The 144,179-nt window shown below is 37.3% G+C and overlaps 1 protein-coding gene, 1 non-coding gene and 1 pseudogene across 7 annotated transcripts; 1 reads left to right on the top strand and 2 right to left on the bottom strand.

Moving 5' to 3' along the window:
* Window positions 1–13,216: 13,216 nt before the first annotated feature.
* On the top strand, window positions 13,217–70,575 carry LOC149828564 (Tetratricopeptide repeat (TPR)-like superfamily protein). 6 transcript variants are annotated; one of them, XR_016434049.1, is made up of 5 exons: window positions 13,217–13,988; window positions 38,290–38,436; window positions 38,793–38,873; window positions 42,334–42,595; window positions 69,996–70,124. XR_016434049.1 is itself a non-coding variant. In XM_090016884.1 (5 exons), exons 1-4 carry the CDS (start codon window positions 13,242–13,244, stop codon window positions 70,179–70,181), a joined length of 1,161 nt encoding a protein of 386 aa, XP_089873010.1. In that variant the 5' UTR covers window positions 13,218–13,241; the 3' UTR covers window positions 70,182–70,184; window positions 70,276–70,575. The 6 variants fall into 6 exon arrangements, 2 of the variants coding, with proteins under 2 accessions (XP_089873011.1, XP_089873010.1); XR_016434050.1 differs by lacking the exon at window positions 69,996–70,124 and adding an exon at window positions 69,135–69,323; XR_016434051.1 differs by lacking the exon at window positions 69,996–70,124 and adding an exon at window positions 51,444–51,761.
* A 27,870-nt stretch (window positions 70,576–98,445) lies between these two features.
* LOC149828565 (small nucleolar RNA R71) lies at window positions 98,446–98,548 on the bottom strand. Its single transcript, XR_016434515.1, has one exon. It is a non-coding gene; the product is annotated as a small nucleolar RNA R71 (small nucleolar RNA).
* A 39,040-nt stretch (window positions 98,549–137,588) lies between these two features.
* Window positions 137,589–143,363, bottom strand: LOC149828566 (glyoxylate/succinic semialdehyde reductase 1 pseudogene; annotated as a pseudogene).
* Between the last annotated feature and the right edge of the window lie 816 nt (window positions 143,364–144,179).

Consider the following 144,179-nt stretch of genomic DNA (forward strand, 5'->3'; position numbering starts at 1 on the left):
CTCTAAATTCAAATTTATCTTTCTATTTCCAAAGTTTAGACTTCAAATCAAATTTCAAGGTTCAATTCAACTTTGAAATTTCAAATTCATTTCTATATTAAATATTCAATTTTCAATTCAAGATCAAATTTCAAAGTTCAATTCAACTTTGAAATTCCAAATTCATTTCCCAATTCTAAATTCAATTTCATTTTCGATTTCCATTTCTTAAATCTAATTCCATCTTCAAATCCCATTTGGATTTCTTAAATCCAATTTTATTTTCAAATTTCATCTGGATTTCTGAAATCCAATTCTAGATTCAATTCTATCTTAGATATCTCAAATCAAATTCTATTTTCAAAATTCCATCTGGATTTCTCAAATCTAATTTCATCTTCTAAATCCCATATGGATTTCTCAGATCCGATCTATCTTCAAATCCCATTTGGATTTCCAAGATCCATTTTCAAATTACATCTGATCCAATTCCATCTTCAAACCCCATCTGGGTTTTTCAGATCCAATTATATTTTCAAATTCCTTCTTGATGTTCAAATCTAATTCCCAAATCCATTTCCCATCTCTAGATGAAAATTCCTTTTCAAAATCGATTTTTGAGAGTTAAATTCAAATTCAAAGTTCATTTTGACTTTGAAATTTCATTTTTACTTCAAATTCTATCTCAGTTCCAATTCTAGTTATTCTTTTCATTCTTCAATTCAAGATCTATCTTCAAATCTCTCTTTATTCCAAGGCTTAGAACTTCAAGTCTCTTTTTCTAAATCTATTTCAAGTCTTAAGTTAGGTTCAAAATCTAACTTTTCTAAGTCAATCTTCAACTTTCAAAAAAACCATTTCTTCTAAATATTTTCAAACTTATTTCAAGAATCACTTGGAAAATCTAAAAATTTCAAAATTATTCTTCTCAAAAGCATATATATCTGTATTTGCATTACACCAGAATGATTTTTTGTGCATTTTTAGACTTAGAATAATTTCTTAGATAATATTTAGGCAAAAGCAAAAGGCATAAATTCGATCCTTGGTTCGATTACCCCTAGTAAAGGCATCAGGAATGGTCGAACCTCGTACCGGAGAGCGAATCCCGTCTCTCCATTTTCCCGCAAAGTTTTAAAAACGGATGCTTGTAATTTCGAAATATTTTCAAAATAAAGGTCAAGTGAGACCTTTGCAAAAGAGTTCATCTCCTCTCTCTTCTTTCTTCTCTCTTCCCTCTTCTTTTCTATCTTTTATTCCCCTTCAAAAAGGGAATAGAGGCTAGAAAGGAAAAGAGAAGGAAAAGAAAGAAAAAGAGGATGAGAGGAAAAATTTTGCAATGATCACAGGAGCTGCTGGAGGGGGAGGAAGCCACGAATTTTAGAGAGAGAGGGTGAGAAAGCATGGGTCAACCCCCCCTTGATGCCCCTATTTATAGAATTTTCCCAACTCTTAATTAAAGAGTTTGTTTTTTTTAAAGTCTTCTTAATTAATCCAATTAAGGGGGGGAGTTTTTGGTGAAATTCTAACCCTAAAAGACTCTACCTAATTAACCTTAATTAATCCTAACTAAGACTCTTAATGGGTTAAGAAAAATCTCAAATGTGGTGCCACCTATACAGGCCCACATTTGGTTTTTAAAGCTTTAATTACAAGTTAAAACCAAGGTTTAAACTACTAAGGTGAAAATGGAATTTGAAAAATGAATTTAACTTTTTCAGAGTTCTAACCTGAGTAAAACACTGACTAAACCTAAATTAACCTACACTTTCAAGTGTGGCACCACCTAATGTGGGCCCCACTTATTTTTCAAAAAACAATTTTAAAAATAAAGGCTTTCAATAGAATTTCAAAATGAAAGATGAGTTTGAAATTGAAAGTTTTGAATCGACTAGAGTTCTTAATGAGTTGAAACTCTCCCAAATGTGGCATCAACTATGTGGGCCCCACATTAGGATTTTGAAAATGATTAAAATAAAGGTTAAAAAGGGTTTTTAAAACAGATAAAAATAAAGGCAAAGGATAAAATCGAGAAAATTAGAGTCCTAAACCAACTGAAACTCCTTACTAGAATCCTAAAATTTTAAAACTCTGAAATTTAGGTTTTTGAAAGACAAACAAAGAGGTTTTGAAAGATCTTCTCAGAGAGTGGTGAGAATAAACAAAAAGACTAAATCAGGATTAGAGTCATAATTAACTGGAACTCTAAAAATTAGATTTGTTTTCGAAAAACAAGTAAAATAGAAGTAAAAAATGAAATCAGAGTAGAGTTCTGAACTGACTGAAACTCTGGGGCAAAGTCCTAAAATTTTAAAACTCTAAAATGAAGTCCTAAAATTTTGAAATTTGATTGTTTGAAAGATAAATGAAGAAGTATTTGAAAGATTTTTCTCGAAAATGAAGTCAGGATTAGAGTCCTAATCCAACTGAAACTCTGGAACAGAGTCCTGATTCAACTAAAACTCTAGGATTTTGACTTCTTTCGAAAGATTTTGAAAGTTTTTCTTAAAAATGAGTAAAAATAGAAGTGAAAGGTAGAGTCTTAATCCGACTGAAACTCCAGGATAGAGTCATAGTCCGACTGAAACTCTAAAATTTTGGCCAAAATGAAAGAAATGGATGAGGGATAAGGCTACCTCTGATTTAAAACCAAAATAAATTTTTGAAAAAGGTTTTAAAAAGTGAAAAGACAAAGTCTTAAATCAACTAAAACTCTGAAATAACTAAGAATTGAGAGATCTAAATGAAGGAAATGATTCAGAAATGACTCCACCTAGATGGGTCCCTTCTAAGAACTGAAATCAGTTGAAAATTGAGTTTAAAACGAATTCAGATCGCTTTCTAAGAAAAATATTTTGAAATAAAGGAATATAAGATCCTGGGGGTTGACAAATGGCAAATGTTGATTTAAAACCCAGGTTTTTGAAATTAATTTTGGAATAAAGGTTTTAAAATCGAATCTGGATTTGAGATTTTGAAAACCAGAGTTCTGGATCTCGAGAATGAAATGCAATGCAACGAAATGTAATGAAATGACCTGAAATGATATAAAATGAGATACAAAATGTAAACCTTAAGCGGGGGATTTAAAGTCTTAGACCCCTGACAGAGACAAAGAATCGAACATTTTTGTTCGAAGGCAAAAATTGATGATTGAACATCAAAACCGATATTGGATCCGATCCAAATGCGAATTAAGTCTTAGATATAACTAAAATTTTCAAGAAAGAAATTGATCCGAGCTCCAACTAGTGGTTGTATCAGCAGGGGGAATGATAAAATGAAGTTCTGGACAAGAATGATTTGAGGAATGATTTTGCCCCTACAGGGCATGGAGTAACACTAGAAACAAGGTTTGAACTGGTCTTGACTGGTTTAAACTAGATTCTAGGGTTTCTAAACTCAGAGGAACTAAAATAACACTGACTCAAACAATCCCCTAGACTGAATGATTGAGAAATGGTACAATTCTCAGAGAAATGGTGAGAAATGCACATTGGAGTGAAATAGATAACGAGATTGCACTGTGTTTGAGCTGGAATAAAGATCAGTAATACTGAGATAAACTAAATCTAAAGCTCAAACCCTAACTCAACTGACTAAACTCAGCTCAATTTCAGCTGAAATGAGCTGAAATGGGCTAAAATGGACTCCTAGAATATGGGAGATGGAATTAAATTGGATATGGGCCACTTAAACTCTTGGCGAGCTCAGGTTAGACTCAAGAGAATAAGGTCGACTAGGATTAACCGACTCGGGAATAATTGACTACAATTCGAGCTAAAATTGAGCTCATTTCTAAGGAAATGAACCAACTTTAGCCGAAATGGTCAGAAATAAACAGTGTTTGCTCATCGTGGGCTCAAGGGAGCTATAAATGACAAACATTCTAACTGTTTTGAACTTGAAATGAGCTTGGTTGACTCTAACCGGCAGAAAGCTAAGGTGACCTAGGGATAAAATGGTAAATTTTCTGACAAAAAGGCGAAATGACACCTAAACTAGACTGGATCTAGGGTTGGACTCCTAAGGGGACTGGCATCTACTGAAAGGGGGTGTCTAAGAATGGATGAGAAAAATTTGGGGTGTTTACACCTTCTTATAGGAGAGGCAAAGAATGGTGATGAATCACATAAACAAATAGAGATAAAGGAGATGGACACTAAAAATACGAAGAAAATCAACCCTTCATTGATGGAAAGAAATAAGTGTTAGCAAACAAGTGAGGACTACATGAGATGACAAACTAGAAAGAGCACAAAAAGAACTGGGACTACATTGTCCCTACAAAGGGACCAAAACAAAAGAAGAAAATAGGAAAACATTGGCATTATAATTCCTAATTGGTCCCCTTGACAAACACGGTTCCTTTATTAGATTTCTTGTTGGTGAATCCCAATCCTGCATTTGCTGCATATCAAGTAGGGACGATAGATTCCATTCTACCATCTTTGTTCTTCCATAAACCTTTAAAAGGCCGATAACCATGCTTTAACAAAAGATCAAACCCCTTCTTGAGTCTTGAAAATTGGGGAAATAGAGGGTGATGCCCCAAATCGTTCATTAAAACTCTTCCAGACGAGGGAGATACAAATATTTTGGTGCAAACCTATACTTTTCTATTACAACTATCACAAATTTGTGCTTATTTTGTGAACAATGCCCAAAATTTCATAATGCATGCAAACTTTTGTTAGCTTTCCAATATAACAAACCCATCATTAAAACTCCTCCAGACGAGGAAGATGCGAACGATTTACCAGTCGAGTGTCAGGCCAAAAAACAAAAACAAAACATTTTCTGAAGAACCTGAATTGAAAAACACATATTTTCTCAAAAAAATGACCATAGAAATTCATAAAATTTTTATAAAATATTAATATTATTATAATCTACCAACCCAAATCAAAATATTAAAAAAAACAATCAGCTACCCTGGATCTTTTACCATTTTTATGATTTTTTTTATAAAGAAATCAATTTGATGAAAAATGATTTTTCTTGAGGTTTTTCTTTCAAAAACCCCTTCCAAATACATGATTCGACAGTCTTAAATCAAACCCACACGTGGGAGGCATGATCTAGGGTCTGTACTCATGAAAAATGAAGGTATTCATACCCACGAATCCTGATTTACGTGTATAGTATAGAACTCTTTACCTTAATGACAAAAATTGATTATAAGAGAATAGATGGCTCTTCTCATGCAAACCGCTTGTTTCATGCCAACGAATGCCTCACTTGAGACCTTCCCAAGCTTCTTCAATGTGCATGAAAGCCTCCTATGTTGGACCACGTTGAGAAGACCCAACATTGAAGTGTAGAGAAGAAGAATAAGGGAGATAGGTTTTTGGGGGAGAGAGAAAGAAAGCTAAAAAATATGGCAATAATGGGGGGGGGGGGTTACAACCCTTCTTTATATATTGGCATTGCCCTTTAGATCAAGGGCTGAAAATGATTTCAGACCTTTGATCTAAGGGTTAGAATAGAGTGCTAATTTTTTTCTTCCATCCTTGCTTATCAAATAAGCAAGTTGACTAGTTAACAATAGAGTTTTAGTTTTTGTTAGATATCTTGATGTCTTCTTAATTAAGCCCTCAACTTCATTTAGGACTCTCTAGAGGTGACGCCACCCCTATGGAGTCCTCTAGAAAATTATCCTCCTCTCAGAAGTTAAAAAAAACAAACTTTTAATTTCATCTAATAACTAGTTTTTGATTTTAATGTTTTTCACTTGTATTTTGGTATCATATTCTAAATCTTTATTTTAGAGTGCCACATAGGATGGGATGGCCCACCTTATGACTCCTATCATTATTAATTTTACATAAATTTCTTATTTTATTCTAAATAATAATAAATTTCTTAAAAAAATATAGGTGTTACACCTACCTTAAGGAAAAGGGATCGGTAGATAAAGATAAAAAATGTTGAAGACAGAGTTGCACCATCACCCGCTTGTCCTCCTTGTTGCACCCTCCATGGCAGCCACACCCACACCACACTTATGTAACTTAAGGGAAAACGTGAGGAAGGCAGACGAAGGAAGGAAGAAGAGGTGAAAAATGGCAGCCCTAAGGAAAAGAGGATGATGGATAACAAAAGTGGTAAGGACTCCTCCCTAAAATCGTGTGGGAGGAGAAGGCAAGTCCAAACTTTCCACTTTTTTTTTATACCTTATGTATTTTAGCAACCCCTCTCTATTTACTTGATTTATCAAAATGTGAGAGAGAAAGGGAAAGAGGGAGAGAGACCAAAACGTATTGCCCTCTTTCCTTTCTTTGTTTTCTTGTTACATTTATTTATTTTTATTCAATACTTACCATAATGAAATTTTTTCCTAATTTCTTCCTTTCCACCTTGATTCTCCCTTTTCATTAATTTTTTGGCTTAGTCAACAACAAGAAAAACTTGCGCTATTTTGAGAATGTCTCCATGTTTTAAATATGGAATTTTAAATCTCCATTTTGAATGCCAAAGTTTGACTCACCTTACATTTTTTTTCTTTTAAAAACGTGTATGGCTACTTGACTAGCCTTTATTTCAATTAGAGAAAACGTGTGTTTTAAAATGGCTAAAGTTTTGTCCAAAAAAAAATGTAACACATCACTACAAGAACCGTGTGTGTGTGTGGTGGGATTTGAACTTAGGTTAACTCCCAAAGAGGCAACAAACCTCTTTACAATACTATTGCTCTTTTTCTTGCAATTAGACTCTCCATTAATTTATTTGTATGCATGCAAGAGTTAAAATTTTATCAAAAAAAAATGTAGCTCCTTCTTACCAAAATTGTGTGTGTGGTGGGATTTGAACTCACGTCATCTCCCAAAGAGACAACATCTCCATAATACCGCTTCACTTTTCGTTGCAATTATGTCTACATTAATTTATTTATATGCATATGGGTTTTCTAATGGATCTCTGATTTGGGTTGGATCTCCAAATACTTTGAATTTTATAAAATGCCCCAATTGGCTTTCGGATCTTGGTTGGGTCATACAATATTTTGGATCTATTAAAAGTCCAATAAAATCTCAACTGAGTTTTGAATCCATTCGAGATCTAAATCTACTTGACATATTTGAATCCAAATACTAGATCCATATGATCGTGTTCAGATCCAAGATCCATTTGGACCAAATCCATTCGAATAATATCATATTATCATATTTATTCTAAAGAAAAATTCACTTTTGTTTATTTTGATAATTGCCAAAGTTTTACAGGTTGTACGTCCTTTCCCCTTAAGAGGAATTTCATCTCTAAATTTTGTTACAAGGACTAAACAAATAGACGGGGGTATCTCTCTCGTATTCCAGTTACTGGTTTCCCTCGTATGTTCTTTAATGAAAATCTTTTTGGGCAATGTTAAGGGTTAAAACCTGTTTTTTATTCATCATTAGTTATACCACTACGATAAGAGAAATTGTCCCATTTGAATAAATAACTCTCACAAAAATATCAAAACTTCTTTGGGTTTACAATCTCTTTAATGTATAAATTCATCAAACTTTCAAGAGATTGTCCCTTTCGAATAGGCAAAAAGTGTACTGATTTGGTAAGCCGGTCGACCATAACCCAGATAGCATCATGATGTCTACGAGTTTATGGTAAACTCATCATGAAGTCTATCATAATATCCTCCCACTTCCATTAGGGAATCTCCATCAACTGCTTTGTTCTCACAGGTCTCTGGTGCTCGATTTTGATTCGAGACATTTCTGAAAGTACAATTCAAGATTTATACGGTTAATTTGAATTAAGAAGACAGACAATGAACTACTTAATCACTATAATTAATCCAAAAGTCAGCTTATCTAGCGACATTCTGTTTCATGTCATTCCACCAGTACCCATGTTGTAGGTACTTAAATGTCTTGGTATTGCCCAGGTGGATGGTGTACTTACTCTTGTGTGTCTCTTCTAGTAACTCTTCTCTCAATTCTTCTCTTAATTCAGAGTCATTTGGTACCCATAGTCGCTCTCACATACATGTGCTTTCATCCACTTTGAGTTGGAAAAAATGTATTCTTCTACTCGGTAAACGCCTTCATTTTCCTGTACTGAGGTTCTTCTTTCTGTTTAGTGATTATCCTTTCTTGGATTTTTGGTCGAGTCTTCAGACTTGTTAATCTCACTGCACCTTGGTCGCCTAGAAATGACTTCCAGTCAACAAAGTCTGCTACCAGTTTCCACCCATTACTTACCAGACTGGCTAATGTACCCTAAGACTTGCAGCTAAGAACATTGGCTACTACATTCTCTTTTCCTGGGTGATAAGAAACGGTGAACTCATAATCATTTATGAATTTCAGTCATCTTTTTTGCCGCATGTTTAGTTCTTTCTGTGAAAACAAATAGTTCAGACTTTTAAGATCCATGAACGCTTTGAATTGTTCTCTATACAGATAATGTCTCTAAATCTTTAGGGAAAATATTATTGCTGCTAATTCCACTTTGTGGGTCGGATAATTCCTTTCATGAGTTTTTAACTATCGTGACACATAGGTAATAACTTTCCCATGCTGCATTAATACACAACTCAAGCTAGTACCAGATGCATTTGTATAGATTACAAACCCACCACTCTCCGATCGCAAGGCTAGTACTGGTGTCGTAGTGAGCTTCACCTTCAACTTCTGAAAACTCTCTTCATATTTTTTATTCTACTCGAATTTCACTCCCTTTCTTAGGAGTTTCGTCATTGGCATAGCGATTCATGAAGTCCTGTATAAATCGCAGTAATAACCTGTCAGGTTGAGGAAACTTTGGATCTCATATATGTTCTTCGATTGTACTCAATTTATTACTGCTTCAACCTTTGTTGGATCCACTGAGACTCCATTCTTTGAGATAACATGTCCTAAGAATATTACCTCAGTGAGCCAAAATTCACATTTTGAAATTTTAAAGTACAATCAATGCGCTCAGAGGGTTTCCAAGATGATACTCAGATGTTCCTGATGTTGCTCTACATTCTCGGAGTACACCAAGATATCGTCAATAAAAACAATCACAAATGTATCCAGATAAAGCATGAATACCTGATTCATCATATCCATGAAAGTAGATGGGGCGTTTGTGAGTCTGAACGACATCACCACAAATTCATAAATACCTCATCCGAAATGTCATCTTCGCAATGTCTTCATCTTTGATCCTGAGTTGATGGAACCTAGATCTCAGGTCAATCTTTGAAAAGACGTTGGCCTTCTGCAACTAGTCAAACAAGTCTTCTATGCGGGGCAAGGGATACTTGTTCTTAACCGTGCCTGGTTAAGCATTCTATAGTTGATGCATAACCTCATGGACCCGTCCTTCCTTTTGACGAATAATACCATGCCCCCCAAGGTAATACACTTGGTCGCACGAATCTGCGTTTCATCAACTCTTGCAACTGCTTCTTTATTTCCTCCAGCTCTACTGGTGCCATACAATAAGGTGCCTTGAAAATCGATGACGTTCTTGACACCAACTCGATCCCGAATTTCACCTCACGATATAGAAGAAGTCTTGAAAGTTCTTCAAAAAATACATTTGAAAAATCATGAACGACATCTAGATCCTCAATTGGTATTAGTTTGTTTTTTATTCCCGTTAAACTGCCTAGGGATGCAATGTCACATCTCTGCAAATACTTCTGAGCTTTGAGGGCAGAGATTACCCGATGTTTGAGAACTGGTCTCGAAGTCTGAATTTGACCTTCGACATACCAGGTCAGGACAAAATGACTTTTCATTCTCGACAAAGAACCCTGACATAATGTTCGAATAGCTAGTCCATACCCAATATGACATCATACTCAGTCATATCTAGTAGGACCAGATTAGCATGTAAACTATGTTCTCCTAATTTTACAAGTATATCTAGCATATAGTTCACATAGATTTCGTTAAAACCAACCAGATTATACACTAATAATTATTGTTTCAGTGACTCGATAGGTACTCTCAATTGTTTAACAAAATTTAAAGCTATAAACGAGTGTGTTGCACCGCAGTCAAATAATACTAGAGTCGCTTGACCATAGACGAACATCGTACCATATACCAAGTCACCCTTTTTCAGCTGCTTCGCAGAGGTAGCATAAACTCTGTCGGCTACCTTCTTCTGTGCTGCTTGTGTCTATTGTTGTTGCTGCAGTACTTCGATCGCATGCCTTGCTTTATCAACTTGCTTCTTGCAGTATTCCTTAATGTAGTGTCCCATCTTTTCAAAGTAGAGACAAGCACGGATCTCCCAAGGACACTGTTATCTGCGGTGAAAGTGGTTGCATCTCTGACATCGCTGATTCTGTAGTTGTCGTGGCTTATTTCCCCCATTATGTCTTTACTTCTTTGTCGATGGGGTAAACTTCTTCTCGCTGAACCTCTTTTCGAAGGTTGGTTTCTAGACTCCGGTTCTATTCTTCTAAGCTTTATGTCCTTCATTCCAGTCATCATTTAGCAGGGTAACAACTTGTATGGCCTCGTCTAATGATTTCAGCCCTCGAGTGTACAGACAGTTTCTCAGACCCGCCTTTAATCCCCGAGCAAATTTCATCGCCCTGACCTCCTCTATTGTGTAGACGTTTGGACAATATCATTCCAGTCTATAGAACTTGGTGATGTATTCTGCTAAGGTTTTGTCACCCTGCTACAGGTCTAAGAACTCCTGCATCTTCTTGGTTCACTCGCCTTTAGGGAAATAGGCGACATTAAACATCTCCACCAATTGAGCCCAGGTCATTCATCTATTTTGGAATCAGACCTCATGAGTGGTCTCTCACAACTTCTCTGTGTGTTTTTTTAATCTGTAGATCCCAAAGTTGACCTGACGGTCCTCTCGAACCTCGAGAACCCAAAAGATCTATTCGATCTCTTGTGACCAATTTTCTACCGCTTCTGAATCCATTTTCCCGTAAAGGCAAGTGGATCCATATTCGTAAATTTCTTATAGGACACCACCCCCTACAGTCAATTTGTCCTATGCCACTTGTTGCAAATTTGCTCCCATTTGTTGCATTGCAGTAGACTATTGTCCTACAACCTCGGTTAGGTTGTTCAAAGTGTCCATAATGTCATTACACCTATTTACTTAGGCTATGTATTTAAACAAAAGAAAATAAAACAAATTTCTAACTTTGTCTAACCAAGAAATTGATAAATGATAACTCTATTGATTGTTTTTGTTCTAATTTCTTACATAAGATTTACTTGATCATTCAAGTAATACTCTGAACTTAATTACTATATACTTACAGAGCTATTACAGGGTCGCTGGAAGAGCCGTGAACCAAAAATTCTTGTTCAGCTCTGATACCAAAGCTGTAACGCCCCAAATTAGTTAACTCAAAAAAAAATGTAAATTTTTTTATATAAATCACAACAAAATTGATTATTAAAAATTTGGTAAATTATATTGACCGAGTTACAGGTGATTAACTTCCATATCATTAGGCAAAATAATTAAAACATTGTCTAAAGTTATTGCATGCCATGTAAAATCATAAGTGATAAAAATATCCAGTTCTATCAGAGTTCCACAAGACAACCCTAGAATTAAATGGTCTTTTGACACCACCTCACAGCGATGCCCGCACTTTCTCTGTGATATTCAATCGCTACCTGAAAAATAATAATTTGAGAAGATCAGACAGTCAGAGTAAGAAACATAATATCTATATGGGTGTGCACAGACAGTGTCAAGTGTATAAGTATACAAACAAACCATCTCGATATTGATGAAAGAAATAACAGAACTCATTTAAGACAAATGAAATCCCCTAATGCAAACACATTATTGTCTAGCAAGTAAAAACATAAATTAGAGCTATGAATCATGTAATTGAACCATAACCATATTACCACAGTCACATGTGGCTCTATAGCATAACAGGAAAACTTTAGATTTCTTTTATTAACTTGCTATGTGGGTACACACATGCTTCAACATCATAGCGAACCGAGACCACCCAGGGTTTTGTTATGATTTCATTAAATAACCCGAGTGACTAGCCGTACAGATACCCAGAGGGGATGTCCCGTGACCGAGAGAGTACTCTTCAATGGCAAAAACTAGAATATGATACATCCTGAGACTTCCGCAGAAGACATGGATCTACCACCTAGGATACATTGGTAATCCTGACCCCCTAACTCTGTGGATTGGAAACCGGGTCAGATGCCTAACTCAAGTGTACAGTTTGGAGTCATTACATCGATGATGTAGATCAAGAAACGGTGCTTCTTGGCGGAGTCCTTGATGTAGGTCTCGAGCAGGAGGAAGTACATATCCGAATGGATGTTCTTGATGGCGATATGAAAGTCATAGATGACACAAGCCTCGATCGTGGTAAGAGGCAGTAGCCATGGTGGAGAAGCTGCTCCACCCCCTCCTCTCTCTCATTTTTCTAACATTTTTCATTTTATTTTTCTCATGCCACACAAACAAGTGAAAAATTTTCATTTAGAAAAATTAGCATATCAAAACTTCTCTTAGGCAATTTTTTTTTCTTACGAGAATTCTTCGTGCTTCTAAATGTGCTGTAAGACTACATTTGAAGTGGCAAAATTTTTCCTAGAAAATTTAAATGGTCATATAAAAAAACATGTGACGCTCGACTAATAGATTGTCCGGGCTGGGTTTGAACCATTGTATATTCACTTTAAGTTGGACCTGGGTTCGATACATTTATTGGATATACGTGCCCAACTTTAATCGGGCATGAAATGCAAAAAACAGCTCAATTCCGGCACATTGGGTACCCGGTCCGATATCCACCTGTACTACCTTTCTTTCATTCTGACTTTAGGGTTCCTGTCCCTTCACCAAACTTGCCAAAGCTTTACCTGAGTTAATCAAATGACCCCAGTTCAGTTACATCTAATAAATTCTGTTTTAAATTTATTAAAATAACCATGCTATCCACATGCCTTTCCCATATAAAAATATAAGAATATTCAACATTATAAAGAGAAATATAAAAATATATCCAATAATGAGAAATTCTCTTACCGTGGCGCGAAATTTTCAACAGATGATATTTTGGAAATCTAGCGCTTTTAAGGAATTTTATCGGCCATTAATATCGTGACATTTTCACAATATCACCGATACTGGTGGCAATCTCGTCTCATCGACTGACCCGAGTCTGTGGCGGTTCCATTTTCAACGAGTAACGAGAAGCGCCGTACATCAAACTATTTGTCCGTTTGGATTGGAATTCAGAGAATCCAGAATTTAGCCTCCCCGCTCATCGAACGAACTGAGTTTCTGTTCCCATGGCTCTAGGGTTTAAGGGACGTGGATTTCATGACATGAAAACTCGCACTCTCTGTCTAACCCCAATCTCTTCCTTCGGTACAGTGTCTCCCCACAAGTTGTCACTCATAACCCAATTCAGATTTTCTATTCCCAACTCCCTTCACACTCCTCTTCTCACCTCTCCACTTCCCCATTCGTCTCTTCTCCCAAAACCCATTCTCATCCAGTTCAAAGCCTTTCGATCAAACCCCTCAAGCTCAATACCCAACAAACCCAATGGGTCCCCCTTTCTGAAAGAGTGCGCAAAAATAATTGGGTTTTTTGTTGTGGGGTTGTTCCTTTCTGTGGGCAGATTCAGTAGTCCTGCCTTGGCTGATGTGAAGAGCAGTGGTGCTTCTCCATCTTTGGAGGAAAAAATGGATACCCAAGATGAGAAAGCTGTTGAGGGTGATGCTTCTCCATCTTTGGAGGAGAAAATGGACGCCCAAGATGAGAAAGTTGATGAGGACTTGTATTTGAAGGTCTTGGAGAGGAACCCAAAAGATGTGGAGGCACTTAAGGTGGTTTTGTATGGGAGGATGAGGGCTGGGAAGACAAAAGAGGCAATCAAGTATGTGGAGAGGCTGATAGAGGTGCAGCCTAATGAAGTTGAGTGGATACTGATACAGGCATTGTCTTATGAGCTTTTGGGCCAGCTGAGTAAGGCTAAGAGGTTGTTTAAGAAGATCTTGGAGGAGAGACCACTTAATCTCAGAGCTTTACATGTATGGCATCTTTGATTCCCCTTTATTTCGTTTTTTTTAAATATTTGGAGGGTTTTGCTAGATTTTTTGGGAAGTATCTGAATATAGCATTTTAGTGCGGAGTTAAGTCATACATGAATCACCACATAGTGCATTTGTAGTTGTTATTGTTGTCATTATTATCATTATATTGTTTTTATTATTGTGGAATACGGCTTTTTTTCAGTTAGTTTGGCCTATTGTCGCAAGAGACTTCTGTTCCTTAATGGCTTGGAACCTCTATGTATGCACTGCACTTGCTAGGTCTTATGAACATTCCAATATTCATGAGTTCATTCTTTGTAAGTACGAACACTTAGATGTAACAAATGAATATTTGGCTACCATGTAATAGCAGTCTGAACAGAAGGCATGTATTCTTCTAAGTAACTTATTATGTGCATGCTAAGTATGGATGAAAATATCAAGACTGCAAGTCATCCACATATCCATTTAATTTTCCTTTTGTTAGGTTTGTTTATGATTCAGTTTTCCTTGTTTTTGGAATTTTAAAGTAGACTATAGAGGATTTACTGGCAAATCTCAGTGACCTAATGATTAGATATGTGACAAGGACAAAAAGCACCAACATACATGGTGATAGCTATCTACTAAAGGAGCCATAGTCCCTATCTAGTAGAACGGAAGCTGTAATGCAGATGCAGTGCATGGATGATAGAATCTAATTCCAGGAAACTGATGGCAGCTATGCCTATTTGATGAATCAGGCTGCCTATTTGATGAATCAGGATACCGTACACATGCATTTGAAATAAGTTATGCTATCCTCAGGATTATTGAACTGCTGAAATACAATGTCAAATAGTGGTGCCTTACATAGTCATAAATATCGGCTAGATTTTCATTATCTCACAAAAACATACGATATAAACATAAAATGAAATCTTGACGTTTTAAACGCGAGATATTCAAAATATTGCTGAAAACCAATATCTCGCAATTTTTTCACATACTTTTTGAAAACCTGAAAAAAAAATTGCCCATTGCTTCAATGACATTTTTTCTTTTCCATAACAGCATTGCATTAATGCGATGCTGCTTTACCTGCCATGCAAGCAGTAACTGTTGCATGGCAGGTAGAAAATGGCTTGCCAATGCTGCCAACAGACGTCTTGCAACGTACAAGGGGGAGGGGGAGCCCTAACCTCCTTTTATAATGTGTGAGAGGACCATCCCTCCCCAACTCCATTCCATATGGGTCTATTCTTAGTCTCTTGAAATGCTATATACATGTATAAATCAGTACATGTATATACTTTATGTTTTCTCACTTGTTACCTTTCATGTTTTCACCTCAGCTCAAACCTCTCTCTCTCTCTATATATATATACATATTTCTATATATATGTTTTTATTTTGTAAATTACCAAGATTTTCCCAAAATTTTCCCGAGAAAAACACTTTTTTTGAAAATATCCCGAGAATTTTCTTTGCCGAGCTGAGAACGAGATTAGTAACTGTGGTACCTTATTGTGGCAACACTCCCATATTTTTTTATGCTGGGATTTTGTTGTAATTACCTTTAGCCATTTGTATCAAATGCAATTTCTAAGTGAAAAAATCTTGTGCATGATACATATATTTACTAGCACCATGAGCAAGTTATCCCCATGTATTTTAACCATTGACACAAATATTGGTAGCTGCTATATTTCGGCGAGCCTATTTCTCACGATATTATAGGTTAGGTGATAAATCTTGGAAAAATCTCAGGGCTTAATTTTTTAAAAACATATAAATAACAAAAATAAGTAAGAAAATATCATGTTTAGACAATAAAATACATATATAATAAAAGAAATAAGTAAAAAATGTAAAACAAAATAAGAAAAACATATTTAACATGTATTTTAGACTAAATAAAAACAATAAAAATAGTTGATATTATCTCGATGTTATCACGAGAATACCACAATATTCTCATGATAATATCACAATATGATTAAATTGGTGATATTTTCAAAACATCACGATATTTTACCTATAATATCATTCGTTGAAAATACAATGATAATATCATGATATTTTGAAAATATCGATGATATCTATGACTATGATTTTAACTAATCATTAGATACTTGGGAAATGTATTTGATATGTTTATTAACATCAAAGGATTAAATTCTAAAGGTGGACTACATGCATCACGTTCATAGTCAATACTGGTAAAATGTAACCACTGATTCTTCCTAAGGGAAGACTCTTGTATCAACCAAACTTCACAAGATTTATGATAAAGGCATGAAAGATCTAGTAGCAACATTTCTCCATCCTAACAAGGTTGACAGAGAGTTGCGAAAGTTCTTCATATGCAATCAGTCCTTTCAAGTGAAGAAGTGGTTAAAAGCATGGATAGGTTGAAATGAAAGAATTCCTGAGAGAAGAAACATGGCTAATTGACTTTTGCTTTTCCATAAGCCAAGACGCTGTTATCAGATCCCTGTTGCAGATTGATAGTAGTGGCAATTGAAGGAGAGGGAGATTCAGTTATAAGTTAAATTTGTTGATATCATTTATGATAGAACAGGACTGAAATCATTGTGATGCTGGCCTGCAACACTCAGGTATTAATAGAGACATTTAAGGCTAAGATGATGGGGTTTAAATTGATTTGTGGTACCAGCTCAGCCCCTTAGGTAAGAAAATTAGGAAGCAAAGGTGGGAAAGTGGAGGCTTAAGTGGGAAAATGGTTGACTTAGGGGATCAACTAGTATGAAAATGTAGAGAATGAGAGGGAAAGGAGTGGGAATGGCTAGGGAAGGTGTGGGAAAGGGTGAAGAGGTGTAGGAAAATCCCAAATACTAGAAGGATCTAGTGCTTGAGCCTATCTCTAGCTATAGAGACCCTAACTAGCAAGCTAGAGAGGCCAAGACTCAATGAGTCAATTCTATTTATGATAAAGGATTCATACAAATGAGAGGCATGGGAATTTTTTATAGGCTCTATTTGTAACGACCCCAACTCGTACCCATGAAAAAGTGGCAAATATTTTTTTTTAAAACAAGTGCAAAAACATTTCCAGAAACCCGAGGCCTTACAGTTAAACACAACCACCACCACAAGTGATCTTATACTCATCTTTCATACCAAACTAAACCAAACTTTATTTATTCAAATGTATAGAGTCTGGGACATAAGTAAATAAAAGTAAAGAAAACAAAAAGAAAGAGTCACGCCGTTCCAAGAATCTGCCACACAGTCGTGTAGTCCCATCGTGACTCTTCTCAAAAGCAAGTCCTCCCCGCTAGGCATCTGAGGCTGCGAAAAACACAAAAAATAGGGTATTCAAAGAATCTTACGTACGAATCCCTCTAATGAAACAAATAAGTAAAAAGAATATAAATAAGATTCATATAATATTTTAGAGGGATGAAATTATGACAAATTCACAATTCAATTAACCATTCATACAATAGAGAACAATTATTAATCATGAATGAATATTTAATAACAACAGAGATCACAATTTAAGCAATAAAGACATTTAACATGCATTAGAGAACAACATCATGTATTCACCAATATATGATAAATAAGAGAACAAGTAAATATGCATGATTTAATGCATAGCACAAATATGCATGATTTCAGTGCAATGCATGAATAAATTATTATTTTTTATCAGAGTTTTCTTTTCATATGCATGTCTCTATTAAATGCATACAATTTAAGTTTATCTTTTTAATTACCGTTGCCCGCGGATATATGCTCAAGGCTCACGCAACCCAGGATGATCCAATTTAATCATCGATGCATTCATATGAAAAAATCATCAGTCACATGCCACTATGTATTCTTTTCGCATGCTTTTCAATGAACATGCATTTATGCCATTTCAGAGACACGCACGAAACAATAATATACATATGCGTGTGCATGAGTTCACGACTTCATATTCATTTCGTGCTTTTACTCAATACATGTATTCATATCAAATACACGACTTCATATTGGCAGCATGTTTCTCATGTATAAACATGCAGCCAAATAGTGTTGGACAGTAGGCAAATTCCTTTTCTTGAACATCAAACCGCGAGTCAAGTCATCGAGGTACATAGTAACAACTATGAACCCCAACTATTAACAGTCGGCTGGACTTAAAAGAAATGCTAAACGCAGCCCAACAGTGGTAGCAGGCTAGGCTTAGACAAAAATAATCACAACCCATCCGATACCCATATGCAGTCTTAAATACTTTTAGAAATAGTTGGCCAACAACTCTAAAATTTCTGCACCAAGTAATGGTATATGAGATGACTCTTTACAACACTAAACAATTATATTTATGCACAACTATACATGTATGTAATGGTACTTTATGTAACATCATTAGTGACATAGACGTGTGATGCAACTTTTCGTGAAAGTATTTTAAAAGGTATTTTTCAATAAAACTCGTTTATGCAAACTGTGCACCAAATCTTAAAATTTCGGTTCACACTTGCGGTGAAGTTCGGGTCGAACAATGGGAACGTGTTTAAATGCTTTTGTACCCCACACAAAGATAAACTTTATTGCCTTGAGAAAAGAAACAAATCAAACGTTCTACCCTACTACAGAGGGCTCAAGCAAAAATAAAAATTATTACAACCCAACTTAAATCAAATGGCCTATGGCCCAAAAAAATAAAATAAATAAAAGCAAAAATTTGCAAGGCTCTGTTCCTTCACGGTCTAGCTTCCTTTCTCTTCGCACGGACACAACCTTCGCGAGATCAATCCCTTCGCCCACGTAGATTCACCTGCAAAACACGAAACACAAAACAAAAACACAAAAATGCAAAAACGCACACACACGATTTCTAAAATACGAATGTGAGTAACTAAAAGCAAAAATCAATTAAAACTATAACACTTATTAAAATATCTAACTAACTAACTACGTAACAAACAAAAGAATCTAACTAACTGACTATAAAATGACTTAAAACAATCTAACTAACTAACACAACTTATGACAGAATATGTAGGTCAAAATAAAAAAAAATAAAAAAAATGAGATCATCGCATTGTGGGAACAAATCCAACGATGATGGCGTGATCGATGGTATATGCATATGTACGCGATCTACCAGAAGATGCTAAAAACTTGATCACTGCACGTTATGATGCAGATCGACGTTGACCTGCTGTGAACGACAAATAGAACACATACAACGTTAAGAAATCCTGATCGCTCAACACCAATACTCTGCAGATTGCACGTCGTGTAGATCTACGTTTTAAGAGAGGCAACATGCAGGCGCTGATATGATTGAAGATCAGAGGAAACACGTTGTTCTGTGTGAATGAATTGGAACGGGTAAAAAAATTTCTGATCAAATGTTGATCGTGATCCCAAGAAAAACCGATGCAGATTGGTTCTACGTGTACCATACAACCCATGCTGATTTCAGCAAACCAACAACGCGCGAACTACGAATCACGCAAGTCTGTGCAATTTGTAGATTACACCGATAAAAAAATATGATATGATTTAAAAATCACGTAGTTTGACGTCTGATCGAGGGTTGCGTGAAATCAGAGATTCACGCTGGTCTGTTTGCTGGCCTTCAACAAGATAAATATAGGCTGCGTTTTCTCTAAAAAAAATCAGAATATTAAATAGAACCAAAGACAAGATACAAGGAGCTAACTATGCGATGCAATGTATTCGATTTATTCCTAACCTAATATGCAGAAAACGAAAATAAAAACCAAGCTATCTTGGATGCAACGCGACTGCATAAGATAAAAATATAATGTATTCAATGCTAAAATATGTTTTTATACGTTCAATGAACTGCAATAAATCTAAACTAAATGTGAATCAAATAAAGAGATGGGGGAGAAGAAGCAAACCTCGCAGCTGCTTTCGATGGAAGAATTGAGAAAAGAAGTGGTCATTCCCGCAGTCAAACGCACGCTTCGATGATGAGGAAAGGACGTCAGCGATAGACAGAATCGAAGAAAGGATGAGATCTAAGAAGGAAATGAGAAGAAACGGGGAAGGAACCAACGGTAGAGCGAGAGAAGAGGGAAAGAGAAGAGAGCAAAGAGAGAGGGGCTGGCTTTTTTTAAGGGAACATGCCGACCTCTCCTAATTTAATACTATTTATAACAAATATTAGGTTAAACAACTATTTTCTAAACACTACCTAATTTTATAAAAAATCTTAAAACTACCTTTTCTAAAAAATATTTTCAAAAGAAAGCTATTAAAAGAAATCAAATATTCAAAAACACTCATGTGAAATTTGTGTGATTTTTTCTCTTTTTTGAAAACTAATCAATGCCTTGGAAAAGTTGATAACCATAGGTGTTTATTTTATTTTTGCACTAAAACATTCACATAAACGTATATCTAATATGCATAAAATTATGTATGATCAAATTCTCCCATGCTTATCGTTTGCTAGTCCTCTAGCAAACTAACCCTTAATAAAAACAAAATAAAACATGCAAAACAACCTAACTCACTTTCGTAGGAATCACGGTTGCATTTAGCGTATGCAACAAGCCGTTTAGACCCCTAGGTTACCCTAGTGGACGAGTAAGGTCTCGTGAGGTTGCTACCCACAAACATCTCTATCATGTATACATCAAAATTCAAATTCTAAAAGCATTAGGTAGTTAAGAAGTTTGTCTAAGCAAACATTTCATGCAATTACATTTTCACACATTTAGAGTTTTCCCATGTCACCACAGAAGAAACACTTTTACTTTTGCAAAGCTCGTGTTTTTTTTTTTTTGCAAAAAAAAAAGTATTTTGGACCCGAGTCGGATCCGGATCCGACCTAGATCCATACTCGGGTACCCCCAACCCTCGTGCCTATTTAAAGCACGCAGGGGAGGGTTTCCATTATGCGAAACCCTCCCCCCGCCCTTTCTCTCTCCTCCTTCGCCCGACACCCCCGCTCCCTCTCCCGCTTCTTTTTTCGGCCACCCGTCACCGACAGTGCTGCTGCCGTCCCCCTTACCCCGAGCACGCCCCCTTCCCTCGCTCACCCCTCTCTCTCCTTGCTCGCAGTGACCACGCCGACGTTGGCGACCCCTTTCACCTTCCAAGTAAACCCTCACCCCTCTCTCGGTGTCATCTTCTCCGTCTTCTTCGTTTTTTCGGTCGGCTAGCAAGGGCCCTGCCCTAGTGTTTTTACGGCAGGCAAGGGTGGAGCCTCGCCTCCTCATTTTTTCGGTAGCCTCTGCCTCTTTTACTTCCTTCAGGCAAGTGCAAAGCCCTTGCCTCCTCGGTTTTCCGGCTGGCAGGGGCGAAGCCCCCTGCCTCCCTCTTTATTTTTGTGAGACAGGGGCCTTACCCCTGCCTCTTTGCTTTTCCCGTTCGCTCCTGCCTCTGCCTCTTTATTTCCTGCCTCTTTATGTCTTCCGGGAGGCAGGGGCTTTGCCCCTGCCTCTTTATGTTTTCTGGGAGGCAGGGGCACTCCTTCCTTTGTCTTCAACAAGCAAGGGCTTTGCTTCTGCCTCTGTGTTTTCCGGCAGGCCCTTGCCTCCCTCCTCGTTTTCCCTTGTCAGGTCGGGCTTGAAGTGACAGCTGAGCCCACCCCTCGGCCCTTGCTTTTGCGAGTCGGGGTCGGCCTGACCGTCAAGCCCACCCTTCGACCTTTGCTGTTCGAGTCAGGGTCGGGCTCAGCCTGACAACTGAGCCCACCCTTGCCCCCTTTTCACTCTTCGTTGTTTGGCGAGCAGGGACGCCGCCCTGCCCTATCTGGGGTCTTGACCCCCTTTTTAATTCCAAGCAATTGAGTTTAGCTTGTATGATTCTCACGTTTTTCTTTTCGTAGCTTGCGCAACGGATCCAGCTCGTGACCTACGACCCGAGGCGTTTGTCACTTACATTCGGAGGCGATCGCAACCCCGAGACTCCCCAAGTTAGGGGAAAGTTGCGCAAAAAGGACAATGGACGAACTAAAGTTAAGCAACTAAAACTAAAATGGAAAAAGGACCAAAAATAGATATATGTATACATATATCTATATATGTATCCTTTTAACTCAAGGACGCGGTTTCACGATCCTTGTCCTTTTTCTTTCTGTCATTTACTGCTTTCTGCTTTTACTTTGCCGTCACGCTTCAGTGCACAAACTTCTGCTTTCTGTCATTTACTCTTTCTGTCATTTACTGCTTTATGTATTTACTTTGCCGCCATGCTTTAGTGCACAGGCTTTTGCTTTCGCATTTACTATTCCTGTCTTTACTTTGTCGCTGCGCTTTATTGCACAGGCTTTTGCTTTCGCATTTCCTGTTCATGTCTTTACTTTGCCGCCACGCTTTAGTGAACAAGCTTTTGCTTTTGCAATTATTGCTTCTGTAATTAATTTGCCACCGCGCTTTAGTGCACATGCTTGCATTTTGATACATGTGATTACATAAATGCAATCCTTGCAGGGTGCACACGAGCGCATAGCATTTTTGCTCTTTTTGGAAAAGACACAAATTTGCGTATGGACACTACAACCTCTCGAAGAGGATTCCTTGCACGGATTCCAACTTCTCGAGTACGCAGTCTTGCAAAGTAAAGCTTGAAAGTATTGTGAGTTGCGAAATGTGCAACATGATTTTCCCCAAGTCAGTGCATTTGGGAGAAGTGTTTCAGATCCATGGCAATCTTATATCATGCAAGTTGTAATTCTGTTTCAAAAGACTAAACATGTCAAAATGAGTTATTTACATCGTCTTTGTAAAACTTTGTGTTGGGTATTATTTTGAGAAACCCATACCCCTCTCATCATAGTCGTACCTTTATACAGGTACAATATTGTTTGTACTACGATGATGAGTAGAATGAGAGGTCTGTGGTAACCTCGAAACGTGCGATGAAAACTTTGTTGGAATCACATAAATGGTGATGATTCGCCTTCACAGGCAAGATGCTCAAATTGGGTCGAAAGACTAAAGCATGTAGAATAGGGCGTCAGTTAAATAACCCCTGATGCACCCATTCGCCTCTTGTTTCTGTCAAGGGAGATGATGGATTGATACAAAAACTCCGATGGTGGACATGCTGTTAACAACCACCCCGAGGGCAAATGACTCAGTGTCCCCAGTCATTGGAGTTAGAGAACATGACTAAAAAAAATTATCCTAGGTGGTAGATCCCATGAACTTTTGCAAAAGTAGGATGCATCTTGGTCACCGACCGTCCCCTTAAGAGCGGACTCATCTAGCTATTCGGGGTGTCGAAAATACATGGCATAATAAACCTTCGAATCAGTCTTAGTTGTTTCTACGTTTCACGTCTATACGTACTCATATGCCAGTTAATATCGAAACAAAGTTATCCGGTTAACAACACTTGTTGATTGAGCCTCTTGTGTTAATTAACTGCTTATATCTTGTGATTATGAATTGCTTATCTTGTGATGGTTAACTGCCTAATTGTTTGCATAATCAATTGCTCATGCTAGAGGTGGTTTATTGTTTGTATAATTAATGCTTATGCTAGAGATAGCTTATTGCTTGCTTAATCAACTGCTCATTGCAAGTTATAACTTATTATTTGTTAAAATTGCTTATCATGTTAAAATGACATGCATTGCTTAATTTTGTTTCATATTGTCTTACTTGTGCACCTACCAATTTTTCATGAAACTCACCCATTTTATGGGGTGCAGGTGATGATTAGGTTACTAGACGACCGATGATGCGATGCAAAATGGCTCAAGATCTCACTCTTTCTGCTTGCAGTTTGTGTCTTGGTTAAGTGCTTTGGTTTTGGGTTTTTGTCTAAGGGGAAACCTTAATTTTGTATAAACTGAAAGATTATCTTTAATATATATGGTTCACTGATTGTCTTGCTAAATTGCTTTTGTTGATGATGATGGTTTTTCGCGCTAACGCCCAAAGTTTTCAACTTGCCTTTCTTTTCAAAAAAATCATTTTCGCTGATTCCTTTAAAATAAAAACTTTGAAAAATGAAAGGTTTTCTAGTATTTTAAAAGGTCTACAAGTTTGAAAATTTTGGACGTTATAACTTGGTATCAGAGCAATATAAAAAACAGTGAATCTTGGCCATCGAGCATCCGCATTGCGCTATAAGTAAACCTTTTTCTGTGTTTTTGTAATCTTTTCACTGCATAGTTAGACTAAATTACTATACACGTTTTGCTAAGATATTGACTCTCCTGCGGTGCTAGTAGTGGCCCAAGTAGAGGCACCCGTCGAATGCGTGACCGATCAGTAAGGGAAAGGGGCCCTTTCGTGGAAAGGGGCAGACACATGATGTCTTGGACAGATTACTGGGCTAATCGTTCACCCCTACCCACCTTTACTAATGCTCGGGGAGTTGCACTTCCAGCTATCTACCAAGCACCCCTTGTTGCGACATGAGCAATAGTGCATTATCGAGAGAATGGTCGTGTTCCTTTGCATGTGCGAGTGAATCAGCATGCCATGCCAGACTCTTCGGAGGAGGAAAGAAACAAGTTCCTCTCTTGAAGAGACAACGACAACATGGCAATCCACCGCCTAAGCCGCAATCGGACGGTATCTGCCCTAAGTGCAAACAGCCGCATGCCGGGCAAGCTTGCCCTCGTGAGACACACGGTTGCCTGTATTGTGGCAATATGAGCTACTATATTCGGGATTGCCGCAAGAAGGAGGCCGATGACCTCAGGCGGAATGGTGGCGTGCCCCAACTCTCTCGGTCACAGCAACAACAACAACCGCAGTCCAGCGGTCAGAAGAAGGCACCAAGACGAGTTTACGCCGCCACAGTTGATCTATTGACAAAGGGAGAGCTCGTGCAAGGTACAATCATGGTTGCTAACCAAGCGACCTTTGTCTTCTTTGATTTTAGTGCTACACATTCTTTTATTTCTGTAAATTTTGTTGAACAATTGCGTATACCTGTAAAACCCCTGAATAATGCTCTGGACGTGTACAACCCGATTGGGAAAAACACGGTTTGTGCTACCTACATACCAGATTTGGACGTAGTCTTGACGGACCGACATTTGCTTGCCTGTCCTGCTTGATATGACATAATTTGACATCATCCTAGGCATGGATTGGTTGCACAGATATCATGCTAAGGTCTTTTGTCGAAATGACAATTGTTTTGTCTCCACTAGGTTTTTCGAAGGTGGAGTTCAGGGTTCCCAAGCCGGTCCATGCGAGCTAGATGATTTCATCGCTAAGGGCGCAGAGCTACTTGCGGAAGAGGGATGCACAACCTTTTTGGTCAGTGTCGTCAAATATGATTCGATGCCGATTCCTATATGTGATCTGGATGTGGTTCGTGACTTTCTCGATGTGTTATCGGAAGAGCTGTCGCGACTTCTCCCGCCTCGTGAGGTAGAATTCAACATTGAATTGCTATCGGGCACCGCGCCGATCTCTAAAGCACCATATCGGATGGTGCCAGCTGAGCTCGATGAGCTCAAGAAGTAATTACAAGAGCTGTTGGATCAGTGATTTATTCGTCATAGTGTTTTACCCTGAGGATCTCCTATTTTGTTCATGAAGAAGGACGGATCTTTGCGGTTGTGTATCGACTATCGAATGCTCAACCAGGCCACAATAAAAAATAATTACCCGTTGCCACGCATTGAGGATCTGTTCGACCAGTTACAGAAGGTCAAAATATTCTCGAAGATCGACCTTAGATTTGAGTACCATCAACTCAGAATTAAGGAAGATGACATCTCCAAGATGGCCTTTTGAACCAGATATGGGCATTACGAGTTTACCGTCATGCTTTTCGGACTCACCAACTTCCTCGCAGCCTTTATGGACCTAATGAATAGGGTATTCAAGCCATATTTGGACACCTTCGTGATCGTGTTCATCGACGACATTCTGGTATATTCAGAAAGCCGGGACCAACATCGTCAGCACTTTAGCATCGTTCTGGAAACCTTGCATAAGGAACGCTTGTTCGCCAAGTTTTCCAAATGCGAGTTTTGACTCGAGGAGGTTATGTTTTTGGGACGCGTTATTTTCAATGGAGTGTCCGTGGATATTACAAGGGTAGAGGTTGTGCTGAATTGTCAACAACCAAGGAATGCTCGTGACATCTGGAGTTTCCTTGGATTAGCTGGATATTATCCAAGGTTTATCCATGACTTTTCTAAGATCGCCCTACCTATGACTAAGTTGCTAAAGAAAGAGGCCAAGTTTGTGTGGAACGATAAGTGCGAGGGTAGCTTCCAGATGCTGAAGGAGCGACTTACCACTGTTCCTATTTTGTCTTTGCCTTCAGGTCAAGGCGGGTTCGTGATCTACACCGACGCTTATGTGTCAGGCTTATGTAGCGTATTAATGCAGAACAGTAAAGTGATTTCTTATGCCTCGCGCCAACTCAAGATTTATGAGAAGAATTATCCGACTCATGATTTGGAGTTAGTCGCAGTAGTTTTCACATTAAAGATTTTGTGACACTACTTATATGGGGAGCAATTCGAGGCCTTCACATATCATAAAGAGCCTCAAGTACCTGTTCTCTCAGAAGGAGTTGAACATGAGACAACGATGTTTGCTAGAATTTCTCAAAGATTACGATTTTACCCTCTCCTACCACCCAGAAAAGGCAAACGTAGTGGCTGACGCCCTCAACCGCAAGACTTTAGGAGTTTTGGTCAACCTGTTATTCGCAAGATGGAAGCTTATTTAAGATTTGGTTTCCTGGAAACCGTTTGCCTCCTCGCCAGATTCGATCAGTTTGTCGAACCTGGTGGTTCGACCAGAGCTACTCACTAGGATCATTGCCGGGCAGAAAGTCAATATGCACTACGAGAAGTTGAAAGCTCAAACGCAGCAGGACGGTACCCTCTTCCGTCTTAAGGAGGAAGGAAGCATGTGGCTGAAGGATCGCCTTTGGGTCCCAGATGACCCTATTTTGAGAGATGCGATTCTTGGTCAGACTCACAAGTCCAGATACACTATCCACTCAGGAGGTACGGAAATGTTTAAGGACCTACAACGATGAAATTGGTGGAGTGGAATGAAGCGAGACATAGCTGAGTACGTCTCAAACTGTTTGACTTGCCAGCAGATTAAGATCGAGCACCAGAGGCCAGCCGGAGTAATGCAACAGATGAAAATCCCACAATGAAAGTGGGAGAACATCACTATGGACTTCATTGTGGGTCTGCCGAGGACACGGAGGAAGCATGATGTGATTTGGGTGATCGTTGATAGACTCACCAAATTGGCTCATTTCCTGCCTATCCGTCTCAGTCAGTCACTGGACAGTTTGGTAGACCTCTATGTTAGAGAGATCGTGAGACTGCACAATATTTCGGTCTATAATTTTTGATCGAAATCCAAGGTTCACTTCGAGGTTTTGGGGGTAGCTGCAGTTAGCCTTGGGCATAAAGTTAAAATTTAATACTGCCTTTCACCCTCAGACCGATGGACAGTCTGAACGCACCATTCAGACCTTGGAGGACATGCTGTGAGCTTGCATGATGGATTGCAAGGGAGAACGAGATTCTCATACCAGTCTGGCGGAATTTGCATACAACAACAACTATCTCATACCAGTCTGGCGGAATTTGCATACAATAACAGCTATCACGCTAGCATCGGGATGGCCTGAAAGACCCGCAACTTTTTTAGCAAAAGTTCTGAATAAATCCACGAGGCATTTTCATATAAAAATAGCATATGAACCCAAAATGCGAATCAAATCGATTTCTACGAACCAATTATACTTAGGATATTCGTATCTTCGCGAATATATGCTCAAACAGTCAGGGAGCCATAACTTCTTCCCTGAGTAAAATTAGGAGATTTGTACGAGCCAACTTTTCTAGCTATGTCGATACGAAGAGAATGACGTACTCAGATTTTTCGAAAAAATTGCTGAAAACCCGAATTTTTTGTGGGACCCACAAAATTGTTGGTGGAACCCACAAAAATATTCCTCAAAAAATATCTTGTGGGACCCACAGAATATTCCATATGGGCTTCACACAAAAGGAACCTCCTGTCTTTATTCGGAAAGACAGTGGCAAAATAAGGAGGAGCAAGTTTCCTTGGCTATAAATAGCCCTCCTCCCTCTCTCTTCTCATAAAATCGTCCTCCCCTCTCTCTCTTATTCTCTCTCTCTCTAAAACCTCCCTTACCTAGCTTGTTCCTTGTAAGCCTGCCTGACCTGGTCTTAACCTGGTTTAAACCTACTTGACTTGGCTTGAATGCAGCTGATTCTAGTCAAAGTCAAAGTCCTCTTTGGTCCTAAAACCATGTTTGATTCAATTGACCTAGACCTAGCCTACTTGGGCTAAGTCTGAACCTGCCTGACCCAGTTGACTTGGATCGAACCTAGTTTGGTTCAAACCACTTAGGTTTAGTAGCTTGACCTGCTCTTCTTCTTTCTCAACTAGGTCAAACTCATCTGACCTAGTTCAGCCTTTCAAAAAGAGGTTCAAACCCAGTTCGAAGCAGAGAGAGCATCCCGAGGCCATTCTTCACTGATTGGAATGTAAGTTTGATTGGCCGATCACTCTCTTTCAAGTATTTAATGATTTGTGTTGTGATATATATATATCGTATATGTTCTGAAGTAGGATCTAACCCTAGTTCATGGTTTATGCTCTACGAGACACTTCGGTGTTCACGCGCGTCTCTTTGCGACTATCGTTGGATATTTACGATAAAAGCTTCTGCGTATTGCAGTATATATGTATTTGAGATTGCCGTCGCGTCGAACGATATCAAGGCTCCTGCTTTTTGCAATTTAAATTATGCTTTTAAGATTGCCGTCGCGTCGAACGATGCCAAGGCTCCTGCTTGCTGCAATTTAAATTATGCTTTTAAGATTGCCGTCGCTTCAAATGATGCCAAGGCTCCTGTTTTCTGCAAATATATATGTATTTGCTTTCTACAAGTTATTTAGTTCGATTTTCTCCGCCGAACATTAAATATGCACTCATTTACGCCGCCGCAATATAAAGCAGAAGCTCCTCCTTATATTACATATAGCTGCGCATAAATGAACGTTCAAATTAAGATCAACTCCAAATTGCCAATGCGTTTTTATTGGCGTTACTATATCAAGATTCCGCTTAACGAATGAAACCCCTATTAGAAAGGCTTTGCTTTTGCGCAAAACTGCTTTTTCGTAAAATCCTAAGTCACTTGCGCATGGTCTGGTTATGACCTAAGGTTTTAACGAACCTCCATGGATGCGAAGTATGCACAATGGTGCACATCCATCCCCGAGTTAAGCGTAGCGATTTCCTCATCAAAGAGAGGAAATGCTGCTAAAATTCTGAAAGAATGCTCACCCAGCTTAAAAGAAACGCACACTTTCTCCGTCAAAGAGAGGAAGTGTTGCTGAAATTTCTGAAGAAGCTCAACCACCTCAGAAAAAATGTAGCATGTTACTTCGTCATACAGAGGAGGTGTTGCCCACATTCTGTCAAATACGTTCTACAACGTGGAAATGATCGTCACACTTCTGCCGCTAAAGCAGGGGAAATGCTGTCGAAATGGCTGACAAAAGAATTACCTGAACCAGTTGAATGACACGAGGATGCCTTGCTATCGGAACGCTGCCAGAATGACTCGTTCTCATGTTCGCCTACAAGGGCACTTTACTCATAAGGGCCGAAGAGCTAGAGTAGTTGCACTTTGGCTAGGCTAGGTGCTCATTGCGGTGATATACACTGAGTAGTTGATCCGTTGAGATCGTGTCATATGCATGCTCATTGAGATACTGTTACACAACTAGACTCGTAAGGGCCGGAGTATGTTGTCCATCCGAAAGAGGTGAGGTGCTCATGATTGCCGTAGATGTCGAGAGCAGAGTCAAGTATGCATATGAATAAGACTTAAGGTCGCAGACCCCACGATTTTGGCCACGCTGGGGAATACTGAATGGGGTCGGGTACATATGTCCTTAATGCGGGAGGCACTGACTTTCCCGAATGGCATGCGAATATCCGACAAGTAACGGTTAGACCAGCAGACCCCTTCAGGACTATTGCTCACCGTGGCATACGATCATGGTACAGTCGCGAGGGACATTATTTGATTTTGAACCTGATAGAGTTCAAGAGCCTCCCGTCACTCAGATCCAAAGAAATAAGCAGATCTATGACTATAAAAGTTCCTGTTTTTTTTTTCTCAACAACCAGAACATAAAAATTAATGGTGATATAAGATTTTTAATCTTCACAGCAACCTGAACATACAATCAGATCCAAAAGAATATGCAGGTCCACGACGTACGACCAAATTTTTCTTCACGAAAAAAAAAAATTACCCACGACAAGTCTGGTTGTCACCCACACTCACGACAAAAAAAAAGTCGCCACCCCGTACCTGTACTGAAACCCATACTTCCACCTCGACTTTTAGATCTGATTACAGATCTGAGTCATGACTTTTGTTAGACTGCAGATCTGTTATCAGATCTATACCAATCAATTTCAAAAAAAAATTTTGAACACACCTTAGGTCTGGTCCCCTTCACGCAAGCTTTGGCGTAGACCCTGAAGTCACCCCCCTTCACGCAATCTGGTACCCTTCATGCACACTCTGGCGCAGACCCTTAAGTCACGCCCCCAAGGTCGATGGCTCTGGTACCATATAAAAGAGAAAAAGAGGTAAAGAGAAAAGTCTAAAATCATGTATTAGGTCTAATCTCTACTTGTTTAAATAGAGATCAGCCATAAGAAAGAAATTACATATGGGTCCCTCATTATTTAGAGAATACCAAAAACAGACTTAAGTAAAACTTTAAGAGCTCGACTTATTTAGAGGTCAACTTATTTTAATAAACATCATGCATTTCCCTAATTATGCATTAAATCATGCATATTTACTTGCTTCTCTACTTGCCCTATATGATTGAATGCATGATATTATATCCTGTTGTATGCTGAATGTTCTAAATGTTTATTTGAACCATGTTCTTAATGCAATAGTATTCTTCTAAATTATTGCATGAATTCTTATCTGTATTATTTATGCTTATTTGATTCATTTGAGGGATTTATAAACAAAATTCCTCGGATTTCTGACACCCCTACTTTTGTAGTTTTCGTAGCTGCAGGGGATTAGTGAAGCGACTCGCTTCTAGGAGAGCTACAAGTGCTAGACGTTTGCTAGACAACTTTACAGATGAACAATATGGTTCTGCTTTTCTTTACTTTTTCGTTACATTTAATTGTCTATGCACTCTGATTTTTCTTATGCAATTGTCTCGAGACTATTCTACTTATTTAATAAAAATTTGGCTTGCTATGGTGTGGATGATAAATGTAAGATTTGATGGTTTGTTTGGTTATCTAACTAAGAGTGAAATTGTAAAGGCTCCGGGTCTCTGAGAATATTTCCGCAATGGTTTTAAAAATAAAAAATAAATTTCTGAGTTTGTAAGAGGTATGAGTTGGGGTCGTTACACTTGCACATGTGTATACCATGCTTAATCGAAGTGTTAATAAGAGTCATTCTTATGTGCACATGCATTCTTGAAATTGATGTATTTTGCATGTAAGTAATCACATAAATGTTTACATGCTTAAACTGGACATTCTATGCTAAGTTAAGTGTTAAGGTAAGGTGGTTGTCTTATGCATGAGCATACGTGAAATGGATAAGTTAATGCATGTAAATAATTGCATGAGTGTTCACATGCTTTAATTGAAAGGATTCATGAATGAAAGTATCCATTTGACATGAATACGTGTATTAAATGAAATCATGCATTGGACATGAATTTGTGTATTGAATGAAAGCCCTGGATATATGTGAACTCATGCACATGCTTATGAATTTTATTGTTTCATGCACATCCTTAAGTTAGCATAAATGAATGTGCATTAAAAAACATGTAAAAAGAATTCATAGTTGCATGATATTTATGATTTTTGCACATGAATGCATTGATGATCAAATGGATCATCCTGGGCTGTGTGAGCCTTGAGCATGTGTTGCTCTTTGTTTTGGTTGTTCTATACATTTCAAAAATCAAATGTGATATTATTGTTCTTATTGCACTTTTCTATGTTGCCACCGACTGTGGTCTGATGAAGAGCTACGCATGTTGATTTGCGAGCTTGTGTTATTAATTCTGCATGTTGAATTGCAAATTTAAGAAGATGAATTAATAACAAGATAAAAGAAATTAAAGAAGAATGTAATCTACGTTTTCTTGATGTTCCTTCGATAGTGTGAGAATCTTGGACATTGCGGTTTTAAGAAAACCGTGAGGATACTAAAACTCCGTGTGCGTTGTTGTTGCTCTTGAATCCGATATTGAGGTTCTTCTCTTGGCCACGATTTTAGGAGGAATCCGTCACTTTGCTTAGGGGTGGTGTGTAGATACAGTTATTGTTTTGGTATACCAAGAAAGTGACACTTGTGGATGCTGATTTCCCTGGTGTGTCGACATTAGATGTTGATTTCTAATATTCCGATAGATGGTGCAGTTTTCTGATATCGGTCGAGGGCTAAGTTTGAAACTCATTAATAAAATACAATTGTGTGCTAAGTTACCTTGGGAACCCTACTTGACCTCGAGAATTCTTATCCGTGGGCAACGATAACTAAAAGAGAAACTTAAATTGTGTGCATTTAATAGGGACATGCATACGAAAAGAAAACTCTGATAAAAGATAATAATAATTTATTCATACATTGCACTGAAATCATGCACAATCTTGCTATGCATTAGATTATGCATATTTACTTGTTCTCTTAGTTGTTATATATTGGTGAATGCATGATGTTGTTCCCTAATGCATGTTAGATGTTGATATTGCTTAATTTGTGATCCCTGTTTATTAAATGTTCCTTCATGATTAATAATTCTTTCTCATTGCATGAATGATTAATTGAGATATGAATTTGTCATAATTGCATCCCTCTAAAATATTACATGAATCTTATTTATGTTCTTTTTACTTATTTGTTTCATTAGAGGGATTCGTAAGCAAGATTCTTTGGATTTTGACACCCTACTTTTTGTGTTTTTCGCAGCCTCAGATGCCTATTGTGTAACGCCCCGAAATTTAAACCCAAATTTTTGAGGATTTTTTTTTTGCGGAAACAACAAATGATTCCAGGGTTAAGTATTTCAGAACGATACAGGAAGGTAAAAGCAAACCACACCATTTATTTTTATTTCAATAATAATAGAATCCAAACAGAGTTTATCACATCATCAGTCTTAAAACAAAAATTTCAATCAAAAAGCAATTTGGACCGCCAGGGAACAAATAAATCCAGTCATGGTCAGCGCCTCATCCTGCTTCGCTCATGGACTACTCTGTGCCTGAAAATGATAAAAATTATAGGAATTAGACTACCACGTCTAAGTAGGAAAACTGTAATTATTCTTGCAAGTAGATCATGTGTCAGGTGTGTGATGTGGGTGTCGTGTTTGATTTTCAGTCTATACCTAACATATAAAGAATTTGATACAACAACAATAACAGACATATATCTAAATAGAAAGGTAGATTATGTAACAGTTCTACTTAAGCACAAAACATTTTATGCAACTACAACCATTAAGCAAGGTATTGAGCAATTAAAGCAGAACTTACACTAACATGAATAACATCTATATAACATCCATAATATGAATTCAAATAACTAATATATACACAGTTTAGGATTGTCGTTTCATCATAAGCACCGAATATAAAGCATGATGAAAGAGTATGCAATTGTCTCTTTAATGACTCTAACACAGTGATACCTAACTGTTCTAGTTGATGTTTATCTTTTCTTATCCCGCGGGTACACACGGGCCAAGGCAACCATCACAGAAGAGAACGTTCGGGGGTATATTATTAAAGATTGTTTTATTAACCCGAACATTCTAACTGTGACTGAAAATCCCAAGAGAGCGGCCAGTGACCGAGAGAAACTCCCAAAGGCCAAAACCAAAACAGGATGCATCCCTAGCTTCTGCAGAAGAACATGGAACTACCACTTAGGACACAATTGATAGTCCGGGTCCCCCGACGCTGAGGACTGGGACCAACGAGTCGCTTTACGCTCGAAACTAAACACGTCCCCAGAGTTTTGTACCACCTACCCTCTCCAAGGTAAGCCTGAAACTGAGTGGGTTACTCTTTTTATTTAAATTTATTTTCCGAAGCACAGGGCATTTCCCCAACTTCCTTCTACTACCACGGCAGTAGAATTCCCATCCTTAGTTTATTTACCCGGGTATAAAACCATCACCATCCTTTGTTATATTTATTGCATAACCCACCCAAAGTGCTCTGGTGCCTCTAAACCAGTCAAGCACGGATGTTAAAATTTATGTGGTTGTTAACCCTTTTTAACTTGAGTACCAAGGTAAAGCCTTCAAGTACCTGGCTTGGTGATTCCCATGCCAGCCTTAAACCATAACAACCACACATAAATGAAAATTTATTCTTATTTATCAATCACTAACATGGTTTTCTTAAACTAAAAGAGTGGTTACAACTCTCTTTGACTGGAATCGTCATTAACTTAGCTCGGCCCTTTATAAGGATCCATGGTGATAAAATTTACTAAAATAATAATTGGCACATTCACAAACCCACTATTGATAGTTTCCTTTATAGGAACGTGAGATTTCTATGCATACTATTTACAACATGTAAAAGGGGAAATAGGCATCTCCTAAAGATCTCGAACTAATTACAATGGTCGAAACTAACATATGTAGTGTCTATAGCCTATATACCAAAACAATTCCTTTCGATATACATCACAAGACATGCCGCAAATAATAGAGTCTGTAACTTATTCTACCTATTTCAGTTATACAACACAGGAATTCAAAAATAAAAATCCAATATGAATCACTCAGCCATTCTACTATATCCCACAGATTAACTAAGTGAAGTACAGTACAGTGTGTTACACCGAAAATAAAGGAAAGAACCAAAAATTTATTTAGCCGCATGACCTAAACAACCCTATTTTTTTTTTTTTTAGTTCAGCCCTCATGCAGCATATACATCAAACAGTGGTTTCAGCCATTCTACTGCATTTTACAGGATTATCTACTGCATTTTACAGGATTATTAAGTATTAAACATGTTGTATTATGCAGAACCAACAAAACAAAAGAACAACTACTGGACATATACAAGACTCAAACATGGGCAGCACCTGGTTTTATCATAAGTAATTCAAACTAAAAACACAGGCTTTAAACATGCATTTACATTGATTAATCATATGAAAACAAATGTCCAGACCCTTATGGTATTCAAGCATGGTCATACGTGTACAGACTGTGTGCCAGTCTACCCGAATGCATCATTTCTGTTACCGAAATTTTTCCAGAACATAGTACACCAACCCTCATGATCCCCATTCCTCTAACATAGACAGCTCAGAGAGGCTGCATATTACATGTCATATACTGATGAAAAAAACCTAAAACTTCCTACCTGTTAATCCAGTTACACATAACCAAAAGAACTTGTAACAATTTAATAGAATACAAATGAACATTCAAAATTATCATACCAAGGGCGTGGCTAACCTCTTTATGTATATTTTCTTTTATGAGAAAAAAAAAACAAAACTTAATTTCTCTTACCCAACTACAAACTGAATCATACTAAGGGAATAATTTACAACTTTTCCCTATTATAACCCATTCTGCCCCATTTCGACAGGTTACACATATTCAGACCATAATTTAGTTCAAAGAATAATCATGTAACAAGGATTTCCAGAATTTTTCTTTTTACTTTTCAGCATAATCGAAATTACATCATACAAATAAAAAAAAACTATTTGCATAACACTGAATACAGGTTTCATAACAATGTAAAGATCTGGGAAGATAAACCCCAGATTCCCAGTTTAGATTTGGGCTTTTATTTTTTTTTATTTATTTATATATTTTTTTTTCAACAATCGAGATCTCCCAATTTAGTTGATTTGGGGTTAATCGGACCACCCTTCATACTTGACCCCAAACTCCCAAGAAACAATCAGGGAGATCTACTCACGGACATTGCGTTTGTAGAAATCCCCAACTGTCCCCACGCCACTCGTGATTTGGGGATGTTCTTTTCCCCACTCACTCACACCCCGACCACGCGAGCTACCTACACAGAAAAAAAAAACAGTAACCTACCATTATCCGGCGAGGTTGTTGCGGCATCCACGAGAGGGTCGGTCGGCCTGGACAGCACCACCACCGGCGAGGTTGGCTCCTCACTGCAAGGCCTCGAGCTGCAGCCCGAGATCGGAGGTTGATTCAAAGTTTAGAGAGGTAGAAGAGAGTGAGAGAGAGAGAGAAAGAGAGGTTCGGGGTCCCCTATTGTAGGTGGGTGGCCTCCCGAAAAGGAAGGAGCTCCTCCTCCTCCCGGCGGCTCGGTGTGCTCCCCCAACTCCCATCTCCTTATGTGTTAGGGTTCGGCTGAACCCTAACACCCGATAACTCAGGGGAGAGGGTTTCCCCTCTCAAAACTTTTTATCGGGCAACCCATATCGGGTTGCCCCCTTATTAACCCCTCTTTTAATTTAACAGGGTGTGGGTCGGGTCCGGGTCCGAACCACGACCCGAAATGCTGGACCCAAATTTGATTTGGGTCCGGGTCGCTTAAACAGCAGTGGACCCAAGGGTTGGATCCACTTGGGTCCGAACCGTGGATTTGAAATATCTAATTTCTTAAATATTTATTTATATAATATTACTAAAATACTCTAATATCCGAAATTTTCTTTTGGATCCAATAACGGATCCTAGGCCCAAATCCACATAATTCTTAAGTTTTAGTGTAAAATTTGTGGTTCTTACATAGTGTGACAACTTGCTTTTGAGAGGAGCTACGAGGAGACTACACGACTGCCTCACAAATTCTTTTGGACAATGTGACTCTTCTTTTTGCTTTATTTATAATTTATTTACTTATGTTTTAAACTATATGCATTTGAATAAATAAAGTTTGGTTTGGTTTGTTATGAAAGATGAGTATAAGATCCCTTGTAGTGGTGATTGTGTTTTAATTGTAAAGCCTCAGGTCTCTGAGAATGTTTCTGTACTTGTTTAAAAAAAAAATTTTGCCACTTTTTCACGGGTATGAGTTGGGGTCGTTACAGACCTAAACCACGCGTAGACTCAAATGTCATCACCTAATATCGAGTATTTTACCGATGTTTCCACAACACTTAGCCAAAATTTCAAAAAACCAGCATTTAACATAGTGTAAAAACACACGATATTACATATACGCAGATGTATATGTGTGAGCGTGTTTAAAAAGCAACAATTTTAAATCACTATAATTATGAATATCAAAAAATGAAACTAAGTTGAAATTGAAATGTAATGTAATTGATGACAAATTTTAAAAGAAAATGAAACCAAGTGAATACCAACTAAGTAAATAAGATCATAAAAGAAAATAGATAAATTTAATGACACAATGTTGGCTGTGTGTGAAACTAGTTTGACTATGTTCATGAAGTGTCCGAGTGTTGTGTTGTATCGAATAGTGTATGGGTCCTATAGTCATTATGGTCAAACCTAGTGCAGGTGAAGTTACAAAATGAAGTTTCTAAAGGGTAACAATTAAAAATGTGCAAGGCAAGAAGTTCCTTTTGCTGAATTAGGTAGTTAAGGAAAACACCTTGCAAGAACATTATGAGTATTCATCTATGATAGGGGTGAATAAGTATTAATCTAAAATCTTTTTGGTCCCAATAGCCAGAGAGGAGTCCTGTAAACAATGGTGTCAAAATGTTTCAGTAGATGTTTATTTGAGCAAGAAGGTGCTTGCAAAGCTTCTGTTACCTTTGGGCAGGAATTCGTATTTTTCTTTTTCATTGCTATTTTGTAGACTTAGGAAGGATGTAGTTGACAAATACAATCCATGGGTAACTGTAATCACATCCACCAGAAGTAAGCATTTTAGGACATGATGCTTAAAAATGATTTCAGAATTCCCACATGATTTTATTATCAATTGTGCATGTAGAAATTAGAACAGTCTCTGTCTGTATGTATGATGTACTGCAGCTTATACTTGATGATCTGTTACTACTTGATTGTGTATAAAAACAATTTCTGCCAACAGGGAAACTTGAAGTGACAAATATTTTGCAGTTGAAGTAAATCTTGTATTTGTTGCCAAACTATCATCAGAATGCTGAGGGACAACTACATTGAATAATCATTTATCAATTTGGGAAGAGTTCTGTTTTAAGTAAGAATATTTCTGGAAAAGAAAAAAAACAGCAGAAAGGTCACACAGATAAATGATTCTGGAGCTATTAAATGAGATGATCTGTTGTTTGCATGCCTCCTTGTTGATAACAATGAACTAAAGAGTTTATTTATCTTCTTTAGGGACTTGCACTGGTAATGCACAAGCGCAATGAGGGTCCAGCTGTTTTTGAAATGCTTAATGATGCACTGGATCTTGCACAGCATGAGGACAGGGTAACTGAGGAACGCAATATTAGAATTCTGATTGCACAAATGCACGTGGTGAAGGTATGAGATCTGGAACAATGCTGATAAGTCATGTTTTTTGCATGTCTGTGTACATTTTGATATTAACCACAGGTAGCAAAGAAGCTACATTTAATGCTACTTCATTCCTTCATTCCAAAGTTAAAGGTTGAGTAAAGGTCTATTTTAATTTGATGGACTCATTTAGAATGTAACATGATGAATGCAATTGTTCAACAGATTGTGTAGTAGGTTCATGTTGAGTCAGATTGAAGTTCTGAATGTTTTTCCTATAGCTTTAGAACTTCTCAATGTAATTAATCTAGTAATGTTTCATTAGTTATTGTAACCTGCCCAAAATTGCTGATGGACTTCATGTCACTGCATGTTATTTGCAGGGTGAATTAGAAGAGGGATTGCAGGATTTTCAAGATTTGGTCAGAGAGGATCCTCGAGATTTCCGGCCATATCTGTGCCAGGTAATGTTAGCTTTGAATACGTAAATGACAACTTTTATGGAGCAGTGCAATCTGAAAGTGTTCATGACCAAGATTTCCAAGAAGGGGAAGAAGGCTTTTTTAAATTCAGGTGAAACGAGAAACATGGACATTATATCTATCTATTTATCTATATATATATATATATATATGTGTTCATGACCAAGATTGCCAAGAAGGGGAAGAAGGTTTTTTTAAATTCTGGTGAAACGAGAAACATGGACATCTATGTAACTGCGACACTGCTAAATGGTCGCCGTACCCGTGTCGACACACGCCGACACGGGCGCTGATACCGGGCATAGTGCGGGTACGCCATGGGTCAGGTCCCGCACTACGCCATGGTTCGGATCTAGCGTAGACCTGAAATCATAATCCTGCCCCCCTCCTCCCTCTTTCACGAAACCCTCATTCAGGAATTACAGAATCCCACCCCGATACAAAATCCCGAAACTCCTCCTTCCCACCCTCGACAAGAAGAAGAAGAAGAAGAAGAAGAAGAAGAAGAAGAAGAAGAAGAAGAAGAAGAAGAAGAGAGAGAGAGAGAATCCTAAAATTCTTGGAGCAAGGAGACTTCCCGAAGAAGCAAATGGTGGAGCTCGAAGAGAGAGTGCTTATCTCCCTCCAGTTTTTTTCTTTAATTTGTGGCACCCTTTTCTCTTCTCTTCTTTTCCCTTCTTCTCTCTCTCCTTTTCTGCAAATTTTTGAATGAACGACGTTGGTGTTCCATCGGAGAGAGAGAGGGGTACCTACCTCAAACCTTCTCCTCTATCTTCTTCTTCACCTCCTTTTCTTCCTCTTCGTACCCCCTGAGTGAGTGAGTGAGTGAGTGAGTGAGTGAGTGAGTGAGTGAGGCGGTCAAAGGAGTTTTGTTCATCTTTTTTTAAAATTTCTGAACACTCTCTCTCTTACACTTTTACTAAAAACTTTATTGGATTGGACCTACATATATGTGGATCTTGCATTGGATCCATACAATATATATATATATATATATAGCCGTGTCCCCTTACCCTAATTTTTTGAAATTGCCATGTCGTACCCTCCGTACCCGTACCCGTACCCAGGTGACATAGATGGACATTATATATTGTTAAAGTATATTTATATATATTTCTTGATGTAATAAGTAAAATCCATTAGGGGTATTTTAGTCATTTCACCTTGTGTAATAGGCTGTGCCCATTAGGGGCACAATCAGTGTTGTGAAAAGCGTTGAGGCGTAGCGAGGCACTCCACCAAAAACTGAGGCGAGGCGTAAAGCGTAAGCCTCAAATTTTTTTTGACAACTTACAAAATATTATAAAAAGAAATATCTAAAAATACAAATAAATAAAGAAATGCTTTATTGATTAAATAACAATCAATAAAAAATAGAAAATCTCAAATAAGTACTAAAAAATATGAGATTAACATATAAAAGTAACTAAAAAACTGATTACATAACTCGAAAATATATGAGATTAACCAAAAAATGTTAAAATATACTAATAAACTGATTACATAACTGAAATAACTTGAAAATATATGAGATTAACCTACAAAAGTTAAAATATATGAGATTAACATATAAAAGAACTAAAAACCTGATTACATAACTGGAAAATACATGAGATTAACAAATAAAAGTTAAAATATATTAAGAAACTGATGAGTTGTGGAGCTTGATTCATAGTTTTTAACCTTACAGAAGGGGGGTCCGAGGGTTCCTCCCGGCGCAGGTCCCGCTGCGCGGTCAGCGGGCGGGGGTCCAGGGGGGGCAGCGCCCCCCCCCCCCCCCCCTAAGATTTTTTTTAAAAAATTCCGCAGCCCATTTCATAGGGGCAAAATTTAAAAAAAATCCAAAAATGGACCAAAATGACCTTGGGTGCATTGACCGCACCCAGGGTCGGGTTGAACGCACCGGGTGCTGCACCCGCGTTGCGTCGCGTCGATGTGGGTGCGACACCTGTCTGGCTGAATCCCTGTGACATAGTTGTTTGTTTTCTCTTTCAGGGAATTTGAACCCAAGATTCCTTGGTTAAGATGCCTAATTTTCAGCTAGAACTTTCAGGCTTTATATAGCATGGGCACTTCTACTAGGCCCCATACCTATGATGTACCCATGCCAGTAATAGGTGGTACTCCTGACACGGATCAATCAGGTTTTTTATGTAGGTCGACCCAATTTATCCATCTTATGATCTGATCGTTGTATGGTCTATGCTTGGCAATAGCAGTGTAACTATATACTTGTTGATATTTGTTAGTTAACTATATACGTTTGACATGCTTCAGAATTTTAGTTTGTAATTGATAATCTAACTTCATATCTAGATCATTTTATAAAATATAAGATAATTGTGCATATATATATATATGAAACTACTGTCAAATAGAGTTCTTGAGCATATGCATTTAAACTTAAATGATAAGGCAGACATTGTCAATATGATGAATGACAATATATCATGGCATAAGTTCAACAAATGTCCTCTATTGGTTGTAATAAAGAACTCGTGAAAAAATATGCAGCTTGCAGTGAGGCGCGCCTTGCCTTGAGGCGTACGCCTCACCTTGAGGCGCGCCTCGCCTTGAGGCGTACGCCTCAAGGCGTATGAGGCGTGTGCCTTAAGGCTTTTGCGCCTTATGCCTGCGCCTCAAGGCACAAAGCCCCTCGCCTTGAGGCGAGGCACACTTTTTGCGCCTTGAGGCACACTTTTAACAACACTGGGCACAATAGTAAACTATTTTAGGTCTTTAGGTATTTTATTTTTTATGTACATAAATGTCCTTTAGCCAAAAGCTAAAGGACATTTATGTTCTTTTTGATAGAGTCGTTGGGACTGATGCTGCATAAATTATACGTTTTATTAATACATTTTCACTGCATAAATGCATAATCTATAGGTTTAAGGTCCACACTTAGATGCATATTGAGGTTAGGAAGCTATGGTTCGAATTTCATCAAAATCAGACTTAAAATGAAGGAATTATGGCATTTACAGTATAGCGGGTCAAACCTCGGAGCAAATCTGAATGATTTGGATCCAAACGTCCATTTGGACCTTGGATCTGGACCAAAACGAATGTAGATCCACTCCATCCCAACCCATTCACGTTTTCATAAATTATTTTCTAAAAACCCCCTCCTACGTGAGGTGCCCCAGAGAAATTTTACTTTTTAATCCTTCTTTTGGAAAAACCAAAATAAAGGCTAGACGTTTAAATAGGAAATGACGCCCATTGTAGAACGGTCTTTGCTTTGGTTTTCGTGCCCTAGGGGCACGAATCTTGGTCCAACCCCTTCTCACCTCTCACCCCACGCCATTGCCATTGGAGCTTGAAGATTTGCTTGAGATCCAAGCTTGAGATCCAAGCATTCTTTCTTGTCTCTCTTCCATATCTCTTCAGTTCTTTTTCCTCCCTGTTGGATACTCATCATGTTGGCTGTGTTTTGCAGATATAGCAGAGGGTGAAGACACTTTCTCTTGCTTGGAAGTGCGAGACACTCCAACAAGAGGGATCGACTCTACCTCCATCCGATCTTCTAAGCCACCCGATCAAGAATCGGTTCCTCCTCCATCATCGGTGGACTTCAAACGTGTTGCAGCTGCATAATACAGTTTCATGGTGTCGTTCCAGCATCAACGAGGCCCCTCGTGGTGCGAAAGCCTAGCAAAGTCCGCTCTTTCCTTCCCCCCAGTCGTCGGATCGCCCTTGAGGTAAGATCTTCTCATCCATTGCTTCAAGATAAAACCCAAGCTGTGCGTGTGTTATTGTGCTGTGTGTTTTCTGTGTTTCGTCAGCCTTAGTGTAGATATTTCGTGCATAAACCAGCACGTAGATTTGTTTAGGTATTTTCCTTTAGTTACTAGTATTTTCAATCCAACATTGGTATTTTTGGGTGTGTGCCTGAATTTGAATTTGATGTTTCTGTGTGGCTGCGTTTTTTCAGTATTTCCCATCTTCATGTATCTCGTTTTGATTGAACCCAGTACCTTAGGAACCATGTAAATGTCATTTGCTGTCTTAGGCGTTTTTAGATCTTGAGAAAACTAAAAGTCGAGTTATGTTTTTCTAGTTTTTATGTTTGTCGTCCAATTATGTTTTAACAAGTCTGTCTATAGATCAGTCCAGTATGTAATTAGATGTTTGAAGTTGGTATTTCAATTTTAGTTTTTGGTTGAAAATCATTGAGTCTTATTGTGAATATTAATTTCTGTAGGGTTAGTTAAATCAGCTATAGTATGTTATGTTAGACAGTAGCAGATAGATTAGTTTAACGTATTTGGATTGCTGTGTAGATTTATGTAGTTTGAAATATTGTATCAATTTGAGTTGTGGATAATTTTCTGTTTTAGTTTAGTTAGTCGATTGTAGTAGAATTATGTTTCAGCGTTTTCTTTTTATTTAGTTATTTCACAGCATATTAGTTAGGTTAATTTGTGTGACTTATTCTCAAAGTTTAGATTTAATCATATATGAGTATCATTTACTTAAGGTTTTGTGTGGCGTCATAGTGATAGATATAATTTAGTTCTAGTGTTCTTTATTTCCTAGATTAATGTAATGTTTTGTTTATTTCTTATTTAGCGTAATTTCTGTATATCATAGCTTGTTGGGTTTGATGCATGTAGGTTAGCTGTAATTATAAGTTAAGTAGTATATTTAGATTTAGTGAATTTGGTTTTAGTCAAGTTAAATTTAAATTAGATAGGTCGATTTTCATGTAGTAAGTGTCTTAGTTAGTTAGTTCTAATTTATATTTGATTTACCTTTTTATCCTTTAAGTCATTGTTAGTAGGATATTTTAGTTAGGATAATATTGTGTTAGATTAATTAATTAATTAGATTATATGAAGGGCAATTGAGTCTTTGTTGTTGAAAACCGTTTTTGGTAATTGACACCTCTCCCAATTCGTTGGATGTATAGAAGGAAAGCTTTGATTTTTCTCCATCCTAATTACAAATGAATTATCTTTTCAAAGGTGGAAACCCATTTGAATTTCAAATGAATTTATAAAAGTGCTTACACGATTTTGGCAAGATTTGAAATGCTACCTTCTCTTTTAAAGCCAACCAAAAACATGTATGGTGTTTTGGGAAAGGTTTTCAAAGGACCTATTGATTTTAAGGAAAATAATTCAAAACGTGTGGGTCCTAGTAGGATGGACGGTTTTTGAAGTTAAGCTTTCCAAATGTGCTATTAAGGCAAGAATGGAAGAGGTATTCATTGCCAAATTCGTGGATTCTTATATTTATCAGCCCTATTTACTAATTTATTAGTTGACCTAGCATTGATTTATTAGTAACTAAATTAGTAAGTGTAGAATTAGTATTAGATTGTAGAAATCATGTATATCCATTTAGGTAAGTTGCATTAATGTCTAATTGCATGTTATTTAGGAATTTAAGTAGATAGATTAGTATTCCTTTGATTCTTTTCATTCCTAGTTTAGTAAGTACTATTTAATTAGGAGGTATAATTAACCAACCTAGGGTGGCGTGAACCCTAGCCAAATCCATATCCTAAACCGCCACCCTAGCCACTTAATTAGTTCCTAATCCTAGCTAATCATAGCTAACCTGTAGATAGTTAGTTAACCCTAGCTAACTCTAGTTAACCTTAACTAACCATAACCGTACCCTATAACCTTAGTTAGTATCTAACCTTAGTCGACTAACCCTAGTTAGTTAGCTATTAATCCTAGTTAGTCAACTCTAATACTAGTTATACTAACATTAGGTTGTCGTTGGTGTTTCAATTAGGCTTTAGAGTTGTTAGTTAGATACTTAGTTAATTAATTAGTTTAGGTTATATAGAGTACATTAATATTAGTTAGATGCATACATATAGATAGTTTAAGTAGAATCATAATTTAGTTTAGGATAGTTTAGTCGTAGTAGTTAGTTCGGATTAGAGTTAGTTATAGTTTAGATTAGTTAATTTACTATTTTTATAATTAGTTTAATTGTTGCCCTTTTATGTAGTTTAGCAGTAGATTAAATTAGTGTAAGACTGTTTATGTATGTGATTTAATGCTAAAGTGTTAATTGTGGATTTGCATAAATGAATAGTGCACTGAACCTAAACCCTGATTTTTATCATGTCGTGCACTCATTATTTTATGTGGAAATTTTTGAAGTTTTCTGAATTTTTTTTTCTATTCTTCACATCCGTGTGTTCACTGTCTGCATACCAAAATTTAGCTCATTTCGAGTTGATTTGGTCTTGTTTTTAAGCGTTTTGTGAAAACAACTTTTTCAGAAATTTCAATTTCGGGTCCTGCGATTTCCAAAATTATCCTGATTTTGAAACGCTTATATCTGGAGATCTAGAACGAATTTTCCAAATCCGTAAAAATTGTCAGACTCTTGGATCTGTCAAGAACAGAACAGAAGTGATTTCGTGAATTTTGGAATTCGTTTGCCCTTTCAAATCATCGGTTTGTGAAAAACTGTCAGAATCCACTTTTGCATTGTTTCGGGACAAAACAGTCATTTAGTTATTTGTTTGATTTAACGTAGTTTTTAGTATTTTCCAGCATGTAGTTAGTAAATTAACTGTAGTTAGACTGATTAGGAGTGAATTGTTTAGTTAGCTTAGTTAGAAATGAGATTTTTAATTTTTTGTATTTCTTAATTGTAGTTTAATTTCAGAAGTAGCTTAGAACTAATTGTAGCTGTAATTTAGATTTAATTTTTACTTGTTTACTGACTTTTTGTTTTCATTGTGTAGGTTGATAAGTTAGAAACCGAGATTTACAGGTGTATTTTAGATATGAAGTGCAACTGCACATGTGGTGAAAAGACAAATTTATCCCTGACGATCTGGAGAAGACTTAGAGACCTGTTTTAGTGCATTTTTATGTTTTAGATGTTATTTAGTTAGAATTGTAATATTGACATAGTTGTAAACTCTGTTATATTAATAAATTGTTATTTTAGACTTAATTCAGAATATATCATGTTCCCTGTGGATTCGACCCGTACTCGCCACTTTTGTGGAAAGTCGGTTTTTATTATCTTTGGTTGACGATTTTCCCATTGTTTTTATTGAAAATTATCTTTTAAAAATAGCATCTCCAAAAGTACAACCAGGGACCTCCCCAACGACTCTATTTCTAGCCATTGGGGAGGGTCCCAAGACTCTCTCTCTTGCCTTTGTATATATAAAGGGGTAGAACGCCTCTTGTATGTCTATGCTTGTTCTCAAGCACTCTCTCAATAAACTCTATATTTTTTGTGTTGTCTCTCTTGTCCATAACTGGCATTATGGTTGTGATTGTATCTTGACTTCTAAGTAGTCTCCATTTGTGTATGTTGTAGTTGTCCATAAGTGGCACTTGTTTGTGTTCATCATATTTTATTACGTGGTATCAGAGCTTTAGTGCTCTTGGGTTGTAACTTGTACATCCAGAGAGAAGAACATAAAGATCAAGAGGATCGTGAGATTGGTGGAACATTGGTTTGTTCCCTTAGGCAGCGTGCTATCAAACTTCTTCAACACTTTTCCTTGCAATCTTCTTCTCTTTTTTCCTCTCTTTCTTATCTCTTTATCTTCCTTTCTTCTCCGCTATGGCTGATAAAGAAATTGTAATGGTTGTTTCCATCAAATTTGATGGAAAAACTACGATATGTGGGTCGAGGCGGTGAAAAGAATTCTCATGGTTAAAGATAGGTGGCAATTTGTTGATGGTTCCGCATTGGAACCACAACCAATTCTCATAAAAATGGTTGTTTGAGTCGATGGTGAATCTAAAGAGGAAAGCCTTAAGGGAGTTCGAAAGAGAAAAAAACTATGCATGAATACAAAAAAGCCTATAAGGAGTGGGAAGTTTTCTTTTTATAGGTAGTATGCATGAGGAGCCATGCTCCGATATTCTTGAATTCGAAAGAGCGGATCAAGCTTGAGAATATATTAGATAAACCTATACTCAAAAAGATGCTCACAAGTGGGATCTTAAAGACAAAATACATAGTTGCAAGCAAGGAGATAAAATGGTGAGGGAATGCTATAGTACCCTCAAAAGACTTTGGGATCAATTGGCTAAACTTGAGCCTATATGGGAGACACCTAATGATGCTCAAGAATAAAAGAATTTCAAGTATGAGGAACAATTGTCTTAATTTTTTAGAGGTCTTAGACCCGAATTTGAACAAGTTCGGGTCAATATCATTCATAGGGAAAAACCTCTTCCTTTACATGAAGTCTTAGCTCAAGTGTGTATGGAGGCGACAAGGTTGAAATCCATGTCCAAGTCTAAGGAGATCAAGGTTAATGTTTTGGCCATTTCAAGACCGGGTGCCATTACAAATGTTTACAAACCACTTCATTTTTCAAAACCTTACTATGGGAGACTTAGATATGATGCCAACAAGAAAAAGAATATAATAATGTCATAATTGTGGAGAACCGGGACACATCAAGCCTTAGTGTCCCAAGTTTAAGGGAAGAGAAGACAAAAATGTGGCATTCGTGGAAACATCTCACGAAGAAAGAAATGGAACCAATGAAGATTCAAAATCCATTGTAACCATCTTCTCTTAAATCATGGAGGCCCTTCATCTACTAATCAAGAACTCCTCTCTCTTTCAGGGGCTACAGTCTCTACATCTTCGCCTCCTGTTAAAGTTTATTGGCTTTTAGATTCCGGGGCCTCATTTCAATGCAAAATAATGTTTCTACCGCTGATGTGTCCTCTCTTAATATAAAATGTATTGAGAATTTTAAAAGTATTTTAAAATTTTCTATTCAAAAAATTAGATTTGTCCTAAAATTAAATTTAAACCCTCTCTGTTTCTCAAATTACCGACCATGGGTATGGTGTCTCATTCTCATCTAAGTAATGTTGGGTTCATGATCTCCAATCCGGGAAGCAAAATGGAGGACATAGAGAAGGAAACCTCTACTACATGGATTGTCTTTTGCTTCCAAAAGACAATTTTTGTTATAATATTCGAAATGTAGACATAGTTTTGTGGCATAAAACACTAGGAGATCTTAGTTTATCAAAGTTATCCCATGTACCACATTTTAACAAATTTTGTAATGAAAAATTCCATTGTGAGGATTGTGTTATCGGTAAAATGAAAGCCTTCTCTTTTCCTAAATAGACCTTTTCTTTTAAACCGTTTGAATTAGTGCAGTCGGATGTATGGGGCCCTTCCCTTATCTTATCTAAAGGTGACTACTCTTATTATGTGGTTTTTGTTAATGATTATACTAGATTTCCTTGGATATACTTTCTTAGACACAAGTATGATTTTTTTTGAAAATTTTAAAAAATATCATAACCTTGTTATAAATCAATTTAAATATGCAATTTCTATCTTTCGCTCCGACTCTGGGGGAGAGTTTATGTCAAATGATTTTAAAACTTATTTTGAAAACAGTGAGATTTTATACCAAAGATCATGCACTTATACACCTCAATAAAATGGATTAGCTGAAAGAAAACCTAGACACATAATTGAGACCACTAGAACCCTTTTAATTTCAAAAAATGTTCTAAAACATTTGTGGGTTGAAGCTTGCTTGATTATCTTAGATTAAGACATTTTGGATGCAAGTGTTTTGTTCTCATTAACAAGAATGATAAACTTTCCCCTAAAGCTATATCGTGTGCATTCTTTGGATATGGGGAAACACAAAAAGGATTTAGATGTTTTGATTTATAAAATGACAAACTTTATACCTTAAGGAATGTTTATTTTTTGGAGAATGAAAATTTCTTTCAAAATGTGCTTAAGAAGAAAAAATATTTTTTTTATTCGAGATATTACCTAAAAGTAGTAATGAGTCTTTATTTAAGAAAGTTAGTAATGAAGAATCTCAATTCAATCTTCAGGATGATGAGAATATTGAATCAGAAGAACCTTATATAATTCAATATAGGAGATGTGAAAATGAAGAATCTCAATTCAATATTTAGGATGGTGAGAATATTGAATCAGAAGAACCTAATATAATTCAATATAGGAGACATGAAAATGATAGACAATCATGTGCTCTAGAAAATTAATCTACCTTAGAAACCAAACAACTAGGAGTTAAAAGATCAGATCGGACCTCTAGACCTCCTGATAGATTTGTTTCATATAAATCTTTTTCTCCACGATATAGGGCTTGTCTACCTAAGATTTTATCCTACTTTGAACTTGCCATATATAATCAGGCAAATGAATAAAAGCTATAAATAAAGAAATATGAACACTTAAAAAATCTAAGACATGGGAAACATCTGATTTGCCTAAAGATAAGAAAACCATAGGTTGCAAATAAGTTTATAAAGTTAAAACTAAGAGTGATGGGACCAGAGTTACCAGTCGAGGAAGCGGGAGCGGGAGCGGGAGCGGGAAGCGAGGCACTTTCAAAAATTTAGGAAGCGGGGAAGCGTGGGACCACTTAGAAGAAAATTCCGAACCGTCTCGGAAATGACCTAGGAAGCGAACCGGAAGCGACCTAGGAAGCGAATCGGAAGCGAGGGGAAGCGAAAAAAAAAATGAAAAAATGGGGAAGCGAGGGGGAAGCGTGGGGGAAGCGCGCTTCCCATAAAAGGGGGACGCGCTTCCCATAAAAGGGAAGCGCGCTTCACAAAAAAGGGGGACGCTTCCCCTCACGCTTCGGAAGCGCGACGTTTCGCGCTTCCGAAGCGCGCTTCGGGGAAGCGCGCTTCCCCTTTTGCCTAGGCGCTTCCGGTAACTCTGGATGGGACCCTAAACAAGAAACAGTTGTGAAGGCCCTTGGTGCTACGTTGAAGTTCAGCACAACATTTCACCCACAGACTGATGAGCAGACAGAGCGCATGAGGATATGCTTAGAGCGTGCGTGTTTGATTGAGCAGGAGAGTGGGATAGGCATGTGAAGCTTGTGGAGTTTTCGTACAACAACAGTTACCATGCCAATATTGGTATGGCCCCGTACGAAGCTCTGTATGGCAGACCATGCAAATCTTCTGTGTGTTGGGATGAAGTTGGAGTGAGAGCAGTGAAGTCTCCAGAGGTCATCCAGCATTACTCGAACCAGGCGCGGTTGATCCGGTAGAGGTTGGTCAACTCAGAGTACGCAAAAGGGCTACGCTGATCAGAGGCGCAAAGAGCTCAGTTTTATCGTGGACGATCACGTGTTTATACGAATTTTGCTTATGAAGAGTGTCTTCCAGTTCGGGAAGAAGGGGAAGCTGAGTCCTCTGTTTGTTGGACCTTTCAAGATCCTTGAGTGTGTTGGGGAGACCACGTACCATGTGGCACTTCTTCATCAATTTTCTCAGATTCACAATGTCTTCCATGTCTCGATGTCGAGGAAGTATGTGCCTGACCCCTCATGTGATTCACTACGAGGCAGTTGAGGTACAACCTGACTTGACGACAGAGGAAAGGCCGATGGAGCCGAGTCCGTGTGACATAGATGAGACGAATCATAAGACATGATGTATCTTGCAAGTATGTGTTCATATGCATATGTAATATGTTTTTCATGTACATTCATATTATGTGTGAATGAATGTGCATTTGTGGACATGCTGAATGATTTCATGGTTACATGTTCACTGTGGTTTTTGCATGAGATGCATCAGTAATCTGATGTGAACCACTGTAGGCCATGAGCAGGTGTTGCTCTAAGTCTTATTTTATGCATTGCAAAATCCATTTGAAACTTATTGATTTATGAATTAATTGCATTGTTGAATCTTGTAATGGGCCAAGGTCCTGTGTTGTGTTTTGCATGTTAATTTGCAAAATGAAGCATTTATAATTAACCTGCCTTTTGATAAAAAGATAAAAAAGATAAAACAGTGTAATTAATGTTTTTTTCCTGGATGTCCCTTCCACAGTGTGAGAATCCTAGATGGCAGTTTTGGGGAATTTTAAGGATACTAAAACTCCGTGTGTGATTGTACTCCCTGAACTCGATATGGTGGTTCGCTTCCCAGTCACGGTTTTAGGGAGTTTTCGCCACTTTGCGTGCGGGTGATGTGTAGACACAACTGTTATTACTATACCAAGAAAGTGACATCAGTAGATATTGATTTCCCTGGTGTCCTAACATTAGATGTTGATTTCTAATGTTTCGATGGATGATGTTGATTCCTGATATCGGTCTAGGGCCAAGTCTGGAACCTAGTAATAAAATACAAATTGTGTGTTAAGCTACAACTAGGAACCTATCTTGAACTTTGGGAACTGTTGCGCCTGTTTTGAGTATCCACGGGTTTTAATGAAAAGTGAAACTAAACTTGTGTGCATTTAATAGGGACATGCATGCAAAAGAAAACTCTGATAACTTAATAATATGTTCATGCATATGCATTGGAATCATACATATTTACTATTCTTCATTAGTTCATGCATTCTTACATGTTCTTTTGTCATGCGAGATATTGTTGTTGCATGATAATTGTTATTAAATGCATGAATGGTTACTTGGATTATAAGATAGTTGTAGTTATGTCTCTCTAAAAATATTGCATGAATTTGATTTTTGCTTTTCTTGCCTATTTGAATCTTGAGAGGAATTCGTACGTAGGATCTTTGATTCTGACCCTGTGCCCTTTATGTTTTTCACAGGACCTAAAGCCTAGTAATGAGGACGTCTGCTATATGGGGCTTACGAGGCTGCGTGACTACTTTCTGATATTTTGTTTGGGGATAGTGTGGCTCCATAATTTTGAATATTTATTTGATTATGTTTTTAAACTTTAATTATTGATGAATAAAGTTAATTAGTTGATTGTTAGGTTAATGTAAGATTCCTTGTGGTTTGAGTTGTGTTATGTCTGTAAGGTCCCAGATCTCTTGGTTTTGTTTAAAAAAAGGAAAAAAAATCCACTTTTCAACGGGGATAAGTTGGGGTCGTTACAATCTCTCTCTCCTTTTCTTTTTCTTTTTCTCCTCTCTCGTGTTTCTTCCCCTTTTCTCTCTATGATACACGTGAGACCAGGCTTCCCTAGGCTGGTCCTTCATCCATTCTAATGGCCCAAGCTCTTCTTGTATCCGTATCTTCACTATGGAGTGATCCCTACCTTGGAAATCAATGTAGGAGCTCTGTCGACCGTGGTTCTACTAATCAGCCTTCCTTACGAACGTTTGCTAGGTATTTATACCACTCTTCGAACCTCTATCATACCCTAGGACCAGTTCCTAACCTTCCTTAAGACTGCTTATGGTGTCTAGACAAAGACCGCATTCAAAGGTGTAGTGCAATCCCGTTCAATGGGATGTTTTGCTTCTTCTAAAGTCCTGCACATACTCTGACCATACTAAACCTACTACACAACTCATGGAACTGATCCCCGCCTTAGTTAAGACCCTACATACGTTCGGCACCCGAAACACCAAAACTGCAACCCGCCGATTCGGTAGAACATGTAGTTTTTATCGTTTAAGCATCCCAGCCACTTAATGACCTATTTTAGTGATTCCTGACCTTCAACAGCCTATCCTAACCCTAATACATGTCCCTAGGTGTTCAATATGCCCTTGGTTCAATCCATACCAGATTTGAACCAAAACACTTTCTCGATTAGCCTCCGGAGTCGTTTTTAGCCTACTTGATTTCTCTGCTTGCTTAGATGTTTTTCTAGAACCACCTAAATCCTACACCACGGTTACCCTTAGGCCTCTACCCTATCGTGTCCAGTGAGGGTCAGTACCGCGGACACGTCCATCCCAGCCTCAGAGGATCAGGAATCTCAGGTCCGATCCTCTTGCTTCCGTCGGTCCCATATTAGAATACCCGTTTGGTGCTAACCTGATATTCCCTTCAGATTCAAGTTCTGAACCTGTAAAACCGGATCTTGCAGAGGGCATAACACTGAAGCTCTGACTATGAACCCAGATCAGGTTCAGCAACATGATCTATTGTGCGCTCGCGGCCTTCTCCAGCAACAGTGCGCTGGACGGGGTGAAGAGGATGTAGGGAGGCTGGTGGTGGAGGTGGTGGGAGGGTTAAGGGGAAAGAAGGGAAAACACATGGGCCGTTCGATCTGGAGATCGGATGATTCCTGTTGGTTCAAACCAACCAACATATTCTACTTTTCCTATATATATGTTTATATATGGAACTGATATGGTATACTCGATTATATTGCACTCCAGATATACCATCATTGATTTCTGTATGTTCATGGGGACAGGTGACACAACTCACACTCCCCACTTGAATAAATTGGCACTTTGTTGTACGGGTGATTTTACGCATCTCTCTCTCTCTCTGCCCAATCACTTGGTTCCTTCAGAATTTGTCAGAAGGAATAATGATGGCAGTTGGCGGTCATCATCTCTTGTGCAACCTGTCTACCTTAGACTTCCCCTCTCCTCCACTACCCCTATATTCTGCTTTGCTCCACCTCACTTCTACCGTGTTGAGTGATCTTCATTGTAGTAGGGCAAGATAAACAAGGGGAAGAGGAAAGAAAGATGAAGTAGCTTTCTATGGCAAAATTACTTGTTTACAGATTGCATGAAAATTCAATCATTATCTGCAGTTATAGAAGGATTAACCAAGCTGGCAAAAAGGAAAATCCTCTGCTTAACGGGAGTATTTGTGAATCACCACACAGATACACACCCAAGCATGTGCATAGAGTTTTAGTGAATTAAGTATAACATCTGAACGAGTAAAAGCTTTTACTGCTGTATGAATTATGTTGAGCGAAGATTAGGAGTTGGAGTTGTAATCAGTCTCAGTGGAGGGTCCACTTCTGCTTTTCTGCAGGCAAGCATGAGTCAATAACCAAGATCACGTTGTAGAGGAGTTGCACTGCATAATATTGAATTTGATGCCTCAATGCTAACAGATCTTACCTACAGGCTATTAGTTAAAAAATTAAAACTTCTTAGAATTGAAATTTTATGGTCAAGTTGTAACGACCCGATCCTGTCTGCTAACTACTTCGGACACGACTCGGTCCATATAGACCGATACGGTCTGTCACAACGCACATATCCACACATCATCATTTTTCTTTTTGTTTGGCTTGGTCTGGACACGCCTAGATTGAGCCTACTTGGTCTGGTCGACCAGCTCAGACTGGTTCACGTTTAGCTTGATGACCGACTCGGCCTGCAGAAACTGCAGGCCGAGCTTGTCATCACGACGGGCAATAGTTAACTTCTACCGTCATCAGACTTGTTGCAGCTTCCTGCAAGCAGGGCAGCGTCGCCGGCGCTCGCTGATCATCAGTGGCTGCCGACCCAACAACGGTAGCAGAGGAAAACCCCCTCTGTTTCCCCCCTAATAGAGCCAGACAGAGAGGGTTCTCCCTGCTCCTGCATCTCTGCAACTCGCAGGTGACACCTTCGTTGCCGACGACCACTGCTCTGAACATCAAAAGAGAGGGAGAGAGAAAACTTACCTGGTGGTCGGCGTCAAGCGGAGTTCCTCTCCTTCTTCTCCATTCACGCTCCCTTTCTGCGCGTTTAGAATGAGGAAATGAGAGGAGCCCCCCCCCCCCCCCCCCCAATGGCTTTTATAGCTATGGGGGTTGGTCGGTTATCCCCCTCCCTCCTCCTGTATTAAATGAGGGCAGACCCCCTTCCTCGTTCTGTATTAAATGGGGGCAGCCCGCTTCCTCTCCCACGATCTGATTCGTGGGAGAGGAAGGGGCGTCGTCCCCATCTCCTTCCGTAACCCCCCCCCACGATGGGGGAGCGCTACAATTCCATCCTCCTTACAAAAAGATTCGTCCTGAATCTTTCTAAAAAATAATTGGGGAAATTGTGCGTGCATATCTGCCTCATTCTCCCATGTAGCTTCATCTTTACTGTGTTGCTTCCATCTCACTAGGACCATTGGGACAACCTTGTTTCTGAGCTTGTGCTTCTTAAATTCAATTACTTCAATTGGTTCTTCCCGAATGCTTAAATCTTCTTGGATGTCTAACACCGACTTCACTGTATTTAGTATATGTAAAGGATCTGGCACGTACTTTCTTAGCATGAACACATGAAATACGTTATGTATTCTGGAAAGCGATGGGGGTAATGCCAACTGATAGGCTGTAGAACCTATTCTTTTCAAAATCTGGAATGGGCCGATATATCTTGGACTTAATTTGCCTTTCTTCCCGAACCTCATTACCCCTTTAAATGGTGATATCCTCAAAAAGACATGATCATCTATCTCGAACTCCAATTCTCGTCGCCTTTTATCTGCATAACTTTTCTGACGACTTTGGGCTGTTTGGAGTCTTTCACGGATGAATCTGATTTGCTCCTCCATTTGTTAAACCAACGCAGGTCCTAAGGTTTTTCTTTCACCAACTTGGTCCCAGCATAGAGGCGTTCTACAACGTCTTCCATATAAGGTTTCATAGGGAGCCATCCCAATACTTGCTTGAAAGCTGTTATTATAGGCAATTTCAATTAGCGGCAAAATATCGTGCCATGAGTTGCGATACTCTAGTGTACAGGCTCACAATATATCCTCCAGCGTTTGGATGGTTCTTTCTGACTGCCCATTCGTCAGAGGGTGGAAAACTGTACTCATTTTCAATTGAGTTTCCATTGCTTCTTGAAAGCTTTGCCAAAATTTTGAGGTAAATTTCGAATCTCTATCAGAAACAATGGAGTCTGGTACTCCGTGCAATCTCACAATCTCTTTTATGAAAAGACGAGCCAACTGTTCAAAAGAACACGTTGTCTTGCATGCGAGAAAATGTGCAAACTTGGTCAGTCTATCAACAATTACCCAAATCACATTTATTCCCTCTCTGGTCTTAGGAAATCCTATAACAAAATCCATCGTTATATCTGCCCACTTCCATACAGGAATAGGTAGTGGTTGCAATAGGCCACCTGGCCTCTGATGTTCAATCTTTACTTGCTGACATATTAGACACTTACTAACATACTCAACAATATCTCTCTTCATTCCATTCCACCAGAAATTATTCTTCAAATCCCTGTACATCTTTGTACTTTCAGGGTGAATGAAATACTTTGAATGATGTGCCTCTGCAAGCAATTGTTTCCTAAGTTCCTCATCCTTAGGAATACATACCTGCTCTCGAAATCTCAACATGCCTTGATCGTCTACTTTGAATTTTGGATCTTCACCATTAATTGTTATTGACCTGATTCCTTCTAACTCTTGATCTAAGAGTTGCTTTTCTCTGATTTTGTCCCAAATTTCTGACCTTAAGGTCATCTGGACAAACATCAATCAACTCGACAAACATTGCACTTCTGCTTTTTGTTCTACAATGCTTACCAACAGACTTGATATAAATAGTCTCGTGACTGATTCTGCTTTTCGACTGAGTCCGTCATTTACTACATTAGCTTTCCCTGGGTGATACTTTAACTCAAAATCATAATCTTTTAATAATTCTAGCCATCGTCGTTGTCTCATATTCAGTTCCTTTTGAGAGAACAAATATTTTAAACTTTGATGATCAGTGAATACCTCAAATTGTTCTCCATATAAGTAATGTCGCCATATTTTGAGTGCGAATACTACTGCAGCCAATTCTAGGTCATGAGTTGGATAATTTATCTCATGCACCTTTAGTTGTCTTGAGGCATATGCAATAACCCTGCCATGTTGCATCAGAACGCAACCCAATCCTTTATGTGATGCATCACTATAAACGATAAAACCTCCAGTGCCAGAAGGCAAAACTAACACTAGTGCACTGGTTAATCACTTCTTGATTTCTTGAACGCTTTTCTCGAACTTCTCATTCCACTCGAACTTCACTTCTTTTTTTGTCAGCTTAGTCATGGGAGCTGCCAATATAGAAAATCCTTCTACAAAGCGTCTGTAGTAACCAACTAACCCAAGGAAACTTCAAATTTTTGTGGCATTCTTGGGTGTAGGCCAGTTGGTTACCGCTTTAACTTTTGCTGGGTCCACCATCACTCCTTCTTTACTGATAATATGTTTAAAAAATGACACATGATCAAGCCAGAACGCACACTTAGAGAACTTAGCATATAACTTCTGATCTCTAAGTATTTGCAAAACGATTCTCAAATGTTCTGCGTGTTGTTCCTTATTGGCCGAATATATGAGGATATCATCCACGAACACCACCACAAACTTATCCAAGAATGGTTTGAATACTTTGTTCATTAAATCCATGAATGCAGTTGGGGCATTCGTCAGCCCAAAAGGCATGGCTAGGAATTCATAATGACCATATCTTGAACGAAACGCTGTCTTGGCAACATCTTCTACTCGAATCTTTAACTGATGATATCCAGAACGTAGATCCAACTTAGAAAAACAGGCTGCACCTTAAAGTTGATCAAATAGATCATCTATCCTTGGCAGATGATACTTGTTCTTTATTGTCACCACATTTAATTTCCTGTAATCGATACACATATGCAATGACCCATCTTTCTTTTTCATGAATAAGATCGGTGCGCCCCAAGGTGATACCGATGGTCGGATAAATCCGATATCCAACAACTCCTGCAATTGATCCTTGAGTTCTTTAAGTTCGGCAGGTCCCATCCTATATGGAGGAATAGAAATGGGCGTTGTACTTGGAGCTAGATCTATTTAGAATTCGACTTCCCTATCTGGTGGAAGTCCTGAAAGTTCTTCAGGAAAAACATTCACGAATTCCCGTACAATCTCTACCTCTGTGACTGAAAGTTTATCGTCATCCTCAGTCTTCATATAAGCCAAGCATCCAATCCAGCCCTTCTGTAGATACCGGTTGGCTTGAAGACATGAGATGATTATCGGTTTTGCAAGTTTTCTAATGCCTTGAAAGGTGATAGTTGAGGTTTCAAGGTGTTGAAAACTGACACTTTTTCCTCGACAATTAATCATTGCATGATGGTTAGATAACCAATCCATGCCCAAGATAACGTCCACTCCCTTAAAGTCCAGTATTAGAAGGTCTACCGACAATAGACGTTCTTCGACTTGTACCATACATCCTTGGATGACTTCTTCTATATACACAGACTTTCCTACTGGTGTCTCTACTTGATACTTTATTTTTAGAGGTATCGGTGAAACAGGTAATAGTGCAACAAAAATAGGGGTGATGAAACTATGTGTAACACCTGAATCAAATAGAACATGTGTACTAACACCAGAAATTTGGAGTGTACCTTCCACCACATCAGGACTAGTCAAAGCTTCCTGCGGAGTCACTGCATAAACTCGTCCTGGAGCAACTAGTTTCTCCCTGGGTTTTGCTCCTTCTCCCTGTACTGGCTGGGGACATTTCCTTGCAATGTGTCCCATTTGACCACAATTGTAGCATTTAATATTCTTTTCATCGCAATGACCTTCATGTTTGAAGCCGCAAGTCCTACAATTGTTGTTGCCCTTGGAAGATGCTCCTCGGTATCAAGGTTTCTTAGCTTCTGGTTGTTCAGGCCTCTTTCCCTGCCGTTTATTGTTGTTTTCTGCACTGCTTCCCTCCTGTGGCTTTGAAGATCTATCGTTGCTTTGATTCTTCTTGAAAAACCTTCGGGACGATGAACTAGTTTGTTCTTATTGTACTTGCTTGGGTTTCTCTTGTACCTCTGGTTTTGTTGTTCGAGCATCCCAAAACTTGTACCGAGATGCCATCTCCACCAACCTGTCGAACCTCCGAATTTGCAGAGGTCCCACCATCCTCAGAATTTTAGGCTTTAATTCGCGCTCATATAGCTTGCATTTTTGCTTCTCAGTAGATACTAAAGCCTTCGCAAATCTGGATAATGAATTGAACTTTGCGGTGTAGGCTGCTACACTCATACTTCCCTGTTTGAGCTTTCTAAATTCTTCTTCTTTCTCCATCCTCTCGATCCTGGGAAAGAATTGTCTATAGAACTTGTTCCTAAAGGTGATCCAGGAAACAAACTCTCCACTTCCCAAGACATCTCTGATGGATCGCCACCAGTACTCAGCATCCCCAATTAAGTTTGATGCCGCGACCCATGCCTTCTGGTCCTCTGGGCACTGTATGTAAAACCCGCATTTAAAAAAAAAAAAATTTTGTATCGGACCCGGGCTGGGTCGGGTCCGGACCCGACCCGGGCCCATCGTCGTTGGGGTTTTAAAAAAAACCCGACACAAGAGAAAGGGTTTTGAGAAAACCCTTTCTCCTGTGCGCCGCACCCCCCCCCCCCCCCCCCCCCACCGCGCCTTCGACCCGATAAGGGAAACCCATCGGGGTTTCCCCTTTTGTCGCCCCTCCCTGAGCTCTTTAAGAGTGTTGCGGGAGGGGAGGATCGATGCCCCACCCCCCTTCTCGTTCCCTGCAGGCGACAACCTCGCCGGCAAACCTATCGACGCCTCCTCCTACTGGTCCGATCGCCGCCGCCGCTGCGACCATCGCCGACGATCCGCCCCTTCCAGGTACGCCGTCTCCACCCTCTTCACCTCCCTCTTTTCCCCCCTTCTTTGGGATTCACAGGTGAGCCGGCAGGTGGCACACGGCCCCTGCCGTGCCCTGCGTAGCCATCAGAGGCCGATAGGGGGCCTACAGGACCCCTGTCTCTGGGGGTACGTCGGAGTGACGGCAGGAGCCAATGGCCCCTGCGGACCCCCTTCTCTTCCCCGTGGGAGATCGGGCGATCGACAGGAGGTCGGTTGTCCCCCTGTCACCCTCCCCTCTTCCTTGACCTGCGTAGGGGGTCAGCAGGAGGCTGGTGGCTCCTGCCGCCCCGATCTCTCTCTCTCTCTCTCTCTCTCTCTCTTCGACATGGATTTGTCCCCCTGCCATCGTCCTTTCGCCGGACAGCAGGGGCTCGGCCCCTGCCGATTCGCTGTCGTCGACAGGGGCTCGACCCTTGCCGATTCGCTGTCGTCGGCAGGGGCTCGACCCCTGTCGATTCGCTGTCGTCGGCAGGGGTGCGACCCCTGCCGTTTCAGTGCTGTCGGCAGGGGCGCGACCCCTGCCGCTTTAGTGCTGTCGGTAGGGGCTAGCCCCCTGCCGCTTTAGTGCTGTCGGTAGGGGCTAGCCCCCTGCCGATTCGTTGTTGTCGGCAGGGGCTAGCCCCCTGCCGCTTCGCTGCCGTCGGCAGGGGTGCGACCCCTGCCGCTTCAGTGCTGTCGACAGGGGCGCGACCCCTGCCGCTTCAGTGCTGTCGGCAGGGGCTAGCCCCCTGCCGCTTCACTGCCGTCGGCAGGGGTGCGACCCCTGCCGCTTCAGTGTTGTCGGCAAAGGCGCGACCTCTGCCGCTTCAGTGCTGTCGGCAGGGGTTAGCCCCCTGCCGCTTCAGTGCATTCGGCAGGGGCTAGCCCCTTGCCGCTTCAGTGCTGTCTGCGGGGGGGCTCACTCCCTGCCGCCTCACTGTTTTTGACAGTGGCTCATTCCCTGTCGCCCCGTTGTCGTCGGCAGTCGGGGGATCACTCCCTGCCGCCTAATCCTACCCTTGCCTCCGTCTCACCATTAATTATATTAGCATAATTGAATATTTCACACTCTTGCAGATTTTTGCAACAGGTCCCGTTCGTGTTCCGCGGCCCGACTCTCGTATTATCCTCACACATAGGCGTACACGGTTGCATAACATTCCGAGGTAAGGTAAAGTCGCACAAAGGGCAATAGATGAACCTAATTAAGTTGAAATAATTAAGATATCCATGCTAGATGTACTTAGATTTATATTGCTTTTGCGTTGCATATTTTCTTGTCTGCATATTTATGAGTTTCAGGTGTGGTTTCGTACTTTTTGCAATACCTATGCCCTTGTTTGCTTGCATACATTTTTGCCTGCACATTCCCTTTGAGTGAGGTACGACTTCGTCTCTCATGTATTACTTATGACCTTATGTGTTTGTCTATCTAAGTGGTCAATGTATGGTTTTGGTACCTCGTGTATTACTTATGTGCTTTTCCCTCGATGTGCGGCATCACAAGTCGAGAGTTGTTTGTTGATATGTTATAACCTGCATATTCTCACACTCATGGTAAATATGTACTTACATAAATGTAGTCTTGTGCCTATCCTGTTATCACTTGTTTTCAAAACACTAGAAGTTGCACTTGTGCGCTATAGTTCTTTTAAAGAGGATTTCCTTCTGCAAACCCAGGGCTCTTCAAAATACACAGCTTTTGCAAAGTTAAGTTTTAAGTCCTGTCGGATTTCGAAGTCACATATAGGCCCTCCCAGGTCCACACACTTGGGAGAAATATTTTATAACCCCGATTCGAGTTGCGACCCAATTCGAATAACCCCGACCAGAGGCATGAGCATATGAATGAGTGGGGTTCTGTTGAAGGACCCATTCTTTATTTATCAATCTAGTGTCACATGTCGATACTAAGATAAATTTTGGATGCAAGATTGATAGTGTTGTGCCTTGCGTGAATGACTTAATGTGGCATTATGGCTTTTAAGGATGAATCATGTCAAATGAGCACTCCTTTATTCTTTGGATCGTTATGAAGTTGTGTGTTGGGTGTTCCTTTTGAGAAGCCCACACACCTCCCTGGTTCAGTATAACGTACTTTTAGACATGCACAAAATATTAAGTACTTTGTTGATCGGACGAGAGATCCGAGATGACCTTGCATCATGAAATATGAAAAATGTTGTTGAAATGAATTCAAGACTTATCTTGTCAAATTGTGTTGTGTTACTTCTTATGCAGATAATATCTGTTAAGGTTTCTTTGGTGAAACTATATCCCTTTTATCGTAGTCGTACTTTTGACAAATACGTCCGTACTTTTTGACAAATACGTCTTCTTACGTTGCGATGATTGGATGAGTAGGTTGTGGCAACCTTGATGAGTGCATATAACAAAATGCTGAGATCACCTAAATAAGTGATGATTCCGCCTTCACCAGCAAGATACTCGAGTTTGGTCGAAAGACCAGAGTATGTAGAATGGGTCTTCAGTTAACTACCCCTGATGTACTCATTCGAATCGCTGACTCCTGTCAGGAGAGAGGACAGGAAGGTACAAAACTTCGATGGACAGGCCATTAATGACAGTTACGAGCAAAAGACTCGGCTTCCCCAATCATCGGAGTTAGGAGAATGGGACTACCATAATTATGCTAGGTGGTAGCTCTCCATGTTTGGGATGCATCCATTGTTTATGCTGCTTTGGGGATTTCTCTCTTGGTCACCGACCGTCCCCTTAGGTGCAGACTCAGTCAGCTATCCGGGTTATCATAAAATACATAGCATAATAAACCCCCGGATCAGTCTAGGCTGTTTCTAGAGTCGTGCATTGTGCGTACCCACTTGGCCAGTTAATATCGAAACATAATTTAAATCCGATTACACAGTTTGTTGAGTTATACGTGTATGAAAGTTATGGTGTACCACTGGTTCAATACTTATGGAATTGTGTGTGTGGTTGATGAAATATTGTATTTTGCTAGTTAAATTTTTTATGCAGTTCTTTGCTTGTAGTAGTTAGCCTACTTGTGCCAGTAAAATACTTGTAATAATTTTAGCATTGTGCTCATGATAGTTTGCTCTATGACTCTGCTGAAAGCAAATTGCTATTTAATTGCCTGTCTACTTGACATATTAAATTATTCTGCTTAATTATGTTCTATATTGTCCTGTCTGTGCACCTACCAGTTTTTAGTGAAACTGACCCATTTTATGGGCAGGTTTTTGATAGGTAATACAGTCTGCGATGGCACGATGGCGTGATGAGATCAAGATATAGCTCTTTCCCTGACGTTTTGCTCCTGAGGACATGTTGGTAAATTTGGTATAAAGGGTATTCCAAAATTTCTCTTTTTATTAAACCTTGAGTTACTAAAGCTGTTTTAGTAAACTTCTTCTCGGTTTCAACAAACAAATTCTCCATCATTGAAATTGCATTTCAAAACCATTTGATTTCAATAGTTGTGCGTAATTCGGCATAGGAAAGTTTACGCTGTAATGCGCTCAAGGTCCATTGACTTGTGGTTTTAAAAATATCATTTTCCGCTGAAGTACTATTTAAACTCTGATTATTGTATGATTTCAAAGCTTTCTAAACTATTCTAAAAGTTACAAGTCCTGGATTTTTGGGGCGTTACACTGTATCACATCTAGTGTTTTCTCTGCTTGCATCATCCATTTCTCTGCTGCTACTCCTCCAGGAGTTTCGTCGAACGTGGGCACTCTCATATTCTTGAACTTCTCAACCCAAGAATTGCTTCCTGACGCTACTTGGTTTTGACTTTGATGCAGTGAATTTTGTAATAGCTCATACAAAATTCTTTTTGTGGTATAGCCGGGAGGCACACCACTACCAACTATAGCACGTTCATGTCGAGGTGAAACTGGTGAAACACCTCCACCTTCTGCTCCCATGCTCCTTGGAGGTAGACTGTTTGATGCGTGTGGAGACACAAGACCAATGGGGCTTGCAACACTTCTCCTTGCAGAGCCCTCACTCACATGCCTTGCTTGAGAAGGGCCTACTTGTCTCTTGCTTACTTGAGAACCTCTTGACTGGTACGATGTTCCCTGACGAGTCTTCATACTGCAATATGAATAAAGTGATTACTAAAGTTTACGTTTGCTTCCACACAGGTTTGCACATTTGTCGTAAGAACTTACTATTTATTAATAAAAACAACGTTTTTACAACTTTTCACGGGTTCTTCCGTAATACAACCCGTTACTTACTGCTATCACTAGACAACCATAGGCCTTTATTATATGATTTAAACAAAAACAAACACTAAGGTGTCAGGGTACGAGGGGTGTAAGTCTTCTTCCTCGGAATCTGAAAGAACCCTAACTGGTGCTGGCACTGCCATGTTGTTAAGAGCGCGTAAGTATGCATGCCTATTCATATGTCCCCTGCCTCTCCTCAGTAAGGCCATTCCTCGAAGAGGTTGCACTGATTCTCTTATTTGTTCATTCTCTATGACATTAGTGCCCCTACCTTGTTGCACCATCGACCCTTGAACACCCTCATGACCGAATGCACTGGGTTGCTCCTGACTTCTCCTGCTACTGGTAGCGTTGCTCGGTCCTGCCCTATATTGGCCAAAACGAGGCATGTCGCAGTCCGAGCAACATGCTGCAACTCCCTTACCACTTCGATTTGCCAGTGAACCTCTCCGGACGTGCCTGTATGGAGGATGTCTTCGTGACCCTGGCGATTCTTCAACGGATGGTTGGGGTGGTGCTACCTCTTCCTCTCGATCATTGTACCCCCAGTTGTTGATTATGACTGAAACTGGGGCTGGAGAAAGAACGGGAGGTGTCATACTCTCCATTGCCCTAATGACGTCCATCATGGCCATCACGAAGAGCGAAAGGACGACAACCATCCGATCCGTCTAGATCACTTTAGGATGCCTCTGCCTCCCAAAGCTCCTAACGCCTCTACGGTCGCTCTCGTTGCCACTATCGTTGTTAGTATCCATTCCTGCTAACAAGAAGCACTCATAAGTTCAGCCACATATTCCTTTGGATGGTTGTAATTATCGTTCTTTTAACATCTATGTCTTGGATGATTGCTCTTTTAGGAAGGTCACTGAACTCATGCATCAAATGATCCAGTTAGAAGGTACCTTGTTGGACAAAGACTTTTCGTCATGGGTAGATTCTTGCCTTGTTAACTATGTTGAAGTGTCAAGGTAGGTGCTGATGACTGGGGATACACTGAAAGACATTTTAGATGAGATTGCGAATTTTGAAGTTTCTCAACATGGAGATGGAAGAACTTCTTCCAATGAAGATGAGATTGACCAAAATTTATCGCAGGCTAAGGGTATTGAAGGATTAGATGACATGCATAATGATTGAATGAAAAGCTCCTTGATTGAATGTCAGATGCCAACATGATACTATGTCAGATGTCCTTTTCTTTAAGAAAAGCTCCCTGATTGAATGAAATTATCCTTGTAATAGTATGAATTGATAAATTTATTTCTTTGATAAAATATATGAATACGACTACAAAACAATCAAACAAGCTATGTAGTAAAAAACGATAGGCAGTGCCTAGGAGATGAACCCTTAAAAAGATTAGTCGGGGACTAGGAGGTGCCTTAGTTGTCAAAGGCAGAGCCTAGGCGCAGCCTCACCGCCCGGGCGACCAGGTATGGGCGGTGGGGCCCTATTTTAGCGCCTAGGCACTGCCTAGCTCGCTTAGGCGGCACCTAGGCTTAAGCCTAGTTCGGTCCAATTTTTTTTTGTTACGTTGACTATAGACCGTATAAAAGGGGGACAAGGGGAATCTTTTTCCCCCTTTTTCTCTCATCTCTCTTGCTTGGTTCTCTCTCCTCTCTCTCGCTAGGGCAGGAGAAGAAGAAGTGGTACACACCTCTCTCTCTCTCTCTCTCGCGTGCGCGCGTCTCGCTGTCTCTTGACTGCTAATTCTGTGTTTGACTGTATTTGAGTTATATATTTTTTATTTTTTTATATTGTTTGTGAGTTATATTTCTGTGTTGTATTTTTAAATGATATTTTTGAGTTATGATTTTTCTTTGTGAGTTATATTTCCAAGTTATATATCTTCGTGACTATGCGTAGTTCATATGATCTGTTTTATTGTTCTTTTTCAGAATTCACAGTTCACAAGTTCACATGCACCCAGTCACACAAAATTCATGCTTTACAGTGTTCAACGGCATGATATTATTTGTCTATTGCTTATTGTTGATTGATTTTATGTTGTATACATGTTTGTTATTAATTTTAGTAGTTTGTTTACATATTTTGTATATTTTTTTTAAAATTTTTTATTTGGGGGTACCGCCTAATCATTTTAAGGGCTCACCGCCTAAGCTCCGCTTAATGCCTTTGACAACTAAGGGAGGTGCCCTAATTAAAAAAATAAAAAACACATAAAATATGCAAATGAACAGACATATATGCAACATAAAATCAATCAACAATATACAAAAATTATGTCATCCAACATTATAAAACCATTATATTACATAACCTACTCAAAAAATTAATTAAGAACATTTGAATAAACCACACAACTGTCAATGTAAGTAAAAGGTATATATATATATATATATATATATATATATATAAGCAAATAACCAACAAAAAATCATGCTTTAAGTCTTTAACATAATCATGCATTCAAAGGATCAAATAGATAAATATATGCATGCATGAAATAAGCAAGCAAGCAACAAAAATCATGCTTTAAGCTATGTCACACGGACTCGGCTAGGGAGGCGCCGCACTCGAGTCGACACGCCCCGACACGGGTGTGGCTTCGGACACGGCCCAGACTCGGTCAACGCCGTGTCGGACTCGGTCAACGAGTCGAGGCCGAGTCCATCCTTTTTTGGACTCGGTCAACGTTGACTGAGTCTAAAAAATTGTCCATTTTTAGGGTAAAAAACAAAAAAAAATGATCTTTTTATATATTTTTAAAAAAAATATATGTATAGCATGAGTCTCAAACATAAACCCCAAAAAAAAACAATTTTCGGGGGGTGCTGCCCGGACCGCCCTTTCTGCAAGGGCAAAAGTACAATTTGCAAAGTTTATAAAAACACTTGTGCTGGTGCCAAACTTTAGAGGACAATATCCACATATATGCACACAAGATATATATATATATATATATATATATATATATATATATATATATATATATATATATATATATATATATATATATATATATATATATATATATAAATAGCCGAGTCCCCGTGTCCAAAATTTTTAAAATTGCGCCGCACCCATGTCGCACCCGCACCTGCACCTGCACCCATGTGACATAGGCTTTAAGTCTTTAGTAGAATCATGCACTAAAAAGATCATATATATATATATATATATAGATTAAGCATCTCTGTTTCCCTCTATGTCTCTTAGTTGAACATGAGAAAGAAGCATAATGGGGGAGAAGAAGAGGGGAAAAGAAGAAGAAAAAGAATAAGAGAAACAGGAAGAAGCAGAGATCTGAGAAGAAGAAGAAGAGAGGGCAAGAAGAAGATGGAAAAAGAAGAAGAAAAGAGGGCGAGCAAGAAGGGGTGAGAAGAAGAGTGAAGTGGAGGGAAGAAGAAGAGAAAAAGGAAGCAGCTGAGGGCAGAGAAGAAGAAGAAGAAGATAGAAGAGGGGAATAGACGGGAGGAAGTGAAAAGGAGTGTGTACACCCAATCTGAGTTCATCCAACTAGCACTCTAATTAGCACATGTTCATTAAAGTCACTAATGGCATTTTGTAATTTACATTTCTTGTATGATGGGTATTTTCGTACCCTAGTAATTGTAACAGCATGTATTTAACGTGAAGCCCAATACCACAGTCGTGAGATTCATTTTGGGGAAAATCCTGCAGCTTTCTCTTCTCTCTCTCCCATTCGGCTGCTCTTGTGTATGAAACAGGGAACCACGATTTCTATCAGGAAGAAGAGGGGAAACGGAGAAGAGGAAGAAAAAACAAAGGAGAGAGAGAGAGAGAGAGTATTTAAATCCCAATCCCCCCCCCCCTCATATTCTTTTTTTAACAAAACAAAAAAGGATACATGGTACAACACGTGGACATAGTTGACTAGGTGACCTGCATGTAGGGTGACTAGTCACCACCTTTGACTACATAGCACACAAGTTTCTATGCTTTATGTAAACAAATGCATAGTTAGCCTACTTTTAATAAAATATTTAATATCATAAATAAAGTGTTGAAATGCAGCCTATGGTTGTTGGTTTAAATAAAATAAATTAAAAAAATATGGTAAAAACAATGTGGTTACATTAAATATTGAGATTTTTATATTTCATCCAATACATTATGTGTTTAATATTAAAAATATATAAAAAAACATTTAAATAAGACATGTATCTCAACTTTTTATTGAGAAAAAAAATCTTATTTGAGGAAAACGAGCAAAAAATGTACTAGAAACATGTTTCTCAAATAAGGGAAACAGGTTTCCTATATAAAGTAAGTGGGTTTCCCATGTGATGTGAAATGAGTTTCTCACTCAAATGAAAAACGAGTTTTCCATGCATTTTACAAGTTCCCTTAAGTTTCGAAAATGTTGGTTTCTGGTTTCAAAACCAGTTTTCAAGGAAACAAGTTCCCCACATGTAAGTGGAGTTTCCGGTAACCTTGTTCATGACTTCATATGATGGCTTCTAGTTCAGGTTGGAATATATGGTTTATTGCTGCAACTCAGAGTCTACTGTCTCTCAAGTGTTAGGAACTTTGCTTTATTGCTGCAACTCGGAGTCTATATAAGCACCCATGGAATTTCAAACACAGATTGTAAAAGCATGCTTGAACATCAAAACTACAGAGAAAGAGAATAAAATTTGTTTAAAGTTTAAACATTGAATTACAGAGAGAGTGTAGCGAATTAATAATGTAATGCATGAGATCAAGGTTATGAAATAGTGATATTTTACTAGTTTTTCTTTGGCGATTCAAACAAAATCATGGGATATGGTCAATATTAAGCCATCAAGATGCTTGCAATATTAGACAAGGTTGCATGATTAATCATAAAAAGTATTTGTTTAGACCAGGAAAAAAGAAAGCCTAAAGTTACAACTGCAAAGGAAACTTGAATTTTCAATAAACCACCTCTGGAGTGTTTAAAGAGTCAAGTTAGTATCATCATAGACACAGGCAGTTGGCTGGCAAGGCAAGAGTGCAGGTAACATAGTTTTAAGTCCTAGACTAAAAGTGGTCTTTTTTGGTGTAAGTAACATCAGGTTATCTGGCTGTTATGTTTACTGTTTGTGCATCATGGTGAGTCGTTCAAATCTCAAATTTTGAATCCTTGTTCCTAAGTTACAACTGTTGTACCTTAGTGCAGCAATTCTTTTGACTGCCAACTAGAGAAAGAGAAGAAGCAAAAGCATGTGTTTAAATAGACTTCTAGTCAAAGTCATCTCGAATCAATTAACTTGTTTAAGTAGAATGGAGCAGAACACCATCTAGGTCATAGTGTTAACTCTTCAGTGCCAACTGAATGTGACAGTGGTGATGATGATATTGGTTCTGGGTTTGCCATGAACTAACGTGTATGTGTGTGTTGTGCTGTGTGCATGTGTATTGGTTTGTCTTTCTTTGTTGTTTGTAGCATGATGTCTATAACACCTGCAACATTGACTTTTTACTAGATAGTAGGGTGCTATCGTAGCAAGTCCTACAATTGTGCACCCATATATATATATATATATATATATATATATATAATCAGAGAGGGAGAGGTTTGTTTTATCTCATTATTTATCTCTTTTTCTTTTTCCATGCCTGTATACACATGCCTCTGGTTGATTATGACTATGTCAAAGAAATATATTGAGAGTTAAAGATGATATATTGTTGTATGGCCTGCATGTGGGCAGTCATCAGGCTGGCCTAGCCTACCCTAAACTGATACAGTCCAACCCTTTGCGCTTTCAGTAGGCTACCAGGTCGGGTTTGAGCTCTAAGGTCTGGCTAGGTTTTGAAGTTTCGGCTAAGGAGCTGGCCCATCCTGGGCTTGTACTTTATTTCTGACAGGTTGCACGATCTGGTGCCAACCCCTGCCTGCATGATCTAGATTGATATGGTAAAATCACCTTCAACTAGTAGACACATGGAAATGAAATCTGTGCACATGATTCCAACAATTGCTATCATGTTTACTGACAAGGAGAAAACAGGATCTTAAGTTATTTGAGAACAATCCTTCAAAAAAAACAGTTATTTGAGAACAATATGCACAAAAACTGCTTGGTAGGTTTACTAAGTAGCACACTACGAGTACGTTTGGTTGTGTTTTTGAAAAGTGAAAATACTGTTCAAAAGAGATTGACCTCATGAGGAAGTGAATCTCACACAAATGAGATTCACTTTCTAAATCTCACTTTTAGGGTTTTGTGTCAACTCACTTTTTATAAGGCTTGCTTGCTTTTGAGGTTCTGTACCAATTTTTTTTTTTATGTTTGGTTGCTTTTGGGGTACTATTTAAATGAGATTCACTTTCTAAATCTCATGTGATTCCAAATCACACGAGATGCAACCAAACGTACCCTACATTTTAACATGTTCATTCTTATGGTTTGGATTATTTATTTCTTCAATTAGGTTAAAATGTTGAGGCAACCAGTCAATCATTAAGCTTTTTGTCTCATTGGATTAATTGATATATATAGTTGACTTCCTTGGAGTTATTTTTGTCATTTGTAGGATGGATGACGATCCGAGGTAAGTTTAACTTTATACGAATTTTATCTTTTAAAAGTGTTGATTTACTACTTCCTACCAATGTTTCTGTTGCAGGGTATAATCTACAGCTTGTTGGACATGAAAGAAGAGGCTGAAGAACAATTCAATAATTACCAAAGTCTAGTTCCTCACGAATTCCCGCAAAGAGGATTCCTTGATGAAGTGATGATGTCTGCAAGAGCAGAGTCGAGAGAACAACTTGAGAAGGAGTTTGCTGCACAATATGCATCAAAAAAGTAAAAGGTGATGCAAACTTTGAAGCTTAATACTTCAATGAAACAAATGGTGTATATGTCTAAATTCTGATCCATAGTGCTCTCCATTTGCTCTGTAGGATGCAAGAGCCAGAATCACCTCTCCAACTGATAGAAAGTTTTGATAGGAAATTGAATTTTTCGTATAGAATATGTACTTATATAACCTTTTTGAAAATGTACGTGCCTATTAATATGTGAGGAGTCGTTTTTTTTCTAATGTTGGTGGGCGGATATGCTGCCATAGTATTTCTGCTTTGCAAGAGAATATTTGTGGACATTTTCATTCCTATGTTTTTGTCTCTGAAAGTGAATCCATTTAGTTGAGATTTTTCAATAATGTTTGAACATGGTGGTCATCGATCTCTCTTTGTTTCAGATCTTGCGAGAAAATCACATGACCTGCTCGGATGGTAGAGCATCACCATGCTTTCTTTATCATCTAGAGTTGGAATTATTGAGAATAAAACAGAATATTGCCTGAATCTTACGACCATCACTTTAAATTGTTGCAAATAACTCCAGAAAAATCTAGCGCTGACCTGCTGAGATGCAATTAGGAAACCTGTATGTCATCACCATGTTTTTATCGTCACATATCCTTATAAACTTTCTAGTAACATAACTCTATGTTGTCTGATTATAGGAGAAACAAGTCTATTTGAATTTTAGTGATTTAAGATAACAGATATCTGGCCCACAAGGGCTCCTGCACATCTAGTTAGGTGAATCAGCTTAAGGCATTCAAGTTGAAGGATGTCACAAGTGATCCAGTGTGTGTCGGTCGGTTGCCTCAAGGACAAAGTAGCAGACTCCCTGGTGCACAAAGAGGGCATCTAGGGGTTTTAACTTCTTGGTGGTGGGTTATACGTCATAGTATCAGTCTGTCTTGGTCCCCACCACCTGAACTGGGGTTTTCTCTCGAAAAATATAAAAATTATTAGAGCTATTTGGTAGGATTTTTTTTTTATATCATCAAGCTGGGGAAAATGTCCCCTCCTTACAGCCAGCCCTCAGCAATTAATGTTGATTGCCATTATACAAAATCCGGGCTGGAGGCTTATCTTTCCACTTTACATGCCTCATACTGGAAGGAATAAAACCAAAAAATTCACATTGACGGATTTCAGGATCCCTACTACTAAAAGGATACCTTGACAGAAAGAGCTTAACCATAATGACTGGGGTTCAATGTTCTGCTCCCTGTGCCAACCTTATGCATCCAGTTGATCCAGCATGCATTAGAAGTATGAACTTCAATATTCCGAAAGTGCTGATCCGCAGGCTCAAGAATATCATTAAGAACCTCTGTTTCTGGATAAAAACAGATCAGACTCCTTCCTGAACATTTCTGCTCTCAAGAAGTGCCCCTCAGCATTCCTACAAGCATAACCAATAAGTTTATGCTTTGCCAGATCAACCGAGACCAATTGAATGTCTAAAAACAGGTCTTTAGGTTGAATCCAAGGCCGGGTATGGCATCATATTTGCCCCAGTAGCTAACTGCCCTCCTACCAGCAGCTTATCACTTAAGCTCAAGGAAAAATTCTTTACAAGCCATCCATATGTCCTCTCTCGTCTTCCTTGAAGAGAACTCAACTGCGTCATGGGCTATGCGGTCACGCCACACCCAAAGCTTCCACACCACAGTATGAAACGACTGTTGCCAACATTTCATAAGTCAGTTAAGCCTAAACTTAATGTTGAACTAAGGTTGAAGCTCCTCAATGATTTTCTGATTCAGAACAAAATATTTATATTGAAGTGATGAATAACTGATTGCCAAATATCAGATGTCGCCGGACAATCAATGAGCAAGTGTCGGTAACACCAGTTAACAACAGGGATATCCATCCTTTGCACTCTATCCAAAGTGAGCAGCTTCGTTTCGCTTCCAAGCGGCCCTCGGGAGATGATGCTTTATCTAGATAAACTTGCGCTATCATTCTATTTGAAACTTTTGTCACACCAAATCCCAAAAATCCTTACGAGTAACCATTAAGACCTCTTTCCCTTGGCATAGCATAGTAGCTTGCTTGATCTTCCCGAGTGTTAGGAACTTCCATCAAAACCCAATCAGGTAGAAGCGATCTGATCTCATATCATTAAACCGGTAACAACAAGGTTTCATGAACCGTTTTTTTTTTTTTAGAAGAGGCTTCATGAACAGTCGTACGTAAATCCTGAAAAATAAGGCGATACTGACCACTATCAATTCCATCCAATAGGCCATTTGGTCCCCATAAGTTGGTCCAAACCTAGCAGACAGCTCATTACCAATACCCCACTTCATTTTGATGCTTTTCCAACACCAGAGCCCTCGCCAAATCCACGATCCCTTCGTATGACTACAACCGCCCCCACAAACTCTTATTAAAGTCATACTTGTAGAATTTTGAACTTCATTCTTTTATCATTGGCAACATTACACAGAAGATGTATGCCCTGGATTTCTCATAACCAAAGTCTGGTAATCAGAAGATTAGGATTATTATAAAGTCGCAACCATAGTGACAAATATCATTCTCAGGTTTTTCTCGTCAAATTAAATATATCGCTGATAGTTGTCACATCATCCAATGGTAAGTGTGCCAACTTAGAGCCTACTCTTATCATTCCCAGTGGCATGGTGGTGCTGTTGCCACTGGATTTTCTGCGTCCTACTTCAAAAGTTTTATGAAATACTGGACTTTCAGGTCATCATCCGGACGTGTCTTTAGTACCTCCCAGGCACGATGGTGGGTGTCAGCTGTAAGCTGTGAGACCCAACAACAGATGGTGGGTGATCAGGTGCAGCAGCACACTTAAAGTGTGCAATCACATTGCACTTGATGTCGATTCGGATAGCATGCATGAATACAACCTTGTAGGTGTGATGACAGGCATGCACAAACGGCAAGCCATGGTCAGGGTTGGCTCATACCGCTCAGCTAAGTCCACAAAACAACAGCTCAACCTGGACATGGTTAAGGACAATGGATCGATAAAACCCATAAATTTTTGATATTTTATGAGAAATAACATTGAATTAAGGCTAAAAATATTATTTGAGATTAAGATGAGAATTAATTTATAATTCAAACATTTATTAAGATTCAAAATAAATTTTCAGTGAAGAATTTATTATGAATTAGGGTTTCGATTTTCAATTATATTTTAATTTGAATTCAGATTTATTAAATATATCTCAAATATTATAATTAGATTTGAGTTTGATTCGAATCTAAATTAAGACTTAATTAAATGTTAATTCAAACTTGAAATATACAATAATTTGTATTTTTTATTGAAATTGAATTTGGAACCTTCGATTGAATATAGAAATAATACATGTGAATTCTTCAAGAAATTTTAATGAATAAAATAATAATGATAATGAATTTTATGAAAAAGAAGTATAAAAATATAAATTAGATTAAAAAAAAATATAAGAAACAAACATTCTATAAAAAATTAAAGTTGATTTGAGTGAAATTCGCATTCAGAAAGAAATTTCTAAAAAAGATAGAATTTAATAAAATAACTAAAAAATTTCATCAAAATAAAGTTGAATATGATTTCAGATGAATCTAAGCTAATTTGATACATATGTAATGTGAATTCAATAAATTTGAATTTAGTTGCATGAATTCAAAATCTAATTTACAATAAAATAAAATAAAATAAAACAATCAAATCGTCACTGGGTCCTGCGGACCCCAGTAGTGATCGCTTTCAAAGTTTGTTTATAAGAAAACAACATTTTTAGAAAATAAATTAAACAGTCTAGATAATGATAATTTGAGTTGAGTAGAGTATGTAGAACTTAGACAAAATTTTTTAAATGTAAGAAATACCCCCACACGCCCCAAGAGTTCCATCGACCCTGTTGAATTCCATTTCTTAAGAAATGATTTTTAAAGAATGTGAATTATCCTTTGGAAGAATACGTAAAATAAATAAATAAAATATAGGGAACTTTGAATTCCAATAGATGAAATTAATTTACATTTAAGCCTAATTCAAAGTTCATATAGTATCATTTCATGTAATTCTATATTTGAATTTCTAAAGAATTGAATTTGTATTTAAGGTGAATTAAGTTAGAATTTATTTAGTGGAATGGAACTAAAAAATTAACTAAATTTAATAAGATTATAGAAGTCTATAGGTGGGTCATCCCATCCTATGTGGCACTCCATTTTAACTTTTAAGATGATAAAATGAAATAAAACTTTAAAATCAAGTTACTTTGAAAACTTTCCAAAAATAAAACAAACCTTAAAAATGTCAAAATTTGCTTTATTGCAAGTTTTGACCTCTTAAGAGAGAGGCGTCCCCTCCTAGAGGATTCTAGGAGGGGGTGGGATGGATAAAAAAGAAAAGATTAGAAACACATAGGAAAAAGAGAAAAAAAAATAGAAACTTGGCCTAGTCAAACTTGCTTGCCAAACAAGCAAGTTTGACAACTCTTGCATATGTTGGAAACCCCCAGGGGGTGTTGACCAGCCTACGTAGAACTATATTTTACATTATATCTACTAAGTATACTATATAAAATAATAGATTAAGCTTACTAGATAGAAAAAAAATGTATAACGCAAATAAAAAAAAGGGTTTTAAGGCAAGTTAGAGGGTCATAATAGTATTTTCAAAACACCTAAAACATATTTTATTAACTTTATTATTGAGAACGTGATACATATCAACATTTTTATTATAACCTTATTGAGAGAATATGATACATATAAGATACATATCATATGTACAAGTATACAAGAAATCAACCCTTGTCAAGCAAGAACAAGCCTTGCCACATTTCCACTCCCAAAAAAGGTAGAAAAAAATAAACGTTAACAGAAGAAAGTGGGTTTAGAAACCCACCTCCTTTCACACGGTTTAGGCTGAACCTCTAGTGAAAAAAAATGAATCATAATAACGGTAATAATAAAGAAACAAAAAAAAAAAGGATCAAGGCTTTCTAAAAAGTTAAAAGGAATGGAAGGGTTGAAATACAACTTATAAAAAAAAGGGTGCTTTTAAAAAGTTTTGAAAAAAAGGGGACATGCCACTCTTGTGAGGACCTCTTGTGCATGGCTGAAACCTCTTTAAGAGGTAAGCCAATGCATATGGTTAATACATATGTATTCTATAGTATACTATCTAGTACATATAAAATATTTTTTTTGAAAAACTTAGCAAAAAACAAAATATACATGATAAGGTATAATATAGTTAACGGGAAAGAATTTAGTTTGAAACAAAGGGGCTGGAAATTTGAGATGTATATGGAAGGTTTATGAGAGTTAGGATTTTTTTTTAGTAAAGATGGACCCTATTTGAAGAGTAGGGGTTCATGCCCCTCGCCCTTCTTATATTTTTTTTTTCTCTCTCTCTCTCTTATTTCATCTCTTTCTCTCATATTTGCTCTCTCTCTCCACCATGACTTGGGTACCAATAATGTATGGATCTGCTGCTCCTAGTGGTGCTGTTGATAGGAGGCAGACCAACGAAGTGATCAAACCCACCCGACCAACGTACCCATGTGACGGTTCTCAGCTTCGGTTTCACACATTCTAAGGTAGGGGTTTTTATTCTCTACACGTAGATTGGAATTCGTAAACACAAATTTTTATAAATTTTCATAAGAACAGACCCTAAACCATACCTCTTAGATGTGGGTTTGGCTTAGGGTTGTCGAAATATGAAATAGAAAGGGGTTTTAGAAAGCAAACCCCACTAAAAACTGTTTTTTCCGAAAATTCGGTACAAAAATATGAGTCAAATTTTGATAAAAAGAATAAAAGATGAAAAATTTGATGAAAGCTATGTTGGACCTTAAAAATAAAGGGTTGATTTTGATCTCTCCTAGAAGAAATTGATTCATCCCCAAAAGTAGTCAAAATTTTGAATTAAAAATCGAAAAGGGATCGTTTATGCATGTTATCAGTTTCTTAAAAATAAAATCTGTAAATTTTGGAAATATCAATTATTATTTATTTGTTTTTTTGCAAATTCCAATTAGAAACAGTAGACTAGGTTCACGTGGATGTACTGCAAAAGTTTGGTTGATTTTCGTTATGTCTTTCATATAAAAATATGTATTTTATGCTATTGAGTTTCTTAAAAATAAATTCTGTAATTTTTAGAAAAACCATGTTATGTCTTTAATTATTTTTATGCAAATTTAATTTAGAATTTGTAGTGATTGTGCATGTGAATACTCTGTCATTGTAGTATAAATTTTTTTATTTTATTTCATGAAAAATTCATGTGTTTTAGATTTCTTATTATAATTTTACTGAAACCATTTATGAAGAAATAGGCTTTGGAGAGACGGGTCGGTTTTCTGGCATAACAGCTGCGAAAACATGACTTGTTCATAGTGGATTAGTTAAAATTAATTTTGATGTGGTATTTATAAAATTTTTAAGCATGTCCATATAAAAAAAATTGGAAGTATGAATTTGGGTGGCCTATTTTGGCCCCACCCGAATGCATATACTCGTTAATACGTATTTTTGGCCTAACATCTGATCGGTAAATTGATTGTATCTCCCTCGTTCAAATGAGTTTTGATGAGTGGTTTGTTGCATTGGAAGGCTAACAAAATTTAACAGTAAAATTTTGGGCTCTGTTCATGTACTAAGAACTATTTTGTGATAGTCAGAATAGAAATGTATAGGTTTGCACCAAAATGTTTGTAACTCCCTCATATAGATAAAATTTTATGAACGGTTTGCGACATTTGAAGGCTGACATAATTTTCTACAAACTATGAAAAATTCAGCTCTAACCAATGACTGAAAAGTTTTTGGTAGTCTCTGAAACAGTCAGACAAAGTTGGGTTTTCACGAGTTTGGAACCAGTCTAGCACCCAACTAGCTATTTATTGTGAAATCTATGCGTATGTGTATATGTTGTTTTGAAAGAATATTTAGCTATTGTGGACTGTTAAAATTATGAGTTTGTTGTAGGGAATTATAGTGTCCATTTATGAGACACGAACTGATCAATGTGCTAGGGCACTAAAATTCCCTAGTGTCCTATATCGAATAGATTGATCGAAGTATCCATTGTACATATTAGTGCAAATATTAAACGATATTGAACTTGCTACAATTCTTTGCATATGACTGCTATGTACATGATATGAATGATGTGAATAAATGGATGCATCTACTGTTTAAAGAAATTTTGTTTTCTTGTTTATGCATTCATGCATGATTTTGAAAGGAATGAAGCATATGCTATGATCTCGAACTACAGATTTCAAAAATTCATCCTTAGGCCCTGAAGTGGCCAAATTTATTGACTCTGACTGTTAAGTGGATGTTGCATGTAAAACAAATAATCAAAAGATAAACATGTAACACTAAATGACTGATACTCACTAAGAGAAGGTGAGTGGTACTAATCTGACTTCGTGGGTATCGATTTGAGCACAGAAGGTTGTTCTTCTCTGTGATCATTGCAGAATTTTCCCTCTTTTCTTTTTCCTTTTCTCTTTCCTTTCTACCCTCTTTCTCCTTTTTGAAGGGGATAAAAGATAGAAAAGAAGAGAGAAAAGAAAGAAAGAAAGAAAGAAAGAAAGAAAGAAAGAAAGAAAGAAAGAAAGAAGAGAGGAACTCTTTTGCAAGGTCTCACTTGACCTTTAAAAATATTTTTGAAATTACTCGCCTCCATTTTTTTTATTTGCGAAAAAATGGAGAGATGAGATTTGCTCATCGGTACGAGGTTCAACCGTTCCTGGTGCCTTTACCAAGGGTAATTGAACCAAGGATCGAACTTATGCCTTTTGCTTTGCCTAAATTTGTCTAAGTAATTATTCTAAAATCCTAAAATGCACAAAGAATCATGCTTGTGTAATGCAAATGCAAAGATATATGCTTTTGAGAAGAATAATTCAGAAGTTTTGTGACTTTTCAAGTGATTTTGAAATATGTTTTGAAAATATTTTGAAGAAATGGTTTTTACAAAGTTGAAATCGATTTGGAAGTTAAGCTTTGAATCTAAGCATAAGATTTGAAATAGATTCGAAAGAAGAGACTTGAAGTTCTAATTCTTGGAATAATCAGAGATTAGAAAATGGGTTAGGATTTGAATTGAAGGAGAAAGACTGTGTTTTAGAATCTGATAAATTGAGAGGAAATATTGATTTTGAAATTTCAGACTTGGAGTCTGAATGATATCTGATTCTGGAGTTCAAAAATCGACTTTTGATTTTGAAATAGAGATTAGATCTTTGAATTTGATATTTTGAACTCAGACTTCGGATTTTGGAAATTGAATTGGAAATTCAATTTGAAACTTTGAATTGGTTTCGAGTTTGAATTTTGATTTAGAAATGGGAAATGGATTTGGAGTTGAATTTAGAGTTGAAAATCAAGATGGGATGTAGAAATTAAATTGAATTATGGAATTTGGAAATAGAATTTAAAATTGGAATTGGATTTGGGAAATCAAGATGAAATTTTAAAGATGGAATTGGATTTGAGAATCCTGAATCGATCTTGAAGTTTGCCTTGAATTTAGAAAAAAACCAATTTTTGAGATTCAGAATCAATCTCAAAACTTTGATTTTTGGATTTCAAAATGAATTGGATTGAGAATCAAACTCAAACTTAGATAGAACTTGGAAATTTTGGAATTTGAAATAGAGAATAGAGAATAGAGAATAAAACTTGATTTTAAGCTTGAATTTTGAAATCAGAAGATGAATCTCAAAATTTTAAAGTTTGAATTGAACTTTGAAATTTAATTTGAAATATTGAGTTGATTTTGGAATTGAATCTTGAACTGGAAAATGAATTTGGAATCTCAAAGTTGAATTAAACTTTGAATTTGGAATATTTGAAGTTTGAATTTTGAAATAAGATAGAATTGAGAATGAAAAATGAATTTGAATTTATAAATAAGAATTGAAGATTGATTTGAGAAATGAGAAAAACATTTGAAAATTTATCTTAAAATCACTTGGATTTTTGAAAATAACTTGAAATGAAAAGAAATGCAATTTTATCTTAAATGATGAATGAGTTAAAAGAATTTTGAAAATTGGATTTGAAAAACATATTTCATTCTTTAGGAGAATTAAAATAAAATTAAAGTTATAATACATTCATGACTATGATCACATATGTATTATAAAATAATCTGAATTTAAATTCAGATAAAGAATACAATACATTTGGTGCCTTTATAGGGTTTGAAATGAAATTAACCTTCAATATATTCTGACTATGGCCGTGAATATATGTTTTAAGTTAATTTACAAGTCAAACTCTGATAAAGGAATAAAATTTTAGAAAATATGATGATTTTTGAAAAAGAACCAAGTGTGGATCCAATGTTATTTTAAAAAGGATAAAAATCCTAAGTATTGTTCACATTTTGACCATGGCCATAAATGCGAATCGTTTACTTAGGATTAATTACCTTTTATTAGAATGGTGCACGTGCCATTCGTGTTTTACCATTTATGATTTTTTGAAATAAAAGAAAAATGATATGAAAGAGGTAGTTTATGATATTTACATGCTCATACATTCTATTCTAATACTGAAAAGTAAAAAATTCTCATTATCATCTAGATATTACAATTATTAAATCAAAATTGAAATAATAAAGTCTTAATCTAAGAAAGGGAATCAATATTTCCATGTATCTCTGCAAAACTAGGTTAGCATAAAACAAGATGTAGAAAATATATAGGAAAATGAAGAATGCTATATGGGAATTAACATGTATACAAGAAGGTACATATCAAAATGTATTCGGGACAATATGTATGATATCCTAAGCTAGTCAGGAAATGAATGTTAAAACATACATGAGTATCCATATGAAGGAGAGAGACATGCAATACTTCAGGTAAAATATGAATCTGCATGTATTTGCCTAAGGTGTTATGTCTTATGCAAATGAAAGATGCTCATGCAAGAGGTGACAGTGAATATATGTGGAAAATGGCGAAATGAAATCACTGCTAAAAGCATAATACTATGTAGATGTTGAAATAAATCATCATTCACTCAGGTGCTGACTAATCAAGAAACAAATGCTTACAAAAAATGAAATACAACACAACAGTGAAATGCAAGCATTGAGAATTAATGAACTTGTGCAGCAAAAGGCACATGCATGTTATACAAAAAATGCTCAAATACACAAGTAGAGAAAAACAATGACTTTGCTGAAAATGCACATTGGAATGTACAAAGGCAAACTGAGATGTGAAGCCATGACAATGTACCACATGCTGCAGGGAAAACTCAGGTATATATGTAATGCAATGGAAATCAGAATGCTTGATGCAGAGGTATAATGATGGAAAGAATGCATTCACAGTGAGTGAACATATGAATTAAGATGTTGATATTCCAAACAGAAGAACAGATGATGCTGTGGATAGGTTTAGCTGAAATTGCAGATGGTAAAATGAAGCGGCAGATGCAATGTAGAATAGTGCTTGTATGCGACCACTGTAGGTGCTGTGCAAAGTGTAGTGGGGAGTGCAGAGAGTGTGGGTATAGATGATTAAAATACATAGTGTGAGAGGATGAAGTGGTGTTATGAAGTGCATAATGGAATATGGTGTTGGGGATGTGAAGATGCAGCCAGGTAGCTATTGTGCTGAGTGCATATAGGTGTTGTTTATAAAAGTATAATAGTGAAGATGAAATATAGGGAATATAAGAAGTATAGATGGTTGCTGGGATGCTGGAGGTGTTACGTGAGTGGGTGGCAATGATGAGAATGAAATGGCTATAGCAGGGGAAAGAAGGAAAATAGGGTTTTGTTGTAGGTAAATGAAGATAGCAAGTGCCGAAGACAGTGGGTATAGGTGGTGTTGTGTGTATGGAAGTGACAATGAATATGAGAAGTGCAACAGGGATCAACAATAGAAAGTTGGCTGCTATAAATGCAGTGAATGGATGAAGAATGCACAGGTATGCAGCAGGGGGAAGGATGGAGTGAATGATGGGATGTGTATATAGCAGGTGGTAAGGGCATGCTGGAGATAAATGTAAATGTATATTGGTGCAACAGGGGATGCTAATGTAGTAGAGAAAACAGAGATGGTGACGATAAGTGAATGGTGGAAGTATTAGTGTGAGGTGCTGATCAATGGGGCAGTATACCGTATACGAGTGTGGTGGACAACTTCTATCAATTTGGATGACATGAGCTCAGTGAGCTTGCGTTGACCAGGACAAAAATGTTCCAATAGCATCTTTTAATTTTAACCTCAAGACGATAAGCTCTTTCAGTCCACTCCAGAATATTAGGACTTTGTACATCAACACAATCTTGGATAGGTGGATAAGCCGTTGTGAAGACCTGATACTGATGTCATTCCTTCCTAAATAGAACACTCAGCATATCCCCACCATAATAGACAAACTATTCCAAGTCATTTTCTAGTAAACCAGCAGCAGGAAGAACATATCTTGCATCCTCTGAGAGTTGTGATAACCCATCAAGGAAGAGATTTAGCTTTTTTTTCATAAAACTCATGCACTAGAAATGCAAATTTTACCTGGTGCTATCACTGAAATGATGTATGCTCAAATGATATGGTTACTCAAGTTCACCTGGAAGCTTTTAAGGGACTAGGCTCTATTTTATGCCAACACGACATCTCCTTATATACCATATGTAATGGAAAACTTCAGCAAATGGCTGTATCTCAATATATAGCAGAGGATCCTAACAGTTTAAAAGGTTACCCTGAGAGAAAATTATGATAGAATCAGTAGAGAGAATCTTTCCTACTTTGACAAAGTTTAAGAAAATAGCATGTTAGAAGATACAGTAAGGATCAAACATACTTCACCATGCACAAATGGAAGATTTAATACTAAACCCACACCTTCAAAGATGGCAATTATCAGTGAGCAAAAAGATAAGCCACTAACAAGAAGCCTCCATTGCATCTCAGGCATAACCTGTTAGTTCTCAACATGAAATAACAATTTGAAAAATATAAATCCAATGTACAAAAGGAGACCATTTAGTGTTGTAAAGACTATACAATATACATATGAAAACTGATTTCTTCACTTTGTATCTTGGTTCTTGCAGAGCACTTGAAGTTTCACCTATATAACCAATCAATGGCAAGTCAGATTTTAGCAGTAGAATAAAACCATACATGATTTTATAACAAGTTAGCAAAGCCAAATAATAGAAGTGGAAGAGGCACAAAAGTTCAAAAACTATCATAAATGTTGTAACCAATCAATTGATACGTTTATGAGCATAAATCCCAAACTTCCTTTTATAATCTGATGGTTGTTGGAGATTTCATGATTGAGCTAGTAGACACAATAACAAATAGCATAATGAACAGATGCGAGACACGAGAGCTAACTTGGTGGAAAATTACAGTCTCGCCGCTGCCACTTAATCCTGCTAGAACTATGGTATTGGATTTTACTCGTCTTAAGAAACAGGATAACAAGATCACCATAGTTGTCAGAGATAACATGACCAGAGCAATATAAAGTTGCAGAGGTGTTGAATGATTAATCAGTTCTTTCCATTTCTCCATAGCTGCATTTTATAGACTCATATTTCATGTTATCGATTGGATCTCAACACGCCTTCATCTTCGTGAAACTTCGATTCTGAAAGCGGGCAAAGAGAGCAAGGGTGTGTCGCTGTTGTTGCAATGTGTACTAATAGGTGTGGAAGTGGTGCTTGTGTGGAAGAAGGGAAATGAAGGAGTTGTTGTATGAAGGGGAAGGAAAAAGAGACGCATGGATACTGCTGGGCCTAAACCAGATAGTGAAGGAAAGGCAAGCATTGGGGACTCCTTGATTTCCAAAATTGCCGTAGAAGATCAGTCTAATATAATTGTAAATGACACATAAGATTATTGAAGGGTTGCTACAAAGTGGAGTCGATCTGATACTAGATCAGATCGGATCGGATGCCACTATGAAAGTCATCTTCAGATATGCATAGGTGATGTTGCTATAGAGGATCGGCTATAATGTAAAACGAAGGGATGAAAATAAGAAATCAGAAATATGAACAGGAAATCAAGATAAAAAAGGATAATGAAAACGAGAAAACGAAACCAAAGGAAATTGCAAACAAAAGATTAAGAATGAAAGAAAAGAAAAAAGAAAAAAAATTAAAAACGAAATCAGCTATGGGTTGAAATGTAGAGGTCGATGATAAGAACATCGACCAAACTCAAATATAAACCAATGAAACTCAACAATAAATTGTAAATAAAGAGGAAATATGATGTTGAAATGTTGATTTAATGAAGATCTAAACCTAGAGAGTTTGTAGATCAACTGCCTAATCCAACAATAACAATGGATATAGACAAAGAAAGATAAATAAATAATAATAATAAAAAAATGATATGATAATCCGCAAGAAGGAGTGTTAGATCTAAACACAAACAGACATTCACACTTGCATAAGCCGAAGGAATTTGATAAAATAAATTCTAAAATCGAAAAACAAAATGTTGGAACCATCTGTTCCGTTGTTGTAGCAACATGTGGATCGATCTTGCTATATGCAGGTCGATTCAACCATTTTTGCCTTATAATAAAAAAAGAAAAGAAAATGAAGAAGAACGAAAACTAAAACAAAGAGATGTTATGAAAAGGAGAAAATTCTACATAGAATCAAAGAGGAGGGAAACAATTACTTGTAACTGCAGGGGTGGTCAACCTCCTTCTGATTACTTGGGGAGAAACAGAGGACATAAGAGGAAGAAAAAGGAGAAGGCGATCATGAAGAAGAAAAAGGGTGCTGGGGTGAAAAACGGACCAGAGAAGATGGGGAGGTGAAGAAGCGATGAGAAATCGGGGACCCTCGGCTTCTGCTTTATAACAAAAGGCCATTAGGCCTTTTTCAAAGGAGGTCCTTCTTAGTTTTGAAAATTTTCAAAATAGTGGTTCTTTTTAAAAAGTTTTCTTAAAAGAGGTTTTTAACTACGAAAGTTTTTTCAAAAAGGAGTTTCTAGGCTATTTTTTCATATTTTCTTTTCTTTTTTCTATTTTTTTGTTTTTTTTTGTATTTTTTATTTTTTTGTGTTTTTGAAATAAAAACTCTAAAGCTATGAAAAAAATAAGGGATTTTAAACTATTTTTGCAAAATTTGAAAATATTTACAAAAGAGGGGTTTTCTGAGAATTCAGGGTTAATCTTCGGGAATTTCTTCAGAAAACGGGTCTAGATCCAAAGCTTTTGAGAAAATATTCGAGTTTTGGATCTTGAATCAAGTTATACAAAGTGGTGGATCCAAATGGATACTGGATGGACTGTCTGAGCCATTCAAAGATTATTTTTATATTTTTATAATTTTATAATTTTATAATTTTGATTTAAAAATTGGATAACAAAGCTCAAAATTGGATTTTGATATCGAATCCACATCCGGAATTGAGTCAGATATAGAAAATGGATTTGGATTCCAGTGAATCCGAGAAATACCTAGAATTTTGATCAAAACTGACTCAATTATTCAGAAAATGAGGGCCAGGGGCAAAAAAAAATTTTTTATAAATTTTTGAAAAATTTGGGGTGTTCACACTCTCCAACCATGAAGATTGGGGAACCCTCTACATTAGACTGCAGTGCGAAATTTTAAGAAACCCAAATCATTCATTTCAAAGTGTGTTTTGAGATTTTTTTTAATGTTGTCAACTCCCTACTTATCATTTTCAGTGATGATCATGTCGTCGACATAGAGGAGAATAATAATAATACCTGCATTAGAATTCTTAACAAATAAAGTTGTGTCAGTAAGACAAGATTGAAAACCAAAATCAAGAATAACTTGACTAAATTTATCATATCAAGCTTTTGAGGCTTACTTAAGCCCATATAGAGCCTTATTTAACCGAAAAGCCTTTCCTTTTTGGAATATTGATGCCAGGTGGTGGTTCCATATAAACTTTTTCAACTAGACTTCCATTGAAAAATGCATTTTTAGCATTCATTTGATATATATGCCATTTCTTTGAAGAAGCCAAAGCTATCAAGATCCTAACTGTGGTCATTTTAGTAACTGGAGCAAAAGTCTCTTCATAGTCTATTCTATATTCTTAGGAATAACCTTTGGCAACTAATTGATCTTTAAACCTTTCAAGAGTGTCGTCACTCTTGGTTTTAACTTTATACACCCATCGACAACCTATAAGCTTTTTACCTGGTGAGATATCTTGAATAGTCAAAGTATTTTCTTTTTCTGAGGCTTTTAATTCTACTCTCATTGCTTCAACCCATTCAGACTGTTCTTTTACTGTAGCATAGTTGGAAGGTTCTACATAAGAGTGTATTAAGGCAATGTAGGCTTGATATTTTGGTGAAAAAGACTCATAGGGCACAATTTTTTTTGTAACTTTAGATATTCTAGATGACTTTCTGGTTGACACTTGTTCCTGTTCTTTAGTATATTTCTCGAGAGCACATGGTTTTTCTAAATTACCTCGCCTAGAGTATTAAATAGATTCTTGATGATCACTAAATGATTATGTATTTATCGTGTAATTTTAATCTTCTTGACTTTCATCGATGTCACCTTCATCAATTTTTGGAACTAAGTCCAACAGAAATGAATACTTATCTATTTCCTTAGAGTTCTCACTTTCAAAAAAACTTTTCTTTTCCAAGAAGGACACGTTCCTTGATACATATAACTTTTTAGTTTTAAGATCAAAACATCTATAACCTTTTTTATGACTTACATATCCAAAAAAAGGCACAAGGGATAGCACGAGAGGAGTGTTTGTCATTTTTGTCAGAAAAAACAAAACATTTGCACCCAAAAACCCTTAACCTAGAATAATTTGGAATTTGTTTAAAATGCTTTTCAACAGGGGATATATTGATGGCATTGTGCTGATAAGATAAACTGTAGTTAGAGTGGCTTCAGCCCCAAAAGTCTTTGGTACTTGATGTGTAATGAGTATGGTTCTTGTTGTTTCTATAATATGCCTATGCTTTCTTTCTGCTAAACCGTTTTGTTGAGGGTATAGGGGCATGATCTTTTATACGTAATACCATATAGATTCAAATAATCTTTAAATTCTTTTGATAAAAATTTTCCTCCTGAATCAATGTGAAAAATTAAAATATCATTCTTAAATTGATTTCTAACTAGATTATGAAATATTTGAAAGTGTGAGAAAACTTTAGATTTATGTTTAAGAAAATAGATCCAAGTATGTCTTGTGAAGTCATCTACGAAAATTACATAATACATAAAACCACCTTCTGATATAATAGGTGTGGGTCCCAATACATCCGAATGTATTAACTCAATTGGTTGTGAAGAGACAAAGATTCTTTCTTGAAAAGGTAATCTTTTTATTTTTTCAAAAATACATTTTTCACATGTAAAGGTTTTAAAATTATAAAAACTTTTCATCTTTGGAAAAAACTAGAACTTGGATACACTAGGATGACCAAGTCTCTTGTGCCATAGATCCAAGTCTATTTTTTGAACATTACAACATAATGCATTCTTTGATATTTCTAAAAACTCCATGTAGTATAAGCCTCCTTCTCTATGGCCTTCCCCAATCTGCTTCCCTAGCTGGTGATCCTACACTCGACATCCACGAGAGGAGAAAAAATATTACATCCATGGTCAGACAATTGAGAGACAGGTAAAAGATTTAGATTAAGTTTAAGAATATATCTAACTTGTGGAATGCAAAACCTTTTTGGGTTTTAAAAAACATTTTTAAAATTTCATATTCCTTTGATTTCAAGAGATGTTCCATCAATGATAAAAATATTTGACCCATTTGAGTTATGACATTTGGATAACATATCAATGTTCGGTGTCATATGAAAATAAGCACCAGAGTCAAGGATCCAAAGAGATTTACTAGGGTCGGAGATGCTGACGTAAGAGACGGTGGCTCCAGTAAATGACGATGCTCCTTTGAGTAGTGGTTGAAGTACCTCCACTAATTGTGTTAAGGACATGCCTCCAATAGATGGTTCACTTGATTCTTGAGGAGGTCCGATAAAGGCAACCTTCTTTTCATATGGTTTCTTCAATTTTGGATAATAAGTTTTCACATGTCCCGGTTCTTGGTAATAGTAACAAATAACTTTCTTTTTTTCAAATTCATTTCTGTGTTTCTCATAATTTGGGGGTTTGTATGTGCAAACATGGTTTTTCGGTCTTGATACGGAAAGAACTGAGTCATCATTGCTCTTGATGATTCTATTTTTAAGCCTATTCTCTTCCATGCTTAATTCTTCTATTGTGTCTTCTATTGAGGAAACCTTTCCTCGATGAAGAAGAACAAACTTGGTTGACTTAAATTCTAATCTTGATCCACTAATAAATTGGAAAAGTGTTTCGCATTTATTTGATTTTGGCAGAATTCTATGTTTTGTGGACAATGCCACTTTGGTTCAAGAAGATCCCATTCCTCCTATAATTCGGACAAACTCTTATAATATTCTCTAATTCTTTTGTCCCCTTGAACCATATTTTGAACTTGGTTTTATAAATTGCACACATGTTGTAAGACCCACAATTTTTCAGTTCAAACTTTGAATAAATTCTAGAGGCATTTTTCAGTGAAAAATAACATTTTTACCGTAAAGCGAATCAAACTGATTCCTGCGACCCAAATATACTTAGGATATTCGTATCTTCACAAATATAAGCTCAAACACTCTGGAAGCCATAACTTCCTACTTGAACGAAATCAAAAGATTTGTACGAGCCAACTTTCTTAGTTACGTCAGTATGAAGATAATGGCCTACTCAGAATTTTTCAGAAAAAAATGCCGAAAACTCAACTTTTTTGCGGGACCCGCAAAAATATTTGTGGGACCCACAAAAATATTTCTCAGAAAATATTCTAGAATATTCCAGGACCTTCTAGGAAATATTCCATGGAATATTTCTTCTGGATAAGATCAAACAGTCAGATGGATAAGATCAATGACTCATCTGGATAAGATCAATGACTCATCTGAATAAGATCAAAGGAAATTTTTGAAAAAGCTATGGACTAAAATGGAAATTCTGAAACTTGGGGCTCAAGTTTCAGAATCTATAAATAGAGGAGACCCCCTCCTTTGAAAAATCGTCTAGCCTCTCTCTCTCCTCCTTTTCCAAACCTCCCCTATCTAGCCCACTGGGTCTGAGCCTACCTGACCTGGCCTGAGCCTACCTGACCTGGCCTGAGCCTGCCTGATCTGGTCCTAGCCTACCTGACCTGGTCCTAGCTCACCTGACCTGGTCTAAACCCAGTTGACTTGACTTGAACCTAGTTGAGTTTGAAGTCAAAGTCAAAGTCCTTTTTGGTCCAACTTTTGGTTTGGATTTCTGAACCCAGACTTATCCTACTTGGGTTGAGTTCGAACCTGCTGAACCCAGTTGACTTGGACTGAACCCAGTTTGGTTCAAACCACTTAGGTTGAACAGCTTGACCTGCTTTACCTCTTTCTCAACTAGGTCGACCTCATCTGACCTAGTCTGACCTCTTGACAGAAGGATCGAAGCTCGTTCAAAGCGTTGGATCATTCGGGAGTCATTTCTTCCGCAATTTGAAGTAAGTTCCCTTCATTAATCCATCTCTCTCAAGTATTTGATTGTTTGTATATAGCATATACTTTCTGAAGTAGTATCTTGCTTTAGTTCTTGGTTGAGCCCTCTAGGACGCTTCGGTGTTCACGCGCTCGCCTCGTAACTATCATCGGATATATATGTTCGAATGCATAGTATATGCGTTCTTCAAAATAGTATCTCACCCTAGTTCTTGGTTGAGCCCTCTAGGATACTTCGGTGTTCACTCGCTCGCCTCGTAACTATCGTTGGATACAGATCTAGGTGTATATCTGTTGATTCTGCCGATGCGTCTTATATCACACAGGCTATGTAATTTACCTTTGCCGTCGCGTCGTATGATGCCAAGGCTGCTTGCTTTCTGCAATTTCCGATTTATGCACTTTCGATTATGCATTTACTTACGCCATCGTGTTGAAAGACACCAAGGCTCTTGCTTTCTGCAAATATATATGTAGAATATTTCATTCAGTTACATACCCTGAACAGTAGTATATGCATTTCTTTACGCCGCCGCTGTATAAAGCACAAGCTTCTGCTTATACTACATATATGGCGCATAAATAACCATTCAAATGGAGATCCACTCTAAATCGCCAATGCAATTCCCTTACCGCTCCTCGTTTAAGATTCTGCTTGACGAATGAAGCCCCTATTAGAAAGGCTTCGCTTTTTGGCAAAATGCTCTTTACGTAAAGACTAAGTCAATTACGTATGGCCTGGCTATGGCCCAGGGTTCCTGCAACCTTGATAGATGCAAAGTACGCACAATGGTGCACATCTATTTCTCGAGTTAAGCGTAGCGATTTCCCACCAAAGAGGAGAGATGCCGCTGAAATGGATAAAAGAAATGCACGCTTTCTCTGTAAAAGAGAGGAAGTGATGCTGAATCTTCTAAAAGAAGCTAAGAATAGCTTAGAAAGAACGTAGCAGGATACTCCGTCATATAGCAGAGTGCTACCCAGTTCATGGAACGCCTTCTACAATGTAGAAAGGATCGTCACACCACTGCCGATAGAGCATAGGAGGTGCTGACAGAATGGTTGACAAAAGAGCTGCCAGAACCAGTTAAGTGGCACAACGATGCCATTTGTTGGAACGATGTCAGAATGACTCGTCTCCTTGATACCTGTAAGGGCACCGTACTTGTAAGAGCCGTTGCGCCGAAGTAGTGGTAGCGCCTTGACGAGGTTCTAAGCTCGTTGCGTAAAAATACGTCGAATAGCTGATCCGCAGAGATCGAATCATGTGCATGCTCCTTGAGAATTATTAGACAACCGGACTCATAAGGGCCGCTGAGCCAGAGTGTGTTGTTGCCACCCGAAAGGGGGTGAAGTGCTCATCAAGGCTGAAGTGTCGAGAGCAGAGTTAAGCATGCATATGAATAAAACCTTTGTTCCATGGTGAAAGCCGTGTGGTTGATTGGGGTCGGGTACATACTTCTCAAAGGCTGCCCTATAGGCATGCAATGTTCGTCAAGTAATTGTAAGACCAACAGGCCCCCTTCAGAATTTCTCACCGAGGAAGACGGTGATGGCGCAACCTTGAGTGACATATATTTCATCGAAACCTGATAGACTTCATTGATGGCCTCCGTCACTCAGAGGTATGGAGGTCGTGGTTATCCTTAAATATCTAAGGATTGAACCCAACTACTACAGTAGCAGAATGCATTCGAATACCTAGTAAGGATTTCATCTAGTATGTTATACCGTCCTACTAGGAGGATGGGGACAACATGCCTCTGGGGTATCTAAAATACATAGAATAATCAACCCCAGATCATCGCGTTGTCGCTCAGATATGAGTTCCCTAAGCCCAAGGGGAGGTGCAATTATCGAAACAAAGCATTAGCTTAGGTACAACGATACTTTGAATGTATGAGTGTATTGACGTTGTTGAGTCAGTCCTGCATAACCTTTGTAAAGGTGTCATGGTCGGTATACTACTGGACCGATTGGGAAAGAACCCAATTGATATCCGTACGACTAAGCGAAGCTCAGAGAGTTGTCCTTAGATTCGTAGGATACGGATGTGCCAAGCATAAAGGCTTGAGCTAGACATCCATTCGTGACTCTGAAGAGGTCAAGGCTAAGTCGTAGAGACTTGAGCGGTTATTTCAACTCACAGCCCTGAAAAGGCTTATGCAAAGTCATGAGGACTTATGTGGATGTTCAACTCATAGTCCTGAGGGGACTCCCACGATATACGCTAAGTCGTGGAGGCTTGAGCGTCGCTATTACTAACTGCGACCCTGAGTGGTCAAACACATTGCATGAGTTGAATGATTATATGATTGCATGCTTACCAGACCATCAGTGGTTCTGACCCCGTTTAATGGGGATTTCAGGTGTTGGACCTGCGTTGCGATATGCGGAGCAAGGCGACATCGAGTTCCAGGGTTTCTCTAGACAGAGTTATACTGCTTCCTTTTATTGAACCCACACTGCTTTTCCAAGCAGTAGTGTTGTAATAAACATGTGGTTTTTGATAAAATGGAATACTTTGGTGGTCAATGAGTTGCTTGGCCACATACCTGCAACGTGCTTGGAGTTTTCTAAAACTGACGACTCATTACCGTCTGATTCCGCTGCTAAAAGCTTTTGTAAGTTCCGCTGCAAAGAAAAAAAAAGAAATTCATGAAAATTATAACTTAGCTTTGTTTTGGAAATCTGGGGCGTTACACATGTGCAATGTCTTTAATAGAATGCATTCTCTTAAGATAGTCCCAAGTATCATTGGCATGTTCAAAATTTGCAAGACTTGAACATTTCTTGATATCCACACTACTTATGAGCCAAGACATAATCTTGACATGTCCCATTCTCCATTCCTTCCACTTTTTCTCGTAAGTGGTAACGACTTTGGTTTTCTCAACCTCTGTAAGAAGTATTTCTTTCTCACTTTCAATCTTTGTTAGAATTAGCTTAGGTTTCAAATCGCTCCCATCCAATAATCCCCACAACCCCTTTTCTCATATAAGGTGCTTCATAATTGAAGCCCATGTAACATAGTTGGAATAGTTGAGTTTAATAAGTTTAATGGTGACATTATCAATGTCATCTATTTTACAAGGTTTGGGTAAAGAAATAATGAAGGAAAGAAAGAAGAAGAGTAGTGGAGAGAGAATAATATGTACACCACGGATAATGAGTATGAGTGCTTCTCCAAGCTTTTTCACGATCATAATTTCACATACACTTGAAAAGAACGTCATCTCTTTTCCAAACTTTGAATGACACACTTCTCGATACACCAAAAAAAATGCTTGATCACTACCGATCTTTGATCCCATGTAAGAAGATAGACCAACAATCGAATCTTCAAATGGTACACACCAAGAATCACTCACAAAAACCATAAAGGTTCATACACAATATCCACTCATAAGAACCACGAAGGTTCATACAAAATACTCAAAAATGGGTATGCAAAAACAAGAGAAAAAATATGTTTTTATTAATATGGGAATCACCCACAAAAATCATACTTTATAAAGGGGCAAGCCCCCATATTATAATACAGTTTAGAGGGGGAGAGGAGGGAGTCGTTGGGCTCCCAGCGACTCTAAATAGAGCCGTTGGGAGAATAACAACTCTCTAGCCCATTGCTTTTTGACTATAGCCAAAAAGGTTTACAAATTGTTAAAAGAAAACTATCATTTGTAATATCATATGTAATACATCCCTCACATGTAATCTTTTTTTTAGTTTAGTTACATAGTCTAGTTTGAGTTAGGCTAGTTATCTTTTTTTTTAGTTTCTTTTTAGACACTTTTAGCCTTTGTGCTTTTTGACCAAAGTCAAAAAGCATAAAGTGCTTTTTGACGAAAGTCAAAAAGCACAAAGAAGAGTGAGCCATTGGACTCCCAACGGCTCTCAATAGAGCCGTTGGAAGCCCACTGACTCCCTCTTCCCTCTCATTCTCTTGTATTATAAATAGGGGATTCTCCACTCTTATTTTGTATTCTTCTTGAGTGTGGGTTTCTCCCACTTGAATAAAAGTCTTTTCTTATTCCCTTTTGCTTTGCATACTCTTTTTGAGTTTGGTGTATGAACTCTAGTGGTTATTGTAAGTGTATGCTATTTGTGAACCTTCGTGGTTCTTTTGTGTGATTGGTTGTGAGCATCATTTGAAGATCTAATTGTGTACTTCATTTCCTTACATGGTATCAGAGCCATTGGACTGATCAAGTTAAAATTTCTCAGTGCATTGTGATGATGCATGAAATGCACATCATGTAAACAAGTTTTTCATGCATTTTGTATCAAGTTTAAGGTTTTAAACCCATGTTTAGATGTGTTTTGATAGTAAGGGGCTATGGTTCGAATTTCAGAAAAATCGAAGTTAAAATGAGAGAGTTATGGCTATTTCAGTGTTTGGGCACGGATTTCGAGGTGGATCGGATCCATATCCGACCCAATTAGGTCAATTGGACCTTGGATCAACTCTTAGAAAGCCCAAAACCCAACCCACACGCCTATCCATATCCATTTCAAAAAGTTTTTCTGAAAACCCCCCAGAAAGTGGCGCCTAGCAATTTTTTATTTTTTAACACTCTTTCTGAAAAAGGTCAAAACTATAAATAGTTTTTTTTCAAGAACCCTAGGCGTCTTTGGCTGTGTTTGGACGCCCCCTACACTGACTCTACAGCAGCAGCTCCTTCCTCTCCATCTTCCCCAACGTTTTGGCCATTGAAGACTGTCCTATGCTTGGTTTCCAAGCATATCTCGATCCCCTTTGTGTTCTTTTCATTTCTTTCTTGTTCCTTGCTGTAGTATTCACCATTTTCTGTATTTTTGCAAGTGTAGCATAAGTGGAGACCATTAACCTTGGGCGAGAGTGCGCAACACACCACCAAGGTGAGCCGGCCCTACCTCCATCCGGCTTTCTACACCCTCCGATCGCGAATCAGCTCACATTCCATCGTCGGTGGATCTCCAACGTGTAGCAGCTGCAAAAGGTGCCATTTTTGGTGAAGTACAGCATTCTCGAACTGTATAGGACGTCCATCTCCAGCCACGGTCCGCTCTTCTTCATCCCCCCGGTCGTCGGATCTTCCAAAAGGTAGGTCTTCTTCTTCCTTCTCTTCTAGATAAAACCGAATTGGGTGTGGGTTTTCTTTTTATTTTCTTTTCTGTGTGTTTCTTATTTTTCTTTTTGTTTCAACCTTAGATTAGATTTCGTGCATAGGCCAGCACGTTAGATTAAGTTTATGTGTTTGTTTGATTCATTGAAATCGATTTTTTTTAGATTTTTCATTCTTTTCATTAAAATCGACTAGATCTTCATCTAGCCGATCCTTCAAATTTCTCTTAGGGATTCTTGGGTCTGTTCTACAGAAAATCCAATAAAAAAAGTGTTCATTTTGAGTTACCTTATTTGATTTTTGTGTGGGTTGCATTTGGTTTTAATTGAAAAGAAAAATCCAAAAATCGGCTAGAATTATTCTAGCCGATTCTTGATTTTCACAAAAATATTTTTCTTTGTTCTGATTTTTTTTTTATGTCCAGCATGTGTATTGTGTTGTTTTGCTGAAAATCTCATTAGGAAATTTCATTTTAGTTCATTTTATTTGTGGGTTGTGATTGTGTTTTGTTTTGATTTTATTTTTGAAAAAGAAAAAAAATCGGCTAGGATTGTTCTAGCCGATCTTTGTATTTTTGTTAAATGTGTGTGTTGATGTTGGTAAACCGTGTGTTTGCTGTGTGTTTTAAGTGTTAACAACATTATAAAGTTGTGTTAATTCATTTACTTCGTTTAGGATAATTCTAAATAATCGTTTTTAGCATTTTGTGTTTTTGATGTTTTGAATCTATTGAAAAACAAAAATTACAAGAGTCAATTTTTATTTTCTTTACGTTTTTAAATAAACTTCAGCATAGTGCTGTTCATGTTTGCATTTAGGGGAGTTAGGAGTTCTTTTCATCATATTTTAATTTAGTTCTATCAAAATAAGATTCCTTAGTAAATCGTTTTTTTTAGTTTAAGATTTTTTTATTCTTTTCATTTTTTTTAGTCTTCTTCTTCACCAAGGACGGGCGGCAGCCATTAGAGCTCCCCTTGAGCTCTTGGTCGAATTTTTAGAAATTATTAATTGTCATTAATTGAGTTAGGAAGGTGTCTAGGTTCAATGCATTAGGGTTTTCTTTCCTAGCCGTTTTTAGGGGTTAATTAAGTAGGTTTTGGGGATTAGGTTAGTATTTAATCCTAGGAAATCGTTTTGCTATTTAAATTCCTTTATTCCCTAGGTAAAAATTAATTATATTAGTTTAGAAAGTAGCCCTTTTAGAGGTTGACGATTTTTGAGAAGTGAGGCATTTAAGGAAAATTTGAATTTTGAATGGGTATTAAAGAAGGAGTTACTCCTTAACTTTGGAAAGTGTTTTTGGCATTAAATAAAAATTCCAATCTAGGCTACACGATTTCTATAGAGTATTAAAAGTATTTTAATTCCATCTTGAAAAGCAAAAATCGTGTATTTTTAGATTGGTCTTTCCATTTTTCCAAAAGGAGCTTTAAAGGCAATTAAGGAGTGTAACTCCCTCTTTAAATGGGGCGATTTTTGAGAATCCAAAGCATTTCAAAATTTGAACATTGGTAATTATTACATTCCTTTTCTAACCTTCTCCATTAAAATCGTTAACTTTAAATTAATTGTAGGAATTAAGAGGTTACTACTTTAGTCTAACCCTAACCCAGTCAACCCTAACCCTAGGTCGAGTCAAACCTAGTTCAACCCACTTGAGCCTAGTCAAGTCAACCTTAGTTTGAGTCAACCGACCCTACCTATTGAACCTAATCTAACCTAGTCAATTAGATTGACTTGGTTAGGTGCGCCTTGTGTCAAAGTCAACTTGAACTCTAGCCCAAGTCAAATACAACTCGAGCCTAGTCAAAGACCTAGACCTAACTCGAGTCAACCCTTAGTCTAAACCAAGTCGAGTCAACCGAGCTTACCTTACCCCATTCGAGCCTAGTCAAACCTAAGTTGAGTCAAGCTTAGTTGAACCTAAGTCAACTCGAACCTAGTTGACTAAGTCAACCCTAAACCGAGTTCAACCTAGTCTTAATAAGCCCAAGTCCAAGACCTAGACCTAGCCCAAGTCAAAGTCAAAACAAACCCGAGGTCGATTCAACCTTTACCTAGTCAACCCAACCTTAGCTAAACCTAGCCGAGTCTACCTAAGTCAACCGAACCCAACTAGTTAGGTCAAACCTAAACCAAGTCCATACTAGTCCGAGTCGAGTCAAACATAGTTCGAACCTACCTAATCCAAACCGGGTTCTCCCAAACCAGCCCGAACCTATCTAAGTCAAAACTGAGCCTAGTTGAGTCAATAGAGTGAGCCCTAACCCTAACCTTTGTTCTTTAGTGAAGTAAGTTTATTTAGTATTATTTCTTTTGATTTTTATACTAATTAGTTTATTTACCTAATTTAGTTTTAGTGTAGAAGTGTGTGTACGTATATCGTATTTGTTTAGTATGTGTGAAATGTGTTTTGTGCTGGTTTGAATGATAGTTAGATATTCATTAACTTAGTAGGCATATTGCATTTTATTGATTAGCATAGTTGCATTTGCATTGTTATTTAACGTAGTTCTAGTCATAATTTGCTTATCGTGTTTTGCTCGTCGTACATTTAGCATATTTTTAATAGTCATCTGCATATACACTGTTATACAGTGTCATTTAGATTGCATTAGGTTTGATTTGTCTTTTAGAGTGTTAAAATAGATTCTTAAAGTGAATAGTGCACTCAAATAAAAACCAGATTTTTGCCCTGTTGCATTAGCATTATTTTCTGTGCAAAAACTCTGTGTTTTCCAATTTTTTTTCTTCTATTCACTTTATTGACGTGTTATTTAACTGCAGCCCAAATTTCAGCTCATTCGGAGTTAATTTGGTCTGATTTTTAAGCGTTTTGCAAAAACCGCTTTTTCTGGATTTCAAATTACAGGACTTGCGATATCCTGATTTTTCCCAGATTTGAAATGCTTATATCTGGAGTTCCAGATACTGTTTTTCAATTCTGTAAAAACTGTCAGTTTGTTTAATCTCTCATTTGCAGAACAGAACAAATTTCGGGAAAATCGGACCTCGTTTGCTTTGTCAAACAGCGGTTTTCCGATAACCTGTCAGAATGCTATTTTACACTAGTTAGGGGTAGTTTCGTAATTTTCTTAGTTTCGGCAATTTAGACTTGTTTTCAGTAGTTTTTGCATTTTAGGAGTTGCATAATCAGCATACAGCATTAGTAGAATTAATTTGGTCAATTTTAGAATTAATTTAGTATTTTATTTAATTTTGGTTTGATAAATAGCATTTTTTTATTATTTTCGTAAAAGTAGAATTAGTTTTAGTTATTATTTGCCTTATTAGAATAGAATACTAACTTTGTATTTTTCTGTATTTTTAGGTTATAAAGAATATTTAGTTTCCAGGGTTATTTTTCAAGTGTGAGGAGCGAATAATTGGCGAAAAGATGGAAATACCCTTGGTGTGGAGCAGAAGACTGATTTGCGTGTTTATTTTCATTTTAGTAATTAATTGTAGTTGTATTAACTTTATAATTGTAGATTGACATTTGACATTAATAAATTAAATTTTCTAGAAATATCGTGGTTAATACCTGTTCCCTGAGGATTCGACCCGTACTTACCACTTTGTGGAAAGTCGGTTTTTATATTTTTGGTTGACGATTTTCCAAAATTTTATTGAAAATAATTGTTTTAAAAAAAGCATTCCAAAATATCAACCAAATTTTGGCGCCGTTGCCGGGGAACGACGAATTAATTACTTTATTTTTTAGAGTTGAATTTATTAAATTGTTTTAGTTAGTTAATTAGGTGTTTTATTTTTAGTTAGTAGGATTAGTAAGTGAATATAGGATTAACATAGTTAGTAAATATAGGATTCATGTTCTGTTCTTTCTAGGATTCACTTGAAATTCATTCTGCAAGGAGCGATTAGACAGATGAGTTTTAGAAAAACGTAGTTTGTGATTTCCTGTATTTATCTTTTCAGTACTTTAGAGTAGTCTAATTTGTTATTTCATTTACTTAGTTATATCATTCTGACATAATTAGTTGGCATATTTGTTTAGTAGTTATTTTGTGATATTTATATTTTAGTATCTGTGTTAGTTTATTTTTTATTTTTAGATTTAGGTCGTTTGCTTACATCTGGTCTTAGTACCAGTGTATGTAGGGTCGACGAGGTCTAGGAACCCCATTACACCCATTTGTTGACAACCCAGAGAGAATTTTACATTCTCATCGAAGTTCGGCAACAATGCCTGACATGGATCCTCCACCTCCACCCCCAGTTCTTTCACGCCCTCTGCGGGAATACTTCATTCCCATAGACTATGTTCAGGCATCCTGCATTCGGAGACCCGATGTAGGAGCGCCTCATTACGAGATTAAGGCCAGCACTATTCAGATGCTTCCATCCTTTTATGGCCTTAGTCATGAGGATCCCTACCGACATTTAGATGAATTCCTCGAAATCTGTTCTACTGTTAAGATACAAAATTTCGATGATGATGCTTTAAGGTTGACTCTATTCCCCTTTTCATTGAAGGACAAAGCCAAGTATTGGCTAAAGTCCTTAGATTCTGTAGAAATAGAGTCATGGGATCAATTGCAGCAGGAGTTTCTTCGAAAATATTTTCCCATTGGTCGTACGAACCAATATCGTAGAGCCATCACTAGCTTTTTAGAGCTAGATGGTGAGCGCTTTCATGAGACCTGGGAGAGAATGAAGGATCTCCTCAGGAAATGTCCCCATCATCAGGTGCCAAAATGGCAACTGGTGCAGAGCTTCTATGATGGATTGTCTGACAAGAATCGTCAGATGATCGATTCTTCATGTGGAGGGACATTCATGCTGAAGAGCGAGGACGAAGCGTGGAGGCTATTTGATACATTGGCCGAGAATTCACTCCACCATGCTTCGAGTTCTCAATCTGATAGAGCCACACCCAGCATTCAGAAGAAAGCTGGTGTTCTTAAAGTTGGTCCATCTACTGCACTACAGTGCAAGGTAGACATGATTGCTCAGAAGCTGGACCAGCTTCTCTCAGGACCATCCACTACACAGCAGGTGTGTACTCTTTGTGCCAGTCCGGCGCACAAGATCACTGAGTGCCCTTCGGCAGCTCAGTACCCTGAATTTATTCAAGAACAAGTTCAGGCAGCTCAAGGTTACGTCAGACCGCCGAATAACCCATTTTCATCGAAATATAATCCAGGTTGGCGTAACCATCCCAATTTTTCATGGAAGAATCCACAGTCTTCCATGCAGATGCCTACTTCCTCTCAGCTAGTTCGGCAGCCATCTTTTACTCAGTCATTTCAAAGACCGACTTATTCTCAGTCTTCTTCTTCTTCTGTCACTCCCCCGATTCAGCAGGAGTCTGCCCCGCAGACATCTTTTGAGGAGAGACTTCTCCAGGCATTCCAAGAGGTGAAAACCTCTAATCAGAACGCCTTCGAGAAGTGTAGCCAGATTTTGAGTTCGCATACACAGTCCATTGCGAAGTTAGAATCGCAAATGGGACAGTTAGCTGAGGCTATTAGTAGGAGACCCGAGGGTACATTGCCGAGTCAGGCTGTCATGAACCCGAAGGGCAAGGACCAGATGACTGGAGGCCTATTTCATACTGAGACACAGCAGCAGGCCAAATCGGTTATGGCCCTGAGGAGTGGACGTGAGTATCACGTCGAGAGTAGAGAGCGAGAGAGTAGAGAGAGGATAGAGGAGCCAGAGACCATTGTTTCACCTACGTCGGCTCAATCATCATCCCCATCATCACCTTCACCATCTTCATCATCTTCATCCTCAGAGAAGAAGAAGAAGGATAGGAGTGAGTCTTCTCACAAAGAGGAGGAGCCAGCAGAGTATATTCCCCCACCACCCTATCCCAAAGCATTAGAGTCTTCCGGGTTTAGAGGGAAGCAAGGTGCGAAGATCCAAGATATGCTCGATATATTCAAGCATGTGCAGATCAACCTACCTTTGCTGGATGCGATTCAGCAGGTGCCGGCATATGCCAAATTCCTGAAGGAACTATGTACGCAAAAGCGTAAATCTAGAGAGCGAGTTCCTAACAGGGTCCATCTGACTGAGCAGGTGAGTTCAGTACTTCAGCATCAGACACCACCAAAGCTCAAGGACCCTAGAGCCCCAATCATTGCGTGTACCATAGGGAATATCTGGATAGTACGCGCATTGCTCGATCTTGGAGCAAGCGTGAACATTCTGCCCGGGTATTTCTTTGATTCTTTCGGGCTAGGAGAGATGAGATCGACTCCGATTACACTTCAACTGACAGATCGTTCTGTCAAGGTACCGAGAGGTGTCTTGGAGGACGTGCTAGTTAAGGTGGATGATTTTTATTTTCCAGTCGATTTCATTATTCTCGATATGGAAGGAGTAGATAGCCAGCACCAGACTCCGATTATTTTAGGCAGACCATTCTTGGCGACTGCCAATGCGTGCATCAACTGTAGGACCGGAGCCATGGATCTCTCATTCGGCAATAGGAAGGTAAAGCTGAATATTTTCAATGCCGCGATGGGACCAGCAGGAGACATGGACTGCTTTCATGTAGACATTGCACAGGAGTTAGTGGAGGAGCAGCCCGAGTTGTACATTACCGAGGATTCTTTAGATTTGTACCATATAGAGAAGAATAGCGGTGTAGATAGTGTAGATGTGTCTAGAGTGTCGTCAGAGAGACCACCTTGGGGAGCGGTCAGGGAGCCTCTTCCACCACTTGCGGAGACCCCCGCCAAATCTTCGATTGAGTCACCTCCGAAACTTGAGTTGAAACCCTTACCGGATTCACTCAAGTATGCATACCTCGGAGATGAGGAGACTCTGCCTGTGATCATCTCGTCCTTGCTCACTGAAGAGCAAGAATAGAGACTGCTGACTATTCTTCGAGAGCACAAGGCAGCGATTGGCTGGGAAGTTGCTGATCTGAAGGGGATTGATCCTTCATTCTGCATGCATAGAATCCACTGTGATGAGGAAGTCAAGCCATTTAGGGATATGCAGAGAAGGCTAAATCCCAACATGAAGGAAGTGGTGAAGAAAGAGGTGGTGAAGTGGTTGGATGCCGGAATCATTTACCCTATTTTTGATAGCCAGTGGGTCAGTCCGATTCAGGTTGTGCCGAAGAAGTCAGGACTCACTGTGGTTGAGAACGAGAAGGGTGAGAGAATTCCGATGAGGACCACTACAGGATGGCGAGTCTGCATCGATTATAGGAAGCTGAATGTGGCAACTAAGAAAGATCATTTCCCATTGCCATTCATTGATCAGATCTTAGAGAGACTCGCAGGACAGAGCTACTACTGCTTTCTAGATGGATATTCAGGATACAATCAGGTAGCTGTCCATCCTGACGACCAGGAGAAGACCACGTTTACATGTCCTTATGGCACCTTTGCATTTAGACGTATGCCGTTTGGGCTTTGTAATGCCCCAGCTACTTTTCAGAGGTGCATGCTTGCTATCTTCTCGAACATGATTGATGATGTGATGGAAGTTTTTATGGACGACTTTTCGGTGTATGGATCTTCTTTTGAAGATTGCCTCAAAAAACTGACTCGAGTTTTGAGTAGGTGTGCGGAGACCAATCTCGTCCTGAGTTGGGAAAAGAGCCATTTTATGGTACAGGAGGGGATTGTGCTAGGACACATTGTGTCCAAGCGTGGTATTGAGGTTGACAGAGCGAAGGTGGAATCCATTTTCCGTTTGACTCCACCCACCTCTGTGAGGCAGATTCGATCATTTTTAGGGCATGCGGGATTTTACAGGCGGTTCATAAAAGATTTCAGCAAAATCTCTCGACCGCTTTGCACGTTATTGGAGAAAGACCAGCCCTTTGATTTCGGTGAGGATTGTATGAAGGCCTTTGAGATTCTCAAAGAGGCCTTGATTACTGCACCTATTTTGAGACCTCCAGATTGGACTCTCCCATTTGAGATTATGTGCGATGCATCTGATTATGCTATGGGGGCTATTTTAGGACAACGCATTGATAGGAAACCCTATGTGATCTATTATGCTAGTAGAACTCTGTCTGATGCCCAGATGAATTATACTACGACAGAGAAGGAACTACTTGTAGTAGTTTTCGCATTGGATAAATTTAGGTCCTATTTACTCGGTTCGAAGGTGGTTGTCTATTCTGACCATTCTGCATTGAAATATTTGTTGAATAAGAAAGACACCAAACCGAGATTGATTCGTTGGGTCCTACTACTACAGGAGTTTGATCTCGAGATTCGAGATAAGAAGGGAAGTGAGAATGTAGTAGCAGACCATCTTTCCAGACTGATCGTGGAGACCACGCAGGATCAGAAGCCGATCAGTGATTCTTTCCCCGACGAGCAGATCATGTCAGTCAGTACATCGCAGTTACCCTGGTTTGCAGATATTGTGAACTATCTGGTTTCGAGGCAGATACCTAAGCATTGGAACAAGAATGAGCGTGAGAGATTCCTATCTCAGGTGAGGCACTATTATTGGGATGAACCGGAGTTGTTCAAATACTGTGCAGACCAGATCATTAGGAGATGTGTTCCGGAGGAGGAGTACCAGTCCATTCTGAATTTTTTCCATTCGTTAGCCTGTGGAGGGCATTTTAGTAGTAGGAAGACGACTGCAAAGGTTTTGCAGTCAGGATTTTATTGGCCCACACTCCACAGGGATGCGCATGAGTTCTGTAGGCGATGCCTGCGATGTCAGCAGATTGGAAACATGTCCAAGAGGGACATGCTGCCCTTGCTTCCGATTTTGATAGTCGAGATTTTTGATGTTTGGGGCATTGATTTCATGGGACCATTTCCGCCCTCATTCGGAAATTTATACATTCTGGTGGCGGTTGATTATGTGTCCAAATGGGTCGAGGCTGTGGCAACCAAGACCAACAATCACAGAGTAGTGCTTAAGTTCATTAAGCACAACATTTTCAGTCGTTTTGGGGTGCCACGTGCGATGATTAGCGATGGTGGCAAGCATTTTAGGAATGTACAGATAGCTTCTTTGTTGAAAAGATATTCTGTCAATCATAGATTCACCACTCCATATCATCCGCAGACTAGTGGACAAATTGAAGTGTCCAATAGGGAGATTAAGCAAATTTTAGAAAAGACAGTTCGCCCGGACCGCAAGGATTGGTCCCAGCGCTTAGATGATGCACTTTGGGCATATAGAACTGCATTTAAGACTCCCATTGGCATGTCCCTGTATCGCCTTGTATTCGGGAAAGCATGCCATCTTCCTATCGAGCTAGAGCATAGAGCGTATTGGGCTATCAAGAAATTGAATTTTGACCTCACCCAGGCTGGCAAAGAGAGAGCACTGCAGCTCTCAGAATTAGAGGAACTCAGGAATGATGCAAATGAGAATGCCAAATTATACAAAGCTCGCACAAAAGCATTTCATGATAAGCATATTGTCAGAAAAGTGTTTGAGCCAGATCAGAAAGTGTGGCTATACAATTCTCGTTTACATTTATTCCCAGGGAAGTTAAGATCGAGATGGACAGGTCCTTACATCGTGAAAGAAGTATTTCCCCATGGAGCAGTGACATTATTTGATCCTATGACCCAAGGTACATTCAAGGTAAATGGGCAAAGACTGAAGCCATTCATTTCAGATGCCTTGCAGGATGGTGAGTGTGAGATAGTGCATCTCACGAAGGCATGAGGATTCGACCAGAGGGATGTATCATATGTACATTATTTATTTTTCATTTCAGAGTTTTTATTTATTTAGTATTTCATTTCCCATGTGCTAATTTGTGTTTTGATGTATGCAGAATGAACTTAACATTTAGTGTATCAATTACCAGGTACAGAGAAGAGCTTTCAAAGAATTCAAGGATCAGATGAAAATCAACTTCAGAAGCTCAGAGCAAATCAGGTTGTATCTATCCTTTCTCCCATACTTTTGTTAGTGTCTTTTAGTGTGCATTTGCATTACATTTTTAATCATTTTGTATGCCACTAGGGACAGTGTCATTCAAGCATGAGGGGGTGGTTTAGATGCATGCACACAAAAATGTCAAATTTTTTTTTATGACTGGTAATCAAAGTAGGCATTTGAGAACAAAGTGTAGCATATATGATTGTTTTTGGCATAATCTAACAGTTTATAAATTTTTAAGCCCCATAAAAAAAAAATTTATTTTCTGAACTGAGTCAAATAGAGTAGTTGTTTATGAGATAATTCAAAGAAAAGATAGTATTTGATTGTTAGAAAATTTTGAATCACTTTTGTATAAGTATGCACAGTATGTTTTGTGAAAGAAATAAGCAATGGAAAGATGTGTTTGAAAAATGAGTTTAAAAGAATAGAGCTACGTTTAGTTGTTGATGTCTTCGTGAATCCTAGTAGTGGAACTCAGACACGAGATGAAGTGTTTGAGTATCTTAACGAAAAGGATAACAAAGGAGATCATCTTCTTGTCTAAGTCGATATCTGTGGCCTTTGTAGTTCGAGTAAGTAGAATCTGAAGGGTGTTTTACACCTGGTGCCCCAAAGCCAGCTGGTTTGGGAGCCACCGGTTCGAAAGCTTGTTACATGGACTGCATAGAAAGCCTAAGAGATAGAGACATTGCACATGACGAGAGGAAGACTATACGTAAACTATTAGAATAGAAAGTCTAGTGACTCGAGCAATTAAGTCCGAGGGATACTTTGTATCTAGTGCCCTAAGGTCGGCCGACTTGGGAGTCACTGACCCAAAGCTCGCTACACGGGTCACGAAAACTGACTATTTGAAATAGTGCTTATATGAGAAGAATGCGCAAGAGATCAAAAGTTGAAAAAAGTGAAAATGAAAGAAAAAGAATATGCTGAATGAGAAAATTTTCATTGCTTAAGCATATATGTGTATTACTGTGCAGAAAATATACAAGTGAGAATAAATGAGTAAAACATGAGAATACTTGACTTTCAGAGAAAAATCATGAACTAGCTACAATATTAGAAAAGTAAAGGAAAATAATCTTTACTGTGGCGGCATGAGATTTTTAAACTTGTTTTGAGAATGTCAATTACATGAAATATTTGTTCCAACTGCATTCTTAAGAGCCTAATATTTTTGAAAGATCATCCTCGCATTCCATTGATGTTTGTGGGTAACATCTCTGCAAACCCTCACGAGACCTTACTCGTCCACTAGTGTAAGTTAGGGGTTTAAAGGGCTTGTTGCATACGCTAAATGCAACCGTGATTCCTACGAAAGTGAGTTAGTATTATGCATTCATGCTTAGCATTTCTTGTTTTCGTTGCATATCATAATTAGGATTTGTTAAGGGACTAACAAACATTCAAGCATGGGGGTATTTGATGATGCATGAAATGCACATCATGTAAACAAGTTTTTCATGCATTTTGTATCAAGTTTAAGGTTTTAAACCCATGTTTAGATGTGTTTTGATAGTAAGGGGCTATGGTTCGAATTTCAGAAAAATCAGAGTTAAAATGAGAGAGTTATGGCTATTTCAGTGTTTGGGCACGGATTTCGAGGTGGATCGGATCCATATCCGACCCAATTAGGTCAATTGGACCTTGGATCAACTCTTAGAAAGCCCAAAACCCAACCCACACGCCTATCCATATCCATTTCAAAAAGTTTTTCTGAAAACCCCCCAGAAAGTGGCACCTAGCAATTTTTTATTTTTTAACACTCTTTCTGAAAAAGGTCAAAACTATAAATAGTTTTTTTTCAAGAACCCTAGGCGTCTTTGGCTGTGTTTGGACGCCCCCTACAGTGACTCTACAGCAGCAGCTCCTTCCTCTCCATCTTCCCCAACGTTTGGGCCATTGAAGACCGTCCTATGCTTGGTTTCCAAGCATATCTCGATCCCCTTTGTGTTCTTTTCATTTCTTTCTTGTTCCTTGCTGTAGTATTCACAATTTTCCTGTATTTTTGCAGGTGTAGCAGAGGTGGAGACCATTAACCTTGGGCGGGAGTGCGCAACACACCACCAAGGTGAGCCAGCCCTACCTCCATCCGGCTTTCTACACCCTCCGATCGCGAATCGGCTCACATTCCATCGTCGGTGGATCTCCAACGTGTAGCAGCTGCAAAAGGTGCCGTTTTTGGTGAAGTACAGCATTCTCGAACTGTATAGGATGTCCATCTCCAGCCACGGTCCGCTCTTCTTCATCCTCCCGGTCGTCGGATCTTCCAAAAGGTAGGTCTTCTTCTTCCTTCTCTTCTAGATAAAACCGAATTGGGTGTGGGTTTTCTTTTTATTTTATTTTCTGTGTGTTTCTTATTTTTCTTTTTGTTTCAACCTTAGATTAGATTTCGTGCATAGGCCAGCACGTTAGATTAGGTTTATGTGTTTGTTTGATTCATTGAAATCGATTTTTTTTAGATTTTTCATTCTTTTCATTAAAATCGGCTAGATCTTCATCTAGCCGATCCTTCAAATTTCTCTTAGGGATTCTTGGGTCTGTTCTACAGAAAATCCAATAAAAAAAGTGTCCATTTTGAGTTACCTTATTCGATTTTTATGTGGGTTGCATTTGGTTTTAATTGAAAAGAAAAATCCAAAAATCGGCTAGAATTATTCTAGCCGATTCTTGATTTTCACAAAAATATTTTTCTTTGTTCTGATTTTTTTTTTATGTCCAGCATGTGTATTGTGTTGTTTTGCTGAAAATCTCATTAGAAAATTTCATTTTAGTTCATTTTATTTGTGGGTTGTGCTTGTGTTTTGTTTTGATTTTATTTTTGAAAAAGAAAAAAAATCGGCTAGGATTGTTCTAGCCGATCTTTGTATTTTTGTTAAATGTGTGTGTTGATGTTGGTAAACCGTGTGTTTGCTGTGTGTTTTAAGTGTTAACAACATTATAAAGTTGTGTTAATTCATTTACTTCGTTTAGGATAATTCTAAATAATCGTTTTTAGCATTTTGTGTTTTTGATGTTTTGAATCTATTGAAAAACAAAAATTACAAGAGTCGAATTTTTATTTTCTTTACGTTTTTAAATAAACTCCAGCATAGTGCTGTTCATGTTTGCATTTAGGGGAGTTAGGAGTTCTTTTCATCATATTTTAATTTAGTTCTATCAAAATAAGATTCCTTAGTAAGTCGTTTTTTTTAGTTTAAGATTTTTTTATTCTTTTCATTTTTTTTTAGTCTTCTTCTTCCCCAAGGAGGGGCGGCAGCCATTAGAGCTCCCCTTGAGCTCTTGGTCGAATTTTTAGAAATTATTAATTGTCATTAATTGAGTTAGGAAGGTGTCTAGGTTCAATGTATTAGGGTTTTCTTTCCTAGCCGTTTTTAGGGGTTAATTAAGTAGGTTTTGGGGATTAGGTTAGTATTTAATCCTAGGAAATCGTTTTGCTATATAAATTCCTTTATTCCCTAGGTAAAAATTAATTATATTAGTTTAGAAAGTAGCCCTTTTAGAGGTTGGCGATTTTTGAGAAGTGAGGCATTTAAGGAAAATTTGAATTTTGAATGGGTATTAAAGAAGGAGTTACTCCTTAACTTTGGAAAGTGTTTTTGGCATTAAATAAAAATTCCAATCTAGGCTACACGATTTCCATAGAGTATTAAAAGTATTTTAATTCCATCTTGAAAAACAAAAATCGTGTATTTTTAGATTGGTCTTTCCATTTTTCCAAAAGGAGCTTTAAAGGCAATTAAGGAGTGTAACTCCCTCTTTAAATGGGGCAATTTTTGAGAATCCAAAGCATTTCAAAATTTGAACATTGGTAATTATTACATTCCTTTTCCAACCTTCTCCATTAAAATCGTTAACTTTAAATTAATTATAGGAATTAAGAGGTTACTACTTTAGTCTAACCCTAACCCTAGGTCGAGTCAAACCTAGTTCAACCCACTTGAGCCTAGTCAAGTCAACCTTAGTTTGAGTCAACCGACCCTACCTATTGAACCTAATCTAACCTAGTCAATTAGATTGACTTGGTTAGGTGCGCCTTGTGTCAAAGTCAACTTGAACTCTAGCCCAAGTCAAATACAACTCGAGCCTAGTCAAAGACCTAGACCTAACTCGAGTCAACCCTTAGTCTAAACCAAGTCGAGTCAACCGAGCTTACCTTACCCCATTCGAGCCTAGTCAAACCTAAGTTGAGTCAAGCTTAGTTGAACCTAAGTCAACTCGAACCTAGTTGACTAAGTCAACCCTAAACCGAGTTCAACCTAGTCTTAATAAGCCCAAGTCCAAGACCTAGACCTAGCCCAAGTCAAAGTCAAAACAAACCCGAGGTCGATTCAACCTTTACCTAGTCAACCCAACCTTAGCTAAACCTAGCCGAGTCTACCTAAGTCAACCGAACCCAACTAGTTAGGTCAAACCTAAACCAAGTCCATACTAGTCCGAGTCGAGTCAAACATAGTTCGAACCTACCTAATCCAAACCGAGTTCTCCCAAACCAGCCCGAACCTATCTAAGTCAAAACTGAGCCTAGTTGAGTCAATAGAGTGAGCCCTAACCCTAACCTTTGTTCTTTAGTGAAGTAAGTTTATTTAGTATTATTTCTTTTGATTTTTATACTAATTAGTTTATTTACCTAATTTAGTTTTAGTGTAGAAGTGTGTGTACGCGTATCGTATTTGTTTAGTATGTGTGAAATGTGTTTTGTGATGGTTTGAATGATAGTTAGATATTCGTTAACTTAGTAGGCATATTGCATTTTATTGATTAGCATAGTTGCATTTGCATTGTTATTTAACGTAGTTCTAGTCATAATTTGCTTATCGTGTTTTGCTCGTCGTACATTTAGCATATTTGTAATAGTCATCTGCATATACACTGTTATACAGTGTCATTTAGATTGCATTAGGTTTGATTTGTCTTTTAGAGTGTTAAAATAGATTCTTAAAGTGAATAGTGCACTCAAATAAAAACCAGATTTTTGCCCTGTCGCATTAGCATTATTTTCTGTGCAAAAACTCTGTGTTTTCCAATTTTTTTTCTTCTATTCACTTTATTGACGTGTTATTTAACTGCAGCCCAAATTTCAGCTCATTCGGAGTTGATTTGGTCTGATTTTTAAGCGTTTTGCAAAAACCGCTTTTTCTGGATTTCAAATTACAGGACTTGCGATATCCTGATTTTTCCCAGATTTGAAACGCTTATATCTGGAGTTCCAGATACTGTTTTTCAATTCTGTAAAAACTGTCAGTTTGTTTAATCTGTCATTTGCAGAACAGAACAAATTTTTGGAAAATCGGACCTCGTTTGCCCTGTCAAACAGTGGTTTTCCGATAACCTGTCAGAATGCTATTTTACACTAGTTAGGGGCAGTTTCGTAATTTTCTTAGTTTCGGCAATTTAGACTTGTTTTCAGTAGTTTTTGCATTTTAGGAGTTGCATAATCAGCATACAGCATTAGTAGAATTAATTTGGTCAATTTTAGAATTAATTTAGTATTTTATTTAATTTTTGTTTGATAAATAGCATTTGTTTTATTGTTTTCGTAAAAGTAGAATTAGTTTTAGTTATTATTTGCCTTATTAGAATAGAATACTAACTTTGTATTTTTCTGTATTTTTAGGTTATAAAGAATATTTAGTTTCCAGGGTTATTTTCCAAGTGTGAGGAACGAATAATTGGCGAAAAGACAGAAATACCCTTGGTGTGGAGCAGAAGACTGATTGCGTTTTTATTTTCGTTTTAGTAATTAATTGTAGTTGTATTAACTTTATAATTGTAGATTGACATTTGACATTAATAAATTAAATTTTCTAGAAATATCGTGGTTAATTCCTGTTCCCTGAGGATTCGACCCGTACTTACCACTTTGTGGAAAGTCGGTTTTTATATTTTTGGTTGACGATTTTCCAAAGTTTTATTGAAAATAATTGTTTTAAAAAGAGCATTCTAAAATATCAACCACATTGGAAAGCATGTCATTCAAAATTCTTTTTTTTTGAAAGAAAGAGGTGGAGTTATTTACAAGTGGTGATCATGTGAAAGCTTGGGAGAATGGAGGAATTCTTATGCACATCATCCTTGTTGGAGTAACATTGCCTTTGGTCCTCTCTTTTCCCATCTTCTTCTTTGCTCTTCCCCTTGTCATTTCTTTTCTCAATACTTGTAAAATGGATGACAATGATAATGTCACCATTAAGCCCATCAAACTAAAGAACTCAAACTATGCTACATGGGATTCTATCATGAAGCATCTTATATGAGGAAAGGGCTTGTGGGGATTAATGGATGAGACTGATTTGGAACCTACACTAATCCTCACAAAGATAGAAGGAGAGATAAAAATTCCTCTCACGAAAGTGAGAAAAATTAAAGCTATTGCTACTTATGAAAAAAATGAAAATAATGGAGAATGGGATATGCCAAGATTATGTCTTGGTTCATATCTAGCGTGGGCATCAAGAAATGCTCAAGCCTTGCAAAATTTGGGCATGCGAATGATGCTTGGGATTATCTTAAGAGAATGTATTCTCTTAAAGATATTGCACATGTATGCAACTTACAAATCAAAGTTAGAAATATGGTTCAAGGAGACAAGAGTATTAGAAAATACTATAATGGCTTATCAGAGTTATGAGAAGAGTTGGCACTTCTTGAATTGAAGTGGTGTTGCCCACAAGATATAGAACTCAGCCAAAACCAAATAAATATGGAGCACTTTTTTTAATTTATTAACGGATTAAGACCGAAGTTCGAATCTACTAAGTTCATTTTTCTTCGTTGAGGGAAGGTGCCTTCAATAGAAGACACCACAGAAGAGCTATGTATGGAAGAAAATAGACTCAAGAATAGAGTCACCAAGTGTGATGATGACTCGGTTCTTGCCGTATCCAGACCAAGAAATCATATTCGAATATACGAACCCCCAAACTACAGAAGGATAAATGATGAAAGGCAAGGAAATAAATTCGATAAAAGAAAAATTATTTGTTATTATTGTTGTGAACCTAGACATGTGAAAACTCATTTTCCAAAGTTGAAGAGACCTTACGAGAAAAAGGTTGCCTCTGTCGGACCTCCACAAGAATCAAATGAATCTTCTGTTGGAAGTATGTCTTTAGCTCAATTGGTGGAGACACTTTAACCATTACTCAAGGGAGCATCTTCATCAGCTGGAGCCAAAGTATCTTCCGTTAGCACTTCTGATCCAGGTAAATCTTATTGGCTTCTTGATTCAGGTGCCTCCTTTCACATGACACCAAAATATAAACATATTATCTGAATGCCATAATTCAAATGAGTCAAATATTTTTACCGCTGATGGGACATCACTTGAAATCAAAGGAATAAGAAATTTTGAAAATAATTTCAAAGACTCAAAAGGTTTTTATATTCCAAAAATTAGATATATCCCTAAGTTAAACCTCAATCTCTTATCTGTTTCTCAATTATCTGACCATGGATATAATGTTTCCTTCTCTTCTCATGGTTGCCGAGTGCAGGATCACCAGTCAGAGAAGCTGATTGGGAAATGCCATAGAGAAGGAGGCCTATATTACATGAATTCTTTGGAAATTCTCAAGAATGATTTATGTTGTAATGTTCAAAAAATTGGCTTAGATCTATGGCACAAGAGACTTGGCCATCCTAGTATATCCAAGATTCATTTTTTTCCAAAGATGGAACATTTTTATAATTTTGAGCCCTTTAAATGTGAGGAATGCATTCTTGAAAAAATGAAAAAATTACCCTTTCAAGAAAGAAGCAAGGATGCATTTTTGTAATGAATCAAGGGTGCACAAATACAATGATAACAAAGGGCTACACATGTGCACAATAAAACTGTAGTTTCTAATTGACCGATCACAATCTCATAAAAGAGATAGAAAACACAAACTTCACAATAACACAAAGGCACAAAGCCTATAAGAAAAAAAAATTAGAAACTCACACAAAATGCTTCTAAGAGCATTCTTACAAAGATAGTGTGAGGCTCTATGGTGTAAGTTTTATGAAATAGATTTTTAAAACAATATTTAAAAAAAAATAGTGTGAAAGCCAAACACCAAATAATAAAAACCGGACCGCACGAGTGCTGGAATGACGGTCGATCTCAAGGAACGAGAGGAAGTACTTTGTATTCCATAAAAGTTAAACTATTCTTTATTGCTAAAATAAAAGAAATTAATTAAATAAATAAACTAAGAGTACGACCCTCTGTGAAGGGCTTAAACAAATAAATAAATGGTTTTATTATAGACCCAATGAATTAAATAAATCAAATAAATCAAATAAATCCTAATCTAAAAAGAAAAGAAAAGGTCTTCAGTGCTCGAGCTTGCTGTCCCTTGATTGTCTTTTTTGGTTTTCTTATTTCTTTAGGGCTCCCTGAGTGGCTCTGAGGGGCCTGAAGGGCCTTTTGAAAGAACCTTTTGAGGATCTTAGAGGGCTCTTTGAGGGTACTTTTGACGGCTCACCATACATCTAAATGCTTCCCTGCAAAAATACAAAGCCGAAACGAAGCAAAAATAAACAAAACTAGACAAAAATTAAAGATTAGTGGAATAAAAATCAATAAAAAATAGTCTACACCAAAAACTAAACAAACTAACTTAAACACTAAAAGACAAAATAGTGAAAAAAACTAAATAACAATAAGGATCTAACTAATCTAACTAAGAAAACAATACACTAACTAACCAAAAATCAATATTTAAACTACTATTAATTTGACTAAATGAGGAACATATAATCCAAGAAACTAATTAATCGAATTCACGATTCTAACTAACACAAACTATTCAAGAAAGCAAATAACAAAATATTAACTAGTCTAAGGACTGTACGGATTAAAAATAACTGATTAATCAAGTCTGGAAAATAATGAAAACTAACTTACTTAAATAGCCTATCTAATGTACTTACTCATATTAAACAAGAAAAACAAGAATTGGCTAATGCTTTTAACTAAATCTAATTCTAAATAAACAATCAGATCCACCACTAATTAAAATTAACATGAACTAAGCACAACTAAAGTTAATTCAATTAAAAACTGCAATTAATCTACACTTAATCATTAATATCAACTACACTAATTAAGTAAAAGTCCGTAATTGAAAGAATGCATAAATCGGCTACCAAAAAAATCACGTGAATCTTACTTAGCTAGGTTTAAATTGGTTGAATTAAATCTAACTAAGAGCAAGTTGGGTTAACAAAGAATTATAAGATGTTACTAATTAATAAAAAAAATGAATTAGAACTTTAGAACAAAAGTAATCTAAGACAAACAATAAAGTAATCTAAATAACCTATTCTACACTATTAGATTAACTAATGAAGAAACACAATCACGTGAATATCTGACTAACTATACTAAAATGCTAACCTAAACAAAAAAAAAAAATCAGAAACGACTTATATGCTGTAGACCGAATCTCGGTTTCTAAATAACAAAACTTAACGCAGAACCAAAATTACATTTTTTGAGTCACACACTCTGCATTGAAGAACAGAGGCATGACATAACACGATGCGGTATGCTGGACGCAAATGAGCAGCGTGTCCACGCTGCAGCTATACGTGAACCATCCAGCACACAAACCAGATATGTGTTTTCTAATGTAAACAAAAAAAATCAATGTATATTATTCTAATGATCCCAAAACTATTATTGTATAGTGAAATATCTTTTTTTTAACTAATATGCAGTTAACAAAACTAAAAATTAGATTGCTCTACATGAACTAACGATGCAGAAAATAAACTATGATGCATGCATGAATCTAAAAACTACAAAGATGGGGGAGAAGAAGCAAACCGTGTGATTTACCTCCAATGTAAGGGTTGAGAAAAAGAAGATGGGTTTTCTCTCTGAGCTGCATGTGCCTCCGTCGACCAAGGCAAGAAGAACTGGCGACAGAAAAATGTTAGAAGCAAGATGAATCAAAGGGAGAAAGGAAGAGATCGAGGGAGAACCAGTTGGGAACGAAGAGAAAGAGGAAGAGAAGAGATCGAGGGAGAACCAGTTGGGAGAAAAGGTCTGCATTTTCTCGGAAGGAAAAAACATGGGCTGCAACTTTAAAACTATTATTTATACTAAATATTAGGTCAAAACATGATTTTCTATGAAAGTTTAAATTTTTTTCAAAAATTACAAAATAGGTCTTTGTTGTTACGACACTGAAGCCGTACATGATACTTCAAGTACAAGGTTTTGATGATAAACAAGTAAATCAACTGCATTTCAGCTAAGGCAATGAAGACAATGAAGAATTCGATGAAGAATCTTTGAAGACTAGTGTGCAAATGTTAAATTCATTAAAAGTCTTAGATTCTTGTAAGAGCCTTACTTAGAGTGCATATTTCGATTGCATTTCACCTAAAAAGTCTTTAGAAAAACTTTTCTAAAAGAACCCCTCTTGAAAATCTTTTTAGAAAGCTCTTTTCTTAAATTTTCGTGTTTATTAGTCGAGCAATAGACTCACCAGTCGACTAATCCTTTCGCGCCATATTTTCTAAAAAGTCATTTTTGTCAAATTAGTCGACCGAAGGTTTTATCAGTCGACTAGACAGAATGTGTGTTTTCTGAAAATTTAGCAGCAGTCGACTAATGACTTTATCAGTCGACTAGACATAACATGTGTTTTCTGAAAATTTAGCAGCAGTCGACTAATGCTTTTATCAGTCGACCGGACAGAATGTATGTTCTTTCAGAAGATTTTAGCAGCAGTCGACTGAAAGGTTTTTCAGTCTACTGATGATATTATCAGTCGACTAATTTTATCTCTAGTCGACTAAGTTTCAAAAGTTCAGATTTTCAAACGGCTCGATAAACAGATCAGTCGACCGATGATAACTGTCAGTCTACTAATAACTAATTATTAGTCGACTAACTACGGTTTCAGTTGACTAATTTTGTTGTTTTTTCTGAAACTTTAAAAAGATGTGTCTTTTCATTCTTCAAACGTTTTGATCGTTCAAAATGGACTGTTTTGACACCCTTTTATACCCTCAACGTATGGAAACTTTCAATTATAATTATGAGTGCATTTTACACACAAAGCAACTTCAATTCAATCAATTTGAATCAATTACTTTTTGCTTTTCACTCATATTTATTTTCTCACTCACGTGATATTTTTCACTTCAGTTTTTCACTCAAATTCCTTTAAGAGATAGTGAATTCGTGAGTAGAGTATTTCAACAACCTCAAAAGCTAATTGCATCTCATTTGCATTCAAAAGAAGGGCTCATAGGTTATATTGTAAGTTGTTACTTATTTCAATTTTCTGTAAAAGGAAGAACTCCTTGGTTTAAAGGAGTTGTTTGCTTTTAGTAGGTGTGTTACTAGAAGTGGGACCGGTATTGGTCTGTGTATGATCTTGTAGTTACACAAGGTTGATAGTGGAAATCTCAAGCGGGTTTTGCTTGGGGACTGGATGTAGGTCGGGAAAGACCGAACCAGGATAAATTCTTGTGTTCCTTTGTGTGTTTGCTTTTCAAATTGCAAAATCCGTTAATATTCCGCAGACAATTTTTAAAAGCACTATTCACCCCCCTCTAGTGCTCGTTGCCTCAATCCTACTGCACTTTCATTTGGTATCGGAGCAGGTTTGCTATTATTTTGATTTGATCATCATCTAGCATGACAACTACAACATCTCAGCACAAAGAAGGATGCTCCTTTGTTCGTTCTCCTCTCTTTGACGGAACAAACTATGGATACTGGAAAATGAGAATGACAATATTCTTGCAATCCATGGATCTTGATATTTGAAGAGTTGTTTCAGATAAATACCAAACTCCATCAACTGATTTCAGCCGATGGACCGATGAAATAAAGAAGACTGCTTCACTTAATGCCAAGGCAATGAATTCATTATATTGTGCCGTTGACAAGGTAGAGTTTAATCGCATCTCCCAATGCTCTACAACAAATGAAATCTCGCATACTCTTCTCGTGACTCACGAAGGTACGTTAAAGGTAAATGAATCTAAAATCACTTCTTTAGTTCATAAATTTGAATTGTTTAAAATGAAGCAAAATGAATCTATATCAGACATGTTAACAAGAATGACCGATATAACTAACACTCTGAAATCCCTTGGAAAAGAATATTCATAAGTGGATTTAGTCAAAAAGATCCTAAGGTGTTTAACTCCTGAATGGGAGAGAAAAACCACAGCTATTGAAGAGGCAAATGATTTAAACACTCTCACTCTTGAAGATTTGGTTGGTAACCTAATGGCATATGAAGTCCAACTTCAAGACAGACAAGAAGAAGAACCCAAGAAGAAATCTCTTGCTTTTAAGGCTACTTCTGACTCTGAAAATTCAGAGGAAGATGAAGATGAAGATATTGCTCTCATCACAAAGCAATTCAAAAGATTCATCAAAAGGAGAAGATTTCAAAGAAAAGTAAAGAAAGCGGATTCTTCCAATCCCAATGAAGTCAAGTGCTTTAACTGCAAAAAGGCAGGACATATCAAGAAAGATTGTCCTCTTCTCAAAATCAAGACCAAGGACCAATTCAAGAAGAAAAATGCATTTCAAGCATGTTGGGATGATAGTGACTCCTCTTCTGATGAAGAAGCAAATGAAGAAGTCGCCAACATGTGTTTTGTAGCACAAGAAGATTCAGTAAGTCAATTTGAATATGATGATTTATTAGAAGCATTTAATGACTTACATACTAAATTTAAGAGTCTAAGTTCTAAAAACAAAGAGTTAAAAACTGAGAATTCAACTCTTGACTCTCAAAACAAAGTGTTACTTCAAGAGATAGAAGATCTCAAGAAGGAAAACTCTTATCAAGCATTTGAGATAAAAGAAATTGGAAGAAGAACCAATCTCTTACGAATAGAAATAACTAGTCTAAAAGAAAAATCAAATGATCTTCTTTCTATAGTGACCAAATTCACAAATGGTCAAGAGAATCTAGAAAGACTTCTTGGTTCTCAAAGATGCTCGGTTAATAAAACCCGATTAGGATATAGCTTCTTTGATACTCAAAATAGACCAAACTATGTTGTGAAAAATCAAAGACAATATTCTCAACCATTTGTTCATAGAACTAAATTTTCCAGTTCTAATAGAAATGCATCTAATCATGGAACTTATAATGCTTATAAGCCTAGACATGATTATTCAAGAAATGCTAAATCTTGTTATAGAAAGAATACTTTTTATCAAAGGAAACCAAAATTCAAATGGATATGGGTTCCTAAGACTAACTCTCATGGACCTGAAAATAGAAAGGGGTCAAATGCTTTGTCTTCTAATTTTGTTGTAGGTACACAAAACAAGGAGCAAATGGATATTGGACAGCGGTTGTTCCAAACATATGACTAGAAGGCCGAAGTTATTTTCCACCCTCCAAAATAAGGATGGAAGAACCGTCACCTTTGGTGACAATAACAAGGGAAAAGTAATAGGTATTGATAATATTGGTAATCCAAAATTTTTCTTGATAGAAAATGTTCTTTTAGTAGATGGTTTAATGCATAATTTATTATCTATTAGTCAATTATGTGATAAAGATTTTCATGTTTCTTTTGAAAATGATTTATACTTAATTTCCGATTTTCAATCTAAAAAGATCATTTTTAAAGGTAAAAGAAGGAACAATGTGTATGAACTATATCTAGATGAGTTACCCACTTTTAATGAAAAATGTCTTATTGTTTTAAATGAAATTCAATGGTTATGACACAAGAGACTTGGACATGTTAACTTTAAAATTATTTTCAAGTTATCCAAGAATGATCTTGTTAGAGGCCTACCTAAAATACCATATAAGAAAAATTACTTATGTGATGCTTGCCAAAGGGGTAAACAAATCAAAAGTTTTTTTAAAGCAAAAGATATAGTTTCAACAAAACGTCCTCTTGAACTTTTACATTTAGATCTATTTGGACCATCTAGAATTCAAAGTTTGAATGGTAGCAAGTATGCTTTTGTTATAGTAGATGATTATTCTCGGTTTACATAAGTGATTTTTCTAAAAAGCAAAAATGATGCTTTTTCGGAATTTTCTAAATTTTGTAGAAGAATTACAAATGAAAAATCTACTTCTATAATTAAAATTCGTAGTGATCATGGTGGTAAATTTGAAAATGGATCTTTTCTAAAGTATTGTGATTTACATAGTATATCTCACAACTTTGCTTTTCCTAGAGCGGCTCCACAAAATGGAGTTGTTGAAAGAAATAATAGAACTTTGCAAGAATGTGCTAGAACCATGCTTCAAGATAAAAATTTACCAAAATACTTTTGGGCTGAAGCAATAAATACAACATGTTATGTTTTAAACCGTGTTCTTATTCAACCAATCTTACATAAAACATGTTTTGAATTGTATTATGATCGTATACCAAAGATCTCATATTTCAAAATTTTTGGTAGTAAATGTTTTTTGTTAAATACCAAAGATAATCTTGATAAGTTTGATTCAAAATCAGATGAATCAATATTTATTGGATATTCTTTTAGAAGTAAAGCTTATCGTATTTTTAATAAAAGAACATCTTGCATTGAAGAATCTTTACATGTTGTATTTGATGAGAATTGTGAGCAGGTTATACCTCTAAGCGAAGGAAAAGAAGTTATACTTCAAGAAGAACCCTTGATAGAGAGTACTTCTCAAGAAAATATTTCTCTTCAACCAGTTTGGAAAGAAGATCCTAATCATCCACATGAACAAGTTATTAGAGAAATAAAGAGTGGTGTCCAAACTAGAAGGCAATTAGAAAAATATATTGCAAATGTTGCTTTCATATCTAAAATAGAACCAAAGAATATCAATGAGGCTTGTGATGATGAATTTTGGCTTTTGGCCATGTCTAAAGAACTTAACCAATTTACTAGGAATGATGTTTGGGATCTAGTTGATAGACCAAAGGATCATCCAGTAATTGGAACAAGATGGGTCTTCCGAAATAAGCTGGATGACAATGGCGAAGTCATTCGAAACAAAGTAAGGCTAGTAGCACAAGGCTATAATCAAGAAGAAGGCATAGATTTTGATGAAACCTATGCACCAGTGGCTCGATTGGAGTCAAATCGAATGATGCTTTCTTTTGCTAGTTACATGAACTTCAAGTTATATCAAATTGATGTTAAGAGTGCATTCTTAAATGGACACATCAATGAAGAAGTTTATATAGAGCAACCTCCAGGCTTTGAAAATGAGAAATATACAGAAAAAGTCTAAAAATTAAAAAGAGCTTTGTATGGACTTAAACAAGCACCAAGAGCGTGGTATGAAAGACTACAAAATTTTCTAGAACAATCTGGTTTTTCCATTGGTCGGGTAGATTTCACTCTATTTATTAAAAATCTTAATTCAGATATTCTTATTATGCAAATTTATGTTGATGACATAATATTTGGTTCTACTAATGATTCTTTTTGTAAAGAATTTGCTAAAGCTATGCAGGAAGAGTTTGAAATGAGCTTGATGGGCGAATTAAACTACTACCTTGGACTTCAAATAAAGCAAACTGAAGAAGGAATCTTCATCAATCAGGCTAAGTATACAAAAGAACTTCTCAAGAGATTTGGGATTGACTCATCGAAGTCAAGACGAATCCTATGAGTACAACTATTTCTCTTGATAAAGATGAAAATTGTAAAAGTGTAGATACTAAGCTCTACAGAGGTATGATCGGATCTCTATTATACTTAATTGCTAGTCGACCTGATATAATGTTTAGTGTTTGTATGTGTGCAAGATTTCAAGCTAATCCAAAGGAATCTCATTTAACTGCAGTAAAACAAATTCTTCGTTATTTAAAAGATACTTCAGATTTTGATTTGTTTTACCCAAAATCATCTTCCTTTGATTTAGTTTCATATAGTGATGCAAATTTTGCAGAAAGTAAATCTGATCGCATGAGTACTAGCAGAACTTGTCATTTCTTAGGAAATTCCTTAGTCTCTTGGTTTAGTAAAAAGCAAAATTCAGTGTCACTCTCAACAACTGAAGCAGAATATATAGCGGCTAGTTTAGCGTGTTCACAAGTACTATGAATAAAACAAACCTTAAAAGATTTTGGTTTGAATTACTCCACAACAACTATTTATTGTGATAACACTAGTGCTATAAATCTTTCGAAAAATCCTGTTCAACACTCAAGAACTAAGCATATTGAAGTTAGACATCATTTCTTAAGAGATAATGTGTTAAAAGGAGATATTTCATTAAATTTTATTTTCACTAAAGAACAACATGCCAATATCTTCACTAAACCACTTAAAAATGAAGATTTTAGGAGAATTAGGAGAGAACTAGGCATTTGCTTATTTTTGGATTTATAAAAATGCTGATTTTTGAACAAAATCTCAAAATCGCACTATATTAGTCGACCGATAAAATTTCTAGTCGACTGATGTTTTAAAATTTTTAGAATGAATCGCACCTTATTAGTCGATCGATAAATTTCTAGTCGACTGATGTTTTAAAAATAATAATTTTAGAATGAATCACACCTTATTAGTCGATCGATAAATTTCTAGTCGACTGATGTTTTAAAAAAAAAAAAATTAGAATGAGTCGCACATTCTTAGTCAACCGATAAAATTTTAGTCGACTAAATTTTTTTAAAATTTTAACTGAAGGGACCCGACACCCCTTGGATTTTTTTTAAAAACACCTATTTTTTTTGGCATCGTTTCATTTTTGTACCTTTTCATTTTTTTTAAGGAATGAAACCCTTAAAACAAAACCCTCTCTCTCTCTCTTTCCTCTCTCTCTTCCGAAAAACCCTCGAAGTGCCGTTCGAACCTATCCTCGCCGGGATTTTCTTGCCGTGATAGGGAGACGCCAGAATCCTCTGGCCGTGACAGGGAACGCCGGAATCCTCTTGCAGTAAACGACACATCTTCAGATCTCGCCGAAATCCTCTTGCCGTGATAGTGTATCTTCAACCATTGTCAGAATCCCCTTGTGACAGCCTTCTCACTCGCCGTCAGTCACCATATCCTCCTCTATTTCTGTTGCATTGGTTCTCCTTTACGACACACGACAACATCTTCCTCCCGCCAAACGCCATTTGGAAGTCAACATCATTGTCTGCAACTTTTTTTTAGGTGAATCTGTTTTTTTAACCATGCCTCGTTCGAAGACTGCATCTGCAAAAGGTTTAGGTTCTCCTCCTCCTACACCTTCTTCAAGACATGGATTTTCTCTCATATTACTCCAAAATCCTCTTTTATATTATACTTTTGGATCGATTTCTGCACTACCTATTTTATCAGACCGAAATGTATTGTTTCACCTATTTTCTTGTTACAAAATAAGAGAATTATTTCCAGGAATTTCACATCTTTTTGATGCCTGTGCAGATACCCTTCACTATCCTTTTCTAATTCACTTGTTTTATACGAATTTACATTTTGATCATGAAACTGGAGTTTTGTCCTCTCTTGTTCGTGATGTTGAAATCGAGTTTGATTCTAAACTACTTGGAGAAATCCTAGAAATTCCATCTTCAGACACTCTTTTTAATACTGTTGAACTGAATGATGAGAGAATTTTTGAACAAATTCTTCTTCCAGGTGCACCTCATTGCCCTCCTTTCAAAAATACTAATCTTTAAACTCGTGCACGCATTGCTGGACGAATCCTTGCCCACAGTGTTCTACCTAAAACTGGTTCTTTTGATTACTATTCCACAGATCTTTCTACGGCTCTTTATGTTTTATTTGAAAATATTTCTGTAAATTGAGCCAATGTGTATTTTACTAATTTGTGGAAACAAAAACCATTTCTTCCTTATGGATGTCTTCTAACTCGTATTTTCAGACATTTCAAAGTTCCTTTAACAAATGAAAAATATATTGAGCAAAAGAAGTTCTTTGATTAAACAATTTTTAAAAGAATGAAAATTAAATATATGCCTCCTTTAAATGTTGATCAAACTGAACTATCTGATCCTACTGAACCATCAATTTTTGAACCCTCACCATCTTCTGCGACACCTTCATCTTAAGCAAAAAGAAAGAAATTTTCTACAAGTCAAGACAATGATGAAGTTTTGCAGCGGCTGGAAGATTTGGAGCTGCATCAACGCACTTTTCGTGAAGATGTGACTCAACAAATATCTTCGATTCAGAAAGAGATTACTGCAATCAAGGACTTGCTTAACTCACTTTTCTGATCTTTATTTTCTGTTTTTTCTAAACTTTGATACTTTATGGGTTGTAATATTTTAAACTTGTATTTACTTTTTGCTTATGCTATTTCTTCCCTTACTCTTTTTTATTATGACAAAGGGGGAGAAAAAGATAGAAAAAGATAGCATTTTGCATGAGAAATGCGAAATTAAGAAAAAAAGATAGAAATTGCATATTGTATTATGACATGGAAATTACATCATGTGAAAGCACTGAAAATTTCATTTATGAAAAAGATTTAAAAATGCATGAAGTAATGATGAATGAAAATGCAAACCAATCAATATGTGATATATGTGCTTTGAATGTACTAACTTTTAATGTTTTGCAGCATATTGATAGGGGGAGTAAAATCTCCATCTATGCATCTAAATGCTTCATCTTTGATTAAGTTTGTCATCATAAAAAAGGGGGAGATTGTTACGACACTGAAGCCATACATGATACTTCAAGTACAAGGTTTTGATGATGAACAAGTAAATCAACTGCATTTCAGCTAAGGCAATGAAGACATTGAAGAATTCGATGAAGAATCTTTGAAGACTAGTGTGCAAATGTTAAATTCATTAAAAGTCTTAGATTCTTGTAAGAGCCTTACTTAGAGTGCATATTTCGATTGCATTTCACCTAAAAAGTCTTTAGAAAAACTTTTCTAAAAGAACCCCTCTTGAAAATCTTTTTAGAAAGCTCTTTTCTTAAATTTTCGTGTTTATTAGTCGACCAATAGACTCACCAGTCGACTAATCCTTTCGCGCCATATTTTCTAAAAAGTCATTTTTGTCAAATTAGTCGACCGAAGGTTTTATCAGTCGACTAGACAGAATGTGTGTTTTCTGAAAATTTAGCAGCAGTCGACTAATGACTTTATCAGTCGACTAGACATAACATGTGTTTTCTGAAAATTTAGCAGCAGTCGACTAATGCTTTTATCAGTCGACCGGACAGAATGTATGTTCTTTCAGAAGATTTTAGCAGCAGTCGACTGAAAGGTTTTTCAGTCTACTGATGATATTATCAGTCGACTAATTTTATCTCTAGTCGACAAAGTTTCAAATGTTCAGATTTTCAAACGGCTCGATAAACAGATCAGTCGACCGATGATAACTGTCAGTCTACTAATAACTAATTATTAGTCGACTAACTACGGTTTCAGTTGACTAATTTTGCTGTTTTTTCTGAAACTTTAAAAAGATGTGTCTTTTCATTCTTCAAACGTTTTGATCGTTCAAAATGGACTGTTTTGACACCCTTTTATACCCTCAACGTATGGAAACTTTCAATTATAATTATGAGTGCATTTTACACACAAAGCAACTTCAATTCAATCAATTTGAATAAATTACTTTTTGCTTTTCACTCATATTCATTTTCTCACTCACGTGATATTTTTCACTTCAGTTTTTCACTCAAATTCCTTTGAGAGATAGTGAATTCGTGAGTAGAGTATTTCAACAACCTCAAAAGCCAATTGCATCTCATTTTCATTCAAAAGAAGGGCTCATAGGTTGTATTATAAGTTGTTACTTATTTCAATTTTCTGTAAAAGGAAGAACTCCTTGGTTTAAAGGAGTTGTTTGCTTTCAGTAGGTGTGTTACTGGAAGTGGGACCAGATTTGGTCTGTGTATAATCTTGTAGTTACACAAGGTTGATAGTGGAAATCTCAAATGGGTTTTGCTTGGGGACTGGATGTAGGTCGGGAAAGACCGAACCAGGATAAATTCTTTTGTTCCTTTGTGTGTTTGCTTTTCAATTTGCAAAATCCGTTAATATTACGCAGACAATTTTTAAAAGCACTATTCACCCCCTCTAGTGCTCGTTGCCTCGATCCTACTGCACTTTCATTTGTGATCATCGCAAATTTTTTTCGCTTGTATCCTTCTCTCTTTTCTTCCTCTTTTTCCTTTCTAACCTCTATTTCCCTTTTTGAAGGGAAAATAAAAGTCAAAAAAAGAAGAGAGAAGAGAAAAGAAAGAAGAAAGAGAGAGGAACTCTTTTGCAAAGGTCTCACTTGACCTTAATTTTGAAATGTTTTAAAATTGCTCGCCTTCGTTTTGAAAATTTGCGGAAAAAATGGAGAGATGGGATTCGCTCGTCGATACGAGGTTCGACCATTCATGGCACCTTTACCAGAGGTAATCGAACCAAAGATCAAACTTATGACTTTTGCTTTGCTTAAATATTGTCTAAAAAATTATTCTAAGTCAAAATATGCACAAAGAATCTTGCTTGTGTAATGCAAATGCAAAGGTGTATGTCTTTGAGAAAATAGTTTAAAAATTTTGGGATTTTCCAAGTGATTCTGAAATAAATTTGATAATGGAGTGAAAAAATGATTCAAAGGTTTAAAATTGGTTTGAAAAAGTTAGATTTTGACTCTAACTTAGAATTTGAAATAGATCTAGAAGAAGAGACTTGAAATTCTAAGTTTTGGAATAATCAAAGTTTGGAAACTGGACTTTGAATTTTGAAGAAATAAAAGAAAAGGAGATTTTGGAACTTGAGATAGAATCTTGAGAAAAAGGGAGTTTCAAAGTCAGAATGGACTTTGACTTTGAATGGATCAATTCTCAAAAAGGAATTTCTAATTTCAGAACCTGAAAGAAGAATTGAATTTGGATTTTAAGAAATAGATTTGAAAATAGTTTTGAAAATAGAATTTAAAAATGGAACTGGATTTGAAATCTGGAATCCTAGATGGAATTTGATCCGAAATCTGGAATCCTAGATGGAATTGAATTCGAAGTCTGGGATCCAAGATGAAATTTGAATCCAAAATCAGGAATCCTAAATGAAATTGGATCCGAAGTCTGGAATCCAAGATAGAATTTGAATCCGAAATCTGGAATCCTAAATGGAATTGGATCCGAAAAATCTTAAATCGATTTTGAAAGGGAGATGATTTTTTTAGAAAAAAGTCGATTTTCAGAGTGAATACCAAGTTTTGGTTTTTTAAAATCTGGTTTAAGACTTAGAATTTTGGAATTTTGAGAAATAAAGAATAAATCTTGAATTCAGACTTGAATTCTGAATTTTAGAAGATGATCTAGGGATTTCAAAATTAAATGGAACTTTTGAAACTTGATCTAAAATGTTAAATTTAATCCTGAAAATGAATTTGGAATTTCAAAGTTTGAAAGGAAATTGAATTTTGAATATAAAAATGAATTTGAAATTTCAACGTCAAATTGGACTTTGAAATTGAAGTTTTGAATTTTTGAAATACGATAGAATTTGAGAATAGAAAGAAGATTTTGAATTTATAAGAATTGAAGATTGATTTGAGAAGTGAAGAAGATATTTGAAGATTTTATCTCAAAATCACTTGGATTTTGAAATAATATGAAAAGAATTTTGAAAATATGATATAATTCTATCCTAAATGATGAATGAATTTAAAAGAATTTGAAGTTTGGATATTGAAAAAGATATTTCATTCTTTAAATGAATCGAAATAAGATTGAAGATACAATACATTTATGACTATGGTCATAAAATATATTATATAATAATCATATTTAAATTCAAGTGAAGAATAAAACATATTTTGGTGCCTTTATAGAGTTTGAAATGAAATTAACTCTCAATATATCCTGACTATGGCCATTGATATATATTTTAAGTTAATTTCAAGTTAAACTCTAATAAAGGAAGAAAAATTCAGAAAATATGATGATTTTTGAAAGAGATCCAGTGTGGATCCGATGTTAGTCCATAAAAGATAAAAATCCTAAGCATTGTCCACATTTTGACTATAACCATCAATGTGGATCATTTGCTTAGGATTAATTACCTTTTAGTAGAATGGTGCATGTGTCATTCGTGTTTCACCATAGTGGATTTTTGAAATAAAAGAAAAAATGAGATGAAACACATGATTTTGAAATCTATATGCATGTACATTCTAATCTAATACTGGGAATGTAAATTTCCCATTAACATCTAGTTATTACAACTTTGGAAATTGGGATTACAACTTCTAAGCTAAGAAGGGAAGTAACATTTTTTTTTTACATTTCCTGCAAAACTGTAAACACCCCAAATTTTTAGTCACCTCCCTGACTCATCACATTTCAGTTCTCCGGAACCAATGAAGGGAAAAATGGTTATTTTCCAAGATTGAACCTTGCAGAAAGTCCTAAATTCCATTCTCGAGTCTCAAAACTTCTCTATTTAGACTCAGAAACATCTTCAAACTGCAAAATTTCAAAATCCTACTCTTGAAAAGAAGCTAGAATTTTCAATTCCTAATTTGGAGGGGCATTTTAGGAAACATGTCTTTGCATAGCATTGTATGAACATTTCACACCATTTCAATGCACAACATGTCATTTTGAGATCCAGAACTCTCGATTTTCAAAATTGTTAATCCAGATTTGAGTTTTAAACTTTTTAAAATTTGATTACAAAACCCTAGGTCTTCAAAATTACCAATTCTTCCCATTTTACCCTCAGGACTCCGAATTAAAAAAAATTTTCTCAAGAAAACGATCTGGATAGTTTTTGACATTGATTTTCAAAATTTTGTCAATTGAAAAGAGGGGGACACAATTTCAAATTCAGAAGACCTTATTTCAAACTTTTACAAAAAGGGCTCCGAATTTCTCCGCATCTTTCTAAATTTTGCCCTGAAGAACCATTTTCTTCTAAGTTTTGAAACCGAACCAAAGTTCACTTCGTGTTTTCTAAACTAGCCTACTACTAATAAAATTCCAAAAATTTCACTTGGCTTTTTATTTCAAATAAGTGACGTGGGACCCGCCTCGAGGTGGTGTCACACTCAAATTCTCAAATATTTCTCTTATTTTCAAAACAGTGCCCATCCGAAAGTGGCACCGATTTATAAAACCCTTTCATTTGATTTAATTTTAATAAAATAATTAGTGGGCCCACGTAGGTGGCGCCCCACTGAGACTCCTTGCCAAGAAAAACAATTTTTTTTTTATCTCAAAAAGTTTTCAAAGCCAGTTGAGGTGGCACCACCTTAAAAAAAAAGCAAGAGAAAGAAAAGGGAAAAACAAAATCCGTTTTTTTTAAAATCATTTTTTTTTACTTTTTCAGCCCCAAATGGAGCCACCGTGAAACCCAACCCCAAAACCTTATCCTTACCTACGTTTTCAAAAATTTCCTGGAGAAGGGGAGTCGTCCCCCTCTCAAAATGGCGAACACTTCAAAAAATTTAAAAAATTAGTTTTGAAAGGTTATCAAGATCAGTCGAAAAAGAAGGAAGAGGCTCGGATTTGGGGGGAAAGGAGGGGAGGTCAATTTCTTTTTATTCCCATCTCTGGAACATCCTTAAGGGCGGCAGCTTTTGGAGACTCTCTTGGCAAAAAACCCTCAATCCCCAATCTGCGTTTTTTTTACTCCATCAAGCCATTTCCCATTCTTCGCCTCTTCTCCTCTCGGCTAGCGGGAAGCCGACCCCCAACTGCCTCTCCTCCCATCTCTCAAAACCCCTTTCTTCTTTCGCAACCTATTCTGTTTCCTCTCTGCAACACTCTCATTGTCTCTCTGTCTCTTCATTGCCAATCAAGAAACGAACTTCCAGCTGACACCAATCCAGCTTCTTCAAGAGGCAGTCGAGGAGTGCATCACCCTTTCTTTCCCCATTCTCTGGCCCTCTCCCGATTCTGTGGAAGACCTTGATCCATCCCATCAGAAAAAGGAAGCATCACTTCTCTTGATTCACGGTAAGCAGTCCATCATCTCCTTTGATCGATGTCACCAGCTTCTTTTTATCTTCATTTCATTCTCTCAAATCTTCAATATTTCCATTTCTTCTCTCATTTCACTGTGCATCCACAAGCATGATATGTCGTTGAGTTGCCTATAGCACCATCAATGCCATGTATTTGCAACAGCAATCAGTGCCTACTATAATGGAGGCTAACATAAATCATTCGATTTCCCCTTTTGCTCCAATGAGTGATTTGCATTTTTCCTTTGGTTGTTATTTAGATTAATATTATTTATTATATTCCTGATTTTTTTTATTATTTTCATTTCCTGTTTTAATACATACAACATCCCATAAGGTGAATACCTCCTGTATATTTCAATAAGCTACATCCATAAATTTTCTATTTTCTCTACCTGTACATTTAAATATTCTCTGCTAAAAATCTATATATATTTCAATTCCTACACAGATTTAGCAATCTTCTGTATTCATAGTCTGCTGTTATGCTGATTTCTGGTGTACATATGCTTTTGATCTGTCTACCTCTGAATGCAGGGTGATTTCATGTAGCATAGTTTTTTTTTTAGCAGCAACTTTGTTTTATCAGCAACTAGTGTATTAATGCTGGTAGAAGACAATAGCTAGAGAACACTGAGGAAACGTGCATACCAACAATTGGCCATACTGTTATGTTCACTTGTTATGTGTAAGCATGTAATGGGTTTTACTACATGATATTATAATTTAACAATGCTGACAGATCCCCAGATCGTCATAATCTTTTAGTTTCTTGGTACTCAGATTCATGATTGTTTTTGAAGCAAATATTCTCCAGTTTCTGGATCGGATAGCAATGATACCTACATATATTGTTTGGTTGACGCAAATGGCTGGAGTGATTATGTAGACATATTTGATCCCTCAGCGTTTACAGAGTGGTGTAGGATGCATTGACCTGGGATCGGCAACTGTAGCATTGTTGCAACCTGAATTTCTGTGGATTGGTAAACCCGTGGTCATACATTTGGTTTTCTAATAAGGTTTCATGGCAATCACCTTCCAGATATCAACGTGATCATTTAAACATAGTGATTTTGGATTATTCTAATTCCTAAGCATTAGTACTGGCAAGAACTGTTTGGATGGTATCTACCTAGACCATCAGTCTGTTGATTGCTACTTAATACTATCTTAAGAGTATTTTGTTATTTTTATGGATTAAGTGTCAACTATAGTATCTGAATGGAAGAACTTATGAAGAATTGGGTCTCATAAATGATATAACGAGCCTTTGTGCCTTTGTGCCTATACAGTTTATCTGTTTATTTGAAATTTCTGTTTATCTGAAAGAATTCATGTTGAGCCATCTAGTTATAAATAACTGCTTTTAACAAGCCTTTGTGCCTCTACAGTTTCGTTCGGTGTAAAATATCTGTGACCTTCATCTTGACATGAATCCTCCTCTAAGCCCCTTTTGTAGATTCTAACTGTATGTGAAAATATGTTTACATTATGAGATCCATTATAACTTAGAACTAAAGCTGAATGTGAGACCAGAGTGTATTAAAATATCATATAGAGAGAATTCTGCAATAATGGGTGAAACCTGTCGATTGGAAAATAAAGGACAATGCCGATAGAAGGTAATATGTCTTCATTCATAGGAATGTATTCATATATATATATATATATATATATATATATATATATATATATATATATATATATATATATCTATCTCCAGTGTATATGCATATATATCTATTTCCTTGTGCATCTTGAACATCCATTCCTTGTATTAACCCAATTTTGCGGGAAAATCTGGAGAATGTTGATTCTTTTAACTTTGTATTTTTTTTATTCATTTTACTTTATGTCAGAGATGTAATAATCACATTTGAAATAATATTTACTTTTACTGCTTAGATTAGGATGCATCTCATGTAGTTTGATTTCTGCAATATCTTGATTCTATGATTCATATATCTCATTTTGCAAAATCACCATGGATGTACATGAATGGCACATGCACCAACTCTTAGAGAGTTGATGAACTCGGTGGAGTCCATATTTACGGCCCTAGTCGGAATATGGACGAGACCCAGATCCATCATCTTTCTACTAGTCACACCGAGCCTACACTCTTAGGCTATCTTCAACAATGCACATCATATTTCCAGTTTTGCAAAATATTGTGAATTAACTCAATTAAACTCTGAACATATTCATGGCCACAGTCAGAACATGTTGACTTAATGAAAATGTTATTTTCTTAAGATTCATTTTCAAAAGGAATTTCTCATCTTTCTCAAGAATCAAAATTAATTTTCAAGTATTTCAAGACTAAGATTCCCATAATTTCAATTTCCCAAGCTCTGATCTTCTCCCTCCCAAGAGTTTTTCAATGAATTTCAATCATTTTCCAAAGAAAATTTTCAAAGTCAGAGTTGTCTTGATAAATGTTTTCTTTTTCAAATATTCATCTTTTCTCAAGAACTCTCTCCGTTTTCCCAGGATTTTCATCCATTCATGATTTTCTCACATTCTCATAAACTTTATGGTGATTTCCAAATCCTTTCATCTGAGTTTCTTGAGAGATTAATTTCCATCTTTTTCTTGAGAAATGCTTTTCAACTCCAAATGTTTTCTAAAGCATACATCATATTTTTCCAACTTACATTTTACAAAATCTCATAGCACATGCCTGAATTCTCTGTGCATTTAGGACAGAACACGATTTCAATGATTTAACTAAGTCAAACACAATTTTGGTCCTTGGTTCGATTACCCCTGTTAAAGGCGGCAGGAACGGTCGAACCTTGAACCGACAGGTCGAGCTCCATCCCATGGATTTTCCCGCTATTTTAAAAAACAGAGGCGAGTATTTCAAAACAATTTCCAAAATCCGGTGAAGTTTGACTCGCGAAAGCGATTTTCCTCTCTCCCGCAAGGGAAGGGAAGACGAAAAATTTTTTTGCGACGATAACAGGTTTGGCGACCGAGATGGGACCTGTCCTTGTCTGATCAAAATTGTGCTTGACTTAGCTTAATTATCAAAATTGTGTGCATAAAATGTCAGCCCTTTTACTTTTTGATATCATGCGAACCTAGGAGCCTAGATTCTGACCTAGCTGACATTGACTGCATCTAGACTAGGCATGGTTTGGTAGGACTATATTGAGGAGATATTTTCATGTACACATAGACTTAGGTCTAAACACAACTCTCCTCAATTTAGGATCTGGATGGAAACAATGTATGCTTCTTTAAAGATTTTCAAAAATCTATCTCTCTAGGACTTAGAGCCCTCTATTTCTTGCATGTGATCATTTTTTCCAAACCTCACTTACCTACTTTTACCCGGTCTTCACATTGCTGGGCTCTCTTCCAGAACCCTAGTTTGGGACAGAGCCTCACAACTGGGCCATTTATTTGGGTTAACACCCCCTACCATGTACCACGGGCCACAGTCCGAAGTATATTGGTAGGCGCTCAAGGATGTTGGAAAATCTTACCTTAGAACCGGAGTTGAAATTATATGCCACGTACCTCGGATTTCGGTTCGGGTATATCGACATAACTGGATTGGACAAAGATGATCTGAACTTAGAGTTAAGATTAGGGTCCTACAACTGTTTTCAAAATGATGCATATAGAGTCAGCCTTTTAGGGAGTGCTGTATGTGCGTGAATGTTTGTGCATGATGTGATTGTTTGTACGTTACCTTTATCTCTCTCATATTTTCACCAAAGTTATTTTCAAATATCCATATTCTCATCTTTTCCCTTTATTTTCTCAAACCCTCGATGATTTTTCCAAATATCCAATTTCTTTCAAAACTCCAGGTGATTTTCCATTCTACCGTTCTACTGGATCTCAAATTTCCAGCTGCATTTTATATCCTGCCTGCAAATTTTCAAAATTTCCTACATTTTACTAAGTCTGATTCCGAGTCTTTCTCTGTTTTTAGTCCAATGGCATCCAGTCAAGTCGATCCTATCTTTCTTGAAGGTCACATCTCCTACGAGGTGCGACAAGGTCGTCCTGAACATCGAGCCCTTAGCACCGAAACTTTCATTCCCGGGTGGTACTATTCCTGGCTCAAAAGCTTTTCTCAAATGTTCCCAGACCATTTAAGCGAGTGCGGATTAGAAGTGGTGTCAGCAGTCGGAAAGCAGACCATCAATGGCAACCTGATCCACGCAATGGCGGAGCGATGGAATCCACAAACCTGCACCTTCTGGTTCCCGTGGGGAGAGATGACCTTTTAATGGATAAATTTTCAGAAATTATGGGATTACCAGAACCAGCCGGTCAACAAGGAGATCCGTTAGAGCATCAATTCCTGATTAATGTCAAGGGTTTGGACCCCCGAGACTCATTAGCTCGTATGATAGGCCGCCGATCTTGGCCCCTGATTCAGTTGGACGGAAATGAATATGTCAACCTGCTCGAGTTGTACCGCCAGTATGGGACCTTCGTTGAAGTCAGCTCGCTATCAAGGACAACTAGAGAAAGGATTCAGAATGCAATGGTTTTATGCACTGTAGGATTAGCCCTCTTCCCAGATGGACAAAACTACATGGATATCAGAATAATCCAGCTTATGAGAAGATGGTGAAGTCGACAAACCAACCATCTCTCCATAGCCATGGCAGCGCTTGCTTTCCTGTATCGAGGTCTGACTCGTTTCTCGCTCGGAGAATCCATTTTAGTTGAAGGATGCATCTACGTGCTTCAATCCTGGTTTTTCCAACACATTCCAACCCGAGCAAATTCTTTCAGATACAATGGTCAAGAACTTCTTCCAGTGGCGCAGTACCGAGCCATGATCGACAGCATCCAAGAAGATGACGTAGTCTGGGACTATTTTGATCGACAATTATCTCCCCCCAGATATACATATGCTTATGGCAAGCAGTTCAAATTATTGGGACCATTCTTTTGCACTTACTACCAACCGAAGTGGTGTGTTCCGCAGTTCTCTAAGAGGCAGCAGTACATCAAAGCCAGACTACTATGAGGAGCTATGGCAGAATTTGATTTCACTTTCGCACAATGGTTCGGGGCATATCATTCTGCCCGCTACAACTGAGATTCCTTTGTTTCTCTTAAAATCTTTTCTGGTCCTAGAGTGTCTGCCGACTATCATGAATGGTGGAAAATTGTTTGTCCTCCACCTCTTTGTCAAGATCAATAAAAGTTCAATTTTCTCATTCCAATAAAATTTTCTCTCTCTATTGTGGTTTGACGACCTCGCCTAGGTAACAAGGCATATTTTCGTTGTTTATTTCTCCTGCAAAAAGAATGACAACACAATTGTCGTGATTCCCGCGAAGACTCAGTCCCTAGTAATGGGATATCTTTTTCAAATTGTCTACCATATTTTCAGCAAATATTTCTTCCAAAAAACCAATTCCTTCAAAATCTAATTAGGTCTTTGCCCTGGAGAGAGCATCTATAACATTTGATGGTTCAGACAAGATCAGGCAAAAGAACAACGACTTCTCAATACTCGTCAGCCTCAGAAGAAGAGATGGGCTCCCCGCGATCCGAGAGGAGTCAAGAGCAGCAACAAGAGGATGATGACATAGACCCTCAAATGTTTGCCATGTTTCGGAAAATGATGAACAAGATGATGAATGAGCAGCCTGAGACCAGCTCAGAAAAGAATCCATTCAGAAAGAAGTTCCACGACCACAAGGATAAGAAGGCTCCAAAGAAGCAAGTTCAGTCAGAAGAGATCTCAGACGGAACAGACTCAATTGAAGACACCGATAAAGAACATGAGGTGCCTCTGACATTTCAAAAACGGTGCCGAGAACAAAAGAAGAGTCACAAATCAAAAAGTCAGGTCACATAAGAGCCCCTGCAAGCACAGTTAAGAGAAATGGCCCGAGTTGTTAAAGATCTGGAAGCCCGCGACAAGGGCAAGAAAGTCTTCACCAGTGAGGACTTTTATGATGGCTTAGAAGGTGACAAAGATCTAGAAAACCTTCCTCGTAAATTCATCAAGTTCGATGGTTCTGGCAACCCGAAAGCTCATCTTGCCACATTCTTTGCTGAGTGCTCAAGGTTCAAGAGGGACAACAAAGCACTATTCCTATGTTTCCCCCACAGCTTGGAAGGAGTTGCAGCTAAATGGTATGCTGAGCATATCAATCCCATCGAGCTCAAGAAGTTCGATAAACTTGTAAACTTGTTTATTGAACGCTCCTTGTTCAACACAAAGGCGCTCCCGACACTAAGCCATCTCTGCAATCTGAGGCAGAACGAAAATGAAAAGGCGCGGGACTTTATTCACATATGGAGGTCAGCCTGCAACAAAATGAGAGATCCTATATCAGAAAGTCATGCCCTATCATTGATCCTCAACAATTTCCCACAACCATTAAGAGGATTAATCTCTACTACACCATCCCGGACTTTCATTGAGTTGACCGAACGAGCCGAATGGCTCGAACTAAGTGTGGAGAATGGAGTCTACGAAGGCTTCACATTTCCCAAGCATAACCTCTAAGGTGAACAGAAGAAGAAAACTCACTTCACCTATTCTACCAATAACAACAACAACAGTCAAAACTATTACAAAGGGCAGAAGAAAGATTATTGCTATGGCGCAGACAATTCTAACAATAAAGGTGATCAGAAAACGAAGCCTACTCCTCAATACAGCAAGCCTCCTCAGCAGGATCAAGGGCCGAAACTGCGTGAGAAGACCAAACACGAAGGATGGAGCTATGATCGAAAATTCACTCCTCTCGATCAATCGCTCGAAGATGTGCTCAAGTATATGTTGTCGAAGGAAATGGTCAAGTTGCCCAGACTGGTCGATCCCCCTATGCCTATGGGGAAATAGAAAGATCAATTTTGCAAGTTCCACAGGATAGTGGGACATAACACTGAGAACTGTTTCGTTCTCAAGAACATCGTGCAAGATCTTATTGACAAAAATTTATTGGTGGAAGGAGAAAAAGAAGAGAAAATGGACATTCTCAATCAGCCCTTTCCTTCACACACCACAACAATGATATCAGAACAACCATTTTTACCTCACGAGCACATCAAGCCATGTTTTGTTCAAGACCTCCAGATGCAACATCAGGTGTCAGTGCTACGACAAGCAGCTCCAACTTCCAAGAAGATGGACATAATCTCGGCATTTGGCAGGATGAAGGTATCTGAAGAACCCACAAAGTCATCCCCCAAGTTAAAAGGAATTCCTGATTTCCTTAATCAGTTCATCAGACCCAGGCCAAAAAATGAAAATCAGAAGCCTCTCACCGCTCTGTCCAATGTTTCCATTCTTGACTTGGCCAAGAATTCCCGCATGCATCAGCAAGTACTGGATGATCTGCTCAGAAAGATTAAAGTTAAGCCAAGTACCACACTCGAAGACATGGCACAAATTGTGAATTCAGCCATGACTAATGCGCCAATCACCTTCTCAGACAAGGACCTTCTCAAGCCTCACTCCTTTCATAACAATGCTTTATACATTGTCGTTCGAGTCAGAGGAATGACAGTACCCCATGTGCTAGTTGATGGAGGCAGCAGCCTCAACATATGTCCTGAAATGACAACAAAAGCATTAAGGATCAAGGACAGAGAATATATTCCAGATCCTATCACTATCTACGGATTTGACAACCATGGTCAAACGACAAAGGGCAAGATATTTTTGGAAGTGTTCATCAATTATTCGGTGCACTCCGTCCTCTTTTATGTGGTCAATGTACCACCTGTAAACACCCCAAATTTTCCACATCCATTCTCAAACAATCCTCCTCAGGCAGTGCCAACCCTATTAGGTCAGTGTAGGAGTCAAACCCCGAGTCAGTTTCAGAAAATCATCATTTTACCCATTTTCACTAGGAAAATTACCATTTTACCCCTAGGTCATCCCGGACCCTAGTCAGTCGGAGTCAACAAAGCTCACTGGTCAGTTCAGAACATTTAGAATATCAGTCATTCCAAAGCTCATCTGAGCTCACAGTGAGAAAACCATTTTCATTTCTGACAATTCCTGCCAAAATGGGATCATTTCTTCAGAAATGAGCTCATTTCTCACTCAAATCTAAGCCAATTGTCTCTGAGTTAGTCATTCACAGTCAGTCTTATCCCTCAGAGTATAACGTGAGCTCACCAAGAGTTTGAGTGCTCTCGTTTCAGTTCAAAACCATTTCTAAGTGTCCAGGAGCCCATTTTAGTCCATTTCAGCTCTTTCAGCTGAAATTGAGCTGAGTTCAGTCAATTGAGCTAGTGTTCAAGCTTTGATTGTAGTTCATGTCAGTATTACTAACCTCTATTTCAGCTCAAATCCAGCTCAAGTTCGTAATTCACTTCTCTACAGTGATCATTCCATACCATTTCTCTAAAAAAGGCAATTTTTCTTGAAAATTTAGTCGAAAAGGTCAGTTGAGTCAGTGTCTGGTGAGTTCATTTGAGTTTTGAAACTCTAAAACCCAGCTCAATCTAGCTCATATCAGTTCAATCCAGCTCGAACCCCAATTTTCAGTGTCACTCTGACCCAGTAGAGTCCCGAAAACCATTTCTTGAGCTATTTTGCAAATTTTATCAATTTTAATGCTTTTTAAACTGATACAAGTGTCAATCGGGGTCTGACATCCAAAATTCTTTATTCAAGGTTAGCATTTCGCATAGCATTTCATGTCATTTCTCAGCATTTCATAACATTTCATCACATTTCATTTCATTTCATTTTCAAAGTCCAGAACTCCAGTTTTATAAATTTCAATCCAGATCGGGTTTTAAAAGCTTTCAAAAATTAACTTCAAAACCTCGGGTTTCCAAAATTGAGATTTTTACCCCCGGGAGTCTAAATTTGGAAATATTTTCTCAAGAAAAATGATCTGGATTTATTTCAAACTCAAATTTTTGAATTCTACACTGGATTTGCTTCGCAACAAGGTATTGAACTTCAAAATCCGAGCTCGTTTCAAAAATTGCCAAAAATAGCTCATTTCGTTTGGAAATAAATTTGGAAGTATTTTCTCGAGAAAAAAAATCTGGATTTCTTTCAAAATTACATTTTTGAATTCTACATTGGATTTGCTTCGCAACAAGATATTGAACTTTAGAATCCGAGCTCGTTTCAAAAACTGCCAAAAATAGCTCGTTTCGTCTGAAAATTTTCTAAAAAGACTATTTTACCCCTCCAATCGTCAAAATGAATTTCAAAAGTGGAATTTGGACCCGCTCTGAGATGGCCCACTCATTTATATTTCTGTTTTATTAAAAAAATATATATTCTTTTATTCCTTTCAATTTTCTTTTTATTTGTTCATTTTTGTTTTTTTTTATTATTTATTTTGCGTTTTAGAGAGGTGGGACCCACAAGGTGGTCGCCCAAGCCTCCAGCCCCACTTTCCATTTTTTTTTCTCATTTTTTCTTTCCCTTTTCCCTCCTTTTCTTTCTTTCCTTTCTTTTTCCCTTTTCTTTCTTTTTCTTCTTTTTCTTCTTTCCTTCTTCCTTCCTTCCTCCCTTCCTTTCCCTAGCCTCCAGCCATTCACGTAGAGGGCTGTTCATCAAGGTTATCTCCTATTAGGAAACTTAGGTTAGGAGATTATTAGACCCTAAGTTATGATAAAAAAAGAAGAAGAAAAGAGCCTACTGGTCCCCATTCAACACCTCTCTTCTTCTCTTCTTGATTGCTACAGCTATTCACGTTACAACATCCTTCCTCCATCAATAGCAGCTTCAACTAGGCACCTCCACAACTTCAGCTGGGCCTCCATCACAACCACCTTCCTCAAGCCATAGCTCCAGCCGGTGCCACCTCTTCCAAAGGCTCCAACAGCAGCATAGCAGCTCCATCATCAAACACCACCTTGGCCCAGCCACCATAAGACCCATCTTCCTTCCATTCTCAAAGAGGATTCACGCTCAGCCATTAGCCCTCTCTCATTAAGCTGATTTGATGATTAAAAACTTAGGACTTGATTTTTATCAAGCCCTAAGTCATTTACACAAAAGCATTCACGTAGATCTCTCTCTCTCTCTCTCTCTAGCAGCCATCAACTTCTCTTCAACCATCCACGACATCTCCAGCAGCTACTCGAATCAGCAGCCATCTCCATCAAGACAGTAGCCTCCAACTCCATCAAACAGATCCCCACCAACCATTGCAGCAAGTCCAGCCATTGGTGCAGTTCCCCTTTGGCAGCAACTTCAACTCCCTCTCTTGCTGGTGCTAATACCATCAATCCCAACCTTGAAGTAGCTCTCCCTTGCACCAGTTTGCTGCCCTCCAGTGCTCCAACTATCGTAGCCATCTCTCCCCTACAGCACCACCTCCAAGTACAACATCAACACCACACGGTTCCAGCGCTTCTCACTACAACCACACACCCCTTTAGCCGGTGCTTTAGCCATTTTAATCAACAGTGCTGCCATTACTTTCGGATCTTCTCCTTGATCCAGCCATCCCAAGCTAACTCAAGGTAATCCCTCTATCACCTCATTATGCTATATTGATTCTATTTGAAATAACATTGTTCTTTTCTTCATATTGTTGAAAATATCTATTTTTCATGATTCAAGCTATATAGGAAAGGGGATCCACCAGATACATGGGTCAGATCTTTCCTTCCTATAGCCATATTAAAATAGGGTTTATACCTCCCTTTGGTTCACTTTTATTTTACTGATTTCCATGCTAGATACATATTTTAGGTTTTGTATTTAATATATTTTATCTCTTTCATTTCATTAGTGTCATAACACATGTTTAATTAGTTAGGTCTTGATTTTATGCAAAATCCCATCGTTATTTCATGTATGATTTCCATTCATAAATCCTAAAAAAAATTTATGGTAGTTATATTATCGTGTCTGTGGTTTCCTGCCAAAAAAATTTGAGTCCATTTGGGTTTTGTAATCCCATTAAGTAATTCCAAACCCCAAATCGGGTTTCGAAACCTCCATAAATTTCAATTTCTGATTTAGCAGAAAAGAATCTCCAGCACCGCCCTAGTGGGGGATTCAGATTGTCCTCCAAAAATCACAGTGGATTCATAATTGAATATACTAATGATCTGAAAATTTTGAGAATTTTTCAAGCAGTTTTGACCTTTGAAAAAAATCGGATTTTCCAGACTCCTGGGAAAATCTTGATTTTCCTTCGTCAGGGTATAGACAGACCCTAATGCACCAAGTCCATCCAATCTGTAACCTTTCTGCAAAAACTTTCAACATAAAAGTTGTTCCTAACATAATGTTTTGTCATTTCCCAAAATTTGGAATTTTTTTGATCTGTTTCAGTATTTTTTATGGATTTTTAATTTCTGTCTGACAGATTTCAATATCCAGAAATCTCAGACATTTAGGTCTCTGATAACAGTATGGCCTTTTCCAAACTGTAACTCGAATCCCAATGGTGTCAAAAGATCAAACTTTCTCCTTTTTATCGGAGACAGCTTACCACAATTTCAACCTTTTTCCCATCTGTTTACTATTTTTTCCACATTTTTTTACCGAAACCTGTCTGTTTCCCCAAATCCTAGAGTCACCGGATTCCGATCCGACTTGCCGGAGTAGCACAGCTCCAACCCAGAAAGTGTAAAAGGCAGAAATCCTTGCCTTAATATCCTATATCACCCCATAAAATTTGGGAAATTTTTATGGAAGTTTGATATCCAAAATCTCCTTTAGAATCAACATTTTAGGCAAAAATCACAAAATCTAGGGTTTTACTTGAATTTCCATATTTAAAAATACAAAAAATTAGATTTTCGAGCTCCATTCTGTTTTTAGGGATATTTTAGGTGTCCATGCCGAATTTTGCTTAATTCCAAGTTCATTTGCTCCATGTGTTAGTTTATCTTTAAGTTCAGAAGTGAAAATCAGGCGAAAATCAGGTTAAATTTGATATTTTATGATATTTTCGTCATTTTAAGGTTTTTATCATGTAAATAAGCATGTAGAATCATATTAGAATTAATTTCAATGTCATTTTCATTTCACATTTTTCAATTTTATAAAATTTATTTCAGAAAACCCTAGTTTGAAGGCCATAGTCTTGTTATCAAGGATATTTTGGTCATTTTGACCATAATTTCGAAATTTCAATTTCCAATTCCATGAATTTTCATGAATATCATCATATGTAGTTTGATTTCTGCAATATCCTGATTCTATGATTCATATATCTCATTTTGCAAAATCACCATGGATGTACATGAATGGCACGTGCACCAACTCTTAGAGAGTTGATGAACTCGGTGGAGTCCATATTTACGACCCTAGTCGGAATATGGACGAGACCCAGATCCATCATCTTTCTATTAGTCACACCAAGCCTACACTCTTAGGCTATCTTCAACAATGCACATCATATTGCCAGTTTTGCAAAATATTGTGAATTAACTCAATTAAACTCTGAACATATTCATGGCCACAGTCAGAACATGTGAAGGATTTATTTTGACTTAATACACATTTTTCCCACAAATTTCTCAGAAAATCTTTCCAAAGTGCATTCATTCATTCAAATCATTTGCATCATGACATCATCTGCTTTTCTCAAGAAAATTTCATTCCATGGAAATCAATTTCTCTAGAAACTCTGAAAATGTTCAAAGTTGGATTTTCCCAATCAAGTTTTCCCAGGATTTTCTCTGAAAATGTTATTTTCTTAAGATTCATTTTCAAAAGGACTTTCTCATCTTTCTCAAGAATCAAAATCAATTTTCAAGTATTTCAAGACTAAGATTCCCATAATTTCAATTTCCCAAGCTCTGATCTTCTCTCTCCCAAGAGTTTTTCAATGAATTTCAATCGTTTTCCAAAGAAAATTTTCAAAGTCAGAGTTGTCCTGATAAATGTTTCCTTTTTCAAATATTCATCTTTTCTCAAGAACTCTCTCCGTTTTCCCAGGATTTTCATCCATTTGTGATTTTCTCACATTCTCATAAACTTTCTGGTGATTTCCAAATCCTTTCATCTGAGTTTCTTAAGAGATTAATTTCCATCTTTTTCCTGAGAAATGCTTTTCAAATCCAAATGTTTTCTAAAGCATATATCATATTTTTCCAACTTACATTTTACAAAATCTCATAGCACATGCCTGAATTCTCTATGCATTTAGGATAGAACGCGATTTTAATGATTTAACTAAGTCAAACACAATTTTGGTCCTTGGTTCGATTATCCCTGTTAAAGGCGGCAGGAACGGTCGAACCTCGTACCGACAGGTCGAGCCCCATCCCATGGATTTTCCCGCTATTTTAAAAAATGGAGGCGAGTATTTCAAAACAATTTCCAAAATCTGGTCAAGTTTGACTCACAAAAGCGATTTTTCTCTGTCTCCCGCAAGGGAAGGGAAGACAAAATTTTTTTTTGCCACGATAACAAAAACAAAGTTAGCAAAGATGACAGATGCCTATAGAAGTTTGCAAAGTATCACATTGAACCTAGAACACAACTAATGAAATGCTCATGCATATATTTTACACTAATGAAAATGCAATGCAAATGACAAAATATACATTGGAATGATGTTTTTCAGCTAATGAGGAGTAAATATTAGACTATATATGTAATATCCTAAAATGATGGTAAAAAAAATAGATGTTGAAATAGGTGAATGATATCCTAAGTTAATTAGAATATATATATATATATATATATATATATATATATATATATATATATATATATATATATATATATATAAAATGGAAAGGTAACGCTTGTATTTGATGATGTCTCGAGGCAGTGGGCAGCATGTTATGCATGTTGGTGGAAGCATTGTGATAGAAAGAAGAGTGAGTTGGGTATGTTGCTTTAAGGATTCTTGCCTGGCTTTACAATGCTGGCAGCAATGTGAGTAAGTGGCGTTGGGTAAGAGATGAAGTGCAATTCACACTAATAGGTGTACAAGAGGTGAAAGTGGAGGTTATGAAGGATGCTGCAGAAATTAACAACAGTAAAAGGATGCTACAACAGATGATGGAAGGTGATGGACTGATATGTTGTAAGAGACTTGGTGACATGCTGTGAAGGGTGAATAAAGAAGAAGAGCTGGGAATGGTAGGTGATGTATGCTAGAGATGTAAGGGGCCGTGGTGTATGATAGTGGATAGTGTATTATGAGGTCACTATGGCAGCAATGAACTAGTTGGGGACTTGCACCGTGGTGCTTTACTTGATGTTACATACCCAACATCAGACTTGGGACAACAGCTATAATTTTAGCATCTGTTATTGAAGCTACTTGAGAAAGTCGAGTTTGATTGACATGAGTGACGAAGTATCAACTACAACATTAAAGCCTATGATCTAATTGCAATGGAACTTTATATGCATCTCGCATCTCAGAAAATGTGCCAAGAAGGAGATTCACTGCTAGGAATTCCCTGCTTCAGTAGCATGACCCCAACAATGCTCACACTATGCAGATCATCTAATGAATATCGAAACCCCACGATATATTTTGAGAAAGATGCTGATTCTGTTGGGTTGGCGCAAGGGTACAGGTGATAGGGGAGTAAGGAGGAGGCTGAAGTGGGTATTGAAACTAATGCATGTATTGTGCTGGGGCTGAAGGTGAAGTGAAGAAGCATTGATGGGTGTCATGGGAACATTAACAGTTGCCATCCCAGGACCATGAACACAAGAGAAGCATTGGTGGCTGAAATGGGGAAGCTATCAGGTATATTGGGCGTGTAGAATGCAAAACAAAAGAAGAAGATGTGCCATCCATAATGCCCTTCTTTTCCCTTCTTGCAGTAGGACACATCATATGTAGCCGCATCTCATGTGTTCAAATCAGAAACATGAACTTGGACAACCTTAACATCAGATTCAATTTATTGTGGTTTTTAATTAAATTTAACATTAATTCCCGCATGAAGAAATTACAACAAGATGTTGATTGATACTAACTTCTTGAAAAGAGAAAGTATATCTAACCTCAAGATTAAACAAAGAAGCAAGATGAAACTTAACTGACAAAAGAAGGTTCTAGGTATGCAACCCTATGAACAGGTTTCAGCAGTCAGATATACATGGTGACTTAGAAGTAATGAAAAAAAATTGAGATAACAATATATTATAGTTACACCACTACTCTAACAATAGACATATGATCGACAGGGGTTCACTATAAATAGATGGGGATGGCCTTACTCCCTGAAGTTTTTGACATTCATATGGTTGAGGATGCAATTGAGAAGAGAAAATGAAAGTATACTACACACTTAATAAAGAAATTTTAACTGCATAATGAAAATAAATTACATATATGCCACTAGCTAATGACAGACCACAATTAACTATTAATATAATAATGCATTAGAGATGCGACTGCCCTGACAATAAACACTTGGCTAATAGCTTGAAATGGTTACTCATGCAATTGAAGGGAGAAAAGGAAAGTATATTCCATATTCAGTAAAGCGAGTTTATGAACACCACTTTGCAGAACAGATCCCACACAATCATCTGACAACTAGATTTACTACATATGGCCATCTGATGAATTAAAGAAAAACAAAATAAGCTAGATACCTCACCTCACTAATCTGTGATGACGTACTCTCATCAACTGTTGACATATCAATATATCCTTTTTCTGAGCATATTTGTTCAAGAACGCCATCTTTGTCAAACACTACCAAGAGTGAAGCAGAAGGATCATATGACATTGCAATGGTGTATTTGCACCTTTTAATCACTGCTACTGGGGTCTCTCCAATTGAAGCACTTTGCTCTACAAGTTCTTTACACTTGGAAAGTGTACTGTTCCCCACGGTAACCTTGAAGCCATGACGGAGGAGGTTGAGGGACATGGCTTTTTCCCATGATGCCCAGTCCTAGAAACCCCACCTCCATCCTCTCTCCCTTGATCCCACCAATTTAACCAACCGACTATGACAAGTCTTTATTTGTAGGATTTAATATGGTGATAATGCAACATCTTGATAGAATGCAATGTGTAAGTGTAGGTGTTGGGACAGATGCAAAGGAAGAGAAAGGAGATGCAGGGTGAATTCTGTGTTGAATGCACAAAGCTGATGTCATGAATAGTTGAAATTCAGCGAAGCAAAAAAAAAAAATGTAACCAAAGTAAATTAAGTATAGTGAACAAAGGAATCGAAATGCAACCAAAAGGATGATCAGATGCCATCAAAATGGGAGATCGATTGTGAACATATAATAAAAAGAAGATCACACGAAAACATGGAAATCTAACATCAAAAGGAGTGATCACAACGCGAACAGGAAATCGAAAATTAAAGGAGAAATCCAGATATAGACAGAAAATCGAAAGTCAATAGAAAAATCAAAATGAAAAGGGAAAATTAAAATGAAACAGGATATCAACGAGATGCAAAAATAAAACAAAATGGAAAATGCAGGGGATCAAGGAATACCAAACAAAATGATATATAGAAAAAAAAATACTGATGCCAACAAAGAACTAATGCCAAATTGTTGAACATGATACGAGCGTAAGTAAAAAGAAATTCAGAAATGAGTTATAAAAAAAAGGTGTTGGAACATGGCTATTCTGTTGGTATTGCACATGCGTAGGTTGATTTTGCTATAAGCGAATCGACACTACGCAGGTGCTTCGATGGGGTAATGAATAAGAAAAATCAAGA

The sequence above is a fragment of the Nuphar pumila genome, chromosome 9 (genome assembly GCF_984573655.1).
Source record: "Nuphar pumila chromosome 9, dmNupPumi1.hap1.1, whole genome shotgun sequence".
Classification (NCBI taxonomy): Eukaryota; Viridiplantae; Streptophyta; class Magnoliopsida; order Nymphaeales; family Nymphaeaceae; genus Nuphar; species Nuphar pumila.

Coding starts and splice junctions, on each gene's coding strand:
- LOC149828564 (XM_090016884.1), top strand. CDS start 13,242: ATGGCTCTAGGGTTTAAGGGACGTGGATTTCATGACATGAAAACTCGC. Junction 38,437..38,792: donor CACAAATGCACGTGGTGAAG/GTATGAGATCTG, acceptor TGTTATTTGCAG/GGTGAATTAGAAGAGGGATT. Junction 38,874..69,995: donor TCCGGCCATATCTGTGCCAG/GTAATGTTAGCT, acceptor TTTCTGTTGCAG/GGTATAATCTACAGCTTGTT.